At 41.7% G+C, this 144,179-nt stretch overlaps 3 protein-coding genes, 1 long non-coding RNA gene, 2 other non-coding genes and 2 pseudogenes across 15 annotated transcripts; 4 read left to right on the forward strand and 4 right to left on the reverse strand.

Moving 5' to 3' along the window:
- Positions 1 to 14,905: 14,905 nt before the first annotated feature.
- On the reverse strand, positions 14,906 to 32,684 carry SH3BP5L (SH3 binding domain protein 5 like). Its single transcript, XM_045483013.1, has 7 exons — positions 32,554 to 32,684; positions 31,471 to 32,080; positions 24,689 to 24,751; positions 24,395 to 24,523; positions 22,291 to 22,452; positions 21,072 to 21,245; positions 14,906 to 20,501 (listed from the first exon to the last, which is right to left on the reverse strand). Exons 2-7 carry the CDS (start codon positions 31,651 to 31,653, stop codon positions 20,031 to 20,033), a joined length of 1,182 nt encoding a protein of 393 aa, XP_045338969.1. The 5' UTR covers positions 31,654 to 32,080; positions 32,554 to 32,684; the 3' UTR covers positions 14,906 to 20,030.
- Positions 32,685 to 45,624: 12,940 nt separating this feature from the next.
- On the forward strand, positions 45,625 to 49,611 carry LOC123600752. Its single transcript, XR_006713791.1, has 3 exons — positions 45,625 to 46,076; positions 46,416 to 46,535; positions 49,536 to 49,611. It is a non-coding gene; the product is annotated as an uncharacterized LOC123600752 (long non-coding RNA).
- Positions 49,612 to 50,333: 722 nt separating this feature from the next.
- ZNF672 (zinc finger protein 672) lies at positions 50,334 to 54,505 on the forward strand. Of its 2 annotated transcripts, XM_045483129.1 has the most exons (3): positions 50,334 to 50,436; positions 51,226 to 51,316; positions 52,086 to 54,505. In XM_045483129.1, the coding sequence occupies exon 3, from the start codon at positions 52,210 to 52,212 to the stop codon at positions 53,584 to 53,586; it is 1,377 nt and encodes a 458-aa protein (XP_045339085.1). In that variant the 5' UTR covers positions 50,334 to 50,436; positions 51,226 to 51,316; positions 52,086 to 52,209; the 3' UTR covers positions 53,587 to 54,505. The 2 variants fall into 2 exon arrangements, with proteins under 2 accessions (XP_045339085.1, XP_045339096.1); XM_045483140.1 differs by lacking the exon at positions 51,226 to 51,316.
- Positions 54,506 to 55,255: 750 nt separating this feature from the next.
- On the reverse strand, positions 55,256 to 63,481 carry ZNF692 (zinc finger protein 692). 9 transcript variants are annotated; one of them, XM_045483076.1, is made up of 12 exons: positions 63,366 to 63,481; positions 62,521 to 62,708; positions 62,234 to 62,265; positions 61,628 to 61,891; positions 61,057 to 61,105; positions 60,842 to 60,964; positions 60,307 to 60,522; positions 60,142 to 60,219; positions 59,962 to 60,040; positions 58,393 to 58,507; positions 55,860 to 55,959; positions 55,256 to 55,738 (listed from the first exon to the last, which is right to left on the reverse strand). In XM_045483076.1, exons 2-12 carry the CDS (start codon positions 62,694 to 62,696, stop codon positions 55,435 to 55,437), a joined length of 1,536 nt encoding a protein of 511 aa, XP_045339032.1. In that variant the 5' UTR covers positions 62,697 to 62,708; positions 63,366 to 63,481; the 3' UTR covers positions 55,256 to 55,434. The 9 variants fall into 9 exon arrangements, with proteins under 9 accessions (XP_045339032.1, XP_045339012.1, XP_045339022.1 ...); XM_045483056.1 differs by having other exon boundaries at positions 60,307 to 60,525; XM_045483066.1 differs by having other exon boundaries at positions 60,842 to 60,967.
- Positions 63,482 to 82,252: 18,771 nt separating this feature from the next.
- LOC123597990 lies at positions 82,253 to 83,219 on the reverse strand (annotated as a pseudogene).
- A 2,286-nt stretch (positions 83,220 to 85,505) lies between these two features.
- Positions 85,506 to 85,611, forward strand: TRNAL-CAA. The gene is made up of 2 exons: positions 85,506 to 85,543; positions 85,566 to 85,611. It is a non-coding gene; the product is annotated as a tRNA-Leu (tRNA).
- A 267-nt stretch (positions 85,612 to 85,878) lies between these two features.
- Positions 85,879 to 85,950, forward strand: TRNAE-CUC. The gene has a single exon. It is a non-coding gene; the product is annotated as a tRNA-Glu (tRNA).
- A 7,993-nt stretch (positions 85,951 to 93,943) lies between these two features.
- LOC123598025 lies at positions 93,944 to 95,113 on the reverse strand (annotated as a pseudogene).
- Between the last annotated feature and the right edge of the window lie 49,066 nt (positions 95,114 to 144,179).

A 144,179-nucleotide genomic window follows, 5' to 3' on the forward strand; every position in this document is an offset into this window, starting at 1 on the left:
GTTTCTCTTGACAACCAATCCACAAATCTTTCTAAACCTCTTTGGTTGGTTCCATTCAACATGGAAGAGAAAACTATAATTCTCATAAAGCCTGGGAGAAATAAATAATGTTTCCTAATCGCATTAATTTACTCCTGAATGTTGTTCATAGACTGGGAGTCTGTAGACCTTAGGTAAAGAACTTCTGTAGAGGTGGCCTACCTGGTCCAGGATATGTTTTCTCTATATTCTGGAATTCCCTTTGCAGCATCCAATAAAGGTAGAATTATAAGGGCTCTGACCATCAGGACTGGAGTCAGACCAGCTCTATATGGGGTGCAAGTGGGCATTCTTGGAAGAGAGAAATCATTAGGTGCAGCCATCCAACTGGAGACTATGCACGTGTAATGTATAGTCCATGGACAACGTGATGCAACTACAAATGGGTGGCTAGTAGCTGGGGTATAGCATAGTTTCAGGGCATGGGAAGAAGGACTGTGAGATAGGCACAGGCAGAAGGAAAAAGGTGAGGAACTGAGTGTCCATGTTTCCCCTGGGAATGGTGAGCTCTGCAATGTGGGTTTCTGCATTGCTCTGCAATGTGAGCAGTATTTTCTACTGCTATTTTCACAGTTCCTGGGCAAAATAGACATTAAGGCAAATACACATCGAACAGAATAATAAGCTTTTCTATCTGAGCAAGATTTTTGAAATCAATTTATTGATTCATTTTCTTCTCAAGATAAGTAAGTGCCCACAACCACAAACTTGGGAGGGGAAATGCTAGAAGGAGCTTGTGCTTTCACCTCCTGACTTTTTCTGCCCGCTGTATGGTCCTGACACATTTATATCATAAATGTTATCTTTAGGTAGAGCTGAACAGGATGTGGAAATTTCCAGAAGTCCCAAGAGAGTGTTAAGAGTTGTTCCTGACTCAGGATCTGTGTACTGCAAGGGGAGAATTTTCAAGTGAAACTGGGAGATGAACTAAGATTCAGACTGGGTTCACTGGGCAGAAATGAACAAAAGAGGTTTGGCCCCTGCCCACCATCCAGGGTGTCAAGAGTATAAGGACATTCACATTAAGAAATATTGCATACTCTATTTATGACCACTCAAGGATCTTTATATCCACAGATGTCTCCTTCCTGGGAGATGGGAAGCCAAGGTCCCCTCTGCTCTGATAACAGCCAGTATGATTGGCTAGAGCCATAGAAGAATCCCTAGAATCTGTAACTTTTTTCATGCCACCACCTATCCAAGAGTGGGCAGAGAGGCTCAAGATAGAGAATGAGCAGGCATAGCCAACTCAGATGTCTCCTGGAGTCCAGAGCTGGGCTCCTAACTGTAACCTCTTAAACTTGATTTCATTCACTAGAACCAACATAGAAGTGATGTGTATGATGACAATTAGGACTGGACTTAGGTGACAAACCAGGGTGGGAGTGCTACAAGTTAGTGACGGGGAAAGGTCATCATGAATGTGTCAGTGGCTGAGGAGGAGACTGTGCATGTGTATGTGAGTCACCTGCCATCTTCTGTTTCTGGAAAACAGTTGAAAGAACCTTTCTTCCTACAATCATCCTTTCCCACATACATAATTACACATTTCCTCATGGTGTAATGGTAGTGAATCTGGCTCCATAATTGTAACAGGAAAGTGAAGGGGGGGTAGTAATTCTGAACTTAAATATAATCAACATGTCCTGGCTCCAACAAGCTCTGGGTACACCTGAGACCAAATTAAAGTGGCATTCTTGTGACAGTTCCACTTTTCACACATTAGTATGAAAAGCTTTGCAGACCAGTAAACTATTGAAAAAATAATAATAATAATGGTTAAGTCAGCAAATTTTCCTGCAGTAAATGAAGAAAGAGTTAGTCAGGAAATTCTGAGTTTGTAAATTGTTTGTAAAAACAGTTCAAACATTATTTGAACCAAGATCCAGTCCTTGCTCCTATCCTAGCTCAACAAGATGGAAATTCCACTCCCAACTGGTACAGCCAAAAACACAGGGCTCCTTCTCACTCCTGCCTCTAGTCAGAGGGCTGTCTTCCTGAAAGAGACAGAAATCAGCACCAGGGCCATGGCAGACATTTTTCCAATGGAAATTTGAAAGCAGACCATAGAACAGAGATGTCCAAATTTCTCTCCAAAGAAACTGACTTCTTTTGCAACAGATTGTGAAAAATGGTCAAACCTAAGAAAGCTCTAAAACTGGTGAAGGTTGTGGTGAAAAGCAGTTGGGAATTAATTGATGGGTTCACTGGAGATATAAGCTAGACTTTAGGCCAGTTAGTTTGCCAGAGAGAAATAGGAAAACAGAACAATGAAGAATCTTCTCGGGGTCAAAACAAATTTCAGACACCAACTTTGTGACTTATCCCTTCAAAGGAGCCTGAATTTGGTCTGTTTGGGAACAAGTGGTTGGGGAGAGTTTTTCTCAAATATTGCACTTCTACAATTTCCAAGGGCAGACAATGATTCATAATGACTAACACTAACAACATCCTAAGACCAGGTGCATGGGACATGACTTAATAAATAGATGAGAATGATGTTTAACTTACATATCAATTATTGAGAATTGAGTGCCCCTCCATAAACAATGGCATAGAATAGAAGTCCAGAAATAAACACACATTTATAGGGTCAATTACTCTTGGACAAAGGAAGAAAGAATATACAATGGGAAAAAAAGACAGTCTCTTCAAAAAAATGATGTTGGGAGAAATAGATAGCTACATGCAAAAAAAATGAAAGTGGACCACTGGCTTACACCATACAAAAAAACAAACTCAAAATGGGGTAAAGACCTAAAATGTGAGACTTGAAACTATAAAAATCCTAGAAGAGAGCACAGGCAGTAATTTCTCTAACATAGGACATAGCAACTTTTTTCTAGATATGTCTCCTGAGGCAGGGACAACAAAAACAAACTGTTGAAACTTTATCAAAATAAAAAGCTTCTATGCAGAGAAGGAAACAATCAACAAAAATAAAAGGCAACCTATAGAATTAGAGAAGATATTTGAAAATTATATCTCTGTTGAAAGGTTAGTATCCAAAATATATCAGAAACTTGGAGGAGGGGCCAACATAGCAGAGAAGTAGGGGGACCCGAAGTTCCCTCATCTCTCAAAGAAGTGTTGAAGCCAAAGGACTTTGAACCCCAAGAGTCCAGGAGGAAAAGAGACAGAGTCTCTTCTAGGGACCCACTGGGAAAACCTGGCGGGCCATAGGTGCGTGATTGTGAATTGGGAGAGATAAAACAAATGGAGGAGGGATCCCCTTCTGCAGAGAGACAAAGGGAAGAGAAAGAGAGGCTGGGGAAGCATAAGACTGTATCTGGACAAGAGAAAAACCTTGGACCAGGACAGAGAAAGATATAATCTCCAACTGAGGGGCTTTCTCCAGATTGGGGTCAGCTGTCCTGATCGTGCACTTGGGGAGAAAGGGAGCCAGCCCCAGGCTCAGGGGCTAAGTCAGGGTCGCTACTCCACAGTAGGAGAAAGCGATCCCCTCCCCGGAGTGCTGTGGGACAGGACAAAGCCTGTGTGTGTCCGCCATCCAGAGACCACATATCGGACACGTAGAGCGAGAGTTTGAATCCCAGCCAAGTGCTGGGGCACGGGAGTCAACAGAGCAAGACAAACTGCCTCATTTGCACCTCTGGCACAGTGAGGACAGCTCAAACAGAGTGGTTTGGGACACCTGGAATGTGGAGGAGAGACTGGGGTGTTGCCATTTTTCTCCCCCCCCACCACCAAGGTGGGACCTCAGGGATCAGACAGCAGGGCTACAGTGAAGATGGGACCATCCTACACAACAACAGGACCCTCTGAGCCTGGTAACAGAATATCTAGAGGAGCAGGATTGATGCTGATAAACTAGATGGTCCCTCCTACAGACCAACGCTATTGCATTGCTTGGTTTAATTCTCAGACAATTCTTATTATATAGATATATTCTTCCTTCCTTTTCTCCTTCTTAACTCTTCCTTCCTATAGTCTGGTTACTCTGGTTCTTGGCTTGTTTAAGCAGACATATTTAATCCATTCTCTTGATACATGTTCTACCCCTCCTTCTTTATTGTCCTTTCTCTTTCTCTGGAATAACTAATTCATATAGTTTCTCTGTCTAGACAATGTTATCTTCCTTTCTTTTCCCCACCTCACACTTTTTTTTCCTTTCTCTCTCTCTGGATTAAGCTGTATAGTTTCTCTGCCTGGTCAATGTTTATTTTTTCTTCTCCACCCACCCTGTACTTGTCATTTCTCTCGTTGTATGGGATAAGGCCCCTTCTGTCAGTACTGCCATCACCCTGTTGTTTACTTGTAGCTGGTGTTTCTGGTTTTCTGTTTGTTTTTTGTTTGTTTGTTTGTTTTAATATCTGTGTTTGCATGTTTTTGTTTTCTATTTGTTTTTTGTTTGTCTCTTTTCCTTTCCAGGGTTACTTCAATGAACAATTCAAAGCACACATGAAGGAGGGTCCAAAACATCACTACAAGTAGGGAGATAAAGTAACCAAAGTTACAACAACAAAGCGCAAGTAACCCTCTCCAAAAAACACCTCCTTAAGGGCCAGGCCCTGAACAGTGTATGTCCCCGCTTTAATATAGTAGTGCTTGCAGGTTCAGGGGACATAACAAGCTTTTAAAACACATAAGGGACAGAAAACTAGCAAAAATGAAGAAACGGAAGAATTCTCTTCAAAAGAAATTGCAGAAAGAAATGACAGCTAAAGAATTGATCAAAACAGATATAAACAATATAACTGAACAAGAATTTAGATTAATACTCATAAGATTAATAGCTGGGCTTGAAAAAAGCATACAGGACAGCAGAGAATCTACAGCTGCAGAGATCAAGAAACTAAAAAGTAGTCATAATGAATTAAAAAATGCTATAAATGAGGTGAGAAATAAAATAGCGGTGGTCACAGTGAGGACTGAAGAGGCAGAGGAGACAATAGGTGAATTAGAAGATAAAATTATGGAAAAAGGGGAAGCTGAGAAAAAGATTTAAAAAAATCTAGGATCACAAGGGGAGAATTAGAGAACTAAGTAATTCAATGAAACAGAACAATATCTGTATCATGGGAGTTCCAGAAGAAGAAGAGAGAGAGAGAAAGGGGCCAATGGTGTACTGGAACAATTCATAGCTGAGAACTTCCCCAATTTGTGGAAGGAAACAGACATTGAAATCTGGGAGGCACAGAGAACTCCCTTCAGATGTAATTTGAATCAATCTTCCGCATGACGTATCATAGTGAAACTGGCAAAATTCAAAGATAAAGAGAAAATTCTGAAAGCAGCTAGGGATAAACAGGCCTTAACATACAAGGGTAGACACATACAGGTTGTAGCAGACCTATCTACTGAAACTTGACAGGCCAGAAAGGAATGGCAGGAAATTTTAAATGTGATGAACATGAAAAATATACAACCAAGAATCCTTTATCCAGCAAGCCTGTCATTCAGAATAGACAGATAAATGTTTTCCCAAACAAACAAAAACTGTTGGAATTCATCACCACTAAACCAGCCCTACAAGAGATCCTAAGGGGGATTCTGTGAGTGAAATGTTGCAAGGAGCACAAAGGACCAGAGACATCACTACAACATGAAACCTACTGATAACACATAACTCTAAACCCATATCTTTCAATAAAAACACTGAATGTAAATGGACTAAATGCTCCAATCAAAAGATATAGGGTAACAGAATGGATAAAAAGACAAGACCCATCTATTTGATATCTACAAGAAACACATTTCAGACTGGAGGACACCTTCAGAGTGAAAGTGAGGGGATGGAGAACTATCTATCATGCTACTGGGAGTCAAAAGAAACCTGGAGTAGCCATACTTATATCAGACAAACTAGATTTGAAACTAAAGGCTGTAACAAGAGACGAAGAAGGGCATTATATCATAATTACTGGGTCTATTCATCAAGAAGAGTTAACAATTATAAATGTCTATGCACCACATTCATAAGCACCCAAATATATAAAACAATAAATCACAAACATAAGCAATCTTATTGGTAAGAATGTGGTAAATGCAGGGGACTTTAATATTCCACTTATAACATTGGACAGATCATATAGATAGAAAATCAATGAAGAAACAATGGCCCTGAATGATACACTGGCCCAGAGGGACTTGACAGATATATTTAGAACTTTTCATCCTAAAGCAATAGAATATACATTACTCTTGAGTGCATGTGGAACATTCTCCAAGATAGATCATATATTGTGTCACAAAACAACCCTCAATAAATTTAAAAGAATTGAGATCATACCATGCACATTTTTAGATCATAATGCTATCAAAGTTGAAATCAGCCACAAGAAAAAGTTTGGAAAACCTCAATGCATGGAAGTTAAAAAATATCCTATTAAATAATGAATGGGTCAACCGTGCAATTAAAGAAGAAATTAAAACATATATGGAAACAAATATGAAAATGAAACAAATATGAAAATGAAAACATGACACTCTAAACACTTTGGGATGCAACAAAGGCAGTCCTAAGAGGAAAATATATTGTAATCCAGGCGTATCTCAAGAAACAAGAAAAATCCCAGATACAAAATCTAACAGCACACCTAAAGGAAATAGAAGCAGAATAGCAAAGACACTCCGAACCCAGCAGAAGAAGAGAAATAATAAAGATCAGAACAGAAATAAACAATATAGAATCTAAAAAAAAACAAGCAAACAAACTATACAGCAGATCAATGAAACCAAGAGTTGTTTTTTTGAAAAATAAACAAAATTGATAAGCCTCTAGCCAGGCTTCTCAAAAAGAATAGGGAGATGACACAAATAGATAAAATCACAAATGAAAATGGAATTATTTCAACCAATCCCTCAGAAATACAAGCAATTATTAGGGAATACTATGAAAAATTGTATGCCAACAGACTTTACAATGTGGAAGAAATGGACAAATTCCTAAACACCCACACACTACTGAAATTCAAACGTGAAGAAATAGAAAATTTGAACACACCCATAACTAGTGAAGAAATTGAATCAGTTATCAAAAATCTCCCAACGAATAAGAGCTTTGAACCAGATAGCTTCCCTGGGGAATTCTACCAGATAATTAAATTAGAGTTAATACCCATCCTTCTCAAGCTGTTCCAAGCAATAGAAATAGAAGGAAAACTTTCAGACTCATTCTATGAAGCCAGCATTACCTTGATTCCCAGAACAGACAGAAACCACCCCCCCCCAAAAAATGATAACTACAGGCCAACATCCCTGATAAAAATGCAAAAATTCTCAACAAGATACTAACAAAGGGAATTAAACAGCATATAAAAAAATTATTCACCATGATCAAGTGGGATTCATTCCTGGGCAGCAGGGCTGATTCAACACTTGCACATCAATCAATGTGATACATTACATTTATAAAGTAAAGGAGAATACCCATATAATCCTGTCGATTGATGCAGAAAAAGCATTTGACAAAATACAACATCCTTTCTTTGTAAAAACCCTCAAGAAAGTCAGGATAGAAGGAATTCTATCTTAGTACACACACACACACACACACACACACACACACGTGTGTGTGTGTGTGTAAATAAAGTATATTTACTTTAAGAGTAATTATTGATAGATATGTATTTTTGTGGTTGTTTCTGAAGACGTTTCTCTGTTCCTTGCTCATCCTTCTCTCTTTCATGGTAAGCCGATTTTTTATAATAATATTTTTTGATATCTTTTCCTTATTCTTTGCATGTTTGTTAATAGTTCTTGATATATGGTTACCATTAAGTTTGCATACAACACTTGTGCATACAATCTATATTAGGTTGATTGTCTTTTAAGTTTGAATACATTCTTTTTTTCTCTCCTCCCCATGTTTTAGGTATATATTATTATATTTTATATCCCTTTTTTGTGAGTTCCTTGACTTTTTTTTTTTTACAGAAATATTCATTTTATTGATTTTGTTTTTCCTATCTTTATATTGTCACTTTTGGTTTCTCATTTCCACTCAGAAAGTCCCTGTTAATATTATTTGCAAGACTGGTTTATGGGTCACAAACACCTTTATCTATCTATCTATCTATCTATTTATCTATCTATCATCTATCTAGCCTGGGATACTCTTTATCTCTCCTTCTATTCTGAATTACAGCCTTACTGGATAGAATACTCTTGGCTGCAGATTTTTGCTATTCAGCATTTTGAATATATCATGTCATTCCCTTCTAGCTTAAAAAAATTATGTTGAAAAATCTCCTGATATCCTTATGGGGCAGTTCCCTTGTATACTATTGTCTCCTTTTGTCATGCTGCTTTTAATATTTGTTCTTTATCACCACATTTTGTCACATCAATTACAATATGTTTTGGTGTGGCTCTGCTTTTGTTGATTTTGTTGGGGATTCTCTGTGCCTTTTGGATCTGGATATGTGTTTCATTCCCCAGATTGGGGAAATTGTCAGTCATTATCTCTTCAAATAAATTATCTTCCCTCTTTTTTCTCTCTTCTTCTTCTGGGTCTCCTATAATACAAATGTTATTACATTTGATGGAGTCACTGAGTTCCTTAAGTTTATTCTCATTTTGTATAATTCTTTTTTCTTTTTTTTTTTCATCTTGATTCCCTTCCATTACTCTGTCTTCTAGGCCACTAATTTGTTCCTCTGCTTCTTGCAGCTTGCCGTTCATTCCTTTAAGTGTGTTTCTCATTTTGTTTATTGAGCCTTATTTCTGTATTAAGGGTCTCACTCATGTCTTCCACTCTTTTCTCAAGGCCGGTGAGTATCCTTATGATCATTGCTTTAAAATCTGTTTTGCTTAGCTCTATGTCCATGGCCTTGTCCTATTGTTTCATTTGGAATACATTTCTTTGTCTCTTCATTTTGTCTGCCTTTCTGTGTTTGTTTCTCTGTGTTAGTAAATTCAGCTGTCTTCTGCTCTTGGGAGTAGTGACTTTTTGAAGAGGAGGTCCTGGAGTGCCCTGCGGTGCAATGTTCCCTGTACACCAGAACCTGGCACTTCAGAAGAGTATCCTGTGCATATTGCTTACACCCTGCTGCTGTGTCGGAGTCACTTTTCCTTTCAGTATAGTCATCTGTAGTGTCTCTTTGCCCGTTTTGGTCTGTGCTTACTCTCTGTGGTGTCAGTGGGACCCAGGAAGGCCAGTTCTGGGAGGGCATGTCCACTAGGGAGCTTGGGAACAGGGCGGCATTGTTAGTCAAATTTGTTGGGCCACTAGTCCTATGCTGTATTCCTGGAAGCACTGCAGTGACTAGGGCCTGCACCCCAGGTGGCCAGGGTGTGAGGCTGCAGGCAATGACAGCAGGGCATAGCTGCATGCAGCACAATGGCAGCAGTGCACCCTTCATCTGGGCATAGTATGCAATGGTGGCTAGGGGCATGTGCACCTGGGTGTTGCGCTACAGTTGGGCTGAGCACGAGATGGCAGCTATTCACCCGGTGGCTGGGTGGGTGTTCATGCAGCTTTAAGAAACATGTTTTTGAGCTCTGGGTTGAGGATACAAATGTCTGTGCAGCCCTACCTCCTGCAGGTGGCTTTGTGTTTATGCTGAGTGTGCGGTAGGAAAATGGCTCTTGCCAGCTCCCTCATTTTCAAAGATGTCCCCCAACATGCTTCAAAATCAGTATGAACAGATCTGTTTCCTGTTTGCCCCTGACATTGTATAAGCTTCTCCTTTTATGTTGCCCTTCCATCAGGCAACTGTCTCTTTAGTGGCAGTGGTCCAGCTATCACTGGCCCTCCCAGCTTGCCCAGTGCTGAGTCAGCTGATTTTTAAAGCTCCAGGTTCCAAGTCCCACTGGCTTACAAATTCACAATTTCAGTCTCTTTGGTTTTTGAAGCCAAATGTTATGGGGATTAGTCTTCCTCATGTGAATTCCCTGGTGTGAGGCCCCATTACTGTTTTCTTCGTGTGCACAGCTCCCTCCCTTTGTGGGTAGCCTCCCTCTGTATTTCTGACCTTCCTAAGTTTCAAATGCAGCTTTGTCTATATATTGGTTGTGGAGTTTGTTCTCCAATCTCAAGATTGCTCCTCAGTTTATTGACTTGGAGGTAGGTGCTATCTTGTTGTAAATGTGGAATTGTGTGAGCTCAGGGTCCTCCTACTCTGCCATTTTCCCGATAGTATCAGATGTATTGACTTTATCTCACAGTATTTAATTATTATTAATGTTACATACTAGTATTTCTTTTTAAAGTTTATTTATTTATTTTGAGAGAGAGAGAGAACCTGAGTGGGGGGGAGGGACAAGAGGGAGAGAGACAGAGAATTGAAGAAGGCTCTGCACTGTCAGCACAGAGCCTGATATGGGGCTTGAACTTACAAAACCGTGAGATCATGACCTGAGCAGAAATCAAGAATCAGACACTTAACTGACTGAGCTATCAAGGCATCAACATCATAGTATTTAACTTATGAAATATAAAGAAGAAGAGAAAACATCACCCAAGGACTTTGCATCCTCCCCTGGGGAAAGGTCTTTCCATTTTCAGTTGTACGTGGAATACTTGTATCATGTCAGATAGAACTATGATCTTGTTATTGCTTTTATTTGAAGATTAGGAATAAAGATAAAAAGACATGTATGAGTACAAGTTGACATGGGGTGGAGATGTGATTATCTATCTATCTATCTATCTATCTATCATCAAATTAGCTTACATACAACATCTAGCACTCATCCCAACAAGTGCCCCCTCCCTACCAATCACCCACTTTCCCCTCTCCCCCACCCTCCATCTACCCTTAGTTTGTTCTCAGTCCTTAAGAATCTCTTATGGTTTGCCTCCCTCCCTCTATAACTTTTTTTTCCCTTCCCCTCCCCCATGGTCCTCTGTTAAGTTTCTCAGGATCCACATAAGAGTGAAAACATATGGAATCTGTCCTTCTCTGTAGCACTTATTTCACTTAGCATAACACTCTCCAGTTCCATCCACGTTGCTACAAAAGGCCATCTTTCATTCTTTCTCATTGCCAAGTAGTATTCCATTGTGTATATGAACCACAACTTCTTTATCCATTCATCAGTTGATGGACATTTAGACTCTTCCCATAATTTGGCTATTGTTGAAAGTGCTGCTATAAACATTGGGGTACAAGTGCCCCTATGCATCAGCACTCCTGCATCCCTTGGGGAAAATCCTACCAGTGCTATTGCTGGGTCATAGGGTAGATCTATTTTTAATTTTTTGAGGAACCCCCACACTGTTTTCCAGAGTGGCTGCACCAGTTTGCATTCCCACCAACAGTGTAAGAGAGTTCCCATTCTTCCACATCCTCTCCAGCATCTATAGTCTCCTGATTTGTTGATTTTAGCCACTCTGACTGGCGTGAGGTGATAGTGTAGTTTTGACTTGTATTTCCCTGATGAGGAGTGATGTTGAGTATCTTTTCATGTTCCTGTTGGCCATCTGGATGTCTTCTTTGGAGAAGTGTCTATCCATGTTTTCTGCCCATTTCTTCACTGGATTATTTCTTGTTTGGATGTGGAGATTGGTGAGTTGTTTAGAGATTTTGGATACTAGCCCTTTGTCTGATATGTCATTTGTAAATATGTTTTCCCATTCTGTTGGTTGCCTTTTAGTGTTATTGTTTCCTTTGCAGTGCAGAAGCTTTTTATCTTCATGAGGTCCCAATAGTTCATTTTTGTTTTTAATTCCCTTGCCTTTGGAGATGTATCAAGTAAGAAATTGCTGTGGCTGAGGTCAGAAAGGTTTTTCCCTGCTTTCTCCTCTAGGGTTTCGATGGTTTCCTGTCTCACATTCAGGTCCTTTATCCATTTTGAGTTTATTTTTGTGAATGGTGTAAGAAAGTGGTCTAGTTTCACTCTTCTGCATGTTGTTGTCCAGTTCTCCCAGCACCATTTGTTAAAGAGACTGTCTTTTTTCCATTGGATACTCTTTCCTGCTTTGCCAAAGACTAGTTGGCCATACATTTGTGGGTCCAATTCTGGGGTCTCTATTCTATTCCATTGGTCTATGTGTCTGTTTTTGTGCCAATACCATGCTGTCTTGATGATTACAGCCTTGTAGGAGAGGCTAAAGTCTGGGATTGTGATGCCTCCCGCTTTGGTCTTCTTCTTCAATATTACTTTGGCTATTCAGGGTCTTTTGTGGTGCCATACAGATTTTAGGATTGCTTGTTCTAGCTCCAAGAAGAATGCTGGTGCAATTTTGATTGAGATTGCATTGAATTTGTAGATTGCTTTGGGTAGTATTGACATTTTAACAATATTTATTCTTCCAATCCATGAGCAGGGAATGTCTTTCCATTTCTTTATATCTTATTCAATTTCCTTCATATGCTTTCTATGGTTTTCATCAGTTTTTTTTTTAACAGTTCTTATTATTAGATATCAAACACTGTTGGAGACAACAGAGGGTGAGGCATGTCTGAAACAAGATGTATTAGTGGTTTATCTGACATCAGAGCCATAAACCTCTGGCTGGCAGTCGGCCGCAGAATGCAGGCAGCTCCAGGAATTGTCCCACACCTACCAACATTGAGCAGGTGAAGATAAGGGAGAGCTATAAAATTTGGCTGGACTCCATTGATAAGCAGGTACCTCTGAACACTATTTCTGTTACTAGCTCAGTCATCTGGGAGTGTTTTCCTCTTCTTCTGTCAAGTCCTTCCCTCCAGCTGACTGTATGTATCTTCATATTCTTCTTCCTCTCTTCTCAACTTCTTTCCCTTTCTCCAATTCTTGTAGTTCTTCTAGTTGCAGACTACTTTCTCTCATCTCTTTTTATGCTTCCAGACCAATTTGCCTGTCTTTCAGATTCTGCCTTCTTGTCTGTCACCTTCTCTCTGGTTGTGTCTTATATATTTTTTAAGAAAAATTAATTCAATTCAGGATAAAAAAGAGACTATACAAAGTGGCAGGTGAACTACACACCTATTTGCATTTTTTTTTAACTTTGTTTTTGTTGGTTCCATGAAGACATAGCTTCCCTCTCTCTAAGGGACACCATCCTAAGCCTTCATGGCCTTTCTTGTTATTGGCAGGTCCCCCTTCCAACTGGGTAGCCTTATACAGTCCCTTCTGCTAAATGCAACTGTTCAAGAGAGAAGGAAGAGTTTGTGATCAGGGATTTAGGAAGTCCCTGTGCAAAGTGGAATTGTTGGCTGGGTAAAGATTAGCTGGAAGAAGGCCAAATGGGAGAAGAGAAACTGCACATTCCTACCCTGTGGTGCAGGGGCAGGTGGGCTTGTGGCCTCTTTCTCCAAGGAGAGTGGGAGGCTGAAACCACAACAGCACCACTGAGGTGAGAAGGAGAAGGAGAAGGTGGCTTTAAATGACTCTCATTTTCCTCTAAGCAGCAGCAATGCCTGGGAGTTCTGCAGCTCAAGGAGCCTCATACCAGGAAACCCTCCCATGCCAGTGTTCCCACTACTTCTTCCACTCTTTTCTGTTTCCCAACCTCTGTAGGAGTTCCTGCCTCACCTTAGGAGGACAGGCTCTGGCATGCCTAAAATTCTCTTCTGTTGGGTGTGGAGAGGACTCTGCCTAATAGCATGTTATCACAGAAATCACAAGGCAAGAGGAAAGGGGACAAGGTGGCCTAGAAGCACATGTGAGATGAAGCAGTAACTGAGCAAGGATGAATTTGTCTTCTCTTGATAAACTCCAAACTAATCTCCTTTCCATCCGAGAACAAAATGATCTGTCTTAAATGGGGAAGAAACTCATTTTTATACCCCCTCCTTCCAAAAATATTGATGAATAAGTCAGCTGGCTCATCTCCACTGTGTGGTGATAACCACCTTGCCTGCACTGAGGAAGGAGAAATCACTGCCCAGCATTCCAAGTTCTTCAACAGCATTGGATGGTCATCACCTCATGTCCAAAGCAGAAATGTCTAGCAGCCCTCTATTGCCTCCAGGCTGGTCCATAGTCAATCTGGAACTTAGAGTTCTCATGTCCTGACCCCACACCTCTCTACGAATGCATCCACCATCTCACAGCTTTCACCAAAACACCTCTCACAGGCTCCACTTCCTCCATTGACCATATCATTTTAGTGCTTTTGATAACCTGAGATGTTATCTACCCAATCTGGCCCCCCTTCTTGCAGATTGGAACACCAAAGCCCAGAGGGGTTGAGTGTCTCATGCATATGCACGAACACCTGTGTGGCAGAGGCAGGCCAATAACAACTGTATCTGGACAGTATGGCCAGTGTTATTTGGTCCTGGGTGACATCTGCCTCTTTCACACTCAAGTGTCCCAGTTTAGACCATACATGTTGTATGGTCACTCTACTTTATAGAATGTCTATTGTACAATGTTAAGTGTTGAGTGAGATGGAGTCAGAGATGACATCAGGAGTGACACTGGGCCAGTCCTGCAGAGTTAAAGGAGCCATGGGGCATTTGGTCTAAAGTCCACATGAGCTGGGCCTCAGAACCACAGGCAGAAGTCTAACAGGTTAAGCAGGAGGAAAATTTGTGCCAAGAGTAGCACAAGTATAAGCAAGTCAATGAGCAAATGTCTGGTAAAAAGTGCCATGTGCCACCCCCTGAGAACACCAAGATAGGTGAGTCACAGGCCCTGGCCAGATGAGCTTAGGACAATTTCAGAAGAGTAAAGCATGGGTGAGAGGACTGGTAAAGGCAGTATGAGGGGGGATTCCTTTTTTTTTTTTTTTCCAATTTAAATTCAAATAGTTAACGTACATTATAGTCTTGGCTTTAGGAGTAAAACCCAGTGATTCATCTCTTACATATGACATCCAGTGCTTATCCCAAAAAGTGCCATCCTTAATGCCTATCACCCATTTAACCCATTTCCCCACCTATCTCCCCTCCAGCAACCCTCAGTTTGTTCTCTGTATTTAAGAGTCTCTTATGGTTTGCCTCCCCTGTGTTTTTATCTTATTTTTCCGTCCCTTCCCCTATGCTCATCTGTTGAGTTCCTCAAATTCCACAATGATTAAATCATATGATATCTTTCTGACTTATTTCACTTAGTATAATACACTCTAGTTCCATTCATATTGTTGCAAATGGCAAGGTCTCATTCTTTTTTATTGCTGAGTAGTATTCCAGTGTGTGTGTGTGTGTGTGTGTGTGTACACACATATACAGTGGATATTTGAGTTCTTTCCATAACCTGACTATTGTTGACAGCACTGCTATAAACAGTGGGGTGCAGGTGCCTCTTCGAATCACCATTTTTGTATCCTTTGGATAAGTACCTAGTAGTGCAGTTTCTGGGTCATAGGATAGCTCTCTTTTTAATTTTTTGAGGAACCTCCATACTGTTTTCCAGAGTAGCTGCACCAGTTTGTACTCCCACCAAACCATTTCTCCAGCCTGAGGACAGGGACTGGTCCAGAGCTTCAAAGAGTAATTCCCTGCTCAAAGCCCTCTGTTATCTTTCCTAACCTTCCAGAGCTCCCTGAATGCCCTCTTAAACATCTATTTGTTTACTTCCCTGTATCACCTGTTACCTGTAGGCACCTGTGTTCACTACCTGACTTTCCCATCCATGGTATTACACCTTGTGGTGTTCCTAGCAAGCCCTACCACATTGTTTGCAACTCTAAAAGATCTTGCTAAATATCTAATACACCACACACCCTTTTGCCAGCCAGTGAAATGGTCCCCTGGCTCCCTTAATTCAAGGTATGGTGCAGTGTGGCAGCCTGGGGCTCCGGAATGGCGGACAAAGAGGAAGCCAAGGGCTCAGGAGCGGTGGTGCAGGGAAGCCAAAGGGACTTCTCAAGAGGGGAATATGTAGGGACCGTGAAGTAGAGAGAGAGACAAGGCACTAAGAAGGACAAGGAAGGAGGTGAGTTCTGAGGAGGAGAACAGGGCATCAAGAGGCACAGAACATCTGGTCTCAAATGACCAGCTGCCCACCAGACCTGAACCAGTTTTCACATACAACAGGAGATTCAAGCACACCAGAAATGCAGGAAGCCCAGGTGGGCTCCACTCTGCTGCATACACCCCACCTCCCACCCCTCTAGGTTCCCAGGACCACCCACCAAGGGTCGAGGAGGCAAACCTCACAGGCCTGCAGTATTATCACATCCACAGAACCAGAACCAACAGATTGCGCTCAGCCCGCTTTCTGGTGGCTGCTGCCCTCTGCTGACCAAACAGGACTACAACCCAAGAAGCCCATCTTCGCTATGTGTGCGAGCAAAGTTGAGGGTGACCACCAAACTCACAACCAGAGGATGAGGTAAATCCAAATCTCATTGGGGCCTTTATAAAAAGTCTCCTTCTCTAGCACTAGATAGTAGGAGGCCTCCTAATTTGAAGTTCATTTCATCTCAAAGCTGCAGGGAACTAATAGGGATCATTGTGGCTAACATCCTGTCTGACCTGGCACAGTGTTAGGCACACCCACACTGTCTTATTTTGTAGGTGATAAAATTGGAGCCTAGAGAAGTGTGAGAATACCCTCCCGGAGACATAGAGATATGATTCTAGGACTATGGATATAGATGCTGACCTCCTAACCACAGTACTAACAAAGTCACTTGGCATAGGTTCGGACTATGGGGAGGAGACACAAAAGCATTTACTGAACATTAAGTGTCAGGTATGTATTAAGTGCGGGGGAGATGGAGGCCCAGCTGCTCACCCGGGGATGACATAGTTCGAGAGAACTAATTACCACTCAGTGTGATGGGTGACATGACATGGTACAGGAATGGGGGAGATGAGATACATCACCTGAATTTGACCATCTTTTGCTCATTTTAAAACAGCAAAATTCCTTGACCCCCCCCTTCCCAGTAAAACTTCCTAAAAGATGACTACACCCACTCCACTTTCTCACATCTGGTTCCTGTGTTTGCACTCAAGTCCAAATACCTGCCTTCATTACCTTCTACAAGGTGAGGGGCAAACCGGACATCCCTACTATGCCTGTATTCTCACTCATGAAAAGGTAATCATGGCGCTACTTACTTCATAATGTTGTTGTGGAAATTAAATGGGTAAATTCATATGCCTAGCACATGAGTCACCCTAGGCAAGTACAAGGCACTATTGTTAAGATAGGGTTGGTGGCCTATTTGCTGGGGCTGTTTTCTTCCACACAGAGGAAGTGCCATAAGCTTTTAAGCCTCCTACTAGCTCTCCATTCTTGCCTTATTTAGTAGGTGTTTTTGTGAGTAAACTGGGTGGGCAGTCAGCCCTTCTTTTCTGGGGCTCCTTCACACCAGAAGCCTTGCAGGTCCTGCACTGTCAAGGACTGGGAGGGAAGTACGACCCTGGGGTGTCCTCTCAGAAAGCCCACTTGCCCAAAGACATGGGCCATGCATTCTCATAGCAGCTCTTCCAGTAATAAAGGGAATATCTTGGCACTCATCTGCTTCATCACACTTTACTTCCCAGGGAGAGAGGTCGGTTGAAGGGCATTCCAATAAGCAGAATGGTAGGTAAGTCCAGTGATGTTACGACAGAAAGAACAGGATCAGATACCTTTTACATCATTTACAGTGATGACTTGCTTGTGACTGACTTCTCTCTCTCTCAGAATGTGTATGTTGCAGTTGTAAGCCAGCCAGAATGTGACTGTATGGTTATTAAGTTAAAACGAGGTCATCTGAGTAGACCCGAATCCTATGATTGGTATCCTTTACGAAAGGAATTTGAACACAGACATGTACACAGGTAAGATGTGAAGACATTGGGAGAAGACAGATGTCTACAAATCAAGGAGAGAGACCTGGAACAGATCCTTCTCTTACAACCCTCAGAAGGAACTAATCCTACCGATAGCTTGACCTGACTTCCTCTGGAACTGTGAGAAAAAAATTAATTTGCTGTCAAAAAGCCAGGTTAGGAAAGGCAGTCTCATACGTGGACAGTACCTGGTATGTTCAGAACACAGTGGCTCCTGATGGCCCATCTGCCATCTGAGATCACCAGGGTCACTGCTCTGCCCTCCACCCTGCCCCTCAAGTGTCTTCAGGACACTCATTTCCCATCAGGTTTCCAGTTGACCTCCTGCTCTCCTCCCTAGCAGAGCCTTCTCCATCTCCTGGCTGACCTCCTCCTCACCTGGCCCTAAATGTTGGCACACTTCTGGTGGTGCAGGTGAGGGTGCTGAATCCAAAGCTTTCGCTCTACACCTCCGTGGCTCCTGAAGTCCTCATCCCTCCCCAACCTGACCCCACTAGATATTTCACAGGCTGTGGGGTCCAAACACATTCAAATCCTTTCTATCCCACAACAGGTCAAACCCTGACTTGAACATCACCTTTTACATGTGTTAAATTTTAATTTCAGATAAACAGCAAAAAAGTTACACTAAGAATGTCATAAACATTGCAGGAGGCAAAGATTATGGTCTATCTGAAATTCAAGTCTCTCAGAACCCCACTTTTGTCCCTCCCCTTCCTTCATGCTCACATCCAGACACATCCAGGATTGGCACCCTCATCTGGTCTGGACCTCCAGTGATTTACAATGTCCTGTCCACCCCACAGACCCTTCCTAGCTTGGCAGGTGGGAGGAAGGGGGGGCATCTCCCCTGCCCTGACTCCCCCATACAAAAAGCACCCCCACCTTTGCCCTGCTCTTCCCCCCTCCCCATCCTCATGCCCTTCCCCCTCCCTGACAGGAAGAGTAAACATTACTGTTACATAAACTATTTTATTTAAATAAAATCAGGGGCAGACCCTTTTCTTTCTCACACTCACTCTCTCACACACACACACACACCCCAACACATGCACACACGCTTGCCCACGTCCTCCCTCCCTTTCTCCCCTCCACCCATGGCCACCTCAAACCCAGTGGTTCTCATAGTGACCATCTTAGCACAGGGAAACACCCTCCATATGATGGCCCACTCCTCCCAGTTGATGGCAGCAGCATACAGGCCTAGGCACAAGCTATCCTGCCCAGAGTCCAGCTCTCAGACCTCTTAGGGTGGGAAAGGAGGAAGGACCAGTTCTCCCAAGGCACCCCGATCCAGTGTGGCTTCCCTGCTTTTCCTCCCTTACAGCCTGGAGCACCACCAAACCCCTCCCAAAGGAGGGTGGGTCCCTTCACCCTAGGGCAACCCCTCCCTGCATCAGAGAAGGCTCAGTAGCCAAACTTGAACAGTCCCCAAGGGATTCTGGAGTAGGTATTGTCCGGTTTGGGGAAGAGAGAGGGAGAGGGATTGAGCACCAAATTCCCTAACTCCACCCAGCAGGAGGGCGCGGAGATTAAGCTCAGCGACCTCCACCCAGAAAAAGTAAACCCAACTCTGCAGCAGGAACCGCGAAGGCCTCAACCATCAGGACCTCATTACGTCTCCACCCCCCAACATGGACCCTGCTAGAGACCCACTAGCACCTTGGCAATGTTAATGGCCCAGCTCAGCTGGGGAAACAACATGCACATGGGAGCCTGTCTGGAGGTGGTGTCCTCTATGTGGACAGTGGGGTTGGGTTTCACCTTCTCTGACGCTGGTACCCTTCAAGTCCTTCTTTGTGGCACACACAGCAAAGTGGCTTAGGTAATGAGAAGGGAGCATTGCAGGGATGTGTAGTGTTTTCCAAAGGCACACAGTCCTACAGTGCATTTTACAGATTACATACAGGCAGGCTAGGACAGAGGCTCTGTAGCATCCCTAGGCCCCCTTGGGAGATGGGGAGGTGGGAGGGACACCTGTCTATTGCCTCAAACCAGGGGGCCAAGATGTCAAAACTCAGGTCCCACATCCACCTTCTCCAGTGGGCTACCCTGTACCTTCTAGACCAAGTTCCCTGAGGGGAAAGCCAGACAGATGGAAGGAAAGCAGAAAGGGGGCAGTGAAGAACATCAGACCAAGAGGAGCTAGCAGGGGGAGGGCAAATGTGAGAGCCATAGAAAAAGCCTTCTGAAGGGGTAAGGCAAAGAGAGCTGCCACCTGCAAAGAACTGGGGGAGGAAGGAGAGAAATCACCACAGACAAGAGCCAACCTGACCTCTCCAAGGGAAGCAAGGACCTGAGGACAGGGAGCTTGGAGCCCTACATGGGCCAATGGTGGTAGGAACCAGCCACCCTGAGCATGAACTACAGGCTGATGCTGCGCTGGTGGCGGCCCCCACGGCCCCCGCCATCACTGCCCCAGCGCCCCCCACTCCGGGAACCCAGCTCCTGGCCATCCAGACTGGTGTGGTCTGAGAGGCCCCGCAGGTGCTCCACAGAGTCACACTTCTGCAGGTCTGAGGCCACCGTGCGTAGGCTCAGCAGGCTCAGTGTGTCTGTGTCAGGGGCAGGGCCAGGCCCCAGGCTACTGCCCTCCTCCAGCACCCCGCCTTCAGCCCCTTCTATGATACCACTGTCTCCATCCTCGCCACCATCAGGCCCGGCCTCTGCCCCCACAGGGGAGGAGCGCCGCTGGCCAGGGGCATGAGGGGGCTGGCCCCGGCGCCGGGCATGGATCTGCTCGCTGATCTGCTCCAGGTTGCGCAGGGCAACTGAATAGCGAGTCTTGGCCTGGGCCACCTGTTGCTCCAGCTCTGTCACCTTGGCCTTGTGCTCCTGCAGAGGGAGGAACAAAGTGAGGTGACCCACTGGCCAACTGTCCGTGGCTCCTGGAGCGGAGTCCCTTCAGCTCCACTCAGCACTTTCCACTGGTGCCTCCTTTCCTGGACTCTTAGGCCAGCTCACCATCCAACACAAACCTGCAGTGCTCCACCCCACCCAGCCTAGCCCCTCTTCACTCTTCTCTTCTTCCTCTTTCCCAGCAGTATCGCCCTGCTCCTGGCCTTACAAGACCTTCCTCCAGGTCTTCATTCCCACCCACGCCTCCTCTCACCATGGTTCCCTTTCCCTATCTGGCCAGTTCCTCATCCCCATTCTCCCTGGTTTCCCCTGATTCCCACTTTTTCTCATTTACTTCCTTTCAACTCCATTCTCTACCAGGACCCATTCCCCAAGCCCAACTCCCACTCCTAGGTATCATTCTTAGCATGTGTACCTCCACCTGGGCCACCACACTGGTCTGTCAGATGGACCAGAGAGGCACTGGCATCCCCTCTAACTGCCCTCACTCTCCATGCCTACCCCCTTCCTGCCTATTCACACACTCCCCCACCCCCACTGCCTTACCTCCAGAATCTGGCTGAACTGGGCCTTGAGCTCAAAGTAGGGGCGGCTCTTGCCAATGGCCCGCCGGAGAGTCTTCTGCAGGGCCTGGACCCGAGCTTCAGCCTGCTGGCACAGCCGAGTCACCCGCTGATGTTCCCGCTCACCACGAAGCCGCTCCTCCTCTGCCTCATTCACCTGGTCATACATTCACCAGGACATACATCACTGACCCAGGACCCATGTTCTTGCCTCTCAAGACATGACCATCCTTCAGGATCTGACATCTGCTGCTAGAGACTAAATGTTTATCTCTCTCCTCCCCCCCAAAAAATTCATGTTGCAATCCTCACCCCTAAGGTGATGGTATTGGAGGTGATTAGGTTATACAGGTGGGAGCACTCAAAAAATAAATAAATGGGATCAGTGTCCTCACAAAAGAGTTCCTGGAGAGCTCTCACTCACTCCTTCCACCTCGCAAGGTCACAGTGAAAAGACTGCCAGCTGTCTAGGAACCAGGAAGCAGGACTTCACCTGGTACCAAATCTGCCTGCACCTGATCTTCCTAACCTGCAGAGCTGTGAGAAATAAACTTGCTTAAGCCACTCAGTCTATGTTATTTTGTATTTAACAGCCCCAGTGGACTGGAGCTGATGCCAGGGATCCTCCCACTCCCCAGTCCTCTGGGAGTAGCTTAGAAATGATACATACATGCCAGAGTAGCTTAGAAATGATACATACATGTGAGAAATAAACTTGCTTAAGCCACCTAGTCTATGTTATTTTGTTGTAACAGCCCCAGTGGACTGGAGCTGATGCCAGGATCTTCCCACTCCCTAGTCCCCTGGGAGTAGCTTAGAAATGATACATAAATTACACTTCAAAAATCATGGTACACTAGCAGAGCCCAAAAGTAAGAAAAGGAGAACATTCTGAACATAGAAGTGAGGGGTCACAGCTAAACGTAACAAAATGTGAGTGTTGAATCTTGAGAATCTAGGGGGTGGATCAACTGGGGGTCAGTCCCATATCTGGATACAAAGGTTCAAGAAGAGCCCAGAGAGACATTCGTAAGTCAGAAGGAAATGTAAATGGAGGCCAAAAAGGGCAGAGAGGAAGGAAAAGGTTTTGCCTGAAACATAATCAAAGCTGAGGGAGGTCTGGAGGGTAGAAGAAAGGAAGAAAGAGGGAGATGGGAAGAAAGAATAGCCAAGGAAGTACCAGAACCGTAGACCTGGCTCACCTTGCAGGTGGCATGGTTGAGCATCTCCTGCCATGTGGGGTCCAGCCGGTTCTTGTCAGCCATGACACCCTGCTCAGCCACAAACACCATCTCCCGGGCAGCATTGTGCATGCTCACGGCCCGCTCATACCGCAGCGCTGCCTTCTGTGTCTCTTGCTGGGCCTGGAAGACGGGACCATCAGGATTGGGAGCCCCAAGGGACCCCCACCGCCCATGGAGACCCATCCTGGATGAGGACAAGAGGAGGAAGGCCCAGTGCAATATCAGCTTCACTTCCCAAACTGCACTAAGGATAAATGCCAAAGAAGCAACATTCCATAAAGACTATCTTGGAGGGATATGGCTCAAAGGAAATAAATGCAGAAATAAAGACTGGATGGGGAGCCTGGTGGCTCAGTTGGTTAAATGTCCAACTTGGGCTTGGGTCATGATCTCACGGTTTGTGGGTTCGAGCCCCACATTGGGCTCTGCACTGACAGGTCAGCCTGCTTTGGATTCTGTGTCTTCCTCTCCCTCTCTGCCCCTCTCCCACTTGTGTTCTCTCTCAAAAATAAGAAAATAAATAAACTTAAAAAAAAAAAAAGGACTGGAAAATGATACTGCCACTGCAGGGTGAATGTGTGAAACCCAGCACTCACAAAGGCCACTGGCCTGTGCTCTAGGGAGAACAAAGAAAGATCCACCCCACTTTAGTTTGAAGGTGGTGAATGACTTGGACCAAGTCTCACAGAGAGTACACCCCTGAGACCATCACCTCCAGTCCAGCATGTAAGCTGAAGGAAATAAGACAAGTGTTCTGAGATACTCATTACATCCATGCTTACCAAATATGAAACTGGAAACAAACCTAAGTTTTCAATTATAGGGAAGTGATTAAGTGTATAATAGAACATTAATAACAATAATAATAATAATATGAGGAAATGTTGAGCAGCTTTTAAAAATGATAGCATGGATGTATATTTATTGACACGGAAATATGTAAATAAGTAAAATAAAGGAAGAAAAATAGCACGTATCATAAATCTCATTTTGGCAGGATATACACACACCCAAAAATCAAGGGGTTATCTGTATTGTATTAATTACGTTTTTTATTTTCTCTATTTTATGATGCTTTCACATCCTGGGGTTCTCCTAGGGCTAATTCCTAGAGATACTAAACTCCTCTGTGAGCATACTTTTCAAATGCAAACCAACCAATCCAAAGCGCACCACCTCCTTTATCTCTCACACACAAAGCCAATTATTTCCCCTGCCCTACATTAACCCAGGGCCAGGTACCAAAATATAGAAACCACCCCTATAGCCCAGGGCCCACAGTTATTCAAGCTATCTAACTCTAAATTCGATCAAAGTTGCCTACCCTGCCTTACCCATTCCTTCCTATTATAACTGCAATAAAGGCTCCGAGCCAAGTTTTCCTCTCATGTCTTCCGCCTCCTGATCAACCCAAGTGCTTCCCCAGGTGGCCCTAGGTGGTGCGGCATGCTCTTTCTTCTTGGAAATTTTAAGTAATAAACTCTCTTTTCATGGCAGCTGTCTCTGTGTCTGTGTCTTACCATACTTGACTAAAATAAATTCTAGATGCAAAAAATGTGAAACAGGCACATGGCAGGATTTGGAGTGATTTTGGTTTTCTTCTCCTTTTTTTTTTTTTTTCAACGTTTATTTATTTTTGGGACAGAGAGAGACAGAGCATGAACGGGGGAGGGGCAGAGAGAGAGGGAGACACAGAATCGGAAACAGGCTCCAGGCTCTGAGCCATCAGCCCAGAGCCCGACGCGGGGCTCGAACTCACGGACCGCGAGATCGTGACCTGGCTGAAGTCGGACGCTTAACCGACTGCGCCACCCAGGCGCCCCGGTTTTCTTCTCCTTTTATAGTTACTGTTACATTAGAGTCTTCCAATACTGAACCCATTACTTGTGTAAAAAAGGGGGGGAAGGAAAAGGGTAAAGGAATGGAGAGGTGAGCAAAGAAAAGAGACATGAACCAAAGGGAAGAGAAATAAAAGAAACCAGAAAGTGTTCTGTGTGACTAGAAGAGTCCAGGGCCAGGCTCTGTATGCGCCCCTCCTGGAACGTGCATCAGCTAGCCATACCTCCTTAGCAAGCCGCCGAGCCTCATAGTAGGGCCGGGCCTTCTCGATGCAGCTCCCCAAGTGGGAGCCCTGTGTGTTGAGCTTCCTTGCTGACTCCTGCAAGATCCTTCGGTAGGTGGTCCTGGCCTCCTGGCAAAGGGACAGGGACATGGGCAGAAGGAAGGCACATGTGTGGGTCCCAGCCCCTCTCGTTTTTCATACATGCCCCTTCCCCTGCCACTGTATTGAACAGAGAGAAAAGAAGACACCTCCAGAGACTAGCCCAAGGGTGTGAAGAAAAGGATCAACACTCACATCCAGCTGCAGCTCCACCTGGTTGATCTCTTCACTGGCCTGGTTGAGATGCTCTAGCTCCTCCTGCCAAAGAGGGGCAAAGAGTTAGAGCAGTGGGAAAAAGTAGCCTCTTACATGAACCATGTGGGGTGGGAGAGAAAGTCTGCCTGATTAAGGAAGGGAAGAAATGGAGGAAAAGGGCACTGTCAAATGCCTCCGTGCAGGAGACCTAATATACAGTCTCCTGTAATCCTCACAACTCCACCTCTGCATCAGACAGTAAAACCCCCATTTTAAAGATGAGGAAATCACCATTCAGAGAATAGAACACACACATGCACACAGCAAAGTGGCAGCAAGCCTGCCTTCTCTTCATTAGAACACGTGGCCACCTTCTCTCCGAAATTCCAGCCAATAGAAGTTGCCTTGGAGCTAACAGTCTGTGTTCCTGAGAGAGGAACTCACTACACATTTACTACACACTTATCACAGCTCAGCAGTGATAAGTCACTCACTACACATTTACTACACACTTATCACAGCTCAGCACCATGACACCCAAGAATTCAGAAAACAAAGAGGCAGAAGCTCCGGACTCAGTAAGTAAGAAAAAAGTGGTACAAGGAACTGTAAGAAGCAGGCCTGGTGGGAGCAGCAGGATCACCTACCAGGGCAGGAAAGGCCAGGCAGGACACCCTGAGGACTTGCTCCTAGGCTGGGCCTTGACAGATACACAGAAAAGCACCAGTGACAAGCAGGTGCCCAGAGCAGGCAGCTTGTCAGGTGAGAAGCCGGCAAGGCTGGGGTACAGGAGAAAGGATACCAGAACTTTTCCCAATGGCAGGGGGAGCCCCTTAGAGCCTGGCACCACCCAGTCTGTGGTTTAGGAAGGTGGGTCTGAGCAGTATGTGGAAAGTTTACAGTGGCCAGGGAGAAAAAAGTGGAGGCTGTCTGCAGTATTCCAGGTGGGAGAGGACAGGGTGATCCCAAAGAAATGCAGGAAGCAGAATCATGAGGGTCTGGTTGAGGTCAAGATTAGGGAAGATTCCATGGTTCAGGAGACCTCTAGGCCTGCTTGAGCAGTTGACTGACAGAGACCCCAGGTCCTCACACAACAGATTCTGTGGCAGGGAAGGAGAACACTGGGGACAAGTCACCAGACATGGTAGCATAAGGATCTCACTGGCCCTTGGTGCACCTGGGTGGCTCAGTCGGTTGAGCGTCTGACTTCGGCTCAGGTCATTATCTTGCAGTCTGTGAGTTCAAGCCCCACGTCGGACTCTGTGCTGACAGCTTGAAGCCTGGAACCTGCTTCAGATTCTGTGTCTCCCTCTCTCTCTGCCCCTCCCCTGCTCATGCTCTCTCTCTCTCTGTCAAAAGTAAATAAACATTAAAAAAAAATTTTTTTTTTTTTTTTTAAAGGATCTCACTGGCCCCAAGGCTAGAGAAAGAAGCAACAGAACCACCTGGGCCTTTCACTGACATGGCAGAGAGTAGGGAGAGGTGCTGGTCTCAAGTATGCTCCCTGTCCTTTCTCAGTCAAGTTCCTGGAGCCCAGCATACCAAGGACACTCCTGAGAAGGATCAATGCCCAGTGAAATGCCTGACACTCAGCTATGGAATCCTCTCCCAGGAGCCCTGCAGACCCTGGACAGGATAGTGGAACCCAGGCTGTGTCTGCCTGCTGCCCATGACCCAGACATAACCTGCACTTGGCAGAGAGCAATGCTGCCATCACTAGCTCTCACACACCTCATGAAAATACACATACCTACAACAATGCAGACACTTCCTCAAAGGAGGCCATAAATTTGGCTCTAAACTTTACAGAGCAGAACTGACATGGGCCTGACATTGAATTTTTAGTATTCTGGCAACCATGTTTTTAAAAAAATGCAAAAGAGGGGCTCCTGGGTGGCTCAGTTGGTTAAGTGTCCAACTCTTCATTTCAGCTCAGGTCATGATCTCACGATTCATGAACTCAAGCCCCGCATCCAGCTCTGTGCCGACAGTGTAGAGCCAGCTTAGGAGTTTCTGTCTCTGCCCTCTCTCTGCCCCTCCCTCTCTCTCTAAGGTGAATAAACTTTAAAAAATGCAAAAGCAAACAGATTAAATTATAATACATTCCATTTAACCCAATGTAGACAAAATATTATAATTTTAATATGTTTTCAACATAAATTATAAAACACTTTTACATTCTTTTTAATCTATGCCCTTGAAATCCTCATGCATCTGACCCTTAGGGTACATCTCAATTTGGCCAGCAGCATGTGACTCCCACATTGGACATTGTGGGCCTGAACGTTGGTGCACATGAGCAACCTGATTACTCACACAACCCAGTGTCCATAAGGTTACAACAAAACACTGTGGAACCATAAGCAGCTGACATGGCTCACAGGACCCCACAAGAGGCCTGGGGCCAGAGCCAGCACTACCTGACACACAGAGATCAGGGTTTCACAGTGCCTTCCTAACAAGGACATAGCCTTCAGTGGACAGAATCACCCCAAGGGCTCTTACAAAAGGCAATTCCTGTTAGGGTGAGAGACAACCTCTCCCACCGTGGGCCTAGTCTTCCTCTAGCTTTTTTAGGCCCACAATGGGTTTCAGACTATCTGGGAGATGAAGTGACAGTGCTTTCGCAGCTCTTGCCAGAATATTCTCTTTCTCAACTCGTTCAAATTTGCTAGATAAGAAACAATGGAGTAGGGAATTAGAGGCAGAATTGAAAATGGATCAGGGACCTAACCTTGGATCTGGTTTTCCTGATATTGTGACCACCATCCTAGGGTTAAGGACATCTTCAGATGGATGCCTCAGAGAAGACCAGGAGTACCATCAAACTAAAAAAACCACATTCCTGGTGGGAAAAGGATATGCCTCAGGAGGCAATAAACTGATTCTGGAAAACAGAAGGAGGTGGGTAAAGGCCAGCCTGCAACATTCCCATGGGCAAACCAAGGTCCAAGACTGGATCCCACTCAGTTCCACGGCCCAAAGTGCTCCCAGATCATCAAGATCAACAAGATCATCACAGGAATGAATGCCTCTCTACATAAGTCATCCCCACCAGAAAAAGTACGTAAAGGGCTCTGACTGTTGGCAAACAGCAGGAGTAGGCACATCTTTCTAGAAGGGAACTTGCATCCACACAACATTTCCAGCAATTAAAAAAGTCTTTTGATGATGAGGTCTGCCCCTCAGTCACAAAGCTCTAACAGGACAAGGAGACTGGGGAACAGAATAGGATAGATGGTAGGTGAGCAAGGGGGTGGGGGGAGATGGGGGACAAGCAGGCTGAGGCAGACCCAGGGCAAGGCTAAGCGGGAAGCCAATGAGCACTTAGGGCTCTGTTTTGGGAAGTTGGCAACATAGTACATTTGGCCTGCTCCACCAGGGACTCCTGGCACCTGGCTGAAATGGAAATTTGAATAGGATGAAGTCTGAGTCAGCAGGCATCATCCATCAGTGATCCCACAGCCAGCAGGGAGGGTGACCTTCCCCAGACACGGCAGGCACATTCCCAGGATGCCAGGCCACTAAGTCAAAGGCATGGGTGCTCCATCTACAGATGTGCCTGCTCACCTTTTACAGGCTACTAAAACACACAAGTTCATGGTGATGCAGGGCCAGGGTGATGCATGGCTCAAGGACTAAGTAAGGGAAATATGACTATCCTGTGAGAGCTAAAGGGATACTTCAGATGAGGATGAAGAGGTTGCAAAGTCACTCTGAAGAGTCAAAGGAGGAGGTGAGTGACTGTATCCACTCACCTGAAGATGAATGTACCCATCATCACAAAGGGAACTGAGAAGTCACAGGGGAGGAGACCTAGGCCCACCCTAGCACCATCCTCCTTCACTCCTTCCCTCCACTGGGACCCTCTCTCAGAAAGCTGAGGACGAGCCAGAAAGCCTCAGAGAACTATGCTGACCTCAAGACATGGAGACTAAGACAGTGGCCTTCCCTGGGTGATAGCACACTCCAGGTCAGCCTAGAGGTGATCTCTAGCTGTCTTGCCTCCAAATTCCAGAGGTATCCCACCAGACAATGGGGACATGAACTGCCTGCCAAGAAACCCCATTTCCCGTATCAGTAAGAGCCTGCTCCTAAGGGCAACCATTTCTGGGAATCCCAGAAAATACCTGAACAGAGTCCCTAGCCTTTGGGATATCCCTGGCTGAGTGGGAACATGTAGACTACATGTTAGAACCATTTCTCACCCCCAATGAGACCAGAATTCACATGTCTGGGCATGGCTCAGGAACAGGTATTTTTGTTTTATTTTATTTTACTTTATTTTTTGTTTTATATTTTATTTTTATTTTTAGAGACAGAGAGAGACAACACATGCACATGTGCATGAATGAGGGAGAGGGGCAGAAAGAGAAAGAGAGAGAGAGAAAGAGAGAGAAAGAGAGAGAGAAAGAGAGAAAGAGAGAGAGAATATCTTAAGTAGGCTCACAGGACAGAGCCTGATGCAGGATTCAATCACACAACCCTAGAATCATGACTTAAGCCAAAATCAAGAGTTGGACGCTCAACAGACTGAGCCACCCAGGTGCCCCAGGAACAGGTATTTTTAAAATTCGCTAGTGGATTAAGATGGATCTGTTGGCAGAGAATCACAGAATGCACTGAGAATCCATTTAAAGCACTGAAACAGAGTTACCAGGATAACATGGTCTTGTGTTATAAGAGGGAGGTCCCAATAAGAGGGACCTCAAAAGACACACAGCAATCTCTTTCTTATCTAGAGGAGACCAAACTCAGAAAGGCTGAATGCTGCCAGCTACCTCCCTGAAGGGTACCCTTCACATCAGGCTGCCTCTTCCACATGGCAAGAAGATGCAGAATCCCTGCTAAGAGCAGAGTACTGGCCCAGCCATCAGTGTGCCATAAAAGGGGGAAGCCTCTACAACAAGACCTTTCCTCCCCACATTACCCACACCATTCCACAATGTGCCTCCCAGTTTAGCAAGAGAGATTATGATCTGCCTGTCCCTCTTGCTCCAATTAACAACACTGCAAGCTCCCTGGAATTAAGGCAAATCTAGGCCTGCTCGATATTCTTCAACCCTCACAGAGCTCTTCTAATAGAACTATGTTCTACTTCTACAATACCAACAGCAGCTGGAGAACTGCATTTTTATTTAATTTTAACTGATTTTACTTAAGTAACCACGTGTGGCTAATAGCTACTTTAGTGAACAGCAAAACATGAGAGTGACTCTTCGTACTACCGCCTTTGCCTGTGTGGGTGCTGGAAAAATACACAGGAGCAGGAGAGACTGAGCAAAGAAACCACAGTAGATTCTCCCCTGGAGCAGAGCAAGGAATGTTGGGAGAAGGTGTATGAAGCACACCATACAGTCCTCCTCCCAACAGAATAGACAGGGGACTGTTTCCCAAAATACTACCTCCAAACTTTCACCAAGAGATAAGCAAAAGAGTTGTAACAGAAAAGAATCATAGGACTATGTCAGAGCAGAGTGAGCAGTTGTGCAAATAAACTGGACCAACTCCTCACTTTATAGATGAAGTTAGTGAGGCTTAGACATTACATAACTTGCGTGAAAATCACAAATCATGAGGCTGGAGGTTGTTTCAATCTCAGGCCAATGTGTTTTTCACTATAACTTACTTCCTCAGTAGATGACAAATCTGTAAAATTAGCAGAAGAAATTGAGCTGTTTTCAATGCAACACCCATGTGATAGGGTGGAAATAAATTACTGACTCATGCCAGTAGATGAATGGCTCACTGCATCTCCCATATAAGCATGGAGTTCCTCTGCCCAACATCCAGGGAACCCCCACCAAGAGGGCAGGAAGGATGTGAGGACCAGATTTGATTTCTTCTTGACTCACTGAAGCAATCTAATAAAGGTTTGTTGACAGAGAAGCCCAGGAATGCAAGCCCTGAGATGTTCTTGCTCACCTACAGAGGTGTGAGTCACCTCTACATCAGAATCTTGGAGATGCTACGAGACCTTATGGCAGACTGAGCCCCAAACACACAAGCACTTCCTGCCCTCACCTACCCAAGCTGCTTTCCCAGGGAACCCTTCCCAGCCAATGCACGTAAACACTACAATCCCACCTCAGCCAACCATGCATCTCCTCCCCATGGTCTCTGTCCTCACCCACTGCTCCTTCACAAAGATCTGCCCATCCTACCAACTACTAGCCTGTAAACACTCCAAGGCAATAAGTCAGCTTTTCCATTCATTTGGTATAACCAGCATCCTCAGAACTCGGAATCCGTATTAAGGATGGACCATGGCTGATACAACTCCATAAACACGTCAGATTTCCTTACAGGCCTCCATCTGTTGAGGCGTTGTAAAACATGAAATGTCTCACCCTTTACAGATGTGAACATCCCTGGGAGGCACTAATGAGAAGATGACAAAAGAGAAGATTCAAAAGTGCCTCCCACTCATACCGCATCTCTGGGCCAACAGCCACTTTACTTATTTAGAAAGGAGAATAGTTTTACTCTCCACTGACCGAAATGAGGCCCTGCATCTGAGGCCAATTTGTTGCTTCCCTTTGTCAGTTAAGCCTTCAGCAGCACACCCCAGGCACTCAGGCCAAGGCCTTTCTCTGCACTCCACACACAGCTCTTTTAGAACTTGTCACACTATCCTGCAATGATTTGCTGACAAACTTGTTTTCCTTTCCTGCCCCAGCGCACTGGGGAGAGAATAAATCTAATCCCTCATTTATCAGACAGCTCTTCAGGAAAACTGGAATCTGGGCTCCCTGTCTCTCCTTTCCCTTTAGTTTTCTCACCTGTATTCGAGGATCCAGTTCTTCCTCCTCTCTTGGAGACAATTTGGTCTCACTGCTGTTGTTTCCACCTCTTCCCGGCTCCTCTGCGACCGGGCTCCGAGGGACTTCATCCTCTACCACCTCAGACCGAAGTTCCCCCTGCGGGGTCTCCCGCCCCCCTGGAACCTGCCTGAATTCAGCCATGTTAATGGGGAGAGGGCACAGCCCTATGCACAAGAGAGGACTGACATGGTGGGACCAGGGCCCCAGCTTGGGGCTTCCCGGGCTCCAGGTAACAAGAAGAGTTTCTCTTCTCAAAGGGTGTAAAAAGGGACACAGGAATGACCTCACACTGGGTTAGAGGCCAAGATTCACGTTGTCAGCGGGGTTCCTAGAGCTACAGCCTTGTCGGTGCAAAAGTTCTTCCGTCCCCGTCGCGAGGAGTCCACCAGGAGAAACCCGGAGCAACCGCTCCGAGGCAGGGGGCAAAGGGGGTTTGGATCCTGGGCCGAGGCCTTCGAGGAGTAGCACCATTCGGGAGGGCGGAGGCAGGCGCCTCCAGGCTGTGGTGGCAACTGGAGAGAGAAGGCTGGGCCCGAACCGAGGCTGCGGGATGACAGTCTCTGGGGAGCTGCAAGGGAAACAAAGGCCAAGTACAGGGGCAGCATCAGAACACAGGCCACCAGCCCCTTCCAACCCCTCAGCCTCCCAAGAACTTCACTCTCTTCCTTTCACACCCCGCTATTCTGACCAGCCCCCACCGCGAGTACTTTCCTCAGCCCTCAAGGACTTGAGATCCTACACCTCCCGCGTCCCAGCTCCGCTCGCCCAGCCCCTCCCGATCTGCGCTTTCCAGACTTCCTTCGGATATCTCCCCATCTCCTCCATCCTCCCTTTTCTTCCGCCCTCCCTCACTCCACACCCGCTGGGCTTTGCAATTCACCTAGTAACCCCCAGCCCCGCCCCACCTCCTCTCTCCAAACAGGCGGACAATACGAGCCTCCAGGCTCCAACCCCACAATCTTCCTCAGTCCCGAAGACCCTGCCCCCAGACCTCCTACACAACCGGACGCAAAGCCCCGGGCCCCAGACACAGAACCTTACCTCAGTTTACCTTCCCGTACACTGAGCTCCTTCACTGCAAACAATCTTCCCCCTCCCACCCCGCAACAAGCTAGCTAGTACAACCAAAAGCTACTGGGCCGAGAGGAAGCGGAAATACATCATGCGCTAACAACGCCCTCCAGCCCTTTCGCCCCTCCCCCCACACTCTACTGGCCAGCCGGGCCACGTCTGGATTCCCGTACCTCGTCCCCGCCTGGCGTTTGGTTTCCGGTTTCCGTACAAAATGGTGCCCCATGGTACTCATGGTCGCTGCCTGGAGCTGCCTCCAACCCATCTTCCACCCCAGATTAATGATCCTGAAATATGAACGTGTTGTTGTGAGAAAAATCAGATCTGGTTATGGAAGTTCGGAGTCCCTTGTGGGTATGGAGGTGGTAGAAATAAAACGAAGATTGGACAATCGCTTTAGTCAGAGTGCTGCCATCTTGTTTTACGCTCTGCGGCTCTGGCGGCCGGAAAGCTACTTCCGGCCTCGCCCCGGAAGTCAGAAGCGGCGCCAGAAGTGAACTTGTTGGCTTCTGCCGGGGCAGCGGGACGGCTCGGATCCAGGTCAAGCACACTCTTCAGTTGGCACGTACGGTCGTTTTGCAGAAGTAACTATCGGTACTCACTTTGGTGAAGTCAGCGAGGTCCTTAGTAACGACGTGTAAAACGGACAGCCCTGATAAGTAACCGGTCTCCTCGAGGCTTCCGGCCGGCGCTATCACCGTGACCCTGGCGCTCTGCCTCTCCAGCCCTTCCCAGAGCCGGGCCCTGTCCCGCAGACCATGGTTTCCCTCTTGAGCACTAATTAGAAACCTAGGCAACCTGAATTCCGTGCTTAAAAGCCCGTGAGGAGTTTGTTATATCAGTGAAAGGACTTGACCTGAACGACCTGATGGTCACTCCCAGGTATCTCCAGGCAAGGCTACGAGGAAGACTTGAGGATTCACGTTTTGGTTTTGCAAAAGACCTTACTTATCCTAGGTGGAGAAGGCAAATGAACTGAATGTCCTTTCTTCCCTTTGGTTCTCTCCCTGTAGAGTCAAGTATATTCCTTTAAAAGTGGTATTTTTTCCCCCACAAAATTGGAAATTTTATTTTTTTATTTCTACAAGTAGCTTCTCCAGTGAGTCAGCCTGGAGATCTCCGTTAACAGTGTCTAAGTGGACAGGTCTTATGGATAATAACACCTCTCTTCTATCACATTGCTTTTGTTAGTAAGGTAGTCGTGAAAATTACACATAGAAATCAGAAACAATGTATTTATTTGTTCTCTGCTAGTAACTTTAATTTTTCTTAAACTGGAGTTTCACTATAATGACTCCCATTTTACCCAACCATCTTCTATCTAATCTAGCCTGAGTTCTCCCAGCCTTTTCTATCCAGTACTGCTCCAGTGTCTGTCAACCTTATACCTTGTCCTACAGCTCCTTTTCCCTGTGCATTGTCATTAGCAATCGTGAGCTGCTTCTAGTTGCCATGTATTTTTCTTGTATTTGGTGGGATAACAACATGAATATATGTAATGCCCAGACTACCCCTAGATCACATCCTGAAAGTCAGTAGCCTCCCTGATGTCTCCACTGGCCTTTCCTGGGGTTAACTCTCGCTGAGACCAAATGTAATATCATGTATTGATTGTAGTATCTACAGCATTATCCAAATGTTTGGATAATGTTTCAAGTAGGAGTAGGTTGGAGAACAGTGTACACCGGCTTGTTTTATTGAGGCCAGCACAGACATGATGAATTAAAACCTTTTTCTAAAACAGCACTCTCATGTAGACTTTTCTGCAATGATAGAAATGTTCTCTGTCAGGCCTGAATAATATGGCAGCCTCTAGCCACATGTGGCCATAGAGCACTTAAAGTACAGCAAGTATTATTAAGGAACAGCATTTTAAAATTTAATTCTAATTTAAATAGGGGCATCTGCGTGGCTCAGTTGGTTAAGCATCCGATTTGGTTTCAGCTTAGGTCATGATCTCATGGTTCATGAGTTCGAGCCCCACATTGTGCTCTGTGCTGACAGTGCACAGGCTGCTTGGGATTCTCTGCCTCTCTCTGCCCCTCTCCTGCTCATGCTGTCTCTGTCTCTCTCAAAATAAATAAACTTAAAAAAATTAATTCTAATTCAAATAGCCATAGGTGATTCCATTGGACAGCACAGTTCTAGAGTGTACTTTTCCTATATCTCTTCCAGACACATGTTGAACTTTCGCATCTTCAATACAAAACAAATGTCTCTCCGCTGTCATTCATCTCATCTCTACTTCCTCCTCTCCCATTTACTTCTGCGGTCTGGCTTCTGCTTCTGCCAATGCACAGAAATTGCAGACAAGGTCATCCATGCTCTGAATATCACCAAATGACTGATATCTGATACTGGATTATTTATTCTCTCTCATCCTTCTTTAGCTTCTGAGTCACCCTTGTCCTGGGTTTCCTCTTATTTTTCTGGCCCGTTGATTTATTCTCTTCATGCATTATGTCTTTACTAAGTGTCTAGTATGTGCCAGGATTTTAGGTGATGAGGAAAAGGACACTTGTTCCAGTTTGCATGTAGCTTATAGTCTGTGGTACTCATTTTATAAATCAGTTGACATTCAAACTAGTTGGACTACAACCCAAAAATGTTTTACCTTGTAACGCAGTTTACATATCATTGTGTAGCATTTATTTATAAAAAAAGTTTGAGGGAAAGATCTGAAAGGTCTTTACTTAAATTATATGCAAAGGATATTAATATTTTAATGCTAGTGGAGACCTATTCTGCTGATTTCATGACCTGCTAATGTTTGAAAACCTTACCCAAAATGCAAGGGCCTCTGATGCTAGTCTCTGAACATCTCATGCATCCTGCTTTCTCAGAGCCCTCACCTAAGTGTATGGCCCCTATTCATGGCCACTGTTCTTTCCTTGGAAGTCTGTCTCCATCCAGACTTCCCACAGATCACATTCTGAGATCCAGCAGCTTCTCAGACCATTGACCTGTACAAGGGTTGCCTCTCACTGAGTACAAATCCGATTTCATCCTCTTTCCTAAATCCTGCTTCTATATTACTTTGTTGGTGAATGAACCATCTACCCGTTTACCTAGGGTGAGAAACAGAAGACTTCCTAAATGAATCACCCTATCTTTACTCTGTAGTACATTAAGTATCTCAATAGATCTGTTGTCTCCATGTGATTGTGATTGCTTCAGTTTAGACCTTCCCCACCTCCACTGTAGATAATGTACCTTAAGAGTCTTCAAGTCAATTCTGTCCAATAGAACTTTCAGCAATAATAGACATTTCTGTATCTGCACTGCCCAATATAGTTGGTATTCACTAACCATATGTGGGACTCTTGAAATCTTAAAATGTGGCTAGTGCAACTAAACTAAATTTTTGATGTAAGTTTAAATAGCCATTAAAACTATTTAAATAGCCTTAAGCGTGGGGGCACCTGACGGTTAAGTCAGTGGAGCATGTGACTCTTGATCTTGGGGTTGTGAGTTCGAGCCCCACATTGGGTGTAGAAATTACTGAAAAATATAATCTTTAAAATAATAAGAGATAGATAGCCATATGTGGCTAGTGACTAACATAGTGGACAGCACAGGTCTACATGATCTCCCCACCACAAGTGCACCCCCTTTCTGTCCCTGACACAGGTAAACAACCAACCAACCCCTGTTGACAAAGTCAGTTAATGAAATATGAAAATACAAAAGCCATATAAAGTTGTCAGTAACACCATCAGTTACTAGGTAGTATAACAAGTCAATTCTTTCTTGGTAAACTAAATTTTCTCAAGCTTTTATTAGTAATTTTTATTTTTAATTTCTTCACAGAAATGCTCTAAATTGCCTTCATTTTTTTTTTTTTTAATTTAAAGTCATGTTTGTTAAAATACAGTGTAGTATTGGTTTCAGGAGTAAAATTTAGTGATTCACCACTTGTATATAGCAGCCAGCGTTTATCCTAGCAAGTACCTTTAATGCCCATCACCCATTTAGGGCCACCTCCCACCCAAGTCCCTACATCAACCCTCAGTTTGTTCTCTATATTTAAGAGTCTCATGGTTTGCCTCCCTCTGTTTGCTTGTTTTTAACATTTTCTTTCAAGATTACTTATTTTGAGGGACAGAACACGAGCAGGGGAGGGGCAGAGAGAGGGTGACAGAATCCCAAGCAGGCCCCATGCTGCCAGCACATAGCTTGATGTTGGGCTTGAACCCATGAACCGTGAGATCATGACCCAAGCCAAAATCAGGAGTCGGACACTCAATTGACTGAGCCACCCAGGCACCCCAGCTTCCCTCTGCTTTTATCTTTTTATTTTTCCTACCCTTCCTCTATGTTTATCTGTTTTGTTTCTTAAATTCCACATATGAGTGAGATCATGTGATATTTGTCTTTCTCTGATTGACTTATTAACTTAGCATAATACAGTCTAGTTCCATCTATGTTGTTGCAAATGGCAACATTTCATTTTTTTTGTTGCTGAGTAATATTCCATTGTATATACCACATCTTTTTTAGCAATTCATCAGTCGGTGGACATTTGGACTCCATAATTTGGCTCTTGATAGTGTTGCTATAAACATTGGGGTGTATGTGCCCCTTTGAGTTAGCATTTTTGTATCCTTTGGATAAATACCAGGTAGTGGAATTGCTGGGTAATAGGGTAGTTCTATTTTTAACTTTTGGAGGAAACTCCACACTGTTTTCTAGAGTAGCTGCACCAATTTGCATTCCCACCAACAGGGTAAGAGGGTTCCCCTTTCTCTGCATCCTCTCCAACACCTTTTTCCTGAGTTCCCAATTTTAGCCATTCTGACATGTGAGGTGGTATCTCATTATGGTTTTGATTTGTATTTTCCTGATGATGAATGATGTTGAGCATCTTTTCATGTGTCTGTTAACTATCTGGATGTCGTCTTTGGAAAAGTGTCTATTCATGTCTTCTGCCCATTTCTTAATTGGATTATTTGTTTTTTGGGTGTTGAGTTTGATAAGTTCTTTATAGATTTTGGATACCAACCCTTTACCAGATATGTCATTTGCAAATATATTCTCCTATTCCATTGATTGTCTTTTAGTTTTGCTGATTATTTACTTTGCTGTGCAGAAGATTTTTATCTTGATGAGTTCCCAATAGTTCATATTTGCTTTTGTTTCCCTTGCCTCTGGAGACATTTCTAGTAGGAAGTTGCTGCAGCTGAAGTCAAAGAGGTTGTTAAAGCCTTTGTTCTCCCCTACAATTTTGATGGTTTCTTGTGTTACCGTTAGGTATTTCATCCGTTTTGATTTTCTTTTTGTGTATGGTGTAAGAAAGTGGTCCATTTTAATTCTGCATTTCGCTGTCCAGTTTTCCCAGCACGATTTGTTGAAGAAACTGTCTTTTTTCCATTGGATATTCTTTCCTGCTTTGTTGAAGATTAGTTGGCTATACATTTATGGGTACATTTCTGGGTTCTCTATTCTGTCCATTGATCTATATGTCTGGTTTTGTGCCAGTACCATACTGTCTTGATGATTACAGCTTTGTGATACAGCTTGAAGTCTGGGATTGTGATGCCTCCTGCTTTGTTTTTCTTTTTCAGGATTACTTTGGCTATTAGGAGTCTTTTCGGATTCCATACAAATGTTAGGATTGTTTGTTCTAGCCCCGTGAAAACTGCTGGTGTTATTTTGATAGAGATTGCTTTGGGTAGTATAGACATTTTCACAATATTTATTCTTCCAACCCATGAACATGGAATGTTTTTGCATTTCTTTGTGTCTTCTTCAATTTCCTTCATAAGCAATGTAGGTTTTCAGAGTAAAGATCTTTTGCCTCTTTGGTCAGGTTTATTCCCAGGTATCTTAAAATTTGGTTGTAATTGTAAATAGAATTGATTCCTTGATTTCTCTTTCTGTTGCTTCATTAATGGAGTATAGCAATGTGACAGATTTTCGTATGTTGATTTTATATCTTGCAACTTTGCTGAATTTATGTATCAGTTCTAGCAGTTTTTTGGTGGAATCTTTTGGGTTTTCCACTTAGAGTATTATGTCCTCTGTGAAGAGTGAAAGTTTTACTTCTTCCTTGCCTATTTGGATACCTTTTATTTATTTATTTTTTTGTTGTTTGATTGCTGAGGCTAAGACTTCCAGTACTATGTTGAACAACAGTGGTGAGAGTAGGTATCCCTGTCCTGTTCCTCACCTTAGGGGGAAAGCTGTCAGTTTTTCCTCATTGAGGATGATAGTAGCTCTGAGTCTTTCCCATATGGCCTTTATGATGTTGAGGTATGTTCCTTCTCTTCCTACTTTCTTTAGGGTTTCTATCAAGAAAGGATGTTGTATTTTGTCAAATGCTTTTTCTGTATCTATTGAGAGCATCATATGGTTCTTATCCTTTCTTTTATTAATGAGGTATATCAGGTTGATTGATGTGTAGATATTAAACCACCTCTGCAGCCCAGAAATAAATCCTACTTGATCGTGGTGAATACTTCTTTTAATGTATTGTTGGATTCAAATTGCTAGTATCTTTTTGAGAATTTTGCAACCATGATCATCAGGGAAATTTTTCTGTAATTCTCCTTTTTAGTGGGGTCTTTGTCTGGTTTTGTCATTCATTTTGGCTTCAATGAATGAGTTTGGAAGTTGTCCTTCCATTTCTATTTTTGGAACATTCTCAAAAAATAGCTATTACTTCTTTAAATGTTTGGTAAAACTCCCTTGGACTCCTGTTGGTTGGGAGATTTTTGATTACTAATTCAATTTCTTTCCTGTTATGGGTCTGTTCAAATTTTCTGTTTCTTCCTGTTTCAAGTTTTTATAGTTTATATGTTGCTAGTAATTTATCCATTTCTTCCAGATTGCCCAATTTGTTGGCATATAATTGCTCCTAATATTCTCTTATAATTATTTGTGTTCCTGCAGTACTGGTTTTGATCTCCCTTTTTTCATTTGTGATTTTATTTATTTGGGTCCTTTCCTTTTGCTTTTTGATGAGTCTAGCTAGGTGTTTATCAGTTTTGTTTATTCTTTCAAAAAACCAGCTCCTACTTTCATTGATCTGTTTTTTTGTTTTTGTTTTGTTTTGTTTTTTGATACCATTGATATCTGCTTTCACGTTTATTATTTCCCTTCTTCTGCTGGTTTGGGGCTTTATTTGCTGTTCTTTTTCCAACTCCTTTTGGTATAAGTTTAGGTTGTGTATTTGAGACATTTCTTTTTTTCTTGAGGAAGACCTTGAATGCTGTACACTTCCCTCTTATGACCCTCTTTGCTTCATCCCAAAGGTTTTGGACTGTCATGTTTTAATTTTCATTGTCTTTCATGTACTTCTTAATTTTCTCTTTAATTTCTTGGTTAACCCATTCACTCTTTAGTAGGATGTTTTTAAACTCTTAAGTATTTATGGTTTTTCCATATTTTTCTTTGTGTTTGACTTCAACTTTCATAGCATTGTGGTCTGAAAATATGCATGGTAAGATTTTGATCTTTTTGTACTTGTTGAGGGCTGATTTGTGACCCAGTATGTGATCTATTCTGAAGAATGTTCCATTGCACTCAAGAAGAATGTGTATTCTGCTGTTTTAGGATGAAATGGTCTGAATATATCTGTTAAGTCAATCCATCTGGTCCAGTATGTCATTCAAAGTCATTGTTTCCTTATTGATTTTCTGCTTAGATGATCTACCCCTTGCTGTAAGTGGGATATTAAAGTCCCCTACTATTGTTGTATTATCAATAAGTTTCTTTATGTTTGTTATTAATTGAATTTAGACCTAAAAATTGAAAGTGAGGGGATGGAGAACCATCTATCATGCTAATCGACATCAAAAGAAAGCCAGAGGAGCTGTAGTTATTTCAGACAAACTAGATTCAAAGACTGTAACAAGAGGTAAAGAAGGGCATTATATCATAATTAAAGGGGCTATCCATCAGGAAGATCTAACAATTATAAATATTTACGCCCCCAACTTGGTATTACCTTCATCTTTAAAAGCTTTTTTTTGGGGCGCCTGGGTGGCGCAGTCGGTTAAGCGTCCGACTTCAGCCAGGTCACGATCTCGCGGTCCGTGAGTTCAAGCCCCGCGTCAGGCTCTGGGCTGATGGCTCAGAGCCTGGAGCCTGTTTCCGATTCTGTGTCTCCCTCTCTCTCTGCCCCTCCCCCGTTCATACTCTGTCTCTCTCTGTCCCAAAAATAAATAAACGTTGAAAAAAAAAAATTAAAAAAAAAAAAAAAAAAAAAGCTTTTTTTTTTTTTTTTTTAGTTTGTTTTCTACCAACAGAAACTACCTTTCTAGGTTCTTTGATTTTTTTTTTTCCCTACCATCAGTCAAATCTTTAATAAATACCACCATCTGCTAATTAAACATACTAGCTTACTAATGTGTAGTGACAGAAGGCAGATCAGTGGTTTCCTAGGGGAGACATAGGAAGGAGTACAAACTGGTACACAGAAACTTGTGGGTAGAGGATGTGTTGTCTATCTTGATTGTAGTGAGAATTTGATTTGTGTATACATATGTCAGGACTTTTCCAATTGTACATTTCACAGCACAGAGTACTGACCACTATAAGATCACAACAAGCTACTGGGGACCTGTTCAAATTGTACATTTCAATATGTGAAATTATGTATGTCAATTATACTTCAATAAAGCTGTTTTTTTAAAAATTTAGTTGGAAACTTGCTCCAAGAAATACATAATGTAAAATTTGCCAATAAATGTTAATTAAAGGGATAGCCTATATTACTAAAATCCCTGAATTATTTTTACCCTTATTAAACCTTTTGGGTTTTTGAGAAATAAATTATTTTTCCCTTAACTTGTCATCTCATTTAATAATAAAAACAGGAAACATATTCAATGTTAACCTTGTACCAGGCACTGTTCTGAGTGGGTTTATATCTATCATTGTTCCTCCCAACAACTAACTGAAGTATACTGTGCCTCCATTTTCCAGTTGAGGAAATTGAAGGTCTAGCAGTTAAATAACTTGCCCAAAATCATATTTCTGGTAAGGCAATATTCAGACCGGCCAGGCCCTTAGTCACAATAATGTACTGCCTCAAGCTTTGTACAGATAAGTATTTAACATTTAAAATATTTTTGGTAACACATTATATGTTAAGTTTAAATGTACTCTAAATTTTAAATGACTCAATCTGTGAAAGTAACCAAAATCAAAATATTCTCTGAAGATGCTGCATATTTGCATGCGATAGTATTATTTACTATTTATGTTCCTAAAGTGCCTTTAAGTGGTTTCAGTCAGGGGTGTCTGGGTGGCTCAGTCACGAAGCATCCAATTTCAGCTCAGGTCACAATCTCATTGTTTATGAGTTTGAGCTCCACACTGGGCTCATACATAGCTGTCAATGCAGAGCCTGCCTTGGATCCTCTGTCTCCCTGTCTCTGTCGTTCCCCTGCTCACACACTCTCTCAAATATAAACATTTTTTTAAAAATTAAAAATGATTTCAGTCATAAAACCTGATTTTATCCTTACCTTGTATTTTACTTTCAAACTAATTTTCCCCTAGAAGTTATGCCTCATAATTTTAAGCTCATTTTCTATATCTTACTTTGTGAACCAGTGATTCCTACATGTGAGTTTTGAACATAATTTTTATATGACGTAACTTGTTGTTTAGCAGTGAGCATTAAGGACTAAGGAAGTCCATCACTGGGGAGCCTGGGTGGCTCAGTCAGGTGTCTGAGTTCAGCTCAGGTCATGATCTCACAGTTCCTGGGTTCAAGCTCAGGGTCGGGCACTGTTCTGACAGCTCATAGCCTGGAGCCTGCTTCGAATTCTGTGTCTCCCTCTCACTCTCTGCCCCTCCCCTGCTTGTGCTCTTGCTCTCTCTCCTCTCTCTTTCCAAAAAAAAAAAAAAAAAAAAAAAAACAGCACTAAGGACCAGTGACCAGGACATCATTAAAGAATGGGGAAAAGCTGTATTTTAAAGAAAATTGATCTTTAAATATCCTCTCAACAAATAGTCTGGTTTTGTACTACACCAAGTGTATCCAGTTTACCTATATCTAGTGTACTAGGGCTTTTCACAATTAGTTTCCCTGCATAAATGTAAAAATAAGTAGCAGCCTCTGATTGAGTCATTATTGAATCAGTGCCTGAGACCTTAAAGTTGGCCGCAGACTTTAAGCACCACAACCTTCAATAATTTTCTATTAAAAGTGCTGTTTATTTTAAAAGACATTTAATCCTCTGGGCAGATCATTGAAATTAATATACATTTTATTGGTACAATTTGTAAGTTTTCCCTCATTTTCCCATTTCCTGAAATCCATTTTTTTTTTTAATGTTTATTTTTTGAGAGAGAGAATGTGAGCAGGGAAGGGGTAGAGAGAAAGACAGAGACAGAATCCAAAGCAGGCTCCAGGCTCTGAGCTGTCAGCACAGAGTCCGATGCAGGGCATAAACCCACGAGCACCGAGATCATGACCTGAGCTGAAGTTGGATGTTTAACTGACTGAGCCACCCACACATCCCTCCTGAAATCCATTTTGATCTGACTTTGCAATATGTTTGCAACTTGAAATTAATAAAAATCCTCCTTGCTTAAAAAATAAAATCTGCAGTTGAGAATCATATTAGGTTGATCCATTCTTTCCTGTTTTCATTCTAGATTGTTGTATTTAACTTTTCTATACTTGGTTCTTTCCACTATTGGTAAACTGTGTCAGTTGACATTTGTGGAGTTGTTAGGGAAGCAACAGAAACTGTCATGTTCTAGTGGCCAATGTTTTCATTGTAAATGGGACTGAAATTGGAATACTTCAAATAAAATCATTCTATATAGTAACACAGGAACAAAATGAAATTGAAACTATTCTCAGGCTTTATATCACTAGTAACAGCAAGCTTTCCAAATTTGATTTGTTTAGGCTTACATTTCAAACAAGGATTTGAAATAGTGGTCTATATCCTTAACTCTGCTTACTTACCTTTCACTTGCCTCTCAAACTGCAAAATTGAGCATGTGCCGCATACCCACGACAAATAAATATTCAGTAGTTTTTTTTTTTTTTAAGTTTGTTTATTAGCAAGCTGAGGAGGGGCAGACAGAGGGAGAGAGAGAATCCCAAGCAGACTCCACACTGCCAGTGCTGAGCCTGATGTGGGGCTTGAACCAACAAACCATGAGATCATCACCTGAGCCGAACACTTAACCAACTGAGCCACCCAGGCAACCCAATATTCAGTACTTTTCCTCCCCTCTTCCCTATCTCTCTTCTTAAACTATTGACAGTGCCTTCTAGTCAAAACCAGTGGACTGATGTTGCCATGACATTATTGGAGTTTTGCAAGCATTGGGCACTCACCACCATTTCCTCACATGGGATCCAAAGCCTCACCCTGTCTTGACCCTCTTTTTTCTCAAACTCTTTACTGATTGCCCAGTCTACAGCTGCCTCCTTTGGAGACTGGTGCTCCAGGGTTCTACCCTCAGTCTTCTTGTCCACATACAGGGAAATGTCATCCACTCTCATAACTTTTTCACCTCACCTCCTAGTCTTTAAAAACTCTAATGCACTACTGCTCCCTGCTGCCAAGTGAGAGAAGCCCAAACTCTTGAGCATGGCATAGATTCTTCTAACCATACAGTAAGGGCACATAATGGGCACATTTCTATAATCCCCATTGTCCAGCCAAGTGAAACTCCATGAGCCCTCGATAAAGTTTTGTGGGAGGAAGGATTCCTCTAATTAAGCCAAATTTGAGTTTCCTCTTTCAATATCTCCACCCCCTCAATTTCCTAGAATTCTTGCCCTACCCCACTCAGCAGCCTCCACAGGATTTTGACCTACATCTACTTACACTCTGTCTTCAGTCTAGAGCAAGACTCCTTTCCTGCTCATCCCATCTCTCTGTCCCAACCCAATCCCAGCATCTACATTAGCAGAAAGCTGCCAGTGCATGGAAATGATCATCACCATCAAAATGGTGATACAAAATCTTGGCTACATGTTAAATCTATGAAGTTTGCTGATGACCTATAGCAGAATTATGCCATTCTTCCCATTCTAGTTTTATACCACTTCACATTTGACATACGATGGGAAGGCAGAGTCTGGAGGTCCTCGAAAGACTATTTCTCTTTTGTTTCTAACACTCAACTCAGTTCCTTGAACGTAAGCGGACATTCAGAAAAGTGCACTCAGTAAGACTGCACTCAAGCTTACAATTTACCAGGGAAGATAAGATAAGCACATAATTCTAAAGTGTATGGTAAATGATAGTAAATACAGACCACGTCGTATGCCTCTTGTGGCCTGTAAGGACAACAAATTTTCAATAAATCCTTACAGACTTTCTGAATGAACAATTCTAGTGTGCAGTGTAATGACTCCCACAGGAAACAAAACTCCACTGCCCTGCACTTTTCTCCATTGAGTTCTTTCCTCCATAGCTACACAAAAGAAAGCTGTCTAATCCACACTGCTTTTACATGACAGTTTGTAGGGCATGAAGAGTCTAAATGTACACTGATTTAAGGAGCTCCAGAGCAGAGTAGAGGGACAGAAGCTCTGGATGTGTAGCAGAATGAGCAGTAGTACTAAGTGTCCGTGAAAGGAAGATTAGAAAGGGTACCATTCTCGGTAGTCTGTTCTGGATGATCGGTAGCCTGGAAGAGGGGACTGTTATGCTCCCACTTCCATTCATTTCCAGAAATCAGTTGGCAATTCCATCTCTCAGTGGTTGAAGTCTCAACATTTGGACAGGAAGCTCTGCCTAGCAGCTCTTGAAGAGGTGGCTGGAAAGCAGACCAGGAGTACCCCCAGCCCCGGCAGTGCGACCTTAGACATTAATTTGTGGGAACCTGATTGTCAGGGCTGTGGCGAGGATTAAGCGCGATAATAGGTACCCAGTGTGGCCTTACTGTAAAAAAGTTACTAACTACTGGAACGATTTGGGAGGGTGGCCCCCGCGGCCGCTCAGCGCCAGGCATCCGTTACCTGGGCGACTGCAGCCGCAAGGACTCTCGTCCGCGTCCCACTAGGCGTGTGCTAGCAGCTGGAAGACTAGACTCCGCACCGGAACTCAGCCACCGCGGACTGAGGCGGTGCTCAGGTCTCAGCGCCCTTTCCTCTGATTGGGTGGAACCAAGGGGCGGACGGACAAAAGAGGAGGTAGAGACTGGTTACTCCTGGGAAGAAGGCGGAGCCTTGTCGAGGAGGGAGGTGGTATTTGGCTGGCAGTGGTAGCCCCGCCCCCTCACCGCGATTTGGGACACAGACTTAGAACAGTCAGTGGAGTTCCTACGCCTCCTAGTCATCCCAGCAACCAGTGACGCGGGCCGCCTGAGGTCAACCACTGGCCAACTGGGGAAAGCGGGACTGCAGCGTGACCCCTTTTCCGAGCCGCCTCCCAGCTCCCCCTATTCGGCGGCCGAGCGCTCCGCCAGTCCCTTCCTCCCTTCTCCTTAGTCCCGCAGTCTGGGAGGCAGGGGTCGGCGAGCCAGCTGAGTGGGAACCGCGTGGTGTACAAGGAGCCATTCGGCGACCGGTGAGGGGACTGAGGGGCTAGGAGGGCAGGGCTGGCGCGGGGCAGCGATCTCCAATTGTCTCCGGTCTTCGCCCCTCCGCTGTGGGCTGCTAGCGCCTGCAACTGTTGCGAGCGCCGCCCCGGCAACGAGTGACGCTAAGGCACGCTGGGCGGCCTGCTCCTCCCAGGCCTTGCCCTCAGCCTGTCCTCGCCCGTCTTCCCCCGGTCACCTTCGGGCCCGCAGCCCCACGACGCAGATATCACCAAGCTAAGACGGATTAAAAGGGCAGCTTTAGCTACCAAGCTCTGTCGGCGTTAATCACTCCCGACTCTTCAATACGTCTTTGGTGCCCTGTCTAGCCCTCAAGGTGGACTGGCGCCGTGGGAGAGGAGCTGAGGTCGGAAGAGTTTCGCCAAGCAACTCGTGACGACCACCGTTGACGGAAGCGCCCGGAATTGGCTGCGCTGCGACCTTCTCAGGTGTGGCGTTCCTCTTACCGTGAATAGTTGTGTACATCTTCCCGTTAAGTACGAGGCAACAAGTCTTAAAATGAACACCCAATCTTCGTGCTTACTCTGAAAGCTCCCGGGGTTCAGCGTGGGGCTACGGAATGCCTACACTGCTCTAACCCTGTGAAGAAGGGTTCTTTGGGGGATCAGGGAAGGGATTTAAAAAGTCTTGCAGAACGTTTAGGATCCTTAGGGTCGAAGTCAGAGAAGACCCCATATTCAGGATCCTTCTTTAGAGGAACTTTCCTGAGGAGGGTAAAACCTAAAACTTCAGCAACCTCAGTTGTCAGACTTACACGTTTTAACCTTCTTTTCATATGAAACGTTATAATAGTTTCCTTTACTGGGTTCTCCCAGGCAGGAGTGTCAGACCCCTAAAGTTCCCTGTCCAAGGTCACACAGCTAATACTTATTATGGAAGAACCAGAATTTGGACACTTGCCTCTGTGGTTCCCCTATGGATCTTGCAGTTCTGTTTCAGTAAACCAAAGCAGAGTATTTGCAGTACCTGCAGTAGATAGGGCTACGGAGGATAAGATGACTGGAGAGAGGCTTCCTACTCCTCCAGGAATCTAACATTTGAAAGAGTTGTATGCCAGTTTAATACATCATGTTTAAAAAGCATTGAGTGCCCTATGTGTGCCCAACTTCTTGCTAGGCCCAGGGAAGGTTCAAAACAATATATATAGTCCCTTCTTATATCCCAGTTCTGGGAAGCTCTGCCCCCTCTGGGTTGCAGTTTTGCAACCGTGTGTCAAAGGAACACAGGGAATAGACTATCCTACTATGTATGCTCTCTCCCTGCCAACATCCGCACCTTCTCCACACTTGCCAGTTCACAGGAAAAAAATTGTGAAGGGAGAACTTCCAAAAGAATGTATTTGAATCATAATCAGTCTTGGGCACTTGGGATGGGAAGCAGCTGTCATTCCTATTTCCACCAGCTCCTTATACATGTCAGACTGGACCTGAAGCTAGAAGGGGTAACTTCTTTTGAAGTACTGGACCTTGTTTCTTCTGTGGAAGAAAAGAAAGTAAGGAATAGCCACTCTGGTCCTCTAGATTCCACACTCCATCCTTACCTAGAAAAGGGGCTGAAACCTTCCCAGAATGGATGGGAATCACTGTTTCCTGTTACTTTCACTGATTACTCAGAATAAAACCAAGCAAGGGGATGGGCTGTGGGGTGTGAAGGCGCTCAGCAGAGCTTCTCTGAGGAGGGGCTATCGGAGCCAAGCACTGAGTGAAGGGGGTAATGGGCTTTGCAGGTGGAGCTATAAATGGAAAGGCCCCAAAGTAGGTAATTAATTTTAATAATACATCTCATTTGGGGCATCTGGGTGGCTCAGTCGGTTAAGTGTCTGACTTAGGCTCAGGTCATGATCTTATGTCTCATGAGAACTGTGCTGACAGCTCAGAGCCTGGAGCCTGCTTCAGATTCTGTGTCTCCCTCTTTCTCTGCCCTTTCCCCACTCATGCTCTCTCTCTCTCTCTCTCTCTCTCTCTTTCTCTCTCTCTCAAAAATAAACATTAATTTTTTTTTAAATAATACATCTCATTTAACCCAATATATACAAAACATTATCATTTCAACATATATATAATCAACATTAAACATTATTATTTTTTTTTTTTTTTTAATTTTTTTTTTCAACGTTTTTATTTATTTTTGGGACAGAGAGAGACAGAGCATGAACGGGGGAGGGGCAGAGAGAGAGGGAGACACAGAATCGGAAACAGGCTCCAGGCTCCGAGCCATCAGCCCAGAGCCTGACGCGGGGCTGGAACTTACGGACCGCGAGATCGTGACCTGGCTGAAGTCGGACGCTTAACCGACTGCGCCACCCAGGCGCCCCAACATTAAACATTATTAATGAGATATCTTGCATTCTTTTTTCATACTAAATCTTTGAAATCAGGAGTGTAGTTGACCCTTTACAGCACATTTCAGTTTGGACCAGCCACATTTCAAGTGCTCAGTCACATGTGGCTCAAGACTATTATAGTGGACAGTACAGCAGGAACAATCCTCAGTCCCTCTCCTGTTCCAGTTTTACCCAGCTCTGGCTTCAAGATGGAGAAATTGTGAGATGATCACTTGCCTCTTCATCCTGCCCCAGAAATGTTGGCCCAGCAGAACAGATACTAGGGAAGAAAATCTTTGTAGTGACTGAAGGACACAACTCAGAAGAAAAAGGACTAAACTGCTCTCATAGTAGATTGTTAGTAAATGTACTAAATCCTAATTAATTACCATACTCTTGATCTGTAATATGTGATCAATTAGATATGGTATGAAATCCCTGCAAAATCTATTAAGACACAAAAATAGGGGCGCCTGGGTGGCGCAGTCGGTTAAGCGTCCGACTTCAGCCAGGTCACGATCTCACGGTCCGTGAGTTCGAGCCCCGCGTCGGGCTCTGGGCTGATGGCTCAGAGCCTGGAGCCTGTTTCCGATTCTGTGTCTCCCTCTCTCTCTGCCCCTCCCCCGTTCATGCTCTGTCTCTCTCTGTCCCAAAAATAAATAAACGTTAAAAATGTTTAAAAAAAAAAAAAAAAAAGACACAAAAATAAAGTGATATAAAACTCAGAAGCTTATTTTTAATCAAGTGTAAATGTTAATTTTTTCATTAGCTTATATTACCTGTTTTTTATTAATTACATATGTAGCATTTGTAAATATTTGTAAGTATTAGATGCTTGAAAGTTACTACTTTAAAATACTGAGCATTTAGGACTTTTCAGTAAATCACACATAATTACTTCCTTCCCTCTTTCCAAGCCCTCCTGTACTTTTTTTTTCCCCTCCTGCACTTACTTTTTTTACACTTAAAATGAATTTGGTGGTTTAACAACTTCAAAACCCTCAATTGACAAAGTGGTTAGGACAGTCTAAAAATCTTTTTTTTTTTTTTTTGTTTTTTTTTTGTTTTTTGCACAGTAATTTTTTCTTTTTTTTTTTCCTTTCAGATTTCCTCCCAGGGCAAGTTCCAGCATGGGGTGAAGTACAGAAGAGAGACTTGAAGGGTGTACTCTGATCAGGGTCTGTCTTATTTCCACATTTGTAATGGGGCAGGGGTGGGGGGGAGAATTGTATCTTTCTTTATATGTCACTCATGTATGCATGTTTGTGTTTGTGCATTTGTCTTCCCTTCCTTGGGCATGTGCCCTGGGAGGCAGGGGGGCGGTTTCCCAGAAACTTGGCCTGAGAGGTGCCATGGTCCCTGCAGACCCCCAAGTGAAGTGGAACACACACCAGGGAATGTGCATTGCTCTCTTTGGCATTTGGGATCAAACACTGAGTCCTGAGGGAAGGTTTTATTCACATGAGGGTAAAAGTTCTTTTGAATTGAAGACCAGCTAGAGTAAGCTGCCCAAGTGTCTGGGCTGAAAGTTCCCTGTGAAAGAACTGAGAGACTCTCTAAAGACTGCTTTAGAGAGGTCTGCAGAGGGGCTCCTGCCCCTGCTTGCAGTTTGTGCTTAAACTTATTCTCTTTGAATAAGATATCTGGGATTTAAAATACTGCAGACCAAAAAAAGAGAGAAAAACTGTGTGGGACGGGAGGAATGTCATAGATGGGACAGAAATTTTGAGAGCAAAATGTAAATAGATGCTGAAGGTGAAAGAGTGATTCATGATACTTTTCTTTAGTTTTTTAAATTTGAAAATGGCCATTAAAACAATATTCCCCTCTTCTTTCTCTCCCTGCTTCTGTCCCCTCTGCTCAGTTTAAATTCATGTTGTCCCTCTTCCTTCATCTTCGCAGGGTACAGAACATCCTGCTTCAAAGGCATGAGAAGAGAACATCCTGTATTGGCCACTCCTGCCCAATGTGGAGGGGAGCAGAAGCTCCTGAGCCCACCCCTGAAGGTTTGTGGCTTTCAAGACTTTTTTTTTTCTTTTTTAAATGTTTATTTGTTTGTTTTTGAGAGAAAGACAGCCTGAGCGGGGAAGGGGCAGAGATAGGGACACAGCATTTGAAGCAGGTTCCAGGCTCTGATTTGTCAGCACAAAGCCTCATGCAGGGCTTGAACCCATGAGCTGTGAGAAGTCGCATGCTTAACCAACTGAGCCACCCAGGAACCTCTTAAGGATTTTTTTCAATGGATCCTATTTATGGGATGTTTTAAGCAGAGCTCTAGGTATTTATGATGTTTCCATCTGCCAGTAAGAAAATGATTGCTGACTTGTTTGCTTCCTCTCCCTGACCTGTTGAGTGATAGTCTATAACTCATAGTAACTGCACCTAATCTCCACTGAATTTAGCTGGGACCAATCCTTGGACCTTGAGGGAAGTAGTCAGTGATGAGGCCCACAGGAGGTTCTGTAAAGAAAGCCTGACTCTGCTCCCAGACAGCTACGTGGACCAACTTGTTAGGATTCAGGGATAACATCTGAGATAAAGACAATAGCAGAACAGATTCCATCCCCATAAGGGGCTTTTCTGCTATTCTGGGTTCTCAGATCCCTGGAGCTAGGGCAATGAAGGATGTCTGTAGAATGTTTGCAAACAGCTTCAATGAACTGAGAATTAAGAAGGAATGCTTCTTCCTTCTCCCCAGCTTTTCCTGAAAATGTGAAAAGCACTTCTAGGAAAATGCCATCAACTTTCAATATTATTTTTTGTGGACTACACATGTTCCTTTTCACCCCTTCCAGGGTTGCTTTCACCCAGGTCCAGAGTTGCTTTCTCAAGGTTAGGCCAGAGAACTTTGAAGCTGTGTACCAGTGTGGAGTGGTTGTTTATCAGGTATTGTCCAAAGCCAAGGTGCAGTACTTTGGGGTTTCTCAAATACCATCCTTTGCCCAGGCCCCAGCCCTTTCTGATACTTTTTGCCCAGGCTTCTGCTTACGTAGGGGTTTAGGCTTCATCTCATTGCCCTCCTTGACCTTCCAGGTCTGGCTGGGTTCACATTGGTGACTTAGGAAACCAGGGTCTCAGAGGAAGGTTATCGATGTGGTCTAGGGGAGTTTTGGAAAACTGGTCTGCAGATTCTAGGTTCCTTTTCTGGTAAGCAGGCTCTGTGGCCCAGGGGCTTTCTCATTGCCCATCCCTTCTTGGTGTTTCCTAGTGTATCTCCAGGCTAAGACCGCTGGCCTAAGGACAGAAAACTGGTTGGGTACTCCTCATCCCCTCCCAAGCAGAGTTTTGGAGGCAAACTCCCTCTCTGAATCCCTCCTGCCCTTCGTGGTGGCATGAAGACCTCCTTCCCCATATTTCTAGGAGTCCTATGGCTTTGCCTCTTCTTGGAGAATGAAATGCAGGAGATGGTCTAGCTGAGGAAGTTACAAGAAATGAGGGACTCTGTGCTCACCTGGCCATTCCCCAAGGTGTAGCTGTTACAGCTTTAACTGTAGCGTACAGTGACTTTCTCCCTATAGGGCTCGCAGTGAAGGGTGAACTTGGCTGCAGCGCACCCTAGAAAAAGACACAGAGTCTGCTTACAAGAAAAGGAACCTAGAAACTGCAGACCAGTTTTCCAAAACTCCCCTTCTTCCCTTTGCCACTCCCTTTCTAGGCTTTCAGAAAAGGGAAAATAACACGCAGTTTGAGGAGGTGCACCCTGGCGTGGGAGTGGCACACATCCCTGCCAGCCTGCATTCCGGGGACTCCACCCCCCCACGCCCGGCCTGGCCCTCACCATGTTAGCTGCATCAGAGATGGCGGCAGCAGCAGGAAGGCCTTACATATGCAGTGAGTGTGGCAAGAGCTTCCGCTACAGTTCGGTGCTGCTGCGTCATGAGCGTGCTCATGGCGGTGACAGCTGCTACCGCTGCCTAGACTGTGGTGAGTGCTATGCCCTGGCTGCTGACCTCCGTGCGCACCGACGCGCCCATGCTGGCCAAACGCTCTACATCTGCAGTGAGTGCGGCCAGAGCTTCCGCCACAGCGGCTACCTCGACCTGCACCGGAGTGTACATAGACAGCGCAGCCGCTCCTGCTCTTGCCGTGCCTGCGGCCGCAGCTTCCCACACCTCCCGGCTCTGCTGCTGCACCGGCGCCGCCTTCATCCCCCAGAGCGGCCCTGCCGCTGTCCGCTGTGTGCCCGCACCTTCCGACAGAGCGCGCTACGCTTCCACCAGGCGCGCGCACACCCGTGGGGGTCACCCATCACACCCACCAACCCATTGCACCGCTGCACACAATGCCCACGGGCGTTCCGCAGCTACGCAGGGCTGCGGAGCCACGCGCGCGTCCACGTGGCCCGGAGCCCTGGAGACTCCACACCTCCGCAGCCTCATGCTCCGGGTGCACACCAGTGCAGTGTGTGTGGGAAGAACTTTGGTAAGAGCTCAACACTAACACGACACCTGCAGATTCACTCAGGTGAGAAGCCCTTCAAGTGCCCCGAGTGTGGAAAGGGCTTCTTGGAGAGTGCCACGCTCGTGCGCCATCAGCGCACACACACAGGTGAGAAGCCCTACATGTGCGGGGACTGTGGGCGCCGGTTCAGCGAGAGTTCCACCCTTTTGCGCCACAGGCGCAGCCACCAGGGAGATCGGCCCCACGCATGCACTACATGTGGAAAGGGCTTTGGGCAGCGCTCTGACCTAGTGGTGCACCAGCGCATACACACAGGCGAGAGGCCCTTCCCATGTGCTGAGTGCGGCCGCCGCTTCAGCGACCGTTCTGACCTCACCAAGCACCGGCGCACACACACAGGCGAGAAACCCTACCATTGTGAGTTGTGTGGCAAATGTTTCACGTGCGTATCTAACCTCAACGTGCACCGGCGCAACCATGCTGGTCACAAGCCCCACAAATGCCCTGAGTGCGGCAAGGCCTTCAGCGTGGGGTCCAAACTGACACTGCACCGCAAGACACACCTGGGCGAGCGGCCAGCAGAATGTGCTGAGTGCGGCAAGTGCTTCAGCCACAGTCGCTCACTCTCACAGCACCAGCGGGCCCACACACGAGCGCGTGCCGCCACCGCTGCCGCCCAAGCAACCGCAGGAGCTGCCCTCATCTTTGCAGGGCAGGCAGAACAGGAGAAGCCGGACTTTCTGTGTCCCAGCTGAGGGAAACTTGCTGAGAAGCTTCTCTGGAATGGGCTCAGCAAGTACCAATATACTGCCACAGGGATGGTGGGGCAGCTCTGCAAATGGGAGTCTGTATAAAAACAGCATGGCTGTCTGTCACCCCCTGTCACGCCCCTACATCCATTTCCCTTGTCAGCTCTTCCTGTCCATCCTTCCTGCTACCTCTGGGGTATAGGTGCAGGGAACTGGGAAAGCCTAGACATGGAAGAAAGCCCAGGTATTGGTGTGTTCCCATTGCTGCTACTGTGCCCTCAAATGTTTTCTTCCTGGTTTCCCACCTGTATTGTCTTCTCTTGTCCTGTCCCCTTTTTCCAGTCTGAGTCTCCTCTAGCTCTCCTTCCTGGATACTTTTGTTGTCCTGCCTCTTCAGGTAATGATCACAGGGTGGCCACAGGGACAACCCACCTGCCTTGCGGTCTTCTTGCCTCCTGGTTCCACTTGACAGCTTCTCTGCTGCTTTCTCCCTGGGCTCTGAGAGATGGGAAATTTTTAGGCAGAGATGATGAGATTTCTCATTTCTTTGAAAGGCATCCTGCCATAAGCAATCAGCCTGCTGCCCAGCAGAGAAGGCCCACTCCAGTGAGGGTGGGCAGGAGCCCTCAGCAAAGCATCCACCTGTCCCATGGGCCAGACCTGATGGTGTCCAGATCAAGGTCCCTCTCAGGACACTGTTCTCTAGCTAGGTGGGCCACATTAGCTTTGGGACCTAGACTTAGACCACATGGATAAAGCAGGATACTGCCAAATGAAACATCAGAATGTTATATCCAAATCAATCTTGGAGCCATGGGGAAACAGCTCCACAGAGGCAGTAGTGCAGGGTAGAAAATCTGGAGTTGTTCAGTGATTTTTTTGCTTATGGCTGTTGAAATAAAGAGTTGTTTGTTTGGGTTCCAGATACCAAGAGCCTCTTTTGTCAAAGCGTGAGGCTGCTGTCTTTGCAGATTTCAGGAGTAATCCAAGGGCCATGCTCTTTTGAAGTTCCAAGATATCTTGTCCCCTCCCAAGTGATCTTGCATGTAGAGCCCCATTGATTTTGCACTGGAAGGCAAGACTCTTAAGGCCTATACACTTGGTTCTCAGTGAAGAGTACAAATGTGGCTCAGGCTCACATACCTCCATTCCTGCTCCAGCTCTCCCTCTGGAATGACCCAGTGCTCTGCATACTGTCACAGCCTGCCCTGCTTGAGCACAAGAATAGGTATGACACGGGGCGCCTGGGTGGCTCAGTCGGTTGGGCGTCCGACTTCAGCTCAGGTCACGATCTCGCGGTCCGTGAGTTCGAGCCCCGCGTCGGGCTCTGGGCTGATGGCTCGGAGCCTGGAGCCTGCTTCCGATTCTGTGTCTCCTCTCTCTCTGACCCTCCCCCGTTCATGCTCTGTCTCTCTCTGTCTCAAAAATAAATAAATGTTAAAAAAAAAAAAATTTTAAAAAAGAATAGGTATGACACTCAACTGAAAAGGACTGCAAAGTGTCAAACCAAATTGGGAAAGAAAGCTAGGTCCTTGAGGTAGGGGCCTACCTACAGAGAGAGAAACAGGGCCTGCACCTATGGTGCACTCAGGCACATTCTAGCAGAGCCTGCTTCCAGAGGAATAAGGATTTCCATTCTTCAGGTGCCAAAACATTCACTCTGCCCACACACAACTGTAAAATACTCAGTTTATTCTGTTGTTTAGGAAGGCTAAAGTAGCCTGTCTTGGTTTTTTTTTTGCCCCCCACCCTACACTCCCTGTCACCTTAGTTTCTGGGGACTAGGCATCTGGCCCTTCTCTTCCTTGCTCCCCTTCAGTCCCTAGGGTCTGCCTTCTCAGAGCCCAGGAATGCTCACTGTTGATGGAGTGTGGTCAGAGCTTCAGGAACCAGAGAGGGCCTGGACTCATCATCAGACCTCAGGGTCACAGAGGCAGAGATATTGGGGCAGGGTTCCAAAGGGCCAGGTGACTCCTGTGGAGCTGGGAGCAGGGCTGGATGGCTTTTGCTGCAGTGAGCTGCAACGCTGTCTGGCTTCTCAAAACGCTTGCCACAAAACTCACAGGGGAAGCGCAGAGTAGCAGCTGTCTCAGCATGCTTGCGCCGGTGCCAGTTCAGGGAGGCCTTCTGGCGGCAGGTGAACCCACAGATCTCACACCTGAGCCAGGGACAGCGGAGGGAAGGACAGTGCTTCAGCCCATCTTGACTTCCCCATGGCAGTTCCCCCGCTCCAACCCACAGCCCTACCTTCCCACCCATACTACCTCCCCCACACTCACTGCAGGGGCTTCTCTCCAGTGTGGATGCGCCGGTGGATGACGAGGTTGCTGCTGGTGCGGAAAGACCGGGCACAGAACTCACAGATGTAGTCCCGGGTGTCTGCAGGTGCACAGGTGACACCCTAGCATTCATCCCCAGGCTGTGGCCCCTCCTCAGCCCAACCCACCTGCCAACCCTCACAGGAGTACTGTCCCCATTCAGCCTGCTTATCCCACTCCTCTCAGCCCCCAAAAGTGCCCTGTGGCTGTCAGCAGCCAACCTGTTCCTTTTTCCCTGAACCTGCCAGCACTAACAGCACCTGCCCTTTGCCCTTCTCCAGCAGCTCTCACAGGCCCACTGTGCTTTTTCTCCTGTACCTCCAAGCCTCAGGGCAGGGCATACTGGAGGTATCGTCACTTCTTGTGGCATCCTTTAGACAACTGTCTCACCCCCACCTGTCAGACGGCACATGTATGCTTACAGCCTTCTTCCCCATCACTCTACCACACTGCACAAATCTCTGGCTCCAGGCCCTCTCCTCAGCCAGCACTCCATATTTCCGTTCCCTGGTCTCCCTGTCCCTGGTCTTCCACCATTTTCAGAAACTGCAATCTTCCTCAGCTGGACCTGTTTGGCTAAAATCCAACTGAGGGTAAACACAACATTTGGCCCGATCCTGCACAGGTGTGCTAAGGGAAGTAGAAACAGAATCCACAATCCATGCCCCCCACCCACCCACCAGCCTCTACTCTTCATCCACAACCACAAGTCTAAAGAGTCCACCATATGCCTCTGTATTTCACTCTCTCACTCACAGGAGTCCAATAGACAATTATTCCATACTACCTCCTCTCCCTGCCAGCCTCATTCAGCAGTGATCTTATTTTTCAAAGTCACCAAGAAGAGAAAAGCCAGGAGAGAATACCCACATCTTCCTCCTTACCTAATCTATCACCAAACTTGTTTGTGACCATTTATGTGAATACTTGCTCTACTGTAGCCACCTTCCAATTGTGCAGAAACACACCTTTTCTCCCTGACTGCAGGCTGCCCACCCCACCTAGGCATCAGTAACCTTTACTCTCAGTGGGATCCCTTTCCCCTCTGTGCCCCCAAGCTCACAGCTCTCCAGCTAAGACCCCATTTCTCTACTTGTCTTCACAGCAAGACTCCAAAGAGTAGTCCATATTCTCTATCTCCACTTCTTTAGCTCCTCTCTGCCTTGAACTAATTCGATTCTGGCTGTCCTCTCCCTTGTCACATGCCACCTTGTTATCTAGTCAAAGTCCTCATCCTCATCTTACTCCATCTTATAGCACTGGCACAACCCACCCTCTGTCCCTCCTCCCTGGAGCAATCTCTCCACTTGGTTCCTCAAGTACTGCTCTCTTCACTTGCCTCACTGGTCACTTTGTAGCTGCCCTTTCCACATGTCCCATTCATTACTCTTCTGTACCTACGTTCACTCCATGGAGGTATACTCCACCTTCAGCAACAAATGTGCTTGTGAAGCACCCATGTGCTTGTGATTAACACTTTTTCCCCCTCCCCCCACCATCTCCAGACTCCAGATTCATATCTTCTGGGATGCCTAAATTATCATGTCCCAAATAAACTGTCCCTTTCCTAAAGCCTCTCTCATTTTCAGGAAATCACATCACCTCTTTCCAGTTGCTCAAGCTGGAATCCTTCAAGTCAGCTTGATGCCCTCCTGCCCATCCACCTGTGGCCAATCTGTCCTTCTCACAGCAGCCCTTCTAGCTCCACTTTCACGCTCACATCAGCCTCCAGCCACTTCTTATCAACTCAACTGTACCAGCGTGTTAAAGCTGCCATCACTGCACACTGCACATTCCTACAGCCCCATTTCTCCACATGGCAGTCACAAAGTCAGTTTTAAAGTCAGTTGTGCTCCTTTTAAAGCCAGTTGTGTTGTTCTGCTACACAACACCCTGGGATGGTGCCCATGTCATTTAGCCAGAAGCCAAACCATCTTTGATGGTAGTGTTAGGTCCCTGCTACCTATCTGACCTCTCTTCCTTCCTTTCTAACTTCCTGGCCCCCTCTCCATTCCTGGTACATTCCATGCAGATGCCTGTTCAGGGCCTCCCCAGGCGTGCCCATAGACATGGACAAGCCTCTATTCCTCCCTTCACATAGGTCTTTGCTCAAAGGAGCTTCCCTTTCTACAAAAGAAACTCCTCTCTCATGCTCTCCATCCCTTCCCTGCTTTCACATCTCTTTGTATCCCTGTTATCACTAGAGTGGATGCCTCTGTTCGCTTTTGTATCCTACACCTAGAACAGTCTCAAGCAGGCAGGTGCTCAACACACAGAGAGTTGAGTGTGAGTGAGAGTCATCCCACAGAGGGGTGTGATGGCACCTGCAGATAGGAGGTGATAGGCCTCACAGGGCAAGTGAAGGGACTGCCAGGGGGAGGTGACAGAACCCACATGGAGAAGTGAAGGGACTCATGGAGAAATGAAAACACCCAGAGAGAGAGGTGAAGGGACCCACAGGAGAGGGAAGTGAGGAGGCATTTCTACCACTCACCACTGTGCAATTTCACATGCTCCTTCAGGTGTTTCTTAAAGTTGAAGGACTTCCCACAGGCTGGTTCTGGGCAGGAAAAGGACTTTTGGTGGATGTGCTGGTACTTCTTGTGGTGCTAGGGAAGGAAACAGGTGGTCTCAGGGAGACCACCAGAGCTGACCCAGCAGGCAGGCTCCTCTGCCCCCTCCCCATCCCCCAAAAGTTCTGTCACCACCAGCTCACATCATCCTGGCCAGTCCTCACCTGTATATAAGTCCACCATCCCATCCTGACACCAAACTCTGCCCTCACCCTATTCTGTCCTTGACTTCCATTACCTCACCTTTTTGCCACAACCTTCCTTACAATGACCAGTTCCCTGAACAAAGTGCCATTCTGGTGACACTCCTGGTTCCCTAACCATGGATTTGCTGTCTGCTGGGAATAAGAACACAATTTGGGTAGGTATGATTATCCTCTTCAATATCAATATTAATGTACAATAATATCACCCAGATAGCCTACTTTATTGCTAACCATGGGTATACATTATATGGTGTTTTCCTAAATCTTCTTTAGAAACACACACACACACACACACACACACACACACACACACGTGTATGCTTTCAACCTGGAACACTTTTAGGGATTGTGTGTTCTTCTTTAACTCCCTGATTATTTGTTGGAAATATTTCTCCTGTCTGACCTAATGTCACATTCTGGCTCACTAAATTCCATGGGCTTTCCCCTTATCTATAATCCTGCTTTCCCATAGTTAAACTGCTGCTGGTGGCTGCTGCAGTGTCCTCCATTAACAAGCTCAAGTGCATTTGACTAGCCCTGGTAAAGTTCTTCTCGGCCCAGGGATTTCCTGCCCAAATGCCTTCCACCCTTGCCTCACCATTCCTCTGGTCTGGGGTCTCTGCCTCAGCACTTGGGTCTGGGAGGGCTCTGGATGAGTGTGGGGGCTGTGGCCCTTCCCTCTTTGTGCCCCAAACCTCTCCTGCAGTTAGGCTGGGGACAGGACAGGACCATCTTCCAGTCCTCTAGCACTAGAACTGCCTGCTCAAGCGAACAGGGCCAGGTGGCTGAGTGTGGACTCAGCAACCCCAGCACCGTCACACACTAGCTAAGGAGTCTTGGGAACTGCTTAACCATTTTGTGTGCTTCAGTTTCCTCATTTGCAAAGCAGGAACTGTATCAGCACCTACTCCATAGGGATCTTTTGAAGATCAAAAGACTTGACCCATGTCAAGTGCTTAGAACAGTCACTAGCACTCCAAGAGCCTGAGGAATGCCATCATCATCTCCACGTGACCCTTGGAGGGCCCAAGAAACCAGCAGTAGTGGGCAGCAGCTGTGTACTGGTGGCTTGGTTTTCTGCCTTATCTACCAGCTGTCTGCTTTAGTGATTATTAACTGTAGGTAAGCTCTGCAGGTCCACCCCCATCTTTCTCTTCCCATCTCTGAATCCACCCACATTCCAGGCTTCTTTGCTTCAGCTTCTCCTTCACCTCAGCATCCCCTTCAGTGCTTCTCACCTCTGAAGCCACATAAAACCCAATCTGTGCCCCTCACATTCCTCACATTCAAATACTGTCGGTTGGAGAAGATCCGTCCGCAGCCAGGGAAGTCACAAGGCAGCAGCTCTCTTTTGGCAGCTTTCCTGGGAGGAGGAGGATAGGGAGGAGCATAAGGACTCCCACGGGCTCTCCTCAACTCCCTCTTCTCACTCTCCCCCCTCCAGCCCCGCTCTGCAAGTCCTACCTAATTCTCTTGGGGCCAATCTGTGCCGTGTCCTCCTCCCAGGCCAAGGTCAGAGCAGACTGGGCCTGAATCCCAGGGCTACGGGCAGCAAAGAGGGAGCAGAGGGCCTCGAGGGAGGGCCATGTTCCGGGATGCCCCTGCCCTCTGTCTCAGCCATCAGGTTACCTGGCCAGAGGCTCAGTCTGCTGGGCTGCTTGAGGGGTCCCTCTGAGTTCCGGCTGTACCCCAACTTCGGTAGGAAGAGCTCCAGAACTCAATGATGATGTTGATGAGGATGGTACAGCAAGAGGATTGAGGAGAGCTGCTGGGGCTAGGGGTGTCTCCCCCTCCTTAAGTGTATGGGTGACAGGGGAAGGAAGGAGTCTGGGGGCATCTGGATCACTGCTGAAAAGAGAAGGAAGAGGAGGGCATTATTTCCCTGGGCTTTCAGCTAGCCCTGAGCCCCCGAAATGCTAAGATCCCAAACTCAGAACAGCCCTACTCCTACCCAGGATCTCTGTTCACACCTGCTTTCAGCTTTCATTCTGCCCTACAGCCTAACTTTACCACCTTCCACCCAATTCAAAGCCTCCAATTCTTTCTGCCTTCCCCAATGCCCATCCTGCCTTCCCCACCAAGTCTACAAAGCTTTGGAAGCCCTGGCCAGCTGCTCCCTCCCTCCTCCTGCTCTGTTCAGCATCCTCCTTCAGCCCCAACTTGCTCATCTGGGGAGGAGCTGTAGGTCCATGGGCTGGCCTCACTGAGCATCTCCTCTTCGTCCTCGTCTTCCTCCTCCCCCTCTTCTCCTGGGGGCGGGAAGGTCTCCAGGAGGGGTCCTACTTCCCTGCTGGACCAAGGAAGGCAAGCCTCAGGCTCTGCTCCTTCACCTGCACTGTCCACCCAAGTCTATCCTGTCCCTCCCACCCCCAACCTCACCTGGGTGACCTGGCCTCCTGAGTCCTCTCATCATGCTCAGATTCCAAACCTGTAGGGTCAAAGGGGAAGGAACTCTGGGCTGGAGGGATGAGGACAGGTGTACTTCTAAGGTCTGAAGTGGTGGGAGGACTCTTGGGAAGGAGGAGGGTGCAGAGGCTACTGGAGTGGGAAGGGATATTTTATTTTAGAAATGATACATTCACATGGGTTCAGAAAATAAAAGTATAAAAAAGTACACTATGAAAAGCCTCTTTTCCAATACTGTTCCCAATCACCTATTCTTCCCACAGACAGCCTGGTTTCCTACATGCCCTTCCAGAGATATTTTATACATCCGTTAAGTGCATACATACATTCTTTCTCCTCTTAGTTTTCCACCAAGGGTAACACAACATACGCCCTATGCTGTTTTTTGCTTTTTATACCTGAAAATATATTTAAGGATATATTTTCTTGTAAGCATAGTTTTTCCATTGAGAAAGGATAATTTTTAGACAATGAAGCTCTAAGCAAAAGAGATGGGAACCTCTTCCCTTCCTTTTCTCCACAACTCTTCTTTCCCCCAGCCTACCTGCAGGTGCTTGCCCACTCCTGGCCTCTGGGCACCAGCTTCTTGGGGCAGTACTTGGCCGGAAAACTGGCTTGGGCTCCTCTGGAGATATGGGTCCTGAAGAGGGGCCCCAGGAGAAGGTGTGGCCCGCAGAGCACTCCCACACAAGTCCCCCATCTTGGCCCCCGGGCCCCCGAAGCCCAGGCACCAGGCTGCATTCTCGGCTGTGGGCATGAGACAGGAGCACCAGATACTGCAGACCCTTGGGGGGCAAAGGCTCAGGACCTGGAATGGTGAAGACAACAGTCAGGGCAAGTGGGGAGGCCTCCTACTCTCACTCTGGGGCTACATTCAGCCCTGTCCCCCAGCCCCCTGGGCACCCCCAGTCTAGTCCATTTTACCATTCTTCAGAGCCCAGAACCTCCCCAAGGTCCTGAGACACTGCTCTCTTTTATACAGGACGTTCCCATCAAACTACCCTGGGCTCCCCAATTCTCCACCTTTTCCCAAACTCACTCAGATCCAATCTCCTTATGGAGAATGCTGCTGGGTCACATCACTCATTCCCTGTTGCCCCTCTTCCCTCCCTGGCTCCTGACCCCCTAACTTTAGCTATTCCCTACCTACCTGCACAGAGCACACAGCCTGAAGAAGTGTACCTGCCAGGGTAGGGAAGAGAGGCAGTTTAGGTAGGGGTCCAGGCCAACTGCTCTCAGCACTCCCACACTTTTAAGGGTCCCTCTATTCACTGGGGACCAACAGGAGGGCACAAAGGCCACAAATCACAGAGGCGGTTCTGCTGAAATAAGAAATCTACGAGTGGTAAGGAGCAATGGGCCACCACCTGACCCTGGGAGGGGACTGGGTGTTGCAGCCTGGGTGCCCTCCCCCAGAGTCCCGCCCAGGCCCCTAACCGGTCCAACAGGAACTTAGCGAGTTGCGAGTGCAGGGAGAAACCCAGCCGCTCCTTGAGAAGGCACCACTGCTCCATGTGGCCACCTAGGCGGATGCGGCACTTGCTGCGGCGCGCGTCCAGCTGCCGTCGCTTCTCCTGCCGCCTGCGGGATGCGTCCACCGGGGAGGAAGCCATAGGCACCAGGACCTACAAGGTGGAGGAGACACGCATATATGGGCGTACCTGATCCCGGGCCTCTGGCTCCACCCGCCATTGGGGCCTCAGTTTCCTCATCAATGAATTGGAGCAAAACTAAGTCATTTCAATAGCATCCCCTGCCATTGGGCCCAACCACTCCAGCTTACAGGACGTGTAAACTAGCTCTGTGGAGTGGGAGGCAGGGAGACAAAGTCAATGTCAGAACAATGGCCTGACCCCGGGCATACTGAAGTGTAAAAACGGAAGCTATGGGGAAGGGGCGTGAGACTTTCATGGAGAAATTTCAGCTGGGGCTGGATGAGGGGTTGGTAAACAGTTTCACCTTGAAGAGAACATGGGCCTTTACTGGTTGGTGGGGGAAGGGGAGGTCGTGTGTTTTGGGGGCGCTCTTCATAGCGGGGTGAATGTGGGTGGGGGCGGGGTCTGGAGGGCTCTCCCACCCGGTTTCCGGCCGTCCCACTTAACGCTCACTGTGTGTAGGGCTGGCCAATTCCACAGGCAGCTACCAGGCCACCCAGAGCGCCCGCCGCGGCCCACCCCGACTCGGCCTTACCTGCGCGCCCCCACCCGCCCACGCCCGGAATGCGCCTGCGCCTCCCCCGCCTTGCGCGCAGGCCCGGAGAGCAGAGATGGACAAGGGCCCACCTCGCGCGCACAGCCACCGTTTCTCTTTTAAGAGGAACCCGTCCCCCTCCGCGTCGGAGCCTGCAGCCGTGAACAGGGGCCGGGGCTACTGGGAGGGCAGAGACAGAGGCCCGCAGCGCGCGCCTGCGCATTGGCCACCTAGCGTAGCGCCTGCCGGGAGGTGTAGTTCCCGCAGGAATTGCCCAAGCACTTCTCTTAGCGCCAGGGGAATTGTGGAGGGGTGGCTTTTGTGGCAAGCGCCCGCGCATGATGGGGAAATGAATGGTACCAAGCCCTCCCCCTGTGTGCCGACCCCAGCCTCTCCAGCCTGCTCATGGATGTTGCCTCCACAATTACTATTTTGTACTTCACCTTCAATTTCTCTCTCTCAGTTGCCATCAACGGGCACACATGCAGTGCAGAATCAGCCACCCTAAAAAACCAACTAGACTCCTCTCTAGAACCCCAGGGCCCATTCCCTCTGTCTGCATCAAAAGTCCTCTGAAAAGTTGCCTAGATTTGCTGTGGACTCTTGTTGACTTCCCATTCTCTTTTCTAATGACTCCAGTGGCGTTTTCCCTTTCAAGGAACAGCTGGAATGGAACGGTCACTTGGCTGTGGTCTCTCCTCCATCAGAGCAACATCTGACAGTGTAGATCTTTCCCTCCATACCCCACCCCCACCCCAAATCCCACTGGCTTCTGTGACTTCACACTCTCCTGATTTTCTTCCTTCTTCATTGGCTCTTCCTTTCCTTCCTGAATCTCCCCGCTCTGACCCAACAAACGTAGTGTCCTCCTGGATCAGGCTCTAAAACAAGTGCTGTCGCTTACCTCTTCTGGAGTGATCTAGTTGCCCGATGGCTTTGTTTTATTTCTTCCAATTATTTCTTTAAATTCCAGTTAGTTAACATACAGCGTAATATATTAATTTCAGATTTAGTGATTCATGTACATACAACACTCAAGCTCCTCACAATATGTACCCTGCTTCATACCCATCACTTATTTAACCAATAGCCCTGCCCGCCTCCTGTCCAGCAACCCTCAGTTTGTTCCCTATAGTTCAGGGTCTGTTTTATGGTTTGCCTCACTCTTTTATTTCCCCAATTTTCATCTGATACATTTCTTAAATTTCATATATGAGTGAAATCATATGGTATTGATCTTTCCATGACTAGCTTATTTTGCTTAGCATAATATACTCTAGCTCCATCCACATCCTTACAAATGGTAACAATTCATCCTTTTTTATGACAGAGTAATATTTCATTGTGTGTGTGTGTGTGTGTGTGTGTGTGTGTGTGTATATATATATATATATATATATATATATATATATATATACACACCACTTCTTCTTTATCCATTCATCAGTCGATGGACATTTGGGCTCTTTTCATAATTTGGCTACTGTTGATAATGCTGTTATAAACATCAGGGTGCATGTACCTCCTTTGAATCTGTATTTTTGTACTCTTTAGATAAATACCTAGTAGTGCAATTGCTGAATCATCAGGTAGTTCTATTTTTAACTTTTTGCGGAATCTCCATACTGTTTTCTAGAGTGGCTGCTGCAGTTTGCATTCCCACCAAAAGTGCAAGAGGGTTTTTCTTTCTCCACATCCCCACCAACATCTGTTGTTTCTTGTGTTGATAATTTTAGCCATTCTGGTGATTGTGTGATGGTATCTCATTGTAGTTTTGATTTGTATTTTCCTTGATAATGACTGATGTTGAGCATCTTTTCATGTGTCTATTAGCTATCTGGATATCTTCTTTGGAAAATTTTCTATTCATGTCTTCTGCACATTTTTTAACAGGGTTATTTGTTTTTTGGGTGTTGAGTTTGACAAGTTCTTTGTAGATTCTGGATACTAACCCTTTATCTGTATGTCATTTGCAAATGTCTTGCCCCATTCCATAGGATGCCTTTCAGTTTTGGTGATTGTTTCCATTGTTGTACAAAACTCTATCATCTATCTATCTATCTATCTATCTATCTATCTATCTATCTATGATCTATTTATTTTTGAGAGAGGGCACAAGTGGGGGAGGGACAGAGGGGTGGGGACAGAGAGAGAGAGAGAGAGAGAGTATCCGAGGCAAGCTCCACACCATCATCATGGAGCCCAACATTGGCTCAAACTCACAAACCATAGGATCATGACCTGAGCCAAAACTAGGAGTTGGATGCTTACCTGACTGAGACACCCAGGCACCCCAAACAAAGCTTTTTATCTGATGAAGTTCCAATAGTTCATTTTTGCTTTTGTTTCCCTGCCTCTGGAGATGTGTCTAGTAGGAAATTGTACCAGTCAAGGTCAAAGAGTTTGCTGCCTTTGTTCTTCTCTAGGATTTTGATGGTTTCCTGTCTCATATTTAGGTCTTTCATCCATTTTTTTGTATGGTGTAAAAAAGTCTATTTTCATTCTTCTGCATTTTGCTGTCCAGTTTTCCCAGTACAAATTGCTGAAGAGACTATCTTTTTCCATTGGATATTCTTTCCTGCTTTGTTGAAGATTAGTTGACCATATAGTTGTGTATCCATTTCTGGGCTTTCTATTTTGTTCCATTGATCTGTGTGTCTGGTCTTGTAACAATACTATACTATTTTGATGACTAGAGCTTTGTAAAATAGCCTGAAGTCAGGAATCATGATACCTCCAGCTTTGCCTTTGCTTTTCCAGGATTGCTTTGGCTGGTTGGGTCTTTTATGGTTCATGCAAATTTTAGGATTGTTTGCTCTAGTTCTGTGACAAATGCTGGTAGTATTTTGATAGGGATTGCACTACATATGTAGATTGCTTTGGGTAGTATAGACATTTTAAAAGTATTTGTTCCTCCTATCCATGAGCATGGAATGTTTTCCTGTTTCTTAGTGTCCTCTTTAATTACTGTCATAAGATTCTATAGTTTTCAGAGTACAGGTCTTTTACCTCTTTGCTCGGGTATATTCCTAGGTATCTTTTGTTTTTGGTGCAATTGTAAATGGTGTGGATTCTTTTGTTTCTTTTGATGGTGCTTCATTATTGGTGTATAAAAATGCAACAGATTTCTGTATGGTGATTTTATATCCTACAACTTTGCTGAATTCATGTAGAAGATCTAGTAATTTTTTCTGTGGAATCCTTTGGGTTTTCTATATAAAGTATCATGTCATCTGCAAATAGTGAATGTTTGACTTCTTTCTTGATGATTTGGATGCCTTTTATTTCTTTTTGTTGTCCAATCTCTGAGACCAAGACTTCCACTACTAAATGAAATAGTAATGGTGAAAGTGGACATGCTTGTCTTGTTACTGACTGTAAAGGAAAGTCTCCCAGTCTTTCCCCAATAAAGATGATATTAGCTGTGGGGCCTTCATATACAGCTTTTATGATGTTGAGGTATGTTCCCTCTATCCCTACTTTATTGAGAGTTTTTATCAAGAATAGATGCTGTATTTTGTCAGATGTGTTTTCTGCACCTATTGAGAGGATCATATGGTTCTTATCCTTTCTTTTATTAATGTGGTATATCAGGTTTATTGATTTGTGGATATTGAACCAGACTTGCAGCCCAGGAATAAATCCTACTTGATCATGAATGATTCTTTTAATGTACTGTTGAATTCAATTAGCTAGTATCATGCTGAAAGTTTTTGCATCCTTGCTCATAAGGGATATTGGCCTGTAATTCTCTATTTTAGTTTGATCTTTGTCTGGTTTTGGAATCAAAATAATGCTGGCTCCGTGGAATGAGTTTGGAAGATTTCCTACCATTCTTGTTTTTTGGAACAGTTTGAAAATAGATATTAACTCCTTTTTAAATGTTGGATTGAATTTCCCTGGGAAGTAATCTGGCTCTGCACTTTTGATTGTCAGAGGATTTTTGACTACTGATGCAATTTTATTTACTGGTTATGGGTCTGTTCAAATATTCTACTTCTTCCTGTTTAAGGTTTGGTAGTTTGTATGTTTCTAGGAATTTGTTCATTTCTTTCAGATTTCCCAGTTTTGTTGGCATATAATTTTTCATAGTATTCTCTTATAATTGTTTGTATTTCTGTGGTGTTTGTTGTGACCTCTCCCCTTTCATTTGTGATTTTATTTATTTGGGCCCTTTCTCTTTTCTTTCTTATAAATCTGACTAGGGGTTTATCAATTTTATTTATTCTCTCAAAGAACCAGCCCTTAGTTTCACTGATCTGTTCTTCTTCTTCCTCTTCTTTTGTTGTTGTTGTTGTTATTGTTGTTGTTTCTCTATAGTTTATTTCTGCTCTAATCTTTATTATTTCCCTTCTTCTGCTTGCTGTAGGCTTTATTTGCTGTTCCTTTTCTAGTTGTTTTAGGTGTCATGTTAGGCTGTGTATTTGAGATTTTTCTTGCTTCATGAGGTAAGCCTGTATTGCAATACACTTCCCTGTTAAGACAGCCATTGCTGCATCCCAAAGGCTTTGGACTGCTGTGTTTCTTTTTCATTGGCTTTCACGTACTTTTTTAATTTCCTCTTTAACTTCCTGGTTAATCCATTCATTCTTTAGTAGGATGTTCTTTAACATCCGTGTACTCGAGAGCTTTCCAAAAAAATGTTTGTGTGTGTGTGTGTGTGTGTGTGTGTGTGTGGTTGACTTCACGTTTCATAGCATTGTGTGCTGAAAATATGCATGGTATATCTCAATCATTTTGAATATTGAGGGTTGACTTGTGCCCCAGTATGTGATGTATTCTAGACAATATTCCATGTGCACTCAAAAAGAATGTGTATTCTGCTGCTTTAGGATGAAATGTTCTGAATATACCTGTTAAGTCCATCTGGTCCGATGTGTCATTGTCTCCTTGTGGATTTTCTGCTTGGATGATGTGTCCATTGCTGTAAGTCAGGTGTTAAAGTCCCTACTATTATGGTATTATTATTAATGAGTTTATGTTTGTTATTAATTGATTTATATATTTGGGTGCTCTAAGTTGTGGGCATAAAAATTTACAATTGTTAGATCTTCTTGATGGACAGACACCATAATTATGATACAATGCCCTTCTTCATCTCTTGTTAGTCTTTGTTCTAAAATCTAGTTTGGGGGTCCTGGGTGGTTCAGTCAGTTAAATGGACAACTCTTGATTTCAACTCAGGTCATGGTCTCATGGTCTGTGAGTTCGAGCCTGCATCAGACTCTGCACTGACAGTGTGGAGCCTGCTTGGGATTCTCTCTCTCTCCTCTCTCTCTGCCCCTCCCTGCTTCATCCCCCTCAAAATAAATAAATAAACTTAAAATAAAAAATAAAAGATAAAATAAAGTCGAATTTATTTGGGTCGGCTGAGTGGCTCAGTTTTTAAGCACCCGACTCTTGATTTCGGCTCAGGTCATGATCTTGCAGTCTGTGAGATCGAGCCCCACACTGAGCTTCATGCTGATAGCAAGGAAACTGCTTGGGATTCTCTCTCTCCCTCTCTCTCTGTCTCCTCTCCTCTCTTTCTCTCTCTCTCTCAAAATAAATAAACATTTATTTTTTTTTTAAGTAAGATAAAATAAAATCTAGTTTAGCTGATATAAGTATGGCTACTCTGACTTTTCTTTGATGTCCATTAACATGATAGATGGTTCTCTATCCCTTCGTGTTCAATCTGCATTTGTCTTTAAGTCTAAAATGAGTCTCTTGAAGGCAGCATACAGATGGGTCTTTTTTTTTACTATTATTATTCTTTCTGATACCTTATGTCTTAATTGGAGCATTTATTCCATTTACATTCAGACTGATTATTGATGGATATGAAAATAGTGCCACTGGACTATGGGTAAAGTTATTGATTTTTTTTTTTTTTTTTTTTTTTTTTTTTTAGGTTTTCTCTGTTCCTTTTTGGTCTTTCTTAGTTTTGGTCTGTTTTTCCCACTCAAATAGTGCCCTTTAATACTTTTTGCAGGGCTGGTTTAGTGATCATGAACTCCTTTAGTTTTTGTTTATCTGGTAAACTCTTTTTCTCTCCTTCTGTTATGAATGACAGCCTTGCTGGATAAAATATTCTTCGCTTCCTATTTTTCCCACTCAGCACAAAGAATATATCATGCCACTCCCTTCTGGACTGCCACATTTCTGTGCACAGATCAACTGTGAACCTGATATATTTTCCCTTAGGCTAAGGACATTTTTCCCTTGCTGCTTTTGGATTCTTTCCTTGTCTGTGTGTTTTGTGAATTTGACTATGATATGTTTAGATGATGGCCAGCTTTTGTTGATTTAATGGGATTTCTCTGTGCTTCTTAGATTTTCTTATGTCTGTGTCCTTATCCAGATTAGGGAAGTTTTCAGCCCAAATTTGCTCAAATAAACCTCCCAACCCTTTTTATCTCTCTTCATCTTTGCGATTCTTATTATTTGTTAATGTTTTTTTATGTTTTAGTTACTTTTGAGAGAGAGAGAGAGAGACAGAGTATGAGTGGGAGAGGGAGACAGAATCCACGAAGCAGGCTCCAGGCTGTGAGTGGTCAGCAGAGAGCCTGACGCGGGGCTCAAACCCATGAACCATGAGATCATGACCTGAGCCGAAGTTAGACACTCAACCAACTGAGCCACCCAGGTGCCCCTTGAGACTCTTGTGATACAAATGTTATTATGCTTTAAGGAGTTGCTGAGCCCCTGAGTCTACATTTATGATCTAACATTGTTCTTTCCCTCTTCTTTTCAGCTTCATTATTTTCCATAATATTAATATCACTGATTCATTCCCCTGATTCATCTATCCTCTTTGTCTTTGTCTATTCAGGTTTGCATCTGGTTATAGCATTTTTAATTTCAACGTTTATTTATTTTTGGGACAGAGAGAGACAGAGCATGAACGGGGGAGGGGCAGAGAGAGAGGGAGACACAGAATCGGAAACAGGCTCCAGGCTCTGAGCCATCAGCCCAGAGCCCGACACGGGGCTCGAACTCACGACCGCGAGATCGTGACCTGGCCGAAGTCAGACGCTCAACCGACTGCGCCACCCAGGCGCCCCGCGTTTTTAATTTCAACCTGACTAGTTTTTAGTTTTTTTATCTCTGCAGTAAGGGATTCTATAGTATCTTGTCTAATTTTTCAAGCCCAGCTAGTATCCTTATAATTGTTGTTTTAAATTCTAATTTGGTCGTCTTACTCATATCTGTATTAATTAAATCCTTGTCCATCATTTCTTCTTATTCCTTCTGTTGTGGTGAATTCCTCCATCTTGTCATTTTGTGAAATAACGGGGCTTGTTGTTGTTGTTATCAAAGGCTGTTGTATTCCTGCTTCTGAGAATAATTCCTATATTAAGAAGAGGTCCAAAACAAGCAAACAAAACACAGAAATAAAAATAAAGGCAAGGGATCCTATGTGTCTTTTTGTCTGTTTGTTAAAAGAAGCTAAATCCAAAAAAAAAAAAGAAAAAAGAAAAAGAAAAAAAAGAGATGAAAAGGAAGTTATATCCTAGGTGTGTTTTTGGTCTGCTTGTTAAAAGAAACTAAATCAATAATACAAAAAATATTTCTTAAATAATAATAATAAATTAAAAGATATGGTAAAAAATCAAAACGTTGCTTTTCCTATATCCTATAAAACAAAAAGTAAAGGATGAGCCAAGTCTCTCAAAATAGTCACCAGGCCCCTTCTTTGTAAGTCCTGAAGTGAAGTAGTAACTTCTTTGGTATGGAGGGGTGGAGGGATTCCCAGTATTTGTTCTCTGCCTTAAGTGCTACCTCAGTCCAATCTGAGACTTGAAGAGTTCCATTTTATCATCCATAGCAAAAGATAAGATTAAATTTGAGATTTTTGTAGCTTTATCTCTGTTGAGTTACAGAGTTTACAGCCTGATGAAACTGCCAATTCTTTTTCACATGTGAACTTCCTAAGTCCATGATGAACTCATGTAACTAGGCTTAGGGATCCAGGGGGAGGAGACTGTATTTATCCTCATGACTTTTATTTTTCCTGGACTCTAGTTGGCACCCTCACCTCTTTCCTATCTCTTGCCTTGGGAAAAGCCAAATCTAATATTTCTGTGCCTTCCGAGCTCTCAATATCTTCTGTCCAAATAGAAAAACCAACTTCCACTCCCTTTCTACAACAAGGGAAGAACGAAATTGCTACATCTTGGATGAACCCACTGATGATATCCTGAAGATTGATCTGAAGTGGAGAAGGACCACTCTGAAGTCAGTTTATGCCCTAAATTTCAGGAGACCCACATGCACCATTAGCCTTGCTCAGGGCCAATATTTGCACAAGTCCTTCCCCTTGGTCTCCACTTTTCCTTGTGGTAGTCAGTGGGTTGTGCCTGTGCCCTGTGGCCAATCATACCCAAGTGTGGCCCTAGCCTTCTGTGATGTCAATGGGCACGGCACAAGGATATACAGGAGGTGCATGGCTGCAGTTTTGTGGTTGGTGAATCTACCCATGCTGCGTGTGGAGACCTTGGCTCCAGATCCAGGAGGGCTGGGGACATGAAGGTGAAGGCAGGCAGCTGGCAGCCAGGAGACTCACTGTCTCCTGACAGTGATGCTGTAATGTTACAGCATCAGAGATGCTTGCTGGTACTGAGGCGGGATGCAGCAGGACTCAGGACACCTGTCATGGAGCAACATTGTATTCCAGGTGCTGAAGCAACATTTATCCAAAGATGCCATGTTCTGCTACACATGGCACTGGAGGACCTCTGCTACCATTTCCCCTGGGAAGTAACCTGCTCAGGCAGGAATGCACTGACTCCAGGCCTGGGTCCTTGAGCTATGCTTAGTGCCCTTGTGTTCCAGTTCCAGGTGTGTGGCTAGCAGTGTTGCCAGGTGAACTGGAGAGTCCCAGGCACTGGGTGGACACCACCCAGCCAGACCTGAAGGAGTCAGGGAAGGTTCTGGTCTTGTCAGGAGAGGGAAGTCAATAGACAGCTGATATGTAACACAAGTGAGAAAAGTTTATTAAAGCAAAAAGTACACTCTGGAGATATGAGAGCAGGAAGGTGCTGGTGTGAGCTGCACACCCTGGGGGTGGGTTTCTATCTTTGACAGTTGTTAACTAGGGGGAGGAATATTTATTACTTGGGGCAGGAAGCAGGGTTTCCTTTTTCTTCTTAATTTGATCAGGAGGTTCCTGTCATGGCATCTGCCATCATGTGCCTATCTAGTTTGATCTGGCTTCTTGTGGAGTGCGGCCAGGACAGGGCTCTGACCTTCCCAATAGCTGGACATGATTTCCTCATTGCTGACCTCCAGGTATCCTGTTAGAACCTAACTAACTTCCTCCTGTAACAGTGAGTTGCCCTCCTTCATCCTGCACTTAGTCTGGAGGCATGGGTCCTGTGGGGAGGGCATGCTTCAGATGTGGTGTGGAATGCTTCAGAAAGGCTGTAGCAGAGATCCCTGCACCTGGACCTTGGGCATGTTGCAGATAGTTTTTCCAGAGTAAATGCCTAAGAAAGCAGGAAATATTCCATAGGCAGGTAAGTCACCAGTGCAGGAAAAGTTCCAAGCAGGCAGGAGAACCCTCTACTACTCCTGCTGCCTCACTCCCTGTTGAAGACAGAAATAAAGGGAAAGTCTGAGTTCCTCTCAATAGGACCTGGCTTCTTGTATGCTGTTTTGTGGAGTGGAGATCTTCATTGGGTGGGAGTGATGAGTGAGGAGAGCTCAAAAATGGGGTTCCTTACATAGAGGAAGTGCTCTGTTTCTTCCCCTCTCCAGTCCCTCTACCCCTACCCCAGTTCAGTATTTCTACTCTTATTCATTTCCATCCCCTGTACCAGTGCTTTGCACTGTTGCTTCTCTGTGCTTTCAAATAAAGAGATTAGGTGAAGAACCCAGAAGGGCAAGTAGAGGTTGCTGACAAAACACTGGTCACCTAAGCCAGATTTACTAGGGGAAAAGAAGCCTGTGAGATGAGGGCTAAAGGGTAAAGAAAAGCCCTCCCCTCAAACCCACACACTACATTTTCTCCTGCCACACCCTGGATCAGCTAGGACTCAATATAGAATTCTCCACGGCTTTCCTCTCACTTGTACTCCACTTCCTGTGTGTATCCTTTCTCTCTCTCATCTCTGTTCTGTCTCATTCCTGTTGTATTCTCTACCTACAGTTATTCCTTCTGTTTTACTTCTAACCACCCTGTTTACTTTCTGACCCTCATCATATATTCTTGCCCTCTTACTTTTATCTTTTCCCTCTTTTCTTGCCTCTTTCTTTCATCTTTCTTACTCTGTATCTGGAAAGATTTACATTTAGGCCAAAAATGGGTCCAAATAGTCCTCTACTTCCATCTTCCAGCATGAGGCTTCTAATACAGAAGAATTTGTGAACTAATTGCATTCTGAAGACCTAATTGCATTCTTGTTGCATTCCCTCCAAGATCTCTTCAGTCCACTCATCAGATCATATTTGTATAGTTCCCAAAATGAACCCCTTATCCTTGCTTCCACCTAGAGGACCCAGTGTATCTTGCTTTCCCTGAACTGTCCACTCAACTAGTGAGAACCAGTTGCCCCTTTCACCAGTGAGAACTGGGAAATATGGTTGAAATTACTTCTTTGGAAGTTTTAATTTTACTCTCTAGAGGAGCACCTGAAATATCTTTCAACATCTCTCACAGACTGCTATAGATTTTCCAGCATCTTGCTCTTGAACACCACCTGTCTTTCCCATTGATTTCTTCTGGTCCACAATGGACCCCACTGGGATTCCAGTCTGTCACCTTGTCACTGACCGACTCCGCCTCTGTCCTCCCATTGTTCCTTACCCAGCTTCCAGTCCAAGTTCCACCATCAGCGTCACTTTCCTAGCATTCACCCTTATGTCCTTGCTCCCTCTTCCTGAGTCTCAATCACTTGGAAAGGAGCTTTTGCTACTGTCCCTATTGTACTGAGATGAAAATCTGAGGCTAGCACTTTTCTGGGCACAATAGCTTCTCCCTTTCTCATACCTCCACACCAGCTATGTCCATCTTTTCTATCACCAGTTTTATCTCAACTTCAGGAGTTCTTAACCTGGGATTCCAGTGGATAGAATTTAGGGGCCCATGAGTTTGGCTGGGAAACAATTTATGTCTTTATTTCCACTAACCTCTAGCTGGAATTGAGCATCCCCTTCCATTAACAATAGAGACAGCAAACCACACTAGTATTAACAAGACCTACAGTCACAAATAAAAATCATAAGTATTTTCATATCACATTACATTTGAAGATATTTCAGAATGTCATTTACACTTGTCACTAATTCAAAATGGTACTGTATCTTGTTATTTACTGTGTTAATAAATAAGAACACACATTACTACATCACAAATTAATTTCAGTGTTTTGATAACAAAATTTCAAAATAGCATCCTTTGTAATTCTATGTATTTGTCATATGCATTTAAAAATATCATCAGTGAACTTAATGTATTAAAAGGCATGCATGACAAAACCCACAGCTGACAGCATAGTCAATGGAGAAAGACTGAAAGTTGTCCCTCTGCACTATTGTTATTTAATATTGTATGAAGAAGTTGTAGCCAAAGCAATTAGGTAAGAAAAAGAAATAGAAAGCATCCAAATTGGAAGGGAAGGAGTAACATTTTCTCTAGTTTCAAATGACATAATCATCCTATATGTAATAAAATCCCAAAGAATCCACCAAAAAACTACTAGAGCTAATAAGTAAGCTTAGCTCTAGTATATGATATGCTGACTATATGATCAAAACACAAAATTCAATTGTGTTTCTATATTTCAGCAATTCCATTTACAACAGAAAATAATTCAAGTTACAATAGCCCCAAAAGAATAAAATAAAATTTAGCCAAGAAGGTGAAAGACTTGTACATTGAAAACTATAAAGCATGACTGAAATAAATTAAAGACCTAAATAAATGGAAAGATATCCCATGTTCATAACTGAAACATTATTGTTAAGAGTCAGTACTACCCAAAGTAATGCACAGATGTACAGATTTAGTGTAATCTTTACAAAATTCCATTTTTTTTTCAGAAATAGAAAAGCCAATACTAAAATGCATCTGGAACTAAAAGTGCCCTTAAATAACCAAAACAATCTTGAAGAAAAATAACAAAGTTGGAGGATTCATATATCCTGATTTCAAAACTTACTACAAAGCTACAAAGCCCTCAAAACAATGCATTACTGGCATAAAGATAGAAATATAGATCACTGTATAATTGAGAGTCCACTAACAAACCCAGGTATCCATATCAATTGATGTTGAACAATGTGGAAAGAATAGGCTCTTTGACAAATGCTGTTAGGATATTACTGGATATCCACATGCAAAGAATGAAGTTGGACCCCTACCTCATACCACATATTAATGTTAACTCAAAATGGATCAACGACCTAAGATAAGAACTAAAGTCATAAAGTTACTAGGAGCAAATGGAAGTAAATTTTCATGACCTTGGATTTAGCAATGGATTCTTAAATATGATACCAAAAATATGAAAAACAAAAGAAAAATATACATGTTACACTTAATCGAGGACATTATGAAGAAAGTGAACGGTCAATCTCCAGAATGGGAAAAAATATTTGCAAGTCATGTAGCTAATAAAGGTCTAGTATCCAGAATATATTAAGAACTCTTACAGCTCAATAATGAAAAGATCAACAGCCCAATTAAAAAAAAATAACAAAGGAATAGACATTTCTCCAAAGAAGACGTATAAATGGACACCAAGCAAATGAAAAAAAATATTAGTCTTTAGGGAAATGCAAATTAAAACCATAATGAAGCAGGACTTCACACCCACCAAGGTGGCTATAATTAAAAAAAAAAAAAAAAGGAAAATAGGAGAGATTGGAACCCCCATACATTTCTGGTGGGAATGTAGAATGGTTCAGTCATTGAGGAAAATAGATTGCTGCTTCCTCCAAAAACTAAACAGAATTACCAATGACCCGGAAATTCTCTTCCTAGGTATATACTCCAAAGAATTGAAAACATATACTTGAGCACATGTACACTCATATTGATAGGAGTATTATTCACAATAACTAAAGTTACCTAAATATCCATCAATGGACAAGCTGTGCTATATCTATACAGTTGACCCTTGAACAACATGGATTTGAACTATGCAAGTCCACTAATATGTGGATTTTTAAAAATATTTTATTTTTATTTGTATTTATTTATTTATTTATTTATTTTAATTTTAGACAGAAAGAATGAGCAGTGGCAGGGGGAAAAAGAGAGAGAGAAAGACATAGAGAGAGAATCTTTTTTTTTTTTTTAAGTTTATTTATTTTGAGAAAGGTAGAGATTCCCAAGAGGGGGAATCTTGAGCAGGATCCACATTCAGCATGGAGGCTGATGAGGGGCTCGATCCCATAACCCTGGGATCATAACCTGAGCAGAAATCAAGAGTCAGATGCTCAACTGACTGAACAACCCAGGCACGCCATGTGGATTTCATATGGTACAGTACTGTAAATATATTTTCTTTTCCTTCTGATGTTCTTAATAACATCTGTTTCTCTAAATTACCTTATGGTAAGGATACAGTATATAATATATATAACATAAAAATATGTTAATTTATTATGTTATCATTAAGGCTTTTGGAGCCACCTGGGTGGCTCAGTTTGTTAATCATCCGACTGTTGGTTTTGGCACAGGTCATGATCTCATGGCTAGTGAGTTCAAGCCCGGCGTCAGGCTCTACACTGACAGTGTGGAGCCCGCTTGGGATTTCTCTCTTCTCTCTCTCTGCCTTTCCCCCGCTTGAACTTTCTGTCTCTTAAAAAATAAACGAGTAAACGTTAAAAAAAATTTTTTTAAAGTAAGGCTTTCCATCAATGGTAGGATATTAATAGTTAAGTTTTCAGGAAGTCAAAAGCTATACAGGGATTTTCAAATGTGCATGGAGTCGCTGTCCATAACCCCTACCGACATTATTCAATGTCAATTATGGCCAACTGTATTATTTGGCCATAAAAAGAAATAAATACTGATACATGTTACATTATGGATACACACTTAGTGCGTGTTAAGTGAAAGAAGCCACACACAGAAAAAAATCATATATGGTAGGATTTCATTTTTTTAAGTTTATTTATTTATTTTGAGAGAGAGAACACATGCATACACATGAACTGGGGAGAAGCAGAGAGAGAAGGAGACAGAGAATCCCAAGCAGGCTCCCCACCGACAGCACAGAGCCCAATGCAGGGCTTGAACTCATGAACTGCAAAATCATGACTTAAGCCGAAATCAAGGGTTGGATGCTTAACTAACTGAGCCACCTAGGCACTCCTATGTGACTTCATTTATATGAAATACTCATCTTAACTCCATTCCGATTTGCAAATATTGAACCAGACTTGAAGCCCAGGAATAAATCCCACTTGATTGTGGTGAATGATTCTTTTAATGTACTGTTGGATTCCATTTGCTACTATTTTGTTGAGAATTTTTGCATCCATGTTCATCAGGGATATTGGTCTGTAGTCTTCTTTTTTAGTGTTGTCTTTATCTGGTTTTGGTATCAGGGTAATGCTGGCCTCATAGGATGAATTTGGAAGTTTTCCTTCCTTTTCTATTTTTTGGAACAGTTTGAGAAGAATAGATATTAACTTTTCTTTCAATGATTGGTAGAATTTGCCTGTGAAGTTATCTGGCCCTGTACCTTTGTTGGGAGATTTTGATAACTGACTCAATTTATTTGCTTGTTATAGAACAGTTCAAATTTTCCATTTCTTCCTGTTTCAGTTTTGGTAGTATATATGTTTCTAGGAATTAATCCATTTGTTCTAGGTTGTCCAATTTGTTTCCATGTAGTTGTTGATAATATTCTCTTATAATTGTTTGTATTTCTTTTTTTAAGTGTTGTTTAAAATCTTTTTTTTAAGTGTATTTATTTATTTTGAGAGAGAGAGAGAGAGCATGAGCAAGGAAGGCAGAAGGAGAGAGAGGATCCCAAGCAGGCTCCAACGTTGTCAGTGTGGAGCCCAACATGGAGCTTGATCCTACGAACTGTGAGATCGTGATCTGAGTCGAAATCAAGAGTCAGGAGCCTAACCAATCAAGTCACCCAGGAGCCCCTAATTCTTTGTATTTCTACGGTGTTGTCTGTTATTTCTCCTCTCTCATTTGTGATTTGAGTTCTTTATCTTTATTTCTCAATAGGTCTGGCTAGATGTTTATTGATTTTATTGATTTTATCAAAGAACCAGCTCCTGGTTTCATTGGTCTGTTCTATTTTTTTTCTATATCATTTGTGCTATAATATTTATTATTTCCTCCATTCTGCTGGTTTTAGGTTTTGTTTGTTATCCTTTTTCTAGCTCCTTTAGGTGTAAGGTTAGGTTGTTTACTTGAGATTTTTCTTGCTTCTTGAGGTAGGCCTGTATTGTTATATACTTCTTCTTAGAACCTCTTTTGCTGCATCTCAAAGGATTTGGACCTTTGTGTTTTCATTTTCATTTATTTTCATGTGCTTATTTTTTCTCTTTGATTTCCTGTTTGAATCATTCATTGTTTAGTAGCACGTTATTTAACCTCTATATATTTGTAGTCCTCCCATATTTTTTTCTTGTGATTTCTAGTTTCATAACATTGTGGTCAGAAAAGATGCATCATATGAATTTACTCTTTTTGAATTGTTGAGGTTTTTTTTGTGTACTAATTTGTGATCTATTCTCTGCACTCACTTGAAAAGAATGTGTATTCTGCTCTTTTAGGATGAAATGTTCCTGTATTTATGGTGGGGGACAGGGAAGGAAAATGGCACCTGCCATCTTCCTTGTTTTCAGAGATGTCCCCTAACATACTCCAAAGTCAGTATGAATAGATCTGTCTCCTGTTGCCCCCAGGCATTGTCTGAACTACCTTTTTTATGTTGCCTTACATACAGACTGTGTCCCTTTAAGGGCAGCAACCCAGCTATCACTCAATATCCCAGCTTGCCCAGTACTGATTCAGTGGATTTTTAAAGCTCCAGGTTCCAAGTCTCACTGGTTTTACAAACTCACATATATCAGCCCCTCTGGCTTTTAAAGCCAAATATTATGGAGATTAGTCTTCTTCATGTGAGCTCCCTGGTGCAAGGGCCTATTTCTGTGCTTACTCCATGTGTTCAACTCCCTCCTTCCTGGGAGCAGCCTCCCTCCACCTTTCTGACTTCCCTAACTTGTCACATGCAACTTCTTCTCTGTATGTGGAGATTTTCTGTCAGTCTCTGGTTTATTGACTTGGATGTGGGTGATATCTAGTTGTAAATGTGGGATGGGGTGAGCTCAGGATCCTCCTACTCTGCCATGTTCCCAAGCTCCCAATTTGTAACTCTTTATATTAAAACATATATAATCCTGCCCCAAATGTTCTTTCCCTAGAAGACTCTCTTCTTTTTGAAGATTATGTACCCTGAGCAGCTGTCCTAACTTGAGTTCAAATAAAATCCTCTTCCTTTTTAAAGAAATTCTACAATGTTTGTTTCATTTTGTGTTGAAAAACTCAACAAATCCTGTTACTGTCACCTTCGAAATGTATCCAGAATTCAATTCTCACTACTTGGCTTGCTGCCATACAGTTTAGTCAAAGGGGCTTGCAGTAGCCCCTCAACTGCTCTCTCTGCTTCACTCTTGCACTCTAAAGTCTACTCCCCATACAATAGCCAGGACATCCTTGCAAAGCAGCCAATATCTTACCACAACTTAGCTCAAAATTGTCCTCTTCACTCAGGGTCATTTCACAAGTTGGCATCAGTCCCTGTCACTCAGTTCCACCCATACTGGTTTTTTTGCTTTCCTTGCTGGTCTTTGTATTTTCTCTTCCCTCTCCCTGAAACCCTCTACCCCCACATATTTTATCTGGTCGCTCACCAACTCTCTTCAAACTTCTGCTCAAAAGGCACATCCTGAGAGAGTCCTTCCTCATCACCTGCATCTCTCTCTACCTTTCTTTCTCTGCTTTATTTTTTGTCACAGTACTTATCCCTCCCAACATATAATAATTTTGTTTATTCTAGGTCTTTCTCTACTGGAATGTAAGTTTCTTAAGAACAGATACTTTGTTTTCTTCTTAGATGCTTCTCCAGTCTTGCCCTCCAGGGTCTTAGGTAGAGCAGGGCTTTATCCGGGCATGGCAGTGGGAATGAAGGCAGATCAAGCATGTTGAGGAACAGGCAGCTAGCTCACTGGGGCATATGGGAGACTATCGGGTAGAACCAAGCTGGCCAAAAGTTCATGAAGGCCAAGTAGGTCACCAGATGAGTTGGATATTAACATCAGCATTACAGAAAACACAAATCCTTGTCTTCCAATGCTCATGTCCTCCCTTCAGACAGGGGTACAATGTAATAAGAAATGATTACCAAAGTTGGAAATAGACAACAGAGATTACTAGTGACAAAGACTTCCCTTGACTAAACTTTAGTTAGGCTCCTCTTGTCACTGGCCTGACCTCCTGAACTCAGGAAATTTTTAGTAGAAGCTTCTGTTTAACTGTCAATCTTCCTTTTCTTTTTTTTTAACTGTTAATCTTCCTTTAAGAAAATAAACTCCTAGGGGTGCCTGGGTGGCTCAGGTCATGATCTCACAGCTTATGAGTTTGAGCCCTGCATAGGGCTCTGTGCTGACAGCTCAGAGCCTTGAGCCTGCTTCAGATTCTGTGTTTCCTCCTTTCCTTCTCCGCTCTATGCTCTCTCACTCTCTCTCAAAAATAAATAAACATTAAAAAAAATAATTAAAAAAATGGAAACTAAACTCCTAGAAGCTTCTGTCTAGCTGTTGGTTTTACCATTTGGAAACAAATTAATAGACTGCTGGAATAGAAAAACAAACATTTGAGGGAGAGCCTGGCCAGATGAATCAGAAAGTGCCAGAGGTGACCAATTGTTACTTCAGCCTCATTATAATGTTAAAATCCCCTTATGAATATGAATATGATATAAATAAAATCTCCTTATGAATATTCATCCCAAGCCCTAAAGGAGCCCTAAAGTTTCCCTTGTTTGGGGAAGATACAGCTTTGGAAATTATTCTCTGATCTCCTTATTTGTACAAATACAGATGACCTTGTAAGGCAACTCCACCTGGTGGTGGTCTGTTCTATAACTCACTGAGAAGCAGGTCCACTTTGGTTCAGTAACCCTCTTTTCAACTAAGCCTCCACCATGGGCTCCCATGTCCATCCTTGCAGAGTATAATTTTTTTTGTTTTTTAAGCAAAGTGAGTATTTTGTATATTTGTACTTAAACCTATAAACCAACCAGCCAAACTGGTACTATTATCATGATACATTAAAATGCAAAATATCTTTCTACAAATACTAGAATAATGAACAAATTAAGAGTTGTAGTAAAACAGTACAAGGGGCAGAGGAAATCATTGAAGCGTATTACAGCTTAACCCTTCACTGTAACAACTGAGGTTATTAAAAATAAAGCCTCTCAATCTCAGAAAATACAAATAATCCTTTATCACACAGCTCTGCATTTCTAGTTTCTATTCTTTAAAACTTTTTTTTTAATGTTTATTTATTTTTGACAGAGAGAGACAGAGCATGAGCAGGGGAGGGGCAGAGAGAGAGGGAGACACAGAATCCAAGGCAGGCTCCAGGCTCCGAGCTGTCAGCACAGAGCCTGACACAGGGCTTGAACTCACAGATCACAAGATCATGACCTGAGCCAAAGTCGGACACGCAACGAACTGAACCACCCAGGCATCCTAACTATTTTCTATTCTTGAGGTTAGATTCTAGAACCTAATATACCCAAACTAGTATTATATCTAGGTATCTACAGACAGAAACATCTTTTATCATGTCTGTAGCAGCCAATGCTACTGAAATCTTTTTAATTAGAGTCCAATCATACCTCTTCAATTGACACAATAAACATAAAGAAAAACAGAATATCAAGGCAGAGTTATAGGACTCTAAAAGACAAGTCCTAGGAAAAGTAATGCAGCCACTGCCCAAAGTGAGAATGAATAATATACTCATCGTCACACATTTTCAGGATGTATGTTCACAGAGTAATTTGGGAATAAATCCATTATTTCCTGGATACTAGAATGCTTAGCAGTTTGCTTTTTTACACTTTTTTCCCCCATTAGAAAGAATTTTGCTGGAAATGGATCTGGGGCTGCAGGGATTCCTCTTCACAGTTGTGGAGCCGATGGTTATTCCAGGTTCCAGGTTGTTCCTAGTTGTTCCGACTGTTCCAGGAATGGTTGCTCCAAGACTGGCTGTTCCAGGTCTGGTTTCTCCATTTTGGAAGATTTCCAAAAGTGTTCATCAGGTATCCCCAGTGATAGGAATAGAAGCCTGTATATTCTGTAGTTGCTGAGCTGTTCTGAGTCACACTGTTGCTATTTTTTGGACAGTTGTTTTTCTGCCATCTCATACATTTCATTCTCTGGTTCTGCAACCAGGTCTTAAACTGCTTATAGCTAAGTTTCAGAATGTTGGCAAGTTCTTGCATCTGCTGGAGACTGAGGTATTTCTGTCTCTGAAATCTATCATTGAGTACATATAGCTGGGTCTGAGAGAACACTGTTTTGATCTTCTGTTTCTTGCCCTGGACCGTATCTTCCTTCTTCATTGTCCTCTCCTCTATGGAAGCAGGTAGTAGTTTTAGTCTGGGACTGGTGAAAGAATTGGGGCTGTCCTGAATAAGCAGATCCATGGAGGAAGGAAGATGAGAGATAGTCTCCATGTGAGGTGTCTCAACAGATAACATTTGCAAGGATGAATTAATTTTCTTCATGTCCATAAATCTCAGACGTTGGAGAAGAGTCCCTAGAATTGGTGCTTTGGGACAAGATGGGCATTGGGGCTGAGTTGGATCCACACTCCTGTTGCAAGGCCATTGTAATGCAAAAGGTAGCTGCCTGGTAGCCCAGACTGGGTGGGGAACAGGAAAACTGGCACAGAACCTTAGTTTGTCCACAGCTGAAGATTCTAATTTTAATAATCTTGTTAGGTCAGTTTATCAAGAATCCCGCACCCTGGTATCTGATCACCCTCCATATCTAATCAAGTTCCTCATCCCCCCATCCTCCAGGTGATATCTCATGATTGGCCTGCCTTCAGCAGACATCCTGTTAGGTCAGTATAGTAAGAACCTCTGTACTCTTGTCTCTTCTCAATCATTTTCCATCCACTGACTCTCATTCTACTCCTTAACTCAAATCCTTGCTTGTCCTTGCTGTATTTAGAATTGAGCCCAGTTCTATATGAAGTTTCATATCCTCTACTGTAATAGTTCCTGAATAAAATCTGTTTTGACTGCTTTACTGTCCAACTCTTGTACTTTTAGATGCTAGGTGTACTCATAGTGGAGTGCTTAGCATTGGTTAGCAGACCTTTGGGGGAATAATTGATTCCATGGGCACCTTTGATTGACTTGGCTATTTTATAAATCTGCAGGTGAAAACTGATAGCAATGCAAATGGTTTCTGTCTGAGATCAAGGCCAGAGATTCCTGTTTATATCAATACAAATAAAATTTGTTAAGAGATACCTCTGATTTTTCTCTAGTAAAAAAAAAAAAAAAGAATTACCCCAAAGTAAAAATCATATCTTTAAACCTCACAGTTTATTACCTATCCTTAGGATATTAACCTGCCTGCCATCTGTTAGCAGTCTTTTCTCAACATTCCTTTGGTTGACTGATTATTTTTAAAACTCTTCAAAATCTCCTTTGAATTGGTTATAACATCATTTGCAGTTCCTCATTAATGAACTGAATAAAATTTTGACACGTGTGCTGTCAGTTTTCCAGGGCAGGGCTTTTCCGTGTTTGTTTATTGCTATATTTTCAGCAGACCCTCAATAAAGACTCAGTGAATGAATGGATGAGTGAATGGTATATAGTCTGGAGCAGAGGAGTTGGGCTTTCCCTTTGGTTGCTAAAACACACTAGCTGTCTTTGCACTGTGTTGTTAATTGCCCACCTAAATTCTTTTTCTACTAGGTCTTACTTGAACTTCCCTGTTTGTCTCTTCATTGTCCACTTTTAGCAAGATTCCTGCTAAATAAGTTTAGCCAGAATCTCCCATCCTTGATATTGATTATCTTGGATATCTAATGAGGTTCCTCATCCTCTACTATCCCCAATGTGAGATCTTATCATTCTGGCCTTCCTTCAGCGAGAATCTTGTCAGGCCATTTCAGATAGAATTCCCCCCTTAACCTTGATGATATTTTCTCCTACTAATTTTCTATCCACTGATCCCCTCCTGGTTCCTTAGCTATAAAATTTCACTTTTCTTTGTTGTAGTCTGAATTGAGTCCCATCTCTCTCCCACCCACTGCAAGACCCCATGGCAGCAGTACCTGCACCTATCATGATAATGGCCCTTAAGGTCTTCTTGGGGTTCCTGGGTGGCTCAGTTGGTTAAGCATCTGAGTTCAGCTCAGATCATGATCCTGTAGTTGGTGTTTTGGGAGCTCTGCGTCGGGCTCTGTGCTTACAACTCAGAGACTGGAGACTTCAGATTCTGTGTCTCTCTCTGCCCCTCCCTCGTTTGCACTCTGTCTCTATCTCTCTAAAACGTAAATAAACATTAAAAAAAAAGTCTTCCTTACAGTACTTTAACTATATATATATATATATATATATATGTATATATATATATATATATATATATATATATATATATTTCTTTAATAGAATGATCTTTTTCTTTAACACTGTTTCTCCTTTATCTCTAACCATGGCTGTGCGACTTGGCGGAGGAGGAGTGATCTTGAAGGATGGGTTTGGCAGGGACAATAGGGCAGAAATACCTAATAATAAAAACAACATCAGCAATCACTTGCCACTTAACTCTTTGGCAAGTATATTTCCACGTGCTTTCCATGTATTAACTAGCAAGAGTTTCACCAACCAAGGCCAGGGATGAGTGGCAGGTCGCCTTGGTGGGCAGCAGCCTGGCTCATGCTCTTTGCCTTTGCTACTAGTTTCCTGCCTTTGCTGAGTAGGACGCCTGCGCAGTGGTCACGAACCCCTCTAGTTTTCTAGTGAGATTGCATTTGCCCCTGGTTCGACTGGTTCGATTCCCTGCCGAGGAGATGGAGGTTAGACATTCCAGGTGCAAAACAGACCAGGCATTGTTCAGAATTCCAGGCAAGCGGCAGGCAGGAAGATTGTCTGCAGCCTGGGTGTTGGGGGGCGGGGCAGCGCCGCAGGCCCAGACAGGAAGTGGACTCTACCTGGACAACGATCTCTCCGGTTGTCAGGATGGCCGAGTGGTCTAAGGCGCCAGACTCAAGGTACTCACCTTCCCTGCGGGCGTTCTGGTCTCTGAATAGAGGCGTGGGTTCGAATCCCACTTCTGACACATGCGTTTTGTTTCCTTCCTTAAAGGACCCCCAACACCTTCCCAGTGACTGCTGGAGGTTTCTTTTCTGAGAAAGCATTAGTACTCTGACTCTCACATCGCCGCTGTCCTTCTCCGGTTTTCCGGATCTGCGGTGGCGGAAGGGCTGCTATTAGGCGAGGGAGAAAGTTTAATCGCTTGAAAAATATCCAATCATACTCATGCTCCCAACTTACGTCATACATCACATATTTAGTATAGCCCATTGCAAAAGGTGCTGCTACGCGTTCCCTGGTGGTCTAGTGGTTAGGATTCGGCGCTCTCACCGCCGCGGCCCGGGTTCGATTCCCGGTCAGGGAAAGTTTTTTTTTTTCTTTCCACTTCAAAACTTCGCTGTATACCAGGTGACTCTTTTGGCCAAAAGTCATTATGAGAAGTGAAAGTTACTATGGTTAATGAGCGAAGACTGTGTCTGGCATTGTTCTCCTATACTTAGAGATGCAGGTAGCAATAAATGATACTGCCATATTCCTGGGGTTAAAAAGTCCCTCTAGCTGTCCAAATGGCCTTTAGAACAGTACATGTAACATAGAGAAGCTGTTCAGAAGGCTCTTAGCTCCTCACAACAACTCAGGCAATTGTTGCTATGGAAGGAAGTCTGGTAATTCTCTCCTGTTCCAACATCTTTTAATTTTGAAAATATGGTGAATAAGTAAAATAATGAGACAACAAACACCGGTGTTCTATCTAAATACATTGGTTAATATTTTGCTGCATTCTTTTTTTCTCTATTGCATCCCCAGCCTTCTGACCATGTGAAAGTTGTAGACATCATTAGGCTATTCAAAGTCACACCTAAGAAAGTCAATATTAACATATCATCACATGCCAGTTCACATTCAAATTTACCCCAGTTGTCCCCAAAATATCTTTTATAGCTTCTTTTTAAAAGTTTTATTCTAGAAATTTTCATTGCCCAATTTTCTATTGTAATGCCTGTGGAAAAATATATTTTAATAATAAAAACATTTATGGGAACCTAGGTGGCTCAGTCGGTTAAGTGTCTGACTTTGGCTCAGGTCATGATTTCTCCATTAGTGGGTTTGAACCCCGTGTGGGGCTCTGTGCTGACAGCTCCAAGCCTAGAGCCTGCTTCAGGTTCTGTGTCTCCCTCTCTCTGCCCCTCCCAGCTTGTACTCTGTCTCTCTTTCAAAAATGAATATACATTAAATTTTTTTTTAAACATTTAAATCACATTTAAAGTCTATCTTCCTAAAGTCTGTGTAATATTCTGAGCCTCCATGCCTAATTTATTGTTTATAAAAGTATTCATTTCTCCTTGGGCATCTGTCTAGACCTCCAGGCCAGGGCTGCATGAGGATACCTCTATTTCCCTGTTATTTAGAACCTGGCTTCCCAGACAGCCCCAAACCTTGGATGAATAATTTTACCTTTGCTTTACTGTGCTCTAGTAGTTGCTCTTTTTTTGTTTTGTTGTGTTGTGTTGTGTTGTGTTGTGTTGTGTTTTGTCTTGTCTTGTTTTGTTTTTGTTTTTGCTTTTGTTTTTGTTTTTGTTTTGTAATTTAGCCCAGTATGGAACAAGGCACAGTTAAATGATGGCTAGGTTAGTGGTCACGTTGAAGGCAAGTTGTTTACCCTCTCTAAACATTAGTTTTCTAATGGTAAAACTGGTCAAAGGATGAAGATGAAAGAGAATGAAATCCTATCTAACCTGTGAGTTTCATTTTAAAACTTTTCCTCATCTTCAAAAGGAAATGGAAGGGATCCAAACATATCTAAGAAAAAAGGAAAAAGAAAGTGGAAAGGACATACATCTAAATGTAAATTTTATGATTTTTTAAAATAATTTTCTGTAAGTGGTAAGATTATGAAAATCCTTAATTTTCTTTGTTGTAATTTTATGCATATACTAATTTTTCTTTTTTTAAAAAAAATTTTAATGTTTATTCATTTTTGAGAGAGAGAGAGAGAGAGTCGGAGCGCAAGTGGGACAGAGGCAGAGAGACAGGTAGACCCAGAACCCAAAGCAGGCTTCAGGCTCCGAGCTGTTAGCATAGAACCCGACACAGGGCTCAAACCCATGAATTGTGAAACCATGACCTGAGCCGATGTCAGAGGCCCAAATGACTGAGCCACCCAGGTGCCCCAATATGCTAATTTTTGTACCAAGGGTATATAAAATTTATTAGTAGATGAACACACTTTATTTGAGAAACTGCTCACATTTTACACAGAAATCGGCTCAAAATGAGTCACAGGTTTATTTATTTATTTATTTATTTATTTATTTATTTATTTGAATCACAGACTTAAATATTACATATAAAACTATAATATAACATATTACATATAATATAATACATATAAAACTTTATAGCTGGAGAACATCCTCAGGACTTAGAGCTTAGTGAAGAGTTCTTAGAAATGACAGCAAAAGTGTAATCTATAAAAGAAAGCATCATTTTTTTAAATGTTTATTTATTTTTGAAAGGAAGAGAGGCAGAGCATGGGTGGGGAGGGGCAGAGAGAGAGGGAGACCAAGAATCTGAAGCAGGCTCCAGGCTCTGCACTGTAAACACAAAGCCCTACACAAGGCTCAGGCTAACGAACTGTGAGATCCTGACATGAGCTGAAGTTTGGTGCTTAACCATCTGAGCCACCCAGGTTCCCCAAGAAAACATCATTAAATCAGACCTTGTCAAAATTAAAAATTCATTCTTCAGAAGACCTTGTTAAGAGGATAAGATACAGACTGAAAAAATATTTGCAAACCACGTATCTTTGAAAATTTTTTTTGTACTTACCCATGTAGTTACCTTTATATCTTTGTACATATTCAAGCGACCATAAAGCGCCCTTTCATTTCATCAAAAGGAATTTTATTAGCACTTTTGTAGGGAAGATCTACAAGCATTAAAAGTCCTCAGGATGTGTGTGTATGGAAATAAGTGTTTTTCATTTTGAAGAATAGTTTGCCAGCTATAGTATTCTTGGGTGAAAAATCTTTTTTAGGCACTTTGCATACATTATCTCACTGCACTTGACTATCATTTCTGATGAGAAATCTGCTATTATTGTAAGTGATAATCATATATTAGTTGCATATATTAGTTGCTTCTCTTTTGCAGCTTTCTGTAGTCTCTGTTTTTGGCTTATCACGGTTTGATTATAATGTGTCTAACTGTGAGTGTCTGTACTTTATCCTGTTTACAGATCATTGATTTTTTCTGATGTGTAGATTCATGGCATTCACCAGTTTGGAAAGTGTTCAGCCATTAGTTTTTCAAATGTTGTTGCTATTCTTTCCTCATTCTTGTAACCGTCTGAACTCCCATTCATTATGTTTAATATGCTTAATTGGTTGGTGTTCTGCTTTCTGAGATTATTTATTTCTCAATTTTCTGTTCGAGAATTTATAATTGATTGTTTTCTCTTCAGTTTTACTGGTTCTTTCTTTTGCCTGCTCAAATCTGTTGATGAAACACCCTAGTAAATTTAAACTCCATAAATTCTACTTAATTTCATTTTAAAGATTTCAATACATTGATATCTATTTGATAACGCTTCATTATTTAGATTTACTTTAGTTGTGTGTCTACCTATGACTTCCTTAAGCTATTTGAGCATATGTTTTGAACTTTATTTATTTAAATTCAAGTTAGTCAATATACAGTGTAAACTGCTTTTAAGAGTATAACCCAGTGATTCGTCACCTACACACACCCCTAGTGCCCATCCCAATAAGTGCCCTCCCCAATGCCCAAACCCACACAGCCCATCCCCCCACCCATCTCCCCTCCAGCAACCCCTAACCCTTTCTCAGTATTCAAGAGTGTCTTATGGTTTGCTCCTTCTCTGTTGTTATCTCATTTTTCCTTCCCTTCCCATATGTTCATCTGTTTTATTTCTTAAATTCCACATATGAGTGAAATCATGTGATATTTGTCTTTCTCTGGTTGACTTATTTCACTTAGTGTAATACGCTCTAGTTCCATCCACATTGTTGCAAATGGCAAGATTTCATTTTCTTTAATCTCTGAGTAACATTCCATTATAGATACACGCATACACATACTACATCTTTATTCATTCACTGGTTGATGAACATTGGGCTTTTTACATAATTTGGCTATTGTTGATAGCACTGCTATAAACACTAGGGGGCATGTGCCCCCCCCCCCCCCAAATCAGCATTTTTGTATCCTTTGGATAAATACCTAGTAGCACAATTGCTGGCTTGGGATGAGGTTTTTTTTGGAGTGGTGGGGGTCTGGAGCCAACAACCAAGAAAGAATTCTTGACATATCTTTGGTGCAAAAAAAGGTGATTTTATTAAAGAAAGGGGACAGGACCTATGGGCAGGAAGAGTTGCCCCAGGACCATGAGGAATGACTAGTTATATCTTTGGGAGTTGGGGGAGATAAAGTCCAAGGAAAATTTCCAAAGGAGCTTTTACATGCTAAAGACTCACAGGATACTGGAGGCCCAGCCATTCTCAAGATAAGGTTTTTCCTTCTAGCAAAGCATTAACGTTAAGACAGTAGGTGGTTTCTACAGAAATGTTATACTTTGCCAGCCTCAAGTATTTGTCAATGGGCTGCAGATCATAAGGACATTTTTTATCTGCCATTTCCTTCTGCCTTTGTTTCCTACATCAGGTTGTAGGGCAGTTCTATTTTTTTAAATTTGTTTTAGTGTTCATTTTTGAGAGACAGAGAGAGAAAACGAGTGGGGGAGAGGCAGAGAGAGAGGGAGACAAAGAATCCAAAGTAGGCTCCAGGCTCTGAGATGTCAGCACAGAGCCCCAAGCAGGGCTCAAACCCTCAAACTGTGAGATCATGATCTGAGCTGAAGTCAGATGCTCAACTGACTGAGCCACCTAGGTGCCCCTATTTTTAATTTTTTGAGGAACCTCCATACTGTTTTCCAGAGTGGCTGCACCAGTTTGCATTCCCACCAGCAGTGCAAAAGCGTTCCTCTTTCTCTGCATCCTCGCCAACATCTGTTTGTTTACTGAATTGTTAATTTTAGCCCATCTGATAGGTGTGAGGTGGTATCTCATTGTGGTTTTGGTTTGTATTTCCCTGATGATGAGTAATGTTGAGCATCTTCTCATGTGTCTCTTAGTCATCTGAATGTCTTTGGAAAAGTATCTATGTGCCCATTTCTTCACTGTATTATTTGTTTTATGGGCATTGAGTTTGATAAGTTCTTTATAAATTTTTGATAGTAACCCCTTATCAGATATGTCATTTGCAAATATCTTCTCCCTTTCCATTGGTTGCCTTTTAGTTTTGTTGATTGTTTCCATCACTGTGCAGAAGCTCTTTATCTTGATGAGTTTCCAAAAGTTCATTTTTGCTTTTGTTTCCCTTGCCTCTGAAGCTATGTCTAGTAAGCAGTTTCTGTGGCCCAGGGCAAAGAGGTTGCTGCCTATTTTCTCCTGTAGGATTTTGATGGTTTCCTGTCTTACATTAGGTCTTTCATCTATTTTGAATTATTTTTGTGTATTGTGTAAGAAAGTGGTCCATTTTCATTCTTTTCCATGTCTCTGTCCAGTCTTCCCAGCACCATCTGCTGAAGAGTCTGCCTTTTTTCCATTGGATATTTTTTCCTGCTTTGTCAAAGATTTGTTGACCATACATTTGTGGGTCCATTTATGGGTTCTCTATTCTGTTCCATTGATCTGTGTGCCTGTTTTTATGCCAGTAACATACTGTCTGATTACAGCTTTGTAATACAGGTTGAAGTCTGGAATTGTGACGCCTCCAGTTTTGGTTTTCTTTTTCAACATTACTTTGGCTATCCAGGGTCTTTTCTAGTTCTATACAAATTTTAGAATTTTGTTGTTGTTGTTGTTGTTGTTGTTGTTCTAGCACTATGAAGAATGTTGGTGTTATTTTGATAAGGATTGTATTGAATGTGTAGATTGCTTTGGGTAGTAGCGACATTCTAATAATATTTGTTCTTCTGATCCAAGAGCATAGGATGTTTTTCCATTTCTTTGTGTCTTCAATTTTTTTCTTAAGCTTTCTATAGTTTTCAGCGTCCAGATCTTTTACCTGAATGGTTATGTTCATTCCTACTTATCTTATGGTTTTTGATTCAATTGTAAATGGGATAGATTCCCTGGCTTCTCTTTCTGGTGCTTCATTATTGGTGTATAGAAATTCAACCAATTTCTGTATGTGGATTTTATATCCTGAAATTTTGCTGAATTTATGTATCAGTTCTTGCAGGTTTTTTTGGTCAAGTCTTTTGGGTTTTCCACATAGAGTATCATGTCATCTAAGAAGAGTGAATGTTTGACTTCTTTGCCAATTTGTATGCCTTTTCTTTCTTTTTGTTGTGTGATTGTTGAGGCTGGGACTTGTAGTACAATGTTGAACAACAGTGGTGAGCGTGGACATCCCTGTCATGTTCCTGACCTTAGGGGGAAAGCTCTCAGTTTTTCCCCACTGAGGATGATAGTCACTTTGGGTCTTTCAGATATGGCCTTTATAATGTTGAGGTATGTTCCTTCTCCCCCTACTTTGAAGGTTTTTATCAGAATGGATGCTGTATTTTGTCAAATGCTTTTCTGCATCTATTGAGAGCATCATATGGTTCTTATCTCTTTTTTTTTTTAATTGATGAGGAGGATCCCATTGATTGATTTGCAAATATTGAACCAGCTCTGCAGTCCAGGAATGTATCCCACTTGATCATGGTGAATAATTCTTTAATGTACTGATGAATTTGATTTGTTAGTATATTGTTGAGAATTATTGCATCCAAGATTTATTAAGGATATTGGCCTGTAATTCTCCTTTTTATGTGGTCTTTGTCTGTTTTTGGGATCCAAGTAATGCTGGCTTCATACCTGAGTTTGGAAGATTTCCTTCCATTTCTATTTTTTGAAACAGTTTGAGAAGAATAAGTATTAACTCTTCTTTAAATGTCTGGTAGAATTCCACTGGGAAGCCAAGTGGCCCAAGACTCTTGCTTGTTCAGAGATTTTTGATTACTGATTCAATATCTTTGCAGGTTATGGGTCTGTTCAAATTTTCAGTTTCTTCTTGTTTCAGTTTTGGTAGTTTGTATGTTTCTAGGAATTTGTTCATTTCTTCCAGATTTCCCAGTTTGTTTGCATATAATTTTCCATAGAATTCTCTTAAAATTGTTTGTATTTCTGTGGTGTTGGTTCTTATCTCTCCTCTTTCAGTTGTGATTTTATATATTTGAGTCCTTCTATTTTCTTTTTGATAAGTCTGGCTAGGGGTTTATCGATGTTGTTAGTTCTTTCAAAGGACCAGCTCTGACTCATTGATCTGTTCTACTTTTTTTTTTCTTTGCTGATGTTGTTTGTTTGTTTCTCTATAGTTTATTTCTTCTCTAACCTTTATTATTTCCCTTTTTCTGCTAGCTTTAAGTTTTATTTGCTGTTCCTTTTCTAGCTACTTTAGGTGTAATGTCAAATTGTATTTAAGACCTTTCTTTTTTTTCTTTCTTTTTTCCCTCTTTATTCTCAAATTGATTGTTAATGAGAACACACAGGGAGCAGAATAATAATAGTATTCACAATATTCTGGCCATCAGGGTCCTTTTTTTTCTTTTTTGCATTCAGAGGCCTTTCCAAAAGGAAACATTCTCCCTGGCATTCTATATTATTCTTAATTTTCAGGTGAAAAAATGAAACACAGTAACATATAAACACTGGGGATTGCAGTTTTAAAAACAAGACAAAAATTCAGATATTCTTGCTTTAATTCTTCTCTGTATTACCACAGTAAAATATTTATCAAAGTCCAAAGATTACTGATATGCAATAATGACCAATGACTTTACATTAATGGAGCTATGAAATAATAAATTCATCAGTGAAGTAACTGGGTAAAAGTTCAAATGGAAAAGGGTAAGAATCACTATTCTCTTTATACAGTACTGAAACAATAATAACATTCAAACACCAGGAAGTCCTAAGTAATATTAAATAGTAATTTATAACAGTGAAATGCTGTAACATCTTGAAGTACCTTCTGAATGACCAAAACAGATGAAATTTTGTTCAGTGTAACTTTAGTTTTTTACACAGAACTATGTATTTTTAAAAACTGGCAACCCATGTCAGATATACACAAAAACCTTAACAGACTAGAATGCTCAATAAGTAGAGATCTACATTGCTTCATTGCTATGGATTAATGAGCTTATAATTCAATGAAACCCTTTTAACAAATTCTAGTCTGCCAAATGGCATGTTCATATAGTTTGGTCCTATTAGTTTTATTAACAAAAATCCCAGATTCCTTTATAAGGTGTTTAATTCCTCTTATGATCACCTTTAAAAAGCCTGACTTGGTTTTTGTCTAGGTGAATCAAAGTGTGACCCTCCAGTCCCCAGTCTGTGGGTTCTTCATGACTCTCAGTTCAGTGCAACTCAACACAGTGACCCTCCCATGAGTTTTCCATTGGACATTTTACAGCAATTTTAATACTTTCCACAGAGTATCCTGTCTTTCTCTAGGCTTTTGTCAAATTAATAATGGCATGTGGTGTTCCTTAGCATAACCTGCCAAAATGTGATAATTTCCTTGGAAGAAAAGCCATGAGCTGCAATCATACGTCTGAGTTGACAGACATCCAAATGGATCCTATATAAAAAGAAAATGTTTGTGTCTTCTGGAATACGGATGTCCATGCTTAATAAATTCAAACAGATCCCAACATAAACATCTTCAAACTTGATGGTGTTATGTGACTCATCATTTGATAGATTCTTGACACCGAATATCTGGACATTATGGAACCCAATCCAGTGCAGTAGGGAAGAAACACCTAGAAGGGATACTTTTGGTACGAAATATGGGCTTTTTGGTAAAATCCTCTATAGGAATAGTTATCGATTAGAGGATAACCTGTGAAAAACTTCTCTGAATGGTTTACATTTAAAAGATACTTCACCAAGTTGCCAGTATTGATGAAAACATCAGTGTTTGTCTTCATGATGTATTTGGAATTGGGGCAAAACTCAGTTACCCACCTGTATCTAAAAAAATCTTGTCGTATTATGTCACCTTAAAGAATGTGCTCATCCTCCAAGGACAATGCTAACACTTTGTCTTCCTTTTCGGCCAGCTGGCCTAGTAAGAAAAAGGTAAGAACCTCATACCCCACCAAGATTCATTTTTCACCACAAGTAACTAATGGCCTGTCTGGCTTTCACATCTGAAGGGTGTGAGGTCACCAGAATGATAAGAAGTGGGTTTTGAGTAGAGTAGTTTGAATGCTTTCGAAGTGTGAAGAAAAAGTCTTGTCTGTAAATTGGCTCATATTCACAGAAGTACATCCAATTAACATGTTCTATCACATTGTAGGGGGGCAGGCTGAAGTACCACATCACAAGGAAACTCAGGAGGGACAGCAGCACGAGGCTCCATTTGAAGGATCTCAGTGACATCCTACTCGGAAGAGTGGTCAAGAGAGCCAGGGCCATCCACAGCAGCTCAGAAGCATATGAGCCTCAGGTTCAGCAACATGTCCAAATAAACCAAGGGTCTTTCTCAGCTGTGTGATCGGATATGAATTCTAGCAAATCTTGCACAGCCAGCTCTTGGAAAAACCTCCTTCTTGATTTATTTATTCTGATCTGGTGAAGATCTGATGAAAGATCTTCAATTTCACCAACTGAACAGTTACTAGTATGTAGTAGTCAAAAATAATACTTGAAATTTCTGCTAAAAGAGATTCTCAACTTGGCTTAAAATTCTGCCATTGTACTGCTTATAAGAGGCATGCCCACAGAATTTCAGATGAGACTAAAGCACTAGCTTTTTTAGTTTTTCTTCTGATTTCCATATTCCATGCTTTAATTAAAACATTTGCTGTGAACCTCCGAGCACAGCGCTAACCCTGCTCCAACACAGGTGGGTGGCTGATGTTGCCCTGCTAGCACACACAGCCTCCTGCCATATTTAAGACCTTTCTTGCTTGACATAGGCCTGAACTGCAATACACTTTCCTCTTTGCTGCGTCCCAAAGGGCTTGGACTATTATGTTTTCATTTTCATTGGCTTCCATTTATTTTTTCAATTTTTTCTCTAAATTCCTGGTTAACCACTCATTCTTTAATAGATGTTCTCTAATCTCCATGTATTTGAGGGCTTTCCAAACTTTTTCTTGTGGTTGACTTCAATTACATAGCTTTGTGATCTGAAAATATGCATGTACTATCTTAATTTTTTGTACCTCTTGAGGGCTGATTTGTGACTCAGTATATGATCTATTCTGGACAATGTTCCATGTGCACTTGAGAAGAATGTGCCATCTGCTGCTTTAGGATAAAATATTCTGAATACATCTGTTAAGTCTGTCTGGTCCAGTATGTCTTTCAAAGCTATTGTTTCTTTGTTGATATTCTGCTTAGATAATGTGTCCATTGTTGTAAGTGAATATTAAAGTCTCCTACTATAATGGTATTATTATCAATGAATTTCTTCATGTTTGTGAATAATTGATTCATAAAATTGGGTGCTCAAGTTGGGGGTATAAATATTTACAATTGTCAGATCTCCTTGATTGGTAGACTTGTTAATTATGATATAATGCTCTTCTTTATCTTGTTACAGTCTTTGTTTTAAAATCTAATTTGTAGATATAAACATGGTTGTTCTAGTTTTCTTTTGACATCCATTAGAATTATAGAGAGTTCTCTATCCTCTCACCTTCAATCTGCAGGTGTCTTTAGGTCCAAAATGAATCTTTTGTAGGCAGCATATAGATGGATATTGGTTTTTTTTTAATCTATTTTGATACCCTGTGTCTTTTGATTGGTACATTTAGTCCATTTACATTCAGAGAGATTACTGAAAGATGTGAATTTAGTGCCATTGTGTTACCCATAGAATTGGTGTTTTGGTGATGTTCTCTGTCTAGTACCTTGTAGTCTTTGTTACTTTGGTATTCTTTTTTTTTTTTTTTTTTCTTTTCTCCATTCAGATAGTTCCCCTTAAAATTTCTTGTGGGGCTAGTTTAGTGGTCACAAAGTCCTTTAGTTTTTGTTTGTCTGTGAAACTTTTTATCTTGTTTTCTATTCTGAATGACAGCTTTGCTGGATAAAGAATTGTTGGCTGCATAGTTTTTCCAATCAACACGTTAAATATTTTTTGCCACTCTCTTCTGGCCTCCAAGTTTCAGTGGACAGGTCTGCTACCTACCTTATGTGTCTTCCCTTGTACATTAAGGACCTTTTTTACTTAGATACTTTCAGAATTCTCTATTTTTATATTTTGTAAGTTTCACTATAATATGCCATTCTGTTTACCTGCTTTTGTTGTTTTTGATGGGAGTTCTCTGTGCCTTGTGGACTTGAATGCCTGTTTTCTTTCCCAGATAAGGGAAGTTCTCAGGTATAATTTGTTCAAATAAACCTTCTGTCCCCTTATCCTGCTCTTCTTTTTCTGGGAATCCTATGACATGGATATTGTTTTGTTTTATGGAATCACTAAATTCTCCATGTCTCTCCTCATGATTTAATACTTTCTGTCTTTTTTCAGCTTCATTATTTTCCATAATTTTATCTTCTATATCGCTTATTTTTTCTTCTGTTTCTTCAGTCCTCGTTGTTATTATATTCCGTTGATTTTGCATCTCTGTTATAGCATTTTTTATTTCAGCCTGACTAGTTTTTAGGTCTTTGATATCTGCATCAAGGGTTTCTCTTGTGTCTCCTATGTTTTCTTCAAGTCAGCTTGTAGTCTTATGACTGTTTTTCTAAAATCTTGTTCAGGTATATTGCTTATAAATGTTTTGAACAAGTCCCTCGCTGTGATTTCTTCTTGACTTTTCTTTTCGGGAAATTTTTTTCATCTTGTCATTTTGGCTACATTTCTGTCTTTTGTGTGTTTTAAAAGTTTGTTATGTTTCCTGAACATGAGAGCAATACTATATTAAAAAGGGATCATACACTGTCCAGGGTCTAGCACTTCAGGAAGTGTTTCTGGTGTATGCTGTGTGAACTCTGTTGTTGCATTTGGCTGCTCTTTCCCATTGGTCAGTCCTCTGTAATACTCTTTTTTTCTTGCAGTGGGGAGTGTTTGGACCTTTAACTAAGTGTGTTTGATTTGCTTGTTAAAATAAGCCTGGGAAAAAAACCCAAAACCTTGATTCAAAAAAAGGAAAAAGGAAAAAAAAAAGAAAGGAAAGGCAAAAACAGCAACAACAAAAACTAACATAGAATCCAAAAACTTTAAAGCTAACTCCAGAGGAAAAAGAAAGAAAGAAATAGAAAAAAAAAAAAGAAGAAAAAAAGAAGAAAGGAAAAGAATAAAGAAGCCTGATCCAAAAATAAAGAGAGAAAAAGAAATGAAAAAAAATAAAACACACCAGAAACTATGAGCCTGATTCCAAAAGAATGAAAGAAGAAATAAATAAAAAAAGAAAGGCAAGCCTGGTCTTATTTCTACCAGAACTTCAGGTGTCATTTGGAAGCACCTGATTTCCAGTGCACTTGGTGCTAGTGGGGTGCTGGCTGTGCATTTCTTCTGGAGGAGGCCCACTATATTGGCTCAGAGTCAGTCTTGTCCTATGAAATAAGCAGTTCCAGGCATAGGAGGTGGGGTTTGGTGTTAGAGGTTCTGCTTCCACTGGGGGCCATTGTGTTGCTTTCTGAAGTCCCACCATTTTGGTATTGGGGGTAAATGGTGCCACTTCATTTCTCTTCCCAGTACAGAGGATCTCATACCCCCCACTATTCAGGCAGCCTTCAAGAATAGTGAGGGAAATTAGCTCACCCTGTGCCACAATTCTTCTGTGTTGTTTCTTTGGAGTGTGGCTGGGATTCATAACTTGGAGTTTTAATGGACCTGGCACCACATGGACCCGCCCACCTTCTGTGGAGTAGAGCCTCTCTACACTGTGTCTCATATCCTTTGTCCTAGAAAAACATTCCCATGCCCACACAGTGTGCAAAATCTATGGTGTAGCAGAGTGAAAAGCAGCAAAGGTTATATTCTCTCTGGGTGCACCTCTGTCCCCTGTTGATGAAAGGCCTTTTGCTGAAGCCTGCAGAGTCTTTTGTCCTTGGGGAGGCAATATATCCTCTTCCAAATGTGTCCAGAAAAGGGAAAGTACTCTCCCAATGCACAGGGGAGGTTTCTGCACCATACTATGGAACCCAGGGCCAGCTCCCTCTTCCTCTGAGCATGGTCTGCTCCTGAGAAGGTCACACCCATACAAAACTTCAAGGTTTGCTCTCCAAACACTGTTTGCCAAAAAAACAAAAACAAAAACACACACACACACAAAACAAAAACAAAACCCATGCAACACTCAGTACTTCTTGCTTACCAGTCTGTGGTCCAGACAGGTTTTCCTCTTGTGTGAATGCTGATACTGCAGTCTATTAACCCCTCTTTGTTTCTTTCCCTTTTGTCTCTCCATGGAAAGGGTTCCCTCCCCTCTGTGGCACTGCAATTTTTCTCTCTCCCACTTCACTTCCACATACCTGGCAACTGCCACACTGTGTCCCTCCAACTGTGGAGATCCTTCTGCCTCTCTGCAGGTCAATTTCCTGGGTATTCCAAGTTATCTGACCTCAATACAGCTGTGTTTAAGGGACTAGAAAGCCCAGGGTTCCCCTACATTCCCACCATCTTAACTCTTCCTCCCCACAAACCACATATCTGACTCATACATAGGATACATACAGAACTCTCAAAACTTAATGGTAAAAATGTAAACAATCTAATTTTAGAAAATAAGCCAAAAGACATGAAAATACATTGATGTTTATTTTATTGAAGTATAAATTAAAATCTCAAAGAGATGCTACCATCACTCTGAAGAGTGGCTAAAATAAAAAAGTAGTGATAACACCAAATGCTAGTGAGGAGAGAAACTGGATCACTTATTCATTTCTGGTCAGAATATAAAATGGTACAGTCACTCTGGAAAGAATCTAGCAATTGTTTTCAATACTAAACATGAACTTACATTACAACTCAACAATTACATTCTTAGGTATTTATCTCAGAGAACTGAAAATCCATGTACACACACACACACACACACACACGCACACGCACACACCCTATAAATAAATTTTCATAGCACATTGGGGCACCTGGGTGGTTCAGTCAGTTAAGCGGCTGACTTTGCTCAGGTCATGATCTCGCGTTTCCTGGGTCCAAGCTCTGCGTTGGGCTCTGTGCTGACAGCTTGGAGCCTGGAGCCTGCTTCAGATTCTGTGTTCCCCTCTCTCTCTGCTCCTCCCCAACTCACGCTCTGTCCCTGTCTCTCTCTCTCAAAAACAAAATAAAAAAAAATAAATGTTCATAGCACACTTAATTATAACAGCTCAAACCAGGAAACAACCGAAATGCCTGACAGTAGGAAAATGGTTAAACAAACTGGTGCCACCATAGTATACTATAGAATGCTACATAGCAATAAAACCAGATGGATTATTGATACAACTTGAATAGAGCTCAGGTAATTATGCAAAGTGAAAGATCAATCTCTAAAGGTCATGTACTATATGATTCCATTTATTTATCATTCTAGAAATGACAAAATTATAGTGATGTCTCAGAAGGGGAAGCCCAGGAAGCTGGGGCCTCAGGGGCTCCTTGTGAGGGCTTCTTCCCTGGAGATAATATTGGTGTGAGTAGAGTTGGGACCTACCTGCCCAGACAGGTGCTGAGAGGAAAGAACTTGGAAGGAAGAGGTGGGATACTGACTTACATGCTTCAGGGAATTAGGAAGACAACTTCTCATTTCTCCATTTCTGCTGACTCTTTCTGACTTCAGAAGCACCTCAAGGACTGGTTAAAATAGGGAAGACACAAAAACTACTTGTCTGACTGGTGGGCTAGAAACTGTCTTGGCTTGGAGGAAGCTTTGTCATCTTTCCTGGACTTTCCCTTTTTCCTCTCTCATTCCTTCATCCATAGTTATAGATTGCTTGAGCAAATCATGAGCAAAGTGTCAGGCTCTGTGTTATCTTAAATGTCTCTTCAAATGAAGTGCAACTAAAGTGAGGAAAGTAAAGGGAAAGAAAAGAGACTGGGAAGAAGGAAAGAGGGAGGTGGAGAGGGAAGGAGGGAAATAAGGAGGGAAAATAGCAAAATGCATGCCAAGCACTTTCCAAACTTGGAGATGCAGGTTCAGGTAAAGAGTAAACACATAATAATGTTTTTGAAATCACTAAAAAGAATAAGAAAAAGTTCCTGCCTCCAAGAACTTCCTATTTTCACACAGTAAATCACCGTACTGAATAACAGCTCAACCAATCAATCCTTAATTCACACCTCTTCATTTAGTTACTCTGAAATATGCCTGAATACCTGCAGAGTACAGGGACTCTCCTCCAGAAGGAGGTTGCACTGCGGTTACTTCACCTTGGCCCATCCACCTCTGGCCAAGCTTCTAGTGCTTCCCTGGAAATCCCAGAACACAAGGAATCCAGCATGCAATGTCTCCTTCCCCCCATCTCAGGGCTCCTTCCTTGGGTCCAGGCACCTGACCTCTGGTTGTTGATCAGCAGTTTGGTTTGGCTGAGTGTGGGTGGTGGGGAGAGGGGTGAGTGGGTGATTACATATACCTCTGAGGTGAGCCGAGGTAGCATTGTGTGCTTGTTGTGGATTTAAATTGACATTACTGGAGGTAATAATTGTGTATTTTGTGTTGAACAGAGAGATGGCAGGTGTATGCAGCCATCTGTGTGAGGGTGTGTGGTGCATTTGTGGAGCCACTGTGGAGGTGATTTTATTTGTAAGTGTCATTTGCTTACACTTCATAGCCTATACCTTCCTTTAATCTCTAAGTCTGTATGTGATTAATGCAACATACATGCATGCACACATGCATGGGAAGTGCCCACTGAATTCTTCTATACATAACCAAAGCTTCAGAGATCATCCCCTTGTCCACAGAGACCTGTAGGCAAAGGAGGAGAATCTCACACACTGCCCTTCTCTCTCATTATATAACATGCAGGTATATTATATTAAAAATTTATATACAAAGATAAAAAGGTGAGAACTATATAACTTGTTTATTGTCTCTTGGACAAAATAATTTAGACTAAGACTTGTAAAACATTGTAACGATATCATTCAGTTTTGGTCAGTTTGATTTGTCATGATGTACCATTTTATTTTATTTTATTAATTTAATTTAATTATTTAATTTATCTCATCCAGAAACACTCTCATATACGCACTCGTAGTGTTGTTGTTGTTTGTAGTTGTCTTTTCAATTGAGATATAATTGGCATATAACATTGTTTAGTTTTGAGTGTGGAAAAGAATGTTTCAATATATGTATACATTATGATATGATCACCACAACAGGTCTAATTCACAACCATCACCTCACAGAGTTATAATTTTTTCTTATGATGAGAACTTTTAAGGTATACTCTCTTAGCAACTTTCAAATATACAATACATAATTATTAATAATAGTCACCATGCTATATATTAAATTTATTATGTTTTATAACTTATTTATTTTATACCTAGAAGTTTGTACGTCTTGACCCTCTTCACATAGTTAACCCACCCCCAACTCACACCTCATCTAAACCTACCTGCCTCCAAAAGGCCCCATCTCCAAACAGTAACAATTAGGGAAATAGGCTTCAACATATGAATCTGGGGAAGAATGGACAACTTCAGTCCATAACACCTCTCACCTCTCCAGTTGTCCTTGAGGGTAAGTTCATTGTCCCTTCTGTGTGTTGGGAGCCTCATGGGGACAAAAACTGGAGCAGCAGGCTTAGCTGCCAGGGTGGGATGGTACTGGGTAGTTCAGCAGGGGAGAAGAGAAGGTAGAGCCCCAGCTCACAGCCATGCAGGAAACAGATGAATTAAGTCACTCTCTGGCTCTGGTGTCCAGGGCCACAGTGTCCCCATAGTATAATAGTCACGGTGGTTGAGCACTTCTTCTGTACTTTACATATTATAATTTATTTAACAGTGTGGCATTATTGCCTTAGTTTTACAGATTATGAAAGCAAGGCTCAGAAACACTAAGTAACCTGAGAGACCATGCCACATACATAGAAATGGTGGGAACAGTAGAGCCTAGCTCCTGGTCACTCTGTGTCTTTTGACTCTCAGCAGCAGTGGGAATGTGTGAGGGAGGAGATGGTCTCTTGAGACCCATGATCCAGAGGCAGCCAGAGTGCTCAGGGCACACCACGATTCCACCAGTCAAGCATGTTTAGGATCCCTAAATGTCCTCTACACTTTCTTTCCCTCGATAGAAATCTCTTTAATGGGCACTAGGCTAAGCTTTCCACAGTTGGGCATACAAACAGCACAATACTGCTTGCATTGAGGTTTTGGGACACTAACTCTTCAGGGTGAGCGGTTGCCAGTCAAGGAGTTTGAGATTCCTTTGGTTCTGCAGGAATAAGGGGGTGAAGGCTAGCAGACATGAAGAGGTGGAGAGCTAGGGTACTAACATGTTTACTCATGAGGCTACAGAAGCCCCCAAACCCTGATGATTCCAGCTGCTGTGTGTTCCTTGGTTAGGCCTTCCTGTAACTTCACTGATTTCTTGTTATGTCCAGACCTCAGACAGGAGAGGGCAGTTTTGTTACCACATGCCTTTCGGAGTGGCACTCGAGGCTTGGAAGGGTCCTCTCCACCTCCCTGCCCCCTTCTTCCTCACTCCTTGTATCTCTGATGGAGAAAATTTGGGACTTATAAATCCCCAGCATTACTGGGTTGGAGATCCTGGGCAAGATGATTGCTAAGGTCTCTTTACAACTGTGTACTCTCTGGCTCAGTCATGCCTTCCCCATTGGCCTCAATTTCAGGAGAACAATGAGCAGGCCACTCTTGCCATCCCCTACAATTTCAACACTGGGCCCTGAATTGCAGATTCATTCCTACACTAGCTGAAGGCTACTTACCTGACACAGAGCATTTCCTATGTTTCATGTTTTATCATGACGTCCTGCTTTCTGCTGACTCTTTGCCTGTATATTCCCCTTGCTATTTATTTATTTATTTATTTTTTTACTTTTGAGAGAGAGAGAGAGTGCAAGTTGGGGAGGGGCAGAGAGAGAAGGAGACACAGAATCTGTAGCAGGTTCCAGGCTCTAAGCTGTCAGCACAGAGTCCAAGGCAGGGCCCAAATTCATGGACTGTGAGATCATGACCTGAGCTGAAGTCATACGCTCAACTGACAAGGCCACCCAGGAGCCCCTCCCCTTGCTATTTACTTATTTATTTTTTTAATGAAGGTGCACATTAAATACAGCTAGTATGGTTTGTTCTTGGACTTAAACAGCATCATACAGCTTTATTCACTCAACACTGTGTTTTAAGAATAAATAATCATCTTATGAATACATGATATGAGTTGTCACTTAGGTCTTTCCCCCTCATTAGCCTCTACAAATTCCCTTATCATTTGGGGAAAAAACAATTTATGTCACTGTCACACATTAAATTCCAAAATAAATTCCAAATAGAATAAAGTTTTGAAATTACTTTTACTGTAAAATAAAGCACAGATACAGAAAACCAATCAATGTATGACTAATGAATTTTATAAGATATTACCCTTGTAACCAAAACCAAGGTGAAAAATAGAACCTTGCCAGTCACCCAGGAACCCTTCTATGTGCCCCCCTGAGTCACACCTGCTTATCCTATCAAAGTGGCCACCAACTGATTTCATAACAATCACATTTGCATTCCTGTATAGCTTTATCACCCAAAGAATATCCCTGGATGTTATGATTAAGTCTCATCCTTTATCCCTTTTACAATGCAAAATGTCTTAAGTCTCTTAATTTTCAAGTTCCCCTTCCACCTCTTCTTTCCTTTATAATTTATCTATTAAAGACCCCTGTCATTTGACCTGTAGTTTCTCCTAGTGTGGATGTTGCTGTTTGCATAATCATCATGCTGTTTACCTTGTTGCTTCTCTGTCCAGTTTCCTACAAATTGGTTTAGAGGCTTGATCAGATTCAAGTTTGGTTACTTTGAAAGGAATACGGAATATGGTGGTCTGTTTCTTCATCAGAAGGCACCTTGTGTCTAATTTGTCTTTTGTGATATTAGCAGCTGTTAATGCTCAGTGCTTAAATCCATTAAATCCACTGATTTCACATATCATATCACATATCACAAATATGATATTCTAAAACTATTCTTTATTATTATTATTATTATTATTATTTTGGTTAGAATACTTTCATGAAGAATATTTCTCCTTCTTTACTTTTTGTTTACCCATTGGTATAAGTCACACAAGAAAGGCAGGATGGCTGATTTTCCTCTTTAATTTAACTAGTTGTCAAGGTGATAAATCTGTCCTATATTATTCTCTAAACATAGTCAATTAATTTTTGTATCATTTTTAAATTATGATTTTTAGCAAATATGATGAGTTTTGATCAATTACAATGATTATCCTCATTCAAGTTCAAATTATCCCATCTTTGGTCAGTGGAAATCCTTTCAAGTTGACCCTTGAGTACTTTAGTAATGAACCTAACAGTTATGCTATGTTCCTGGCTACCTAGTATGATAAGAAGTTCCAAGCTCATCTTGTATATTCTTGTGCCAACCTGGAATTGGCCATTTCTCCAAGTGTCCTTGTATCTTTTTTTTTTTTAACAGTGAAATGGCATTTTAAAACTATAATCTGTTCTGGGGGCTAGGAATACTCAATACTATTCAGTTGGTTATTATTTCTAAGTCTTTTCAGTGGACAAAACTGAAATATTAAATACTTCATGAATTTATACTTTATTTTTTAAGTTTTTATTTTAGTTTTTTTAAGTTTATTTATTTATTTATTTTGAGATAGAATGAGCAGGTGAGGGATAGACAGAGAGGGCGAGAGAGAATCCCAAGCAGGTTCTGCACTGTCAGTACAGAACCTGATGGGGGCTCGATCTCATGACCCATGAGATCATGCATGACCTGAACTAAAATCAAGAGTCAGTTGCTTAACCAACTGAGCCACTCAGGCACCCAGCTTTTATTTTAATTCCAATTAGTTAACACACAGTATTACATTAGTTTCAGTGTTTAATATAGTGATTGAACAATTCTGTACATCACCCTGTGCTCATCACAAAAAGTGCACTCCTTAATCCCCATCACCTATTTATCACAATCCCCACCTACCTCCCCCTATCAATTTTTTCTCTATAACTAAGAATCTGTTCCTTGATTGTATCTCTCTCTCTCTCTCTTTTCCTTTGCTCTTTTGTTTTTTCCTGAATTCCACATGAGAGTGAAATCATGTGATACCTATCTTTCTCTGACTGACTTACTTTACTTACCATTATACTCTCTAGCTCCATCCATCCATGTTGTTGTAAAAGGGAAAACAATCATTCTCTTGTTTTGGCTGAATAATATTCCATATATATATATATATATATATATATATATATAACCACATATACTTTATACATTCATCAATCCATGGATGTGGGTAACTTCTTGGCTATTGTAAATAATGCTGCTATAAACATAAGGGTGCATGTATCACTTTGATTTCATGTTTTTGTATTCCTTGGGTAAATAGCCAACATGCGATTGCTGGATCTTAAGGTAATTCTATTTTTAACTGAGGAACTGTCACACTATTTTCCAGAGTGGCTGCACCAGTTTTCATTCCCACTAACAGTATAAGAGTTTTCCCCTTCCACATCCCCGCCAACATCTGTTGTTTCCTGTGTTGTTAATTTTAGCCATTCTGTTAGGTATGAGGTGTTGTCTCACACCTATTTGGTTATGATTTATATTTCCTTGATGACAAGTGATATTGAATATCTTTTCATGTGTCTGTTAGCTATCTGGATGTCTTCTTTGGAAAAGTGTCTATTCATGTCGTCTATGCATTTTTTAAAGTTTATTTATTTGTTTTTGAGATAGAGAGAGAGAGAATGGAAGGGAAAGAGAAAATCCCAAGCACAGAGGTCTGATATGGGACTCAATCTCACAAACCATGAGAAATCAAGAGTCTGATGCTCACTGACTGAGCAACCCACATTCCCCCCTGCCCATTTTTTAACTGGTTTACGTGTTTTTTGGGTGTTGAGTTTGGTAAGTTCTTTATAGATTTTGGATACTAACCCTTTATCAGATATATCATTTGCAAACATCTCCCATTCCAAAAATTGTTTTTCAGGTATTGATTGTTTCCTTTGCTGTGCAGAAGGTATTTTTTTTCTCAATGAACTCCTAATAGTTAATTTTTGCTTTTGTTTCCCTTGTCTCTGGTTATGTGTCTAGTAAGAAGTTGCTATGGTCAAGGTCAAAGAGGTTGCTGCCTGTGTTCCTCTCTAGGATTTTGGTGGTTTCCTGTCTCACATTTAGGTCTTTCATGCATTTTGAATCTATTTTTGTGTATGGTGTAAAGAAGTGGCCCATTTCCATTCTTCTGTATGTTGCTGTCCAGTTTTCCCAACACCAATTGTTGAAGGCACTGTCTTTTTTCCACCGGATATTCTTTCCTGCTTTGTTGTCCCCCTCAATTTCTTTTACCAGTGTTTTACAGTTTTAAGAGTATGCATCTTTCACCATTTTGGTTAGGTTTATTCCTAGGGATCTTATTGTTTTGGGTGCAGTTGTAAATGGGATTGTTTTCTTAATTTCTCTTTCTGCTGCTTCATTATTGGTGTATAGAAATGAAACAGACTTCTGTGCATTGATTTTGTATGCTGCGATTTTACTGTATTTGTGTGTCATCCCAGCATTGTTTTTTGGTGGAGTCTTTTGGGTTTTCTATAAAGAGTATCATATAGATTGGAGGGGCCAAGATGGCAGAGCAGCATGGAACATTTTTCTCTCTCTCATCCCAGAAATGCAGCTAGATCAACACCAAACCATCTTGCACACCTAGAAAATTGTGTGAGAATTAACACAGCAATCTGCATAACTTGAGCCACAGAACTTGGAAGTTGCACCACAGAGGGTAGGGAGCTGTTTTTGCTTATGGAGAGAGGATGGAAACAGGGAGGAGAGTACAGGAAAAGCACTCCCCCCCAAAAGTAGCTGGAGAGAAAGAGAAAGAATGGGAACACCCATAAGGGTCTAAAAAAGAAAGGAGGAAGGAGAAAGGAGAGGGTTTAAATATCATTAGGACTCTATAAACAGGGGAGCACACTGGGGCGCCTGGGTGGCTCAGTCGGTTAAGCGGCCAACTTCGGCTCAGGTCATGATCTCACAGTCCGTGAGTTCGAGCCCCGCGTCAGACTCTGTGCTGACAGCTCAGAGCCTGGAGCCTGTTTCAGATTCTGTGTCTCCCTCTCTCTGACCCTCCCCTGTTCATGCTCTGTCTCTCCCTGTCTCAAAAATAACTCAAACATTAAAAAAATTTTTAAAAATAAACAGGGGAGCACAGTCTGAAACTCCACAGCTTGAGTAGAGCTCTGGTGAGAAGGGTGGATCCCTAGGAGCAGTGAGGTCTGAGGGGTCCTCAGGTCACATGGGGAGAAGCGGTCCCCTTGCAGAGAGTATACTTGGTAGAGGCTATGTGGTCTCCCCTCAGGCAAAGGTCACAGTAGACCCCAGAGAACAGCCATATTTGCTGGTGTTGGAACAAGGATGTTAGGGGGTGGTGAAGCCTGGCACTAGATGTGTGTTGTGATTTACCATAATCCCTGAAATGCTGCTGCTAGACGATGGCATGAACTTTTTCTGGGGCAGCCTTGCCCTGGCTGCAGTCTCTGGGCATCTGCAGCAGCATGGTTGCACAAACATTCCTGGGAGCAGGCAGCACCTGGCCATTGGTCTGCCAGACCCAAGAGTGGGTCAAAGCCACTGGGTCTTCAGAATGAGGGGTTTGGAAACAGAGCCCCATCTGAGATAAAATTTGGGAAGGAGGTGCCACCTGGCATGCTGACAGTTTGGTCAGAGCATAGAAGTGGGGAGTAGATGGAATCCAGGGACAAAAGAGGGGTGCTTGATTGCCTATCAGTGAAAGCATAGAGTTCTGATGCTAGAGACTGGGTAGCTGAGTGACCCCATTTTCACTTGTCCTGCACATGTGCATACAGGCTTGCAGGTGCCACAACAATCTTCCCCAGTAAGCTAAACAGCACAATCTAGTGGAGAATGGAGCCATTACACCAAGACCCGTCTGTGCCAACCTCTCTAGAAGAACACCACAAGTCTGTTTGCTTAGTTTACAGACTATAAAGTGCTTCATAGTTTGACTTCTAGGGGAAACAGGATGTAATTTCAATCATATTTCATTCTGTTTGCTGTTCCATCTATTCAATTTTTTTCTATTTCTTTTCTCTTCTTATTCATGAACAGAAAGAGGAAAAAATTATTTTCTATTTTTATAAAAATTTTTTTCTTTTATTTTTTCCTACTATATTTTTAAAATTTTTAATTCTATTTTACTTTCATAATTTCATTTTATTCTATTTTATTGTGTTCATTTTTTAAATTTTAAACGTTTTCCCACTTTTCCCCCACATTTTATTCCTTTTCACTTCTTTCCATTTTTTCTCTATTCTATCAAGCTTCTTTCAACAATGAGACCAAAACACACCTAAGATCTAGCATCCTTTATTTGATATTTTTGTGTTGTTTTTAATTTTTTAATTTTAATTTTTTATTTTATTAATTCTTTATTTTCCTCCAAAATGACAAAAGAAAGAAATTCACTTCAAAAAAAAAAAAAAAGAATGGGAAGAAATGACAACCAGGGACTTAATCAACACAAGTGCAAGCAAGATGTCTGAACCAGAATTTAGAATCATGATAATAAGAAAACAAGCTGAGGTTGAAAATACATTAAAATCCTTTTCTACAGAGATAAAAGAAGTAAAATCTAGTCAGGACAAAATTAAAAATACTATAACTGAGATGCAGTCTTGAATGGAAGTGATGGTGGCAAAGATGGATGAAACAGAGCAGTGAATCAGCAATATGCAGGACAAACTTACGGAGAATAATGAAGCAGAAAAAGAGAGGGAGACTAAGGCAAAAAAGCTGATATAAAAAACAGAGAACTCAGTGACTCCTTAAAAAGGAATAACACCCAAATCATAGGGGTCCCAGAAGACAGAGAGAAAAGGGGGTAGAATGTTTATGTGAGCAAATCATAGTGGAAAACTTTCCTAACCTGGGAAAGACACTGACATCGAAATCGAGGAAGCACAGAGAACTCCAATTAGATTAAACAAAAATCTACAATCAACAAAGCATATCATAGTCAAATTCACAAAATACAGACAAGGAAAAAATCATGAAAGCAGCAAGGGAAAAAAAGTCCTTAACTTATAAGGGAAGACAGATCATGGTCACAGCAGACCTATCCACAGAAACTTGGCAGGCCAGAAAATAGTGGCAGGATACATTCAATGCGCTGATTCAGAAAAATATGCAGCCAAGAATTCTTTATCCAGCAAGGCTTTCATTCAAAATAGAAGGAGAGATAAAGACTTTCTCAGACAAACAACAATTAAAGAGTTTGTGGCCACTAAACCAGCCCTGCAAGAAATTTTAAGGGGGACTCTCTGAGAGAGAAAAGCTGAAACAAAACAAAAAGGAAAAGCAACAAAGACTAGAAAGGACGAGAGAACATCACCCGAAACTCAAACTCTACAGGCGACACAATGGCAATAAATTCATATCTTTTAGTACTCACTCGAAATGTGAATGGACTAAATGCTTCAATCAAAAGACATAGGGTAACAGAATGGATAAGAAAACAGGATCCATCTATATGCTGTTTACAAGAGACCCATTTTAGACCTAAAAACACCTTCAGATTGAAATTAAGGGGATGGAGAACAATCTATCATGCTAATGGTTGCCAAAAGAAAGCTGGAGTAGCCATACTTATATCAGGCAATCTGATTTTAAAACAGAAACTGTAAAAAGAGATGAAGTATGGCATTATATCATAATAAGGGGTCTATCCACCAAGAATATCTGACAATTGTAAACATTTATGCTCCAAATGTGAGACACCCAAATATATAAGTCAATTAATCATAAATGTAAAGAAACTCATTGACAATAATACCACAATAGTAGGAGACATCAACACCCTGCTTTCAGCATTGGACAGATCATCTAATCAAAAAATCAACAAGGAGACAATGGTTCTGAATGACACACTGGACCGGATATATGGAGTTGACATTTATATTCAGAACATTTCACCCTAAACCATCAGAATACACTTTCTTCTCCAGTGCACATGGAACATTCTCCAGAATACATCACATACTGGCACACCAATCAGCCCTCAACAAGTACAAAAAGATCAAGATAAGAAAATACATATTTTCAGACCATAATGCTATGATCTCAAAATCAACGACAAGAAAAAATTTGGGAAGACAACAAATACTTGGAGACTAAAAGACATCCTACTAAAGAATAAATGGGCTAACCAAGAAGTTAAAGAGGAAATTAAAAAGTACATGGAAGCCAATGAAAAGGATAACACCAAAGCCCAAAACCCCTGGGATGCGGTAAAGTCAGTCATAAGAGTAAAGTAGATAGAAATCCAGGCCTTCCTAAAGAAGGAAGTAAGATCTCAGATACACAACCTAACCTTACACCTTAAAGAGCTGGAAAAACAACAGTAAATAAAACCACAAACCAGCAGAAGATGAGAACTAATGAAGATTAGAGCAGAAATCAATGCTATTGAAACCCCCAAAAAACAAAACAAAACAAAACAAAACAAAACAAAACAAAACAAAACAAAAACAACAAAAAAACCCCACAAAAAAAACCCCACCCACCAACCAACCAACCAGCCAACAAAAACAGTAGAACAGATCAATGAAACCAGGATCTGGTTCCTTGAAAGAATTAACAAAATTGATACACCCCTAGCCAGTTTGATCAAAAAGTGAAAGGAAAGGACCCAGTAAATAATATAAAGAATGAAAGAGAAGAGATCACAACCAACACTGCAGAAACAAAAACAATAATAAGAAAATATTATGAGCAATTATATGCCAATAAATTGGGCAATCTGGAAGAAATGGACAAGTTCCTAGAAACATATCAACTACCAAAACTGAAACAAGAAAAAATAGAAAATTTGAATAGACCCATAACCAATAAAGAAATCGAATTACTAATCAAAAATCTCCCCCAAAACAAGAGTCCAGGACTAGATGTCTTTCCAGAGGAATTGTACCAAACATTTAAAGAAGTTAACACCTATACTCTTGAAGCTGTTCCAAAAAATATAAATGGAAGGAAAACTCCCAAACTCATTCTATGAAGCCAACATTACTTTGATTTCAAAACCAAAGACCCTGCTAAAAAGGAGAACTAGCAACCAATTCCCAGATGAACATAGATGCAAAAATCATCCTCAACAAGTTACTAGACAACTGGATCCAACAATACATTAAAAGAATTATTCACCACAACCAAGTGGGATTTATACCTGGGATGCAGGGCTGGTTGAATATACACCAAACAATCATTGTGATACATTATATCAGTAAAAGAAAGGAAAAGAACCAAATGGTCCTCTCGATAGATGCAGAGAAAGCATTCAGCAAAATACAGTATCCTTTCTTGATAAAAAAACCTTCAAGAAATTAGGGATTGAAGCATCATACCTCAAGATCATAAAAGTCATGTATGAAAGACCCACCACTAATAACATCCTCAATGGGGAAAAACTGAGAGCTCCCCCACTAAGGTCAAGAAAACTACAGTAATGTCCATTCTAGCCACTGTTATTCAGCATAGTATTGGAAGTCCTACTGTCAGCAATCAGACAATATGAAGTAATAAAAGGCATCCAAATCAGCAATGAGGAAGTCAAACTTCCACTCTTCACAGAAGATATGATAACTCTAGGTGGAAAACCCAAAAGATTCCACCAAAAAGCCTGCTAGAACTGATCCATAAATTCAACAATGTTGCAGGCTATAAAATCAATGCAGAGAAATCAGTTGGATTTCTATACACCAACAATGAAGCAATAGAAACAGAAATCAAGAAATCAATTCCATTTACAATTGCACCCAAAGCCATGAAATATCTAGGAATAAACCTAACCAAAGAGGTGAAAAATCTATAAACTGAAAACTACAGAAAGCGAATGAAATAAATGGAAGAAGACACACACACAAAAAGAAAAAAAATATTTCACGCTCATGGATTGGAAGAACAAATATTATTAAAATATTGACACTACCCAAGGCAATCTACATATTCAATGCAATCCCTATCAAAATAACACCAGCATTCTTCACAAAGCCAGAACAAACAATCTTAAAATTTGTATGGAACCAGAAAAGACCCTGAATAGCCAAAGCAATCCTGAAAAAGAAAACCAAAGCTGGAGGTATCACAATCTCGTATTTCAAGATGTATTACAAAGCTGTAATCATCAAGATGGTATGGTATTGGCACAAAAACAGACACTTAGATCTTTGGAACAGAATAGAGAACCCAGAAATGGACCCACAAACGTATGGCCAACTAATCTTTGACAAAGCAGGAAAGAATATCCAATGGAATATTCAGCAAATGGTGTAGGGAAAACTGGACAGCGACATGCAGAAAAAAGAATGTGAACCATTTTGTTACACCATATACAAAAATAAACACAAAATGGATGAAAGACTTAAACATAAGACAGGAAGGCACCAGTATCCTAGAGAAAAAAGCAGGCAAAAACCTCTATGACCTCAGCCACAGCAACTTCTTGCTCAACCACGTCTCTGGAGGAAAGGGAAACAAAAGAAAAAATGAGCTATTGGGACCTCATCAAAATAAAAATCTTCTGCACAGTGAAGGAAACAATCATCAAAACTAAAAGGCAAACAATTGAATGGGAGAAGATATTTGCAAATGACATATCAGGTAAAGGGTTAGTATCCAAGATCTATAAATAACTTATCAAACTCAACACCCCAAAAGACAAATAATCCAGTGAAGAAATGGACAAAAGACATGAATAGACACTTCTCCAAAGAAGACATCCAGATGACTAATGGACACATGAAAAATTGCTCAACATCACTCATAATCAGGGAAATACAAATTAAAACCGCAATGAGATACCACCTCACATCAGTTAGAATGGCTAACATTAACAACTCAGGCAACATCAGATGTTGGTGAGGATGCAGAGAAAGAGGATATCTTTTGCATTGTTGGTGGGAATGCAAACTGGTTCAGCCACTCTGGAAAACAGCATGGGGGTTCCTCAAAAAGTTAAAAGTAGAACTACCCTATGACCCAGAAATTGCATTACTAGTTATTTATCCAAGGGATACTGTTGTGCTATTTTGTTGGGGCACATGCACCCCAATGTTTATAGCAGCAGTATTGACACTAGCCAAAGTATGGAAAGAGCCCTAATGTCCATCAACAGATGAATGGATAAAGAAGATGTGGTATATACGTGTACAATGGAGTATTACTTGGCAATCAAGAAGTATGAAATCTTGCCATTTGGAACAACATGGATGGAACTAGAGGGTATTGTGTTAAGTAAAATTAGTCAGAGAAAGACAAATATCATATGACTTCACCCATCTGTGGAATTTTTTTTTTAATTTTTTTTCCACGTTTTTATTTATTTTTGGGACAGAGAGAGACAGAGCATGAACGGGGGAGGGGCAGAGAGAGAGGGAGACACAGAATCGGAAACAGGCTCCAGGCTCTGAGCCATCAGCCCAGAGCCCGACGCGGGGCTCGAACTCACGGACCGCGAGATCGTGACCTGGCTGAAGTCGGACGCTTAACCGACTGCGCCACCCAGGCGCCCCTCATCTGTGGAATTTAATATACAAAACAGATAAACACAAAGGAAGGGAAGCAAAAATAATACAAAAAGAGGGAGGGGGATAAAACATAAGAGACTCTTAAATATAGAGAACAAACTGTGGGTTGATGGAGGGGCTGTGGTTGAGAGGATGGGCTAAATGGGTAAGGGGCATTAAGTTGGGATGAGTACTAGGTGTTATACAAAGGAGATGAATCACTGGAATCTACTCCTGAAATTATTATTGCATTATATGCTAACTAACTTGGATGTAAATTAAAAATAAATAAATAAATAAATAAATTTATAAACAAACATTAAATTTTTTTAATTAAAAAGAAGAGTATCATGTCATCTGCAAATAGAGTTTGATATTTTCCTTGGTAATTTGAATGACTTTTCTTTTTTTTGTATGATTGCTGTGCTTAGGAATTCCAGTATTATTTAAATAACAATGGTGAGAATGGACAACCCTGTCTTCTTCCTGACCATACAGGGAAACCTCTCAGTTTTTCCCCATTCCATGATATTAGGTGTGGGTTATTCATAAGTGCCCTTTATTATATTGAGGTTTGTTCCCTGTAAACCTAATTTGTTGACAGTTTTTCTCTACAATAAATGTTGTACTTTGTCAAATTCTTTTTCTGCATCTATTAAAAATATCATATAGTTCTTAAATATTCTATAATTGATATCATGTAACACATTGATTTGCAAATATATTTTTTAACATATTTATTTATTTTTTTCAAAATTTTATTTAATTTCAGTTAACATAGAGTGCAATATTGGTTTCAGAGGTAGAAATCAGTGATTGATTCATCACTTACAACACGGAGCACATCATAACAAGTACCCTACTTAATACCCATCACCCATCTAGCCTACCCCCCCACCCACCTCCCTTCATCAACTCAGTTTGTTCTCTCTCTTAAAAAGATAACTTTTATGGTTTGTTTTCCTCTGTATTTCCCCCTCCTTTATGTTTATCTGTTTTGTTTCTTAAATTCCGCATATGAGTGAAATCATATTGTATATGTCTTTCTCTGACTTATTTCACTTAGCATAATATATTCTTAACTCCATCCACATTGCCAATGGCAAGGTTTCATTATTTTATGGCTGAGTAATATTCTATTGTATATATATATATATATATATATATATATATATATATATATATACCACATCTTCTTTACCCATTCGTCAGTCAATGAAAATTTGGGCTCTCTCCATAGTTTGGCTATTACTGACAATGCTGCTATAAACATTGAGGTGCATGTATGCCTTGAATTTGTATTTTTGTATCCTTGGGTAAATAACTAGTAATGCAATTTCTGGATCATAGGGTCAGTTCTATTTTTAACTTTTTGAGGAACCTCCATACTCCAAACCTCCATAGTTTGCATTTCCATGAACAGTGTAAGAGTGTTCATCTTTCTCTGCATCCTTGCCATTGCTGTTATTTCCTGTGTTTTAATTTTAGCCATTCTGACAGGTGTGAGGTGGTATCTTACTGCGCTTTTGATTTATATTTCTCTGATGATGAGTAATGTTGAGCATCTTTTCATGTGTCTATTAGCCATCTGGATGTCTTCTTTGAAAAAATGTCTGTTCATGTCTTCTGCCCATTTTTAATTGGGTTGTTTTTTGGGTATTGAATTTGATAAATTCTTTATAGATTTTGGATCCTAACCCCTTATCAGATATGTCATTTGCAAATATCTTCTCTCATTTGAAAAGTTGCCTTTTAGTTTTGTTGATTGTTTTCCAACACCAATTGTTGAAGAGGCTGTTTTTTTTTTTTTTTCCTCATTGGCTATTCTTTCCTTCTTTGTTGAAGATTAGTGGACCATATAATTGTGGGTCCATTTCTGGGTTTTCTGTTCTGTTTTATTGATCTATTTGTCTGGTTTTGTGTCAGTACCATACAGTCTTAAGTACTACAGTTTGAAATATAACTTGAAGTCCAGAATTGGGAAGTGTCCTGCTTTGCTTTTCTTTTTCAAGATTAGTTTGCCTAGTCAGGGTCTTTTATGTTTCCATACAAATGTTGGCACTGTTTGCTCTAGCTCTGTGAAAAATGCTGGTGGCACTTTGATAGGGATGCATTGAATGTGTATATTGTTTTGGATAGTATAGACATTTTAACAGTTCTTTTTAACTCTTTTATCTCTGTGGTAAGGGTTTTCCTGAAGTCTTCCATTTTTGTTCCAAGCCCAGCTAGTGTCCTTATGAGTGTTGTTTTAAATTCTCCATCAGGCGGGGCGCCTGGGTGGCGCAGTCGGATAAGCGTCCGACTTCAGCCAGGTCACGATCTCGCGGTCCGTGAGTTCGAGTCCTGCGTTGGGCTCTGGGCGATGGCTCAGAGCCTAGAGCCTGTTTCCAATTCTGTGTCTCCCTCTCTCTCTGCCCCTCCCCCGTTCATGCTCTCTCTCTGTCCCAAAAATAAATAAACGTTGAAAAAAAAATTTTTTTAAAAATAAAAAAAATAAAAAAAAAATAAATTCTCCATCAGGCAATTACTTATATCTGTTTTGCTTAGATTTCTGGCCATTGTCTTAACTTGCTCTTTCATTTGGGATGAATCCCTCCATCTTGGCATTTTGTCTGTCTTTGCCTTCCTCTCAATGTTAGAAAAGTCTGCTATGTTTCCTGCTCCTTAAGGTAATGGCTTTATGAAGAAGAAGTTATGTAGTGTCCAGGGCCTTGCCCTTGAGGGAGTGTCTCTTGTGAAGTCTGCTGTTGTGTTTTGGCTGCTCTATCCCTCAGGCCAGCTGTTTGCAGAGGCTGTCCTTGCCTGCCTTGGGCAGTGTTTATTTCTTGGCCAGGATATGGTGAGTTTTACCTAGGTGTGCTCTGGTCTGCTTGTGAAATGAGACCTGATAGTACTTTCAGTAGAAATGGAGCCTTGCAGAACTCTGCCAGGAGATGTGTTCTGGGCAGCATTTTCTATGGGTCTTCTGGGGAACAGGACTGCTGCAGTTGACTGAAGCGAGCTTGACTGAGAAGGGTAATCTCACCGAAGCGCAGGGGGGTGGGATAAGCAAGTTATTGGTATAATCAAGTTATTCAGCGAAAGTCAGCACTGCACTGCTTCCCATAGGTGGCTCTGTGCTTACGTTGAGGAATGGGGGAGGCAAATGGCACCAGCCAGCTCCTTTGTCTCCAGAGAGGTGTCACCATGTATGCTGCCTCTCAGGAAAGAGCTCCCAAGAGAGGACATAATCTTCCCCATTGTGTGTCCCAGGTGTTTTTCAGATTGCTGTTTCCACACTGTCTGCCTCTGGGTTTTTTGCCTGCCTTCTCTCCAAGAGCAGCGTAGTGCCCTCCAGGCTCTATCCCAGCTTGTATACTGACCTTTGAAATTCCAGGCTTTAGAGACATGGTGTGGGCAGGGGTTTGAGCTGATCTTCTAGGGGAGGGGCCCACTATGCTGGGACTGAGACAAACTTGACTGAGAAGGGCTGTCTTGCCAGAGTGCAGGGGTTTGGCTCTTGGTGTAAGCAAGTTAGGCAGTCAGTGCTGCTGCTGTGCTGCTTCCTGCAGGTGGCTCTGTATTCATGCTGAAGAGTGGGGAAGGCAGATGCTGTTGACCAGCTCCTTTGTTTCTGGACAGGACTCTCTGTGAATGCTGCCTCTCAGGTAGACTCTCCAAGAAGAATGAATAATCTCCCTGCTGTATGTCCCTGGTGTTCTTCCTATAGCTATTTCCATGCTGTCTGTCTCCCAGTTGTTTGCCTGCCTCCTCTCCAGGAGCAGGGCAATGCCATTAGGGCTGTATCCCAGTCAAACCCACTGACCTTTGAAATCCCAGGCTAAGCCCTGCTGGTTGCAAGAACTCACAAAAATCAGCCCCTCTTTTTTACCCAGATAATGTTTTTACCAAAATTTTCTCCTTGTCCATTCCCCTGTGTGCTCTACTCTCTCTAACCCTTCTTTGCAACCACAGCTCTCTCCTTCCTCCACAGCACCACCATCTGTCTTTCTCCTAAACCATGTCTCCTCACTTCCTACCTTCTTTGATTTGGCCTTTTCTCTCTATTTACCTGTAGAGTTTTTATGTCTGTCTTCAGGTCAATTTCTGATATATTTAGGATGATCGGATAGTTATCAAGCTGTATTTGTGGGACAAGATGAGCCTAGAGTCCTCCTACTCTGCTGCCATTTTCTACCTTTTCCACCCAAGCTTCTGGTCTTATCCTACCTTGGAAACAGATCTCTTCCCAACAAGCTTTCCTATCCTGTATGTGCACATCAACAAAAAATGTGTTCCTTTAATAATATGTCTTAATATATTTTGTGTAAAAAATTTTTGCTAAAGGACTTGCTGAGGTCACCTCCAGTTTACACCAACTTGCCTCACATCCGAACTGGCAAAGTAATGAAGGTAGAGCTCTCAGAGGCTGCTATGTGTCAGGTTTCTTCAGGAATGCTCACTTTATTAATATAAAGATAGAGGATAGAATTGTCAGTAATATGGATGTACAAAGTATTACTATTAATATCACCAGCCTGATACTTGAGTGTGCTTCTATTAATAGAAAGAAATAGTATTGCTTATATCAATCCTAAGGTGATCACCTAAATGAGCTCTCACCTTAGAGACTAATTGCTCTGTTGTGCTGAGAAATGAGGGCGATTTTTGATTTGGTACCAAGGGATTCATTACTGTCAGGACTCCTTCAGGAATCATTTTTGCACCATCTAAAAGTTCGATCTCTTTGCATTCAAATCATACAGTCTCAGGTATTGAACAAACTACGCAAGTGAAGAGGGAAGGATATCTTTCCAGGTGTTGGAGTGGAAGATGGTGTTTGGAGGGTTTGATTTCCATGTTGGGGAATTATATTTATGGAGTTAAAAAATCCCAGCTTCCTGCAAGCCCATGCTGGACTCTTGCCACATGCTTCTTTTCTCTGTAAGGGGGAGGCAGCACTTTATGAAAGGCTGTGTCTATGTGGCCCTAGCCTGGCCTTTTGGGGAATAGGAGTGCTGGCAGAGGCCAAGTGATCACCATAAGTCCTCATTAACCACTGACACTTGGGATCTTCCCTGGAGGTTTCAATAGGAAACTTTTTTACAAAATAGTGCTTACTTTTCTTTGATAATGAAAGCAATCAATAGGGAATTTATAATGGAAGAATCATAATTTTTCAAAGAGCATGCTAATCAGAAAAATCTCAAGAGGGTAAAACCTGGTGGCTCCCTGGCAGCCAATACACTCAAGATAGATCATATTTGTACATGCTTATCTGCATATATATATTTATTTATTTATATGTGCATGTGCGTATGTGTGTATGCATATGTAACATACACATTTATATTTATTTTAAAATATTTAGACTTATATAAAAATTACAAAAATAGTAAAAGAAAATACTTTTCACCCAGCTATTCCTAGTGCTAACATTTTATGTAAGCATAGCACAGTTGTTAAAACCAGTTAGAAGTTAACTAAACTACTTTTTCACTTTTCATGAGTTTTTTCACTAGTGTCCAACCAGGACCCTATATTGCATTTGGCTAGAATGTACTTTTAGTCTCTTTCCATCTCTAGCCAATCCTTATTCTTTTCTAACTTTGACATATTTTAAGATTACTGAGTGACCCACAGTTTTGGTTTGTTGGTTGTTTTCTCATTATTTAATAGAGGTCATGCATTTTTGGCAAGAATGCCACAGAAGGGATATCGTTTCCTCCCTAGAGCACCATATCAGGGAGTAACTGATGTCAAACTGCCTTGTTAGTGATAATATTAGCATTGAATAGCACAGAAAGGTTTTGAGTTAGGAGAAAACAAACCTGACACTACAAGCAGACTGTCCCAGCCTAGATAAGTAGCCAGCTATTTCTTTGGGAAGTGTCTTTTCACTCACTACCAGCAGGGGCACCTGTACTCTTAAGAGGATGTCCCTCCATCAGGCCTGACTGTGTAAAACCACCATCCCTTCCTTAGGCTCTAAAGAATATGGTGTTGCCTGGGTGTTTTAGTTGATTAAGCATCCGATTCTTGATTTTGGCTTGGGTCGTGATCTCACCGTTCGAGCCCTGTGTCAGGCTCTGTGCTGACAGCCACAGCCTGCTTGGCATTCTATTTCTCCCTCTCTCTCTGTCCCTCCCCAACTCACACTCTCTCTCATTCTCAAAGTAAGTAAATATTAAAAAAAAAAAAAAGAAGAAGAAGAAGAACATGACTTGCTTAGGACACCTGGGTGGCTCAATCAGGTTAGTGTCCAGCTCTTGATTTCAGCTCAGGTCATGGTTTCATGGTTCATGGTTGAGCCCTGCATTAGGCTCCACTTTGACAATGAGGAGCCAGCTTGAGGTTCTCTCCCTCTCTCCCCTGCTCATGCACACTCTTGCTCTTTCTCAAGAAAAAATAATTAAATTTAAAAAAAAAACTTAAAAAAAAGAATATAGACTGGCTTGATGGGAGGCATGGGCTTTGGCTTCATTAATCCTGTCCTCTAAGTTTTTCTCAAACACATTTGACCATATCCTATAGTAATAACAACAGGAAAGATGAAAATAACAAAACAAATGACCTCACTGAGTGAGGTGCTAAATGTTTTACATTTGATATCTTTTTTATTTAATTCTAATGACATTGTGTAGTAGGTCCATAATTATTATGTCCATAATTCTCAGATAATAAAATTGAGACCCAAAGAGATCAAGAAATTTGTCCAAGGTTACAAGGCTCCTAAGAGGCAGGGCCCAGATTTAAGTTCAGACCTCCAGTCCCTCAAGTGTGACCCTTCACCACATATCATGCAACCTCCAAATAGCCAAAGGGCCATAAGAATAATCCATGTTGTGAATGGACCCAGTCCACTCATGTATATAAACACACACCACATACCACACACAGGCACACACAAACCACACACCAAACACATGCCACATGTATACCCCCACACCACACACGCTCCTTCCCACATATCACACACACCACATGCAAACCACACACTCTCCCACACACACTTACACACATAGTGATACACACAGTTACATACTCATGCAGTCATAAATGAAACAAAAGTTGTGCAGAGTTTCTCTCTACCAGGTGTGATGCTCTGAAATTTTGTCTTGTCTATTTCATTTTTTTAGAATTCTGGACTTTTCAAATTTCTTTAATGGTTCTATGAATGATGAGAAAACCCTGCCTATAGTTCATTTGCTTCAGAGACGCACACACTATCCTCTTCTCTGTGTGCTAATTATGAGACTAGAGCAGTGGAACTCAGAGGTGATGGCAAGGTGTACTGCATGTGCTGCAGGCAATTTTGAGAAAATCTTTAATTATGGGTGTGGAATATGGGTTATGCTTTTTGAATTTTCCCAAATTTTGGGACATTTTTAGAATGCTCCATTCAATGTTATGTTATCTCTTTTATTCAATAAGAAATATGTACTTTGATGGAGAATTGCAAGAAGATGGTCTAAGATATTTTTAAGAAAATGTTTTGAAAAAAAGCCCAGACCCTTGCAACCAAAGACTTTATAGCTAATTTGTACTTTGGCAAAGGCCTGTAAAATGAAAACCTTCTCTGTGGTCTTTGCAGTAAAAAGTTAACTCAGAAGTTCTGGATGGTCTAAACCTACACATTCCAAACAAGGTCTTCTGTGGCTCTTGGGAGGTAACTATAAACCCTTGGAATATTGTACCTGATAAAATTGTCTTTGTTTAACTGGGGCTTGGGCCATCCCAGATAATCTATGCCAACAACTTGACTTATGTTGGGGACCTTGAGCCATGTGGTATTAACTTGACCTTTGAATGGTCTGGAGACTAAGGTCAGCCCCCCAGGCAGGCAATCATAACTATGTGACTGACTCCCTCCAAAAAAAAAAACCCTGGACACCAAGGCTCAGGTAACCTTCTGTGGGTTGTCATACATCACTGATAGGAGAATTAAGCACTGTCCATATGACTACTGGAAGAGGAAAACTGGAAGCCTGAACGTGGTCTTTCCTGGACCCTAAAAGTTTTATCTTTGCCAGTTTTAATATATATTCTTTCACAGTAATAAACCACTACCATGAGTATAACAGCTTTTCTCAGTTCTGCGAGTCCTTCTGTTAAATCTGAGGGTGGTCTTGAGGACCTTCAACAACAGGTTTGGACAAACATGGGAGTAGCAAGGGCATGGGTGTAGGGAGTGAGGGGTCTGCTGCTCAAGGTAGTGAGCTTGTGGTAAGACTGCCTTTGAGGACATTGTAAGTGAATGGCTCTGACTCTGAGAAAGCAGCTGAGGGATAGGCAGGAGTATGGGAATGAGAGTGAGGAATGGTTCTTGTGCCCTTGGTGGACCAGGAGAAACAGTGTTAAGGTTCTCTTTTTCAGTACCCTATTATGGAACCCACATTAAATTAGAGAACTGATTTTCTTATATTCCTTTAGAAGAGAGGTAGTTAAATTATAGGGAACTAGGTACACTTAAGGATTAGAAAACTGCAGCCTGGGGCTTCCTGGATTCCACTGGGAGGACCAAATTCAGGGACTCTATTTTTTTTTTCTCATCCAAGATTTTCTTTCTTTCTCTCTCTCTCTCTCTTTCTTTCTTTCTTTCTTCTTTCTTTCTCATTCTTTATTTCCAAGATTATACTTAAATTCAACTTAGTTAACAATATGGTGTCATATTTGTTTCGGGACTAGAATTTAATGACTCATCATTTACATACAACACCAGGTGCTCATCACAAGTGTCCTCCTTAATGCCCTTCACCCATTTAGCTCATCTCGCCATCCACATCCCCTCCAGTAACCCTCAGATTGTTCTCTATAGTTAAGAATCTCATGGTTTACCTACATGTTTTCATCTTATTTTCTTTTTTTTTTCTTCCCCTATGTTCATCTGTTTTGTTTTTTTAAATTCTACATATAGGTGAAATCATATGGCATTGTTCTTTCTCTGACTGACTTATTTTGCTTAACATAATACATTCTAATCCATCCATGTCATTGAAAATGTCAAGATTTCACTATTTGTTTCTTTAAAATATTTTTGTAATTCAATTTTAGTTAGTTAATATACTGTGCAATATTGGTTTCAGGAATAGAATTCAGTGAACCATACAACACTCTGTGCTCATCACAACACGTGTTTTCATTAATACCCATCACCCATCTAGCCTATCTCCCACCTCCCTCCCTCCATCAACCCTGTTTGTTCTCTATAATTAAGCATCTCTTGTGTTTTGTTACTCTCTCTTTTCTTTTGTTCCATCCCCTCCCATATGTTCATCTGTTTTTTTTTCTTAAATTACACATGAGTGAAATCATATGATATTTTTCTTTCTCTGGCTGAATATTTCCCTTAGCATAATACATTCTAATACATTCTAGCTCCATCCACGCCCTTGCAAATGGCAAGATTTCATTCTTTTTGATGATATATATATATATATATATATATATATATATACACACACACACATATATATATCTTTCAATGTATATTATGTGTGTGTATATATATATACATATATACTACCTTTTGATGTTATATATATATATATATATACATCAATGTATACATACAATGTATACAATATACAATACACATACAATGGTATATACACACATATACCATTCACACATTGATGGACATTTGGGCTCTCTCCATAGTCTGGTTATTGTTGAAAATGCCTGTATAAACATCGGAGTGTGTATAACTCATAGAATCTGTATTTTTGTATCCTTTGAGTAAATACCTAACAGCACAATTGCAGGATCAAATGGTAGTTCATTTTTACATTCTTGAGGAACTTCCATGCCATTCTCCAGAGTGGGTGCACCAGTTTGCCTTCCCATCAACAGTGTAAGAGGGTTCCCCTTTCTCTGTATTTTTGCTTTTGTTTCCCTTGACTATGGAGATATGTCTACTAAGAAGTTGGTATGGCCTATGTCAAAGAGGTTGCTGCCGGTGTCAAAGAGGTTATCCTCTAGGATTTTGATGGTTTTCTGTTTCACATTTAGTCCTTTCATCCACTTTGAATTTATTTTTGCATATGGTGTAAGAAAATGGTCCAGTTTCAGTCTTCTGCATGTTGCTGTCCAACTTCCCAATACCATTTTTTAAAAAGACTGACATTTTGGGGCGCCTGGGTGGCGCAGTTGGTTAAGCGTCCGACTAAAGCCAGGTCACGATCTCGCGGTCCGGGAGTTCGAGCCCCGCGTCGGGCTCTGGGCTGATGGCTCAGAGCCTGGAGCCTGTTTCCGATTCTGTGTCTCCCTCTCTCTCTGCCCCTCCCCCGTTCATGCTCTGTCTCTCTCTGTCCCAAAAATAAATAAACATTGAAAAAAAATTTTTTTAAAAAGACTGACATTTTTCCATTGGATATTCTTCCTGCCTCATCAAAAGTTAGATGACCATATACTTGTGGATCCATTTCTGGGTTCTCTATCTGTTCCATTGATCTATGTGTCTGTTTTTGTGCCAGTACCATACTATCTTGATGATTGCAACTTGTAATACAACTCGAAGTTTGGAATTGTGATCCCTGCCCCCCTCCTCCCCCCCCCCCTTTTTTTTTCTTGAACATTACTTTGGATATTTGGGATCTTTTGTGGTTCCATACAAATTTTATAATTGTTTGTTCTATTTCTGTGACAAGTACCAGTGCTATTTTGATAGAGATTGCAGTGAATGTGCATATTGCTTTGGGTAGCATAGATATTTTAACAATATTTGTTCTAAGCTATGAACATGGGATGTTTTTTCACTTATTTGTGTCTTCTTCAATTTCCTTATAAGTGTTATATAGTTTTCAGAGTACACATCTCTTACCTCTTTGGTTATGTTTATTCCTAGCTATATTATGGTTTTTGGTGCAATTGTAAATGGGATCAATTCGTTGATTTATTTTCCTCCTGCTTCATTATTGGTATATAGTAATTAACAGATTTCTGTACATTTATTTCACATCCTGAAACTTTGCTGAATTCGTGTATCAGTTCTAGCAATATTTTGGTGGAGTCTTTAGGATTTTACACATAGAGTATCATGTCGTCTGTGAAGAGTGAAAGTTTTCCTTCTTCCTTGCTGGTTTGGGTGCCTTGTTTGGGTGATTTATTTCTTTTTGTTGACTGAGCACTTAGTCTATGACTTCCAGCACTACGTTGAATAACAGTGGTGAGAGCAGAAATCCCTGTTCTGTTCCTGACCTTAAGGGAAAAGCTCTCAGTTTTTTCCCCACTGAGGATGATATTAACTGTGGGTCTTTCAAATATGGCCTTTATGATATTGATATATGTTCCTTCTATCCCTATTTTCCAAAAGGTTTTTAACAAGAAAGCATGCTGTATTGTCGCAAATGCTTTTGCTTCATCTATTGAAATAATTATATGGTTCTTGTCCTTTCTTTTATTAATGTGAAATATCACATTGATTGATTTGCATTTACTCAACCACCTCTGCATCCCAGGAATAAATGCCATTTGATAATGGTGAACAACTCTTTTTATGTATTATTGGATTTAATTTGCTGCTGTCTGTTGAGAATTTTTGCATCCAGGTTCATCAGGGATATTGGTCTGTAATTGTTTTTAGTTGGGTCATTGGTTTTGGAATCAAGATAATGCTGGCCTCATAGAATGAGTTTGGAAGTTTTCTTTCCATTTGTATTTTTTGGAACAGCTTCAAAAGGATATGAATTAATTCTTCATATGTTTGATAGAATTCCCCTGGGAAGCCATCTGACCCTTGACTCTTGCTCGTTGGGAGATTTTTGATTACTGTTTCAATTTCTTGCTTGTTAGGGGTCTGTTCAAATTTTTTATTTCTTCCTATTTCAGTATGAAAGTTCATGTTTCTAGGAATTTATTCATTTCTCCCAGATTTCCAAGTTTGTTGGCATATATTTTTTCATAATATTCTGCTATAATTGTTTGCATTTCTGAGGTGTTGGTTGTGATCTCTCCTCTTTAATTTAAGATTTTATTTATTTGGATCCTTTCTATTTTTTTTTTGATAAGTCTGGCTTGGCGCTATCAATTTTGGTAATTATTTCAGTGAACCAGCTCCTACTTTTGCTCATCTGTTCTATTGATTTTTTTTTTTTTTTTGGTTTGTATATAATTTATTTCTGCTCTAATCCTTATTATTTCCATTCTTTTGCTGTTTTGGGGCTTTATTTGCTGTTATTCTTCCAGCTCCTATAGGTGTAATATTAGGTTGTGTATTTGAGAATTTTCTTCATTCTTTTTTTTTTTAATTAATGTTTTTATTTATTTTTGAGAAAGAGAAAGAGAGAGTGAGAGAGAGTGTGAGCAGGGTAAGGGCAGAGAGAGAGAGGGAGGCACAGAATCTGAAGCAGGCTCCAGGCTCTGAGCTGACAGCATTGAGCCCAATGAGGGGCTTGAACTCATAAACCATGAGATCATGACCTGAGCTGAAGTCGGATGCTTAACCAACCAACCCAGGTGCCCCTAGAATTTTCTTCATTCTTGAGTAAGGTCTTCATTGCTATATACTTCTTATGACCACCTTTGCTGCATCTCAAAGGTTTTGGACTCTTGTGTTATCATTTTCACTGGCTTCCATATATTTTTAAATTTTTCTTCAATTACCGAGTTCACAAATTCATTCTTTAGTAGGATGTTCTTTAACCTCCATGTATTTATGGTCTTTCCAAATTCTTTCTTGTGGTTGACTTCAAGTTTCAAGTGGTGTTTTGTGAAAATATACATGGTACGATCTCAGTTTTTTGTATAGTTTAGGCCTGATTTGTGACCCTAGGAGAATATTTCATGTGCACTCGAAAATTGCTACTTTTGGAGCAGTGCTTAAGTTCTGCTTCTTAAGGGTGAAATGCTTTGACTACATCTGTTAAGTCCATCTTGGCAAGAGTCTCATTCAATGCCATCATTTCCCTGTTGATCTTCTCTTAGATGATGTGTCCATTGCAGTAGATTCAATGTTAAGGTTCTCTTTTATTATTGTTTATTATCAATGAGTTTCTTTAAGTTTCTTATTAACTGATTTATAAATTTGGGTGCCTTCAAGTTGGAGGCATAGATATTTACAATTGTTAGAAGTTCTTGTTGGATGGACCCCTTTATTATAATATAGTGCCCTTCTTCATCTCTTATTATAACCTTTGGTTTAAAATCTAGTTTATTTGATGTGAGTATGGCTACTCCAGCTTTCTGTTGATGTCCATTAGTGTGATAAATGGTTCTCCACCCCCTCACTTTCATCTGGAGATATCTTTGCATCTAAAATGAGTCTCTTGTAGGCAGCATATCAATGGACCTTTTTAAAAAATCCATTCTGATAACTTATGTCATTTGATTGGAGCATTTAGTCCATTTACATTCCGAGTAACTATTTATAAATATGAAACTAGTGCTATTGTATTACCTGTAAAGTCATTGTTCCTGTAGATTTGTCTGTTTATTTCTAGTCTGTGTTGCTTTTGGTTTCTCTTTCCTGCTCAAAGAGTCCTATTTAATAATTCTTGCAAAGCTGGTTTAGTGTTTACGATCTTCTCTAGTTTTTGTTTGTCTTGGAAACTATTTATCTCTCCTTCTTATCTGAATGACAGTCTTGCTGGATAAAATATACTTGGCTGCATATTTTTTCCCTTTTAGCACATTAAATATATCATGCCCCTCCCTTCTGTCTTGCCAAATTTCTGTGGACAGGTCTGTTGCTAACCTTATGTGTCTACCCTTGGAGTCTAAGGACCTTAGTCCCTAGATGCTTCCAGAATTCTCTCTTTAACTTTGTATTTTGCAAATTTCACTATCATATGTCTTGATGCTCTCCTGTTTTTGTTGATATTTAGGGAAATTGTCTGTGCCCCTTTGACTTGAATGCCTGTTTCCTTACAAAGATTAGGGAAGTTCTCAGCTACAGTTTGTTCAAATAAATCTTGTTCCTTTTTCCCACTTTTCTTCTGGGATTCCCTTGTAAAGGATATTATTGAGCTTTATAGAATAGCTGAGTTCCCTAAGTCTACATATGTGCTGTAAGTTTTCTTTCCTTCTCCTTTTCAGCTTCTTTATTTTCCATGTATTTTATCCATCACCTATTCAATCCTCTGCTTCTTTTATCCTCATTGTGATTGCATCAGTCAGTTTTTCATCTCAGTTATAAAATTTTTATTTCAGCCTATCTAGTTTTGAGGTCTTTTATCTCTGTAGTAAGGAATCTGTTTTTTTTTCTATGCTTTCTTCAAACCCAGCTACTATTTTTATGACTGTTGTTCTAAATTCTTATTTAGATATATACTTATATTGGTTTCCTATCTTTTAAAATTTTTATTTGAATTCAAGTTGGTTAACATTCAGTCCAATATTCATTTCAGGGGAAGAATTAAGTGATTCACCACTTGCATACAACACCCAGTCCTCATAATAACAAGTGCCCTCCTTAATACCTATGAGCTATCTAGCTGATCCCTGGCCCACCTCCTTCCATCTAAATATTGTTTTCTATCTCTAAGGGTTTCTTATGGTTTATATTTCTCTTGATTCTTTTTTGCCTCTTTATCATATGCTCATCTGTTTTGTTTCTTAATTTCCACATATTTTGTTAGCATAATACATTCTAGCTCCAACCACATCGTTGCAAATGGTAACATTTTATTATTTTTGATGATGGAGTGATATTCCTATATATGTATATCACATCTTTTTTATCCATTTATCAGTCAGTGCTTATTTGGGTTTCTCAATAGTTTGGCTATAGTTGATAATTGTGCTATAAACATTGGAATATATGTACCACTTTGAATCAGTATTTTTCTATCCTATGGATAAATACCTAGCAGTGCGATTGCTGAATCATAGGCTAGTTTTATTTTTCAACTTTTTGAGGAACCTCCACACTCTTTTCCAGAGTGGCTGCACTAGTTTCCATTCTCACCAGCAGTGCAAGAGGATTCCCATTTCTTTGCATTCTCACCAACACCTGTTGTTTCTTGTGTTGTTAATTTTAGCTATTCTGACAGGTAGGAGGTGGTATCTCATTTTGGTTTTGATTTGTATCTCCCTAATGATGAGTGATGTTGAACATCTTTTCATGTGTCTGTTAGCCATCTGGATGTCTTGCCTGGAAAAGTGTCTATTCATGTCTTCTGCCCATTTCTTAACTGGATTATTTGTTGTTTGGGTGTTGAGTGTCATAAATCCTTTATATATTTTGGATACTAGTACTTATCAGATATATCATTTGCAAATATCTTCTCTCCTTCTGCAGGCTGCCTTTTAATTTAGGTGATTGCTTCCTTCTCTGTGTAGAAGCTTTTTATCTTGAGGAAGTCCCAAATAGTTCATGTTTGCTTTTGTTTTTTTTGACTCTGGCAACATGTATAGTAAGAAGTTGCTATGACTGAGGTCAAAGAGATTGCTACCTGTTTTGTCCTGTAGTATTTTGATGGTTTCCTGTATTACATTTAGGCCTTTCATTCATTTTGAATTTATTTTGGGGTATAGTGTAAGAAAATGGTCCAGTTTCATTCTTCTTCATGTTGCCCTCATGTTTTTCCAACACCATTTTTTGAAGAGACTGACTTTTTTTTATTGAATATTCTTTCCTGTTTTTTTGAAGATTAGTTTACCATATACTTCTCTATTTCTGGGTTTTCTATTTTCTTGCATTTATCTCTGTGTCTGTTTTTGTGCTAGTACCATAATATTTTGATGACTACAGTTTTGTAATATAGCTTGAAATATGTAATCATGATATCTCCAGATTTGTTTTTCTTTTTCAGGATTGCTTTGGCTATTCAGGGTCTTTTTTGTTTCCATACAAATTTTAAGATTGTTTTTAAAACTCTGCAAAAAATGCTGGTGGTAGTTTTATAGGGATTGCATTAAATTTATAGATTTCTTTGGTTAGTATAGATATTTTAACAATTTTTTTTGTTCCAGTCCATGAACATGGGATGCTCTTTCATTTATTCCTAGGTATGTTCTTGATTTTGGTGCAATTGCAAATGGGATTGATTTCTTGATTTATTTTTCTGTTGATTCATTATTGGTGTATAGAAATGCAATAGATTTCTGCATATTGATTTTATATCCTGCGACTTTCCTGAATTAATGTATTAGTTCTATCAATTTCTTGGTGGAGTCTTTTGGGTTTTCTAGAGTATCATGTCATCTGTGAAGAGTGAAAATTTGACTTCTTCTATGTCAATTTGTATGTCCTTTATTTCTTTTTGTAATCTGATTGCTGAGGCTAAGGCTTCCAATTCTATGTACATAGTAATTGTGAGAGTGGACATTATTATCTTATTCCTGACTATAGGTCAAAGGCTTTCAGATTTTCACTATTGAGGGTAATATTAGCTGTGGGTCTTTCATATATGGCCATTATGATACTGAGGTATGTTCATTCTATCCTTACTTTGTTGAGAGTTTTTATCAAGAATGGATGCTGTATTTTGTCAAATGTTTTTTTCTGCATCTGTTGACAAGATCATATGGTTCTTATCCTTTCTTTTGTTAATGCGGTGTATCATATTGATTGATTTGTGAATATTGAATCAGACATGAAGGTCGGGAATAAATCCCACTGAATCATGGTGAATAATTCTTTGAATGTACTGTTGAATTAGATTTGCTAGTATCTTGTTGAGAATTGTTGTATCCATGTTATTCATAAATATTGGCCTGTAATTCTACCTTTTAGTGTGGTTATTGTTTGGTTTTGGAATCAAGATAATGAAGGGAAAACTTCATAGAATGAGTTTAGAAGTTTCACTTATATTTCTATTTTTTAGAATACTTTGGGGGGAATATGTATTAACTCCCCTTTAAATTTCTGGTAGAATACGCCCAGGAAGTCATCTACCCTTGACTCTTGTTTGTTAGGAAATTTTTCATTACTGATTAAATTTCTCTTCTGGTTATGTGTGTGTTCAACTGTTCTATTTCTTCATATTTCAGTTAAGGGAGTTAGTGAGTTTCTAGGAATTTTTCCATTTGTTTCAGATTACCTAGTTTTTTGGCATATAATTTTTCATAGTATTCTCTTGTAATTATTTTTATTTCTGTGGAGTTGGTTGTGATCTCTCCTATTTCATTTGTGATTTTATCTATTTGGGTAATTTCTCTTTTCTTTTTGGAAAGTCTGGTTAGGGCTTATCAATTTTGTTTACTCTTCCAAAGAACCATCTCATAGTTTCATTGATATGTTCTAGTGGTTATTGTTTGTTGGTTGGTTGGTTGGTTGGTTTGTTTCTCTATCATTTATTTCTGCTATAATCTTTATTATTTCCCTTCTTCTGCTGTCTGTAAGCTTTATTTTTTCTTCCTTTTTTAGTTCCTTTTGGTGTAAAGTTAGGTTGTGTTTTTTGGACCTTTCTTGTTTCTTGACATAGGCCTAAATTACAATATATTTTCTTCTTAGTACTTCCTTTCCTGCAACCCAAAGGTTTTGGACTGTTATGTTTTCATTTTCATTGCTTCCATGTACTTTTCAAATTCTTTAATTTCCTGATTAACATATTCATTCTTTAGTAGGATGTTCTCTAACCTCCATGTATTTGAGAGCTTTCCAATTTTTTTTCTTATGGTTGACTTCTAGTTTCATAGTGTTGTGATCTGAAATTATACACTCTATGATCTCAATCTTTTGTACTTGTTGAGGGCTGATTTGTGACCCAGTATGTGATCTTTTCTGGAGAATATTCCATGTGCACCCGAAAAGAATGTGTATTCTGCTGCTTTAGGATGGAATGCTCTGAATATATAACTCTTAAGATGGTTCAGTCTACTGTGTAATTCCTATACCTTGTTTCCTTGTTGATTTTCTGCTTAAATGATCTGTCCATTGCTGTAACTGGAGTGTTAAATCCCCTTCTATTATGGTATTATTATCGATGAGTTTCTTTATGCTTGTTATTAATTGATTTATCTTGTTGGGTTCTACTAAAATAGGGGCATAAATATTTACAATTTTAGACCTTCTTGGTGGATAGATCCCTTAATTGTCATATAATGCCCTTCTTTATCTCTTTTTACAATCTTTGGTTTAAAATCTAGTTTCTCTGATATAAGTATGGTACTCCATCTTTCTTTTGACATTCATTAACATGAGAGATGGTTCTTTGTGCCCTTACTTTCAATCTGCAGTTGACTTTAAGCCTTAAATAAGTCTCTTGTAGGCAGCATAGAGATGGATCTCATTGTTTTATCTTTCTGATACCCTATGTCTTTTTGTTGGAGCATTTAATGCATTTAAATTCAGAGTTATTTTTTAAAGATTTGAATTTAGTGCCATTATGTTATCTGTACAGTTGGTTTTTCTGGTGATGCTCTCTGGTCCCTGTAGTTTTCATTCTTTTGGTCTTTTCTTTTTCTCCATCTAAAGACTTTCCCTTAAAATATCTTGCAGGGCTGGTTTAGTGGTCCCAAACTCCTTTAGTTTGTTTGTTTGTTGTTTGGTCTGGGAAACTCTTTATCTTTCCTTCTATTCTTAATTATAGCTTGCTGGACGAAGAATTATTGAATGCATATTTTCCCCATTCAGCACATTGAATATTCCCTGTTACTCCATTCTGGCCTGCCAAGTTACAGTGGACACATCTGCTGGCAAACTTATGTGTGTACCCTTGTATGTTAAGGACCTTTTCCCCCCTAGATGCTCTCAGAATTCTCTCTTTACCTTTGTATTTTGCAAGTTTTACTATAGTATGTTGTGTTTACCTGTTTTTTTTTATTTTTATTTTTTTAATTTTTTTGGAGAGTTCTCTGTGCCTCTTAGAATTGAATGCCTGTTTCATTCCTCAGATTAGGGAAGTTCTCAGATATAATTTGTTCAAATAAACCTTCTGCCCTTTTCCCCACTGTTCTCCTTCTAGGTCTCCTATGATATGGATATTATTTCAGTTTATGGAAATTCTGAGTTCCCTATATCTACCTTTGTGGTCTAATTGTTTTCTTTTCAGCTTTATTATTTTCCATAATTTTATCTTTTATATCATCTATTTTCTCCTCGGCTTCTTCAATCTTTGTTGTGATTATTTCCAGTTGGTTTTACATCTCAGTTATAGCATTCTTTAAAATTTCAGCCTGACTAATTTTTAGGTCTTTAATCTCTGCAGCTAAGGTTTCTCTGGTGTCTTCTATGTTTCTTTCAAGGCCAGGTAGTAGGGTTATGACTGTTATTCTAAATTCTTGTTCGGATATATTGCTTATGTCTGTTTTAAGCAAGTCTTTAGCTGTGACTTTTTCTTGACCTTTCTTTTGGGGAGAATTCCTCCACCTTGTAATTTTGGATAAGTTTTTCTCTTTTCTGTGTTCTGAAACTTGTTTTTTTTTCCCTGTACTTAATAGTAATGCTATATTAAAAAAAAGTCATACCATGTTCCTGGCCTGGCACTTCATGAAGTGTTTCTAGTGTGTGCTGTATGTACTCTCCTGTTGTGTTATGGCTGCTCTTTCCCACTGGTCAATCCTTTGGAGAGTTGCTCCTTGCTTGCATTGAGGACTGTTTGGATATTTAATAGGAGGGCTTTGATTTTTTTGTTAAAATAAACCTGGGGAAAAAAAGCAAAACAGGAGACTAATAAAAGTCTGATTCAAAAAATAAATAAATAAAAGGAAAATAATGAAAATATCCCAACTGACAATCAAAAAACTGTAAGCCTGATGGGGGGAGGAGGAGCCAACATGTCAGAGAAGTAGAGGGATCCATACTTCCTATATCTCTCAAACAAAGAAGTGAAGAAGCCAAAGGACTTTGAACACAAGAGCCTGGGAGTCAAAGAGACGGAATCTACTAGGAAGAAAATGGGAAAGCTGGAGAAAAGATAGGTGGATGACTGCAAACTGGGGGAGATAAGAAAAGGCCGTGTGGGCATGGAGGGGAGGGACCCCCTTCTGCAGAGTGACAAAGGGAAGATAAAGAGCAGCTAAAGAAGTGTAGGACCATATCTGGACAGGAGAAAGACCTCAGACTGAGACTGAGAAATATCCCATCTCTAACTGCAGGGCTTTCTTTGGACTGGGGCTGGCTCCCTGTTTGTGCACCTGGGGAGGAGGGGAGCCAGGAGCCTAGGTGCGGTGGTAGGTCAGGGGCTCAGTTGCAGTTGGAGAAAGTGGTTTCCTCCCTAGAGGGCTGCATGATAATACAAAGCCTGCCTGCATCCGCCACCCTGGTGAGGTCAACGGCTTAGTCTACAGTAGGAGAAAGCAGCCCCCTCCCTGGAGTGCTGTGGGAAAAGACAAAGCCTGTCTGTATCTGCCTGCATCCCCACCCCTGCGCTCAGAGGTGAGGGCAGCATCTCAGTCCATAGTAGGAGAGGGCGGTCCTCCCTGAAGTGCAGTGGCACAGACAAAGCCAGCTGGGACCACATATCAGACCACACTGAAAGGCCTTTCCCCAGTACCAGAGCGAATGAAGTGGGACTTTGAATCTTAATGAAGCACAGGGTCAGGGGAGTTGGTGAAGTGAGAAAGACTGCCCCTTCTGAACCCGCAGCACAGTGAGGATGACTCAAAAGGAGTCCACCAGGTCCGGTTCTGTGAAGAGACTGGGGGATCACCATTTTCAACCCTCCCCCCCCCCCCCCACCACCAAGGCGGGGCCTCAGGGATCACACCGGTTCCCATGGTGGAGTAGGTCCAGATTACACCAAACCATGCCCCTATGCACTGGGTAACTGTGTATCAACCAGATCTGTACACACCCTGTGGACAGCTCCTCCCAACAAGCACTGCAGCATTGCCTGGATTAATTTAGGTTAATACCGGATATATATGTATATTCTCCCTCCCCCCCCCCCCATTTTTCCTCCTTACCTCTTCCCTCCCCTAGGCTGGTACTGTGGTTATTGGTTTGTCTAAACAGACATATTTAATCCATTGCCTTGGTACATGTTCTACACCTTCTTTACATTCCTTTTTCTCTCTCTGGAATAATCAAACCATATACTTTCTCTGGGTAACTTTACCTTTGTTTCATTTTCCCCACCTCTTTCTTTATTTTCCCTTCTCTCTCTATGGATTAAGCCTTTTAGTCTCTCTGCCTAGCCAATGTTTATTTATTTTCTTCCCCCTCCCACTCCTGTCATTTGTCTGTTTGTATGTGCTCTTCCATCAGCACAGCCTCCACCCTCTTCTTTACTTATAGTCAATATTTTTGGGTTTTTTGTTTTGTTTTTAGTCTTTAGTTTTTTTTTGTTGTTGTTGTTTATTTGCTTGTTTGTGTTCTTTGTTTCTGTGTTTACATGTTTTTGTCTCCTGTTTCTCTATCTGTTTTCCTTTCAGGGCTACTCCAAGGAGCAAACCAAAGCACACCTGGTGGAGGTCCAAAATATCACTAGGAGTAGGGTAATAAAATAACCAAAGTCACAACAACAGAGAGCAAGTAACAATCTCTGAAAAAAAAAACATCTCCTGAAGGGTCAGGCCCTGGACACTGTATGACCCTCCTTTAATATAGCAGTGCTGGCAGGTGCAGAGCACATAACAAGCTTTCAAAATGCATAAGAGACAGAAAACTAGCCAAAATAATGAAACAGAAGAATTCTCCTCAAAGAAACTCCAGGAAGTAGTGACAGCTAATGAATTGATCAAAACCAATTTAAGCAATATAATGGAACAAGTTTTTAGAATAATAGTCATAAGATTAATCACTGGGCTTGAAAAAGGCATAGATGACAGCAGAGAATCTGTTGCTGTGGAGATCAAGAAACTAAAAAATAGTCATGATTAATTTAAAAATGCTATAAATGAGGTGCAAAATAAAATGGAGGTGGCCACAGCAAGGATCGAAGAGGCAGAGGAGACAATAGGTGAATTAGAATATAAAATTGTGGAAAAGAGGATGCTAAGAAAAAGAGAGATAAAAAAATCCAGGAGTACTAGGGGAGAATTAGAGAACTAAGTAATGCAATCAAACAGAACAATATCCATATCATAGGAATTCCAGAAAAAGAAGAGAGACAGAAAGGGGCTGAAGTTGTTCTTAAATCATAGCTGAGAACTTCCCTGATGTGGGGAAAGAAACAGGCATTAAAATCCAAGAGGCACAGAGAACTCCCTTCAGACATAACTTGAATCAATCTTTTGCACAACATATCATAGTGAAACTGGCAAAATACAAGGATAAAGGGAGAATTATGAAAGCAGCTAGGAATAAACGGGCCCTAACATACAAAGGTAGACACATAAGGGTGTCTATCAGACCTATCCACTGAGACTTGGCAGGCCAGAAAGGAATGGAAAGAAATCATCAATGTGATGAACAGAAAAAAATTTGCAGCCAAAAATCCTTTATCCAGCAAGCCTGTCATTCAGAATAGAAGGAGAGATAAAGGTTTTACCAAACAAGCAAAAACTGAAGGAATTCATCACCACTAAACCAGCCCTACAAGAGATCCTAAGGGGGACTCTGCAAGTGAAATGTTAAAAGGACCACAAAGTACCAGAGACACCACTACAAGCATGAAAGTTACAGATATCACAATGACTCTAAACCCATATCTTTCAATAATAACACTGAATGTAAATGGACTAATGCTCCAACCAAAAGACATAGGGTATCAGAATGGATAAAACAAAAAACAAAAAAACAAAAAAAAAAACCCAAGATCCATCTATTTGCTGTCTACAAGAGAGTCATTTTAGACCTGAGGACAACTTCAGATTGAAAGTGAGGGGATGGAGAACTATATATTATGCTTCTGGAAGTCAAAAGAAAGCTGGAGTAGCCATACTTAGACAAACTAGACTTTAACTTAAAGGCTGTAACAAGAGATGAAGAAGGGCATTATATAATAATTACAAGATCTATCCATCAGGAAGAGCTAACAATTATAAAGGTCTAAGCACCGAATTCAGACCACCCAAATATATAAAACAATTAATCACAAACATAAGCAACCTTATTGATAAGAATGTGGTAATGGCAAGGGACTTTAATACTCCACTTACAACAATGGATAGAACATCTAGACAGAGAATCAATATCCAGGCCTATATCAAGAAACAAGAAAAATCCCAAATACAAAATCTAACAGCACACCTAAAGGAAATAGAAGCAGAACAGCAAAGACACCCCAAACCAAGCAGGAGAAAAGAAATAATAAAGATCAGAGCAGAAATAAACAATGCAGAATCTAAACAAAACAGTAGAGCAGATCAATGAAACCAAGAGTTGGTTTTTTGAAAAAATAAACAAAACTGATAAACCTCTAGCCAGGCTTCTCAAAAAGAAAAGGAAGATGAACCAAATAGATAAAATCATGAATGAAAATGGAACTTTACAACTGCTCCCTCAATATAAAAGCAATCATCAGGGAATACTATGAAAAATTATATACCAACAAACTGGACAACCTGGAAGAAATGGACAAATTCCTAAAGACCCACACACTTCCAACACTCACACAGGAAGAAATAGAAAATTTGAACAGACCCATAACCAGTAAAGACATTGAATCAGTTATCAAAAATCTCCCAACAAACAAGAGTCCAGGACAAGATGGCTTCCCTGGGGAATTCTACCAGACATCCTTCTCAAGCTGTTCCAAAAAACAGGGAAGGAAAATTCCAGACTCATTCTATGAAGCTAGAATTACTTTGATTCCCAAACCAGACAGAGACTCAGCAAAAAAAGAGAACTACAGGCCAATACCCTTGATGAATATAGATGCAAAATTCTCAAGATAGTACCATATCAAATTCAACAGCATATAAAAAGAATTATTCACCATGATCAAGTGGGATTCATTCCTGCGTGGCAGAGCTGGTTCAATATTCACAAATCAATCAATGTGATACATCACATTAATAAAAGAAAAGAACCACATGATCCTATCGATCAGTGCAGAAAAAGCATTTGACAAAATCCAGCATCCTTTCTTAATAAAAACCCTCGAGAAAGTTGGGATAGAAGGAACATACTTAAACATCATAAATGCCATTTATGAAAAGCCCACAGCTAATATCATCCTAAATGGGGAAACACTGAGAGCTTTCCCCCTGAGATCAGGAACACGACAGGGATGTCCACTCTCACCGTTGTTGTTTAAGATAGTGTTGGAAGTGCTAGCATGAGTAATCAGACAACAAAAGGAAATCAAAGGCATCAAAATTGGCAAAGATGAAGTGAAGCTTTCACTTTTTGTAGATGACATGATACTCTCCATGGAAAACCCAATAGACTCCACCAAAAGCCTTCTAGAACTGATACATGAATTCAGCAAAGTCGCAGGATACAAAATTAATATACAGAAATCAGTTGCATTCTTATACACTAATAATGAAGCAACAGAAAGACAAAGAAACTGATCCCACAATTACAATTACACCAATGACCATAAAATACCTAGGAATAAACCAATACCAAAGTTTTCTGTATGCTGAAAACTATAGAAAGCTTATAAAGGAAATTGAAGAAGATACAAAGAAATGGAAAAACATTCCATGCTTATGGATTGTAAGAAGAAATCTTGCAAAAATGTCAATACTACCCAAAGCAATCTATACATTCAATGCAATCCAAATCAAAATTGCACCAACATTCTTCTCGAAGCTAAAACATGCAATCCTAAAATTTGTATGGAACCACAAAAGACCCTGAATAGCCAAAGTAATATTGAAGAAGAAAACCAAAGCAGAAGGCATCACAATCCCAGACTTTAGCCTCTACTACAAAGCTGTAATCATCAAGACAGCATGGTATTGGCACAAAAATGGACACAAAGACCAATGGATTAGAATAGAGACCCCAGAATTGGACCCACAAATATATGGCCAACTAATCTTTGACAAAGCAGTAAAGGGTATCCAATGGAAAAAAAAAGACAGTCTCTTTAACAAATGGTGCTGGGAGAAGTGGACAGCACCATGCAGAATACAGCACCATGCACCACTTTCTTACACCATTCATGAAAATAAACTCAAAATGGATAAAGAACCGGAATGTGAGACAGGAAACCATCAAAACCCTAGAGGAGAAAGCAGAAAAAAACCTCTTCGACCTCAGCTGCAGCAATTTCTTTCCCAACACATCTCCAAAGTCAAGGGAATTAAAAGCAAAAATGAACTATTGGGACCTCATCAAGAAAAAAGCTTCTGCACTGCAAAGGAAACAATCAAGAAAACTAAAAGCAACTGATATAATGGGAAAAGATATTTGCAAATGACATATAGGACAAAGAGCTAGTATCCAAAATCTATAAAGAACTCACCAAACTCCACACCTGAAAAACAAATAATCCAGAGAAGAGATTGGCAGAAGACATGAGTAGACACTTCTCTAAAGAAGACATCCAGATTGCCAACAGGCACATGAAAAGATGCTCAACATCACTCCTCATTAGGGGAATACAAATCAAAACCACACTGAGATACCACCTCACGCTGGTCAGAGTGGCTAAAATGAACAAATAAGGAGACTATAGATGCTAGAGAGGATGTTAAGAAACGGGAACCCTCTTATACTGCTGGTGAGAATGAAAACTTATGCAGCTGCTCTGGAAAACGGTATGGAGATTCCTCAAAGAATTAAAAGTAGATCTACCCTATGACTCAGCAATAGCACTGTTAGAAATTTCCCCAAGGGATACAGAAGTGCTGATGCATAGGGGCACTTGCACCCCAATGTTTATGGCAGCACTTTCCACAATAGCCAAATTATGGAAAGAACCTAAATGTCCATCAGCTGATGAATGGATAAAGATGTGGTTTGTATATAATGGAATACTACTTGGCAATCAGAAAGAATGAAACCTGACCATTTGCAGCAACATGGATGGAACTGGAGGGTTTTATGCTAAGTGAAATAAGTCAGGCAGAGAAAGACAGAGAGCAAATGTTTTCACTCATATGTGGATCCTGGAAAACTTAACAGAAGACCATGGAAGGGGAAGGGGGAAAAAAGTTACAGATAGAGACTCTTAAATACTGAGAAGAAACAGGGTTTATGGGGGTGGGGAGAGGGGTGGGTGATGGGCATTGAGGAGGGCACCTGTTGGGATGAGCACTGGGTATTGTATGGAAACAGATTTGACTATATGTGTGTGTGTGTGTGTGTGTGTGTGTGTATATATATATATATATTCAAATATATATATTTATATATAGTCAAATATATATATTTATATATAGTCAAATTTATATATATATGTGTATATATATATAGTCAAATTGGTGTATATATATATATATACATATATATATATATATATAACATACATACATATATATATATATATATATATATATATATACTATAAGCCTTTTTCCAAAGGAAAAAAAAAGTAGAGAAAAAAAAGCCTGATCCAAAGAGAGAGAGAGAGAGAGAGAGAGAGAGAGAGAGAGAAAGGGAATGAAAACAAACGAAAACCTATAAGCCTGATCCAAAGGCGGGGGGGCATAGTAAGACTAGTCCTATTTTCACCAGAACTGCAGGTAACATTTTGAAGTACTCTATGATAGTAGCCCTCCTCTGGAGTAGAGCCTCTCCCTGCTGTGTCTATTGTCCTTTGTCCAGAAAACAGTCTCATGCCTATGCATTGCACAGAATCTGTGATGTAGCCCTGCAAAAAGCAGAAACCAGGTTATCTGGCTTCTGCACTTGCCTCTGCCCTCTGCTGATGAAAGACCTTTTGCTGGCACCTGCAGGGTCTTTTGTCCTTGGAGAGGCATTATACCTTTTTCCAAATGTACTCAGGAAGGGCAATGTTCTCTCCTAGTGTGACCCAGGAGATCCCTATAGCATGCTATGCACTCCAGGGTCAGAGCCCCCCTTCTCCCCAGGAGTGCACATCACATCTTTGCTGTGGAGAATGTTGCACACTTCAAAAACCTCAGATTTTGAGGTCTGCCCACTGTTTGCAGAAAACCTGGGACACCCAGTACCTTTCACTCCCCAGTGCATGGTCCAGAGAGGTTTTCCTCCTGTGCTAACCTGATGCCACTCTCTGTCATCCCCCCTTTCCTTCTCTGTCTTTTGTCTCTCAGCAGAAAGTGTTCCCTCCCCTCTGTGGCACTGCAGATTTTCTCTCCTCCAATTCACTTCCACACACCTTGCACCTGCCACCCTGCCTCCCTCCAACTGTGGAGATCCTCCTGCCACTCTGCAGATTGACTTCCTGGGTATTCCAAGTGATCTGACCTCAATACAGCTGTGTTTGTGGGATGAGAAGAGAGCAGGTTTCCCCTACTTCTCTGCCATTGTAACTCTTATCCTTGACTGTTTGTTAAGAGAAGTTTGATAGAAAAAAAATATTTAAAAACATAACAAATTAAAAATACAAAAAATAAAATATAAAAATTTGCTCCTCTTTGTCCAGGAAACAAACAAACAAACAAACAAGCAAAAAAAAGAAAAAAACAAAGGAAGATCAATTGTTTTCTCTAGAGCCAAAGATTTGCACCAATCTTTAGGAAGTTCTCACAGAAGAACAAGCAATCACTTCTCTTATGTCCCCAGCTTGCACCAGATCCCTGTCTTCACCCTGCCTGTGTCCATTGTTCTGTCTGCCTACCAGGTAGCACAACACTCCTGTGTTTTATCTCAGACACATGGCTGGGTTTCAAAACTGCAAACTCCAAATTTTAGGGACCCAGACAACAGGGGCCCACAGTGATCCTCTGGGGGAGAGTCTTGCTACGCTTTCTCTGTTTACCAGTTTGTCCTAGAAAAGTGATCACATGACTGTGGATCAGTTCAGAGTTTATGGTAAAACACAGGACAAGCTAGCAGCAGGTTTGCTGTCCTCAGCCAGTGTCTTTGTTCCTATGCCAGGGAACAGGACAGCCCAGTGGTGCTGCTGGTTCCTTTCGCCCCCAGAAAGATCATGCCGCCATTCCCAAATGCACTCCAAGGAGGGGAAATTTTTCTCCCTGTGCGACCCAGGGGATCCTTAGACCACACTGCTTGCTTATGGATCTCTGCCCTCCTTCCCCATGAGAGCACCACTAAGCCTCCTGAAGCATGACCTGGCCAAAAAGTGGACTACTAAAACTCCAAATTTTGTGCTCCCTGCTTATAATAACTTGTGGTAATAGATCCCTCTCCTTTTCCTAGTCAATGGTTTTGGGGAAGAGTTTTTCTTATGCAATCACCTGCATGTGCTTTCACTCTTTCTTCCTCTTTCTCTTTTGCTCCTCTCTCCATGATCAGGACTCCCTCCCCTCCACAGCACTTGCCCTTCTTTTCTCCACCAACTCAGTTCTCTGCAGCTCCTACCTTCCATGATGTAGCTGTTTTCCTACCTCTAGATGTGTTGTTTGTTCTCTCAGACTTCAGATCAATTTCTTGGTTATTCAATATGGTTTGATATTTATCTGGCTGTGTTCATAGGATGAAGCATGCATAGGGTTCCACTACTCCTCTACCATATTAACTCCTCTAATCTAAACATTTTTCCAAAGTATACATACAGATGGATACAGACACATGAAAAGATGCTCAATGTCACTCATTATCAGGGAAATACAAATGACAATCACAGTGAGATAACCACCTCATACCTCTCAGATTGGTTACAATTAATAACACAGAAAACAGCACATGTTGGCAAGGGTGTGGAAAAAGGATAACCATCTTCCATTGTTGGTGTGAATACAAACTAGTGCAGCAACTTTGGAACACAGTATGGAGGTTCCTCAAAAACTTAAAAATAGAAGTACCTTACAACCCACTGATTGCACTACCAGGTATTTTCCCAAAGGATGCAAAAACACAGATTCAAAGGGGCACATGCACCCCAATGTTTATAGCAGCACTAACAATAACCAAAGTATGGAAAATGTGCAAATGTCCATTGACTGATGAATGGATGAAGATGTGTGTGTGTGTGTGTGTGTGTGTGTGTGTATTTATAGTGCTAAATGAAGTAATTCAGTCAGAGAAGGGCAAATGCCATATGATTTCATTCATGTGGAATTTAAGAAATGAAACAGATGAACTTAAGGAAAGAGAAAACAACATGGAGACAAACAATAAGAGACTCTTTGTTTATTTGAAAGAGAGAGAGAGAGAGAGAGAGAGAGAGAGTGGGGGAGAAGGAGAGAGAGACAATCCTAAGCAGATTCCATGCCCAGCGTGAAGCCTGATGTGGGGCTTGATCCCAAGACTCTGGGGTCATGACCTGAGATGAAATCAAGAGTCAATGCTCAATCAAATGAGCCATCCAGGTGTCCCGACTCAATTATGTAGAATAAACTGAGGGTTGCTGGAAGGGAGGTGGGTGGGGGATGGTCTAAATGGGTGATGAGTACTAAAGAGGGCTTTTGTTGAGATGAGCAGTGCGTATTATATGTAAGGGATGAAACACTAAATTCTATTCCTGAAACCAATATTACACTATATGCTCACTAACTGCAACTTAAATAAAAACTTTTAAAAAAGAAAAAAAAATGAAAAATAAATAAAGCTACGTTTCATTGTCACTAAAAAAAATAAGAAAGAAGAATAAAAAAAATCAAACTAGAGTCATCACAATTCCAGACTTCAAGTCTTTTTTAGAAAGCTGAAGTGATCAAAACAGTATGGTACTGGCCTAAAAATATACGTGTAGATCAATGGAACAGAATCGAAAACGTAGAAATAAATCCATAAATATATTGTCAATTAATCTTTGACAAAGCTGTAAAGAATATCCAATGGGAAAAAGGCAGTCTCTTCAACAAATTGTATTGGGAAACCGGGACAGCTACATGTGAAAGAATAAAACTGGACCACTTTTTTGTATCATACACAAAAATAAATTCATAATTGATGAACAACCAAAATGTGAGATCTGAAACCAGAAAAATCCTAGAAGAGAACACAGACATTAACTTCTTTGACATCGGCCCTAGCAACTTGTTTCTAGATACATCTTCTGAGGTACAGGAAACAAAGGGGAAAATG

Source organism: Leopardus geoffroyi, chromosome A1, assembly GCF_018350155.1.
Source record: "Leopardus geoffroyi isolate Oge1 chromosome A1, O.geoffroyi_Oge1_pat1.0, whole genome shotgun sequence".
NCBI lineage: Eukaryota > Metazoa > Chordata > Mammalia > Carnivora > Felidae > Leopardus > Leopardus geoffroyi.

Bases quoted from the DNA above. Each gene is read 5' to 3' on its own strand.
- SH3BP5L (XM_045483013.1), bottom strand. From the start codon at position 31,653: ATGGCTGAATTCAGGCAGGTTCCAGGGGGGCGGGAGACCCCGCAGGGG. The intron at 24,752-31,470 runs GTGAGAAAACTA...CCTCTTTGGCAG, and splicing joins AACTGGATCCTCGAATACAG to GAGGAGCTAGAGCATCTCAA. The intron at 21,246-22,290 runs GTGAGCCAGGTC...ATGTATGACCAG, and splicing joins TCAACCATGCCACCTGCAAG to GTGAATGAGGCAGAGGAGGA.
- ZNF672 (XM_045483129.1), top strand. From the start codon at position 52,210: ATGTTAGCTGCATCAGAGATGGCGGCAGCAGCAGGAAGGCCTTACATA.
- ZNF692 (XM_045483047.1), bottom strand. From the start codon at position 62,696: ATGGCTTCCTCCCCGGTGGACGCATCCCGCAGGCGGCAGGAGAAGCGA. The intron at 60,526-60,841 runs GCAAGTTGGGGC...TTCTCTTTTCAG, and splicing joins TACAGCTCCTCCCCAGATGA to CAGTGATCCAGATGCCCCCA. The intron at 55,960-58,392 runs GTGAGTGGTAGA...GTGCACCTGCAG, and splicing joins GCATGTGAAATTGCACAGTG to ACACCCGGGACTACATCTGT.